Consider the following 119,748-nt stretch of genomic DNA (forward strand, 5'->3'; position numbering starts at 1 on the left):
TGGGATGAGGGGAACATCCCCCCACCTCATATCTTTGAGCTGAAATCTCTCCCTTAGCGCTCTCCTACTTAGACTCTCCCGTGGTTCCCCCCTCAGAGACTGCTCTGTGATCTGGCTGCATTTGTTTTACCCTTCAACCCTGCTGGCTGCCCAGAGGGACTGAGCGCCTTCCATTGTCCCGTGGGCTGACGGGAATGAGGAACAGGGAGTTCGGTGGGCAGAGGCAGAAGAGGTGCAGGCACTTAACTGTCTCCCTGTCCTCAACAGCCTGCTGTCTGTCTCTCGGGGCACGCAAGGGATGGTACCCCTCTTTTGCTAGCCCTCCTTGTCATTTTCTGTTCTCTCTACCCAGTGTTTGAGCAGCTGAGACAGCCACGGAGTGGTGCCTCTTGGTTCATCTTTCAAGAGAATGTGGGGCTCGTCTGCAAGGCTGTGGTTCACCCCTCCAGCTCAGTCCACTGTTTGCGCTGCTGCTGCTGCTGCTGCTGCCTTGCCTCACTTTTGGCCTGGCTATTTCTCCCACATAACCCACAGTCTCTGTATCCAGCTCCACTCTGGGACGGCAAGACTCTTGAAGATCTGAGAGGTGCTCAGAGCGCATGCGGAGTGCACGCAGAGCGCATGCTCCCTGGCTTCTGTCCTTCACATCTGTCAAATCTGCATTAAAAGCTTTTCTCTCATCCCTGCTTTATCTTCCTCAATCCTTGCCCACAAAGAATCCAACATCTACTTCATGGTAATTCCAACTGGCTCACAGCTATTTGAAATAAAACCTCTTCCTTACTCGTGGAGAGTTTCATACACGCAAGTCTTGTATTTTGATCGTATCTACGATCGTAACTTCCTCTCCTGCTTGCCAGGCGCCTAAGCGAGTCATCTCAACCCCTTCATGCACTCTTTGTTTATTCTTTGCGATCCACTGTGTCCAATTCCGGCTGCCTGTTGGAGCACTGACTAACTGTGCTGGGCTGATGGTGTGGTTTACCAGCCTTCTATTGGGTCGTGGACTTAATGTCATTTCACACGGGTTGTAGCGTTGGCTTGAATTCTTCTGGAGCTGCTGTGCCCATGACTGTAGAGCCGTGGTTCTCAGCTTTCCTAACGCTGCGATTCTTTAGTACAGTTCCTCATGCTGTGGTGACCCCCAACCATAAATTTATTTTCATTGTTACTTCATAACTAATTTTGCTACTGCTGTGAATCATATTGTAAATATCTGATATACTTATGTGACCCCTGTGAAAGGGTCGTTCAATACCCCCGTCCCGCCCCAGGGCTTGCTACCCCAGTGAGAACCACTGCTGTAGACAAAGAGATCAAAATCCTCCAAGCCTCACCACCCACACCTGCGCCCCTCTCTGCTCACCCAGGCCTGCCCACCGGAATCTAAGGAATCAGGCCAAGTTGGTGGGAGAGGAAGTTGCTGAAGTGTGGGCAGTAACTGGTCCTGAAGATGGGAAGCCCTGGTCTGTGCTCTTCTCAACAGGACCTTAGAAAGGCCATTTGATCCTAATTAGTTGGAAGAATCTGTCCATCAAAGTGAAACCATACCAGGAAAGTCCAAAGTTGCTCATTAATCCCGGCACCCAAACTGACTGTGAATGGAACTTGGAGGCCAGCTGTTTGGCTTCTCCAAGCCTGTGATGAGGGAGAAAAGAGGAAGTGGGCATGAATTTGATGGCTTAAGTTTAGGGCACAGGATGGCTAATGCACTTTGAGGAAATAGTAAGGGTTGTTGTGTGTCTGTGTGTATGCATGCGTCTGTCTGTCTGTCTGTCTGTCTGTCTGTCTGTGCATGTGTGTCTGTGCGTCTACGTCTATCTCTGTGTGTGTCTATGTCTGTCTGTGGGTGTGTGTCTGTGTGTGTGCATGTTTCTGTGTGTGTGTGTCTGTGTGTCTCTCTGTGTCTATGACTGTCTCTGTGTGTCTATGTGTGTATATGTGCATGTATCTCTCTCTCTCTTTCTGTGTGTGTGTGTGTGTGTGTGTGTGAGTGAGAGAGAGAGAGAGAGAGAGAAAGAGAGAGAGAGAGAGAGAGAGAGAGAGAGAGAGAGACTATATTTTTTCTCATTCTGTCATGATTATGATTGTTGGGTTTGGGGTAGAAGCTGAGGAAACTCACCAGGAGCTTAAAATGAAAGCTTTATTTTCTGAGCACTCATGATCTGAACGGCATCCCCAAAGGGAGATTGCATAACCTTTTCACAGGATGGGAACATAAAGTGAGGGGCATGGGGTAAGCTGTTGCATTGACCAGTCATATTTTGACATGAAGGGTTAAGCAGCGAAGTTAACCTTGGTGACTGGGCCTTATCTGCAGGGTCCTTGGGTCAGCCTTCGTGGCTATGTCCCCGCCTGGACTCTGGCCCAGAACTTTACAGTGATAAGGGAAGAGAAGAGGGGCAGGCAGCACTCAGTCAATCAAGATAAGCTCTACATTTATGGCTGGGGTGCCTTAGTTCAGATAACAGGATAACAGCCTCTTCCCTCCTGATACCCCTTACTGGTTAACAGACAAACACGAACCATTGAAGAAGCAGGACAGGAGTCGGGTCTGGGAACATGAACTCAGTTTTGACCCTGCCAGCAAAGTGGAACTCATTCCTGAGTCAGCTGAACTCGGGAAACTACCTCCTAACGGCAGAATATGAGGATCAAATGAGCTTGTTCTATAAAAAGAGCATGGACAGAGCCCCAGCACCCTTTCAGCGTTTCCTAAGGCAGTGGTAATTTCAAGGAACACACACACACACACACACACACACACACACACACACACACACACATATATCCACATATTTTCTTTAGGGTTCAGAAAATCTTGCCCAGTTTTCCATGCAGCATTTTCAAGGCAGGAGAAAAGACAGTGAGAGGGAGTATGGTAGCTGGAATATTGCTTAGCACCAAAAATACAGCTTTGTCCCTATCTTCTTGCTAAACCACCAACCAAAGAGTACACAGGGGAGACCCATGGCTCCAGCTGCATATGCAGCAGAGGATGGCCCTGTTGGTCATCAGTGGGAGGGAGGCCTTTGGTCCTTTAGAGACTCGATGCCCCAGCATAAGGGGATGCTAGAGGGGCGAGGCAGGAGTGAGTGAGTGAGTGGTGCACCCCCACAGAGGCAAAGGGGATGGGTGAGGGGAGGGGATGGGGAAGTTTGTAGAGAGAAAACCAGGAAGGGGGATATCACTTGAAATGTCAATGAATAAAATGATTAATTAAAAAAAAAAGATGCCAAGCTAGGAACATTGATCTAATTTCCTGCTGTCCTAGAAACAGTTCATTCTGAGGCTCGTCATTGAACGCTCAATAGAAGGCCTGTCACATGCTACATAATAACCAAGTGTTGGAACACAGGCCTTTCCTTCTCAGCTGTCAGAGGCTCCCTAACAGCAGTAGGGAAGGGAAGGGGAGGGAAAGGAAGGGAAGGCTGGAGGAACTCGTTGCAACATTGCTCTCCCCACTTCACCCCTGCAAGCCCACCCTCAGGCGCTCCACAGACTGGAACAGACTGATTGTATCCATCGGTAGATGCCTTATGCTGCCCTCGGAACTTACTATGGCCAACAGAATACTGCGGAGAGGGGCCCTGTCAGCCCTTACTGTCTGTCTCTCTTCGGTTGGTGATCTTCGGGGCTCTGGGTCAACCGGAAGCTGTAGGAGTTGGTACAGATCCAAAGCAGGGACAGAGACTTGAGCTTTTGTGAAGGCAAAACTTCCAGGTATTCTGTAGCAAACAGCCAAGGTCAGTGACGAGCAGTCAGCAGAAACTACGGCAGGGAACCCCACACGCTAACTTAGATTAAAGAACACACAAATAAAACTCTGCGGTCCAACGAGGATCAAACTGAAAGTTTCTTCCAGTTAAAATATCGTGATGAGGCCTCTACTGAGATCTGGCTGTAAGAGGCTAGTGTGAAAGAAAGAAAGAAAGAAAGAAAGAAAGAAAGAAAGAAAGAAAGAAAGAAAGAAAGAAAGAAAGAAAGGAGGGAGGGAGGGAGGGAGGGAGGGAAGGAATGAGAGAAGAAAGAGGGAAGTTTGGCACTGAGACAGTAGATGGCATGGACTATAGCGTCTGTCTGCTGCAAGGTCTGAATCCTCTGCGTAGATTGTGTGAGGCTCACTCGTGGTCAGCCTGACAGGCCTACCCGCTGTGCTCTTCTAAGCAGAGATAATGGTGGATTTCCCTTGTTCTGATATCCACCCAGCACGCATGGTCCAGTGATAACTCAGTTCCTCCTGCAGTCGATGAGATTTCCCAGCTGTGCATGTATCACATTTCTCATTGTAACCAATACCCTCAGCCTTTGGTTTATGGCCCAGTCGCTCATAATCAAGACTATACCGAGTCTTTCCTCAAGGCAGCCAGGTGTGGTCAAACATTTGAGCCGAGGGCACGAGCTGAACACACTGATGTCTCATGCTAACCAGCGAAGCCTGTTAGTAGATGGGAGTACAGTCAGCCTTTTATTATGGCCGACTGTATGTAACAGAGCTTTCTAAGATGTCACACCGAGATGAGCTGAATAGACAGCTGTGTGAATACCTACTAGCAAAAGTACAGCAAGAAAGTTAGTGGTGTGTGTGTAATATGTGGCTAGTATGTGTGTGTGCATGTGATGCCTGTGTTGTATGTATGTGGTGTGCATGTGGGTGGGTGTGGTGCATGTGTGTGTGGTTTATATGTAGTATGTGGTGTGTGTGTATGTGTGGTTTGCGTGTGTATGTTACTTTTATATGTGTGTGTATGTTGTGTGTATGTGGTATTTGTATGTATGTGTGTTGTGTGTGTATGTTGTATGTATATGGTGTTTGTGTGTATGTGTGGTGTGTGTATATGTGTGTGATATTTGTGTGTGGTATGTATGTGTATGTTATGTGTGTGTGTGTGGTTTGCGTGTGTGTGTGGTACTTTTATATGTGTATGTATGTTGTGTGTATGTGGTGTTTGTGTGTATGTGTGGTGTGTGTATATGTGTGTGATATTTGTGTGTGGTATGTATGTATATGTTATGTGTGTTTGTGTATGTATGTGTGGTGTGTGTATGTTGTGTGTATATGGTGTTTGTGTGTATGTGTGATGTGTGTGTATGTTGTGTGTATGTGTGGTGTGTGTATATGTGTGTGACATTTGTGTGTGGTGTGTATGTGTATGTTATGTGTGTGTATGTGTGTGTGTGTGTTTTGTGTGTATATGGTGTTTGTGTGTATGTGTGGTGTGTGTGTATGTTGTGTGTATGTGTGGTGTGTGTATATGTGTGTGACATTTGTGTGTGGTGTGTATGTGTATGTTATGTGTGTGTGTATGTGTGTGTGTGTGTGTGTGTGTGTGCGTGTGTGCGCGAGTGCGCATGCACGATGTGAGTCATGATAGAAGTAGCTTCCTAGCAAACCTAGATACCTCAGAGTCTTGTGTTAAGGTTACATGAACTTGGTCCCAACTATTGCTGGAGGCCGGGGTTGGGAGGGCAGACGGGTGGGTGGAGCTGAAGTCGCATAGCTCCGCCAGGCCTTCACGGCTGCTGCTGCCAGTTGGTGCGCTCTAAAGCCGATTTGCTTTGGCACTGTACTGAAACATGAATTTTTCAAGTTCCTCATTTCACTTGAAATATGACTTAGGGAATTGCTAAATTCAGACTCTAGCATTAGGGATTTTTCCAAATGCAAACAAAGTCATCCATTTAAATCCTCACTCTTGAAGATGTGGCTTCAGCAAAAGAAGTCTGAAGACACGAGCTGGGACATTTGAAGACTCACACTAAGTGGTGAAGAGCCTCTTTGTCAGTCTCAGCCAATTCCCACAGGAAAGTGGAGACCTCCAAGAGTGGCTAAGTCCACAACCTTTCATCTCTGCAGAACTAAAAATCTGGGTAGTTTCTGTGACTCACACTTTTATTAGGACATTAGTTGAAAAATCGCTTATAAATGTCTTTGGAGATGTCCAGCTGTACCCAATATCTGTTAATTTTATGAGGCCGTACATCAATTAACACCCAGCCTGCAAACAAAACAACAGGCTAACTTTTCTAGTACCTTCTCTTCAGATACAAAAAACACGGATTATTCAACTTAATCAAGACAAAAGGGACTAGAAGGTACAGAGAAAGGTCTCACCATGCGGTCATGCTGCAGGAAGGGACTGGGGGGGGGGGGTGGCGGGTGAACCGCAGAAGAGCCGTGCTGTACAGGTTTCCTTGACAACTGTTCCCATAGAAGCAGTGTTCAGAGATAGACACAGACACAGCAGCTAGAAAGATTAACTGGTGATCATGCCCCAGTATCTAGGGCAGCACCGTTTGACAACATTGCGGCACTCACTTTTAAATCACAGTGATTGGGTGTTTTAAGGTGGAATTCCCCTTTTTCCCTCCCCAAATAAGAAATCCCCTCTTAAAGAGGATAGCAACCACAATTAAATTGCTGCCTTGGGGGGAAAAAAGCTATCCTATGTAGCCTTTATTTTTCATTTAATATTAAAAGTCCTACCAAAAGGCCAGCCCATGAGCCCTTCACAGGTTGATGGGGGTTGGTTCTTAGAGATCTAATCACAGCTCTGTTAAACATCTCCTCTGTGGGGGTGCGATGTGTACCTCAGTGACCTCAGTGCACTTTAAGGTATCAGGAAAGCCTTTCTTAACCTGAACCATGGCGCGAAAACGCAAGCACAAATTGAGACAGAGAATACAAGAGTACCTCTGAGACAGCCTCTCTCCTATTGGCTGTGGAACACGGACGGACCTCTCAGCCAGCAATTCCCAGTGTGAAGAGATCTGTGTGCAAATGGTGGGAAAATTGAGAGAAGAAAGGGGGTGGAGTCAGAAGGGCTGTGGAGCTAAGAACCGCTGCACAAAGGAACCCAACAGGTCGGGATAAAAGAACCCTTTGAAGTGTTAAAATAGGATTACTACACCAATTCTGGTCGCCCACCTAGGAAAGATCAGAAAGGTAATTATCCCAGCCCCGAGAAGTAAATACAGAAAATAGGACGCCAGAGGGAAGTATACCAAAATAAAGACTTCAATTAATAGAAGGCCCCTAAGAAACTGCCTCTCTCTTTTCTTGTTTTCTTACTGGTATTCGAGATGCTTTTCCCCAAAAGTACAATTATCTCAGCAGAATGGAGGAAGACTTGAAATCGCAGTGTACACACACTGCTGTGAATAAGGCAGACACAAAACAGAGGGCCAAAGGCCAGTTTCTAGGCCCAAGGCCTGACTGTCGCCTGGGAGCCTGGGCTGCTCGGATCCCAGGGTAGCCTGGAATACCACAGACTCAACGATCGGGAAAGCGGAGCCTACGGAGAACGCTTCTGAGCTATTTCAGCTAAAGTGATACAAGCAGCGGCCCGGCCATTGGGAGAAATCCACCCGTAGTCCGGGCTCCCTGGCAAGGAGAAATGGAATGGCCATTGTGGCGGCCCCTCCCTCTCTGTGGCTTGGCCTTGGCTTTCATCTAAGGTGGTGTTTGAAACCAGAGCCCTGTCTATTCTCCCTGCAATAGCCAAGGTCAGCCTGCTGTCTAGCCATCGTGGGTGTCATCACCTCAACCAGAACATGAAGACTGGAGACAGACTGGCCCAATCACGTCCCGCAATTATCGATTCTCTCGGAGAGAAAAAAAAATCGCAATCGGCCTTTGTCTTTGACAAGGTGGCGCAGTTCAGCCGCGGGCTTACTTCCAGTCTATTGGTTTTCCAGTGTTACAGGTAAAGAGTTCTTGTTTGTCGCCGCCACTAATTGGAACATTTTAAAGCCCAAACTGTGTGTAAGGGAGCAAGCAATTAACTTTCCCTTATGGTTCTCTTTGTGCTGTGCCACAGACACAGCCTGGGGCAAGGTAGACATCAGCCCCTACAGTACCGGGAAACCTTCCTATGCCCCACCTCCTCCCCCAGGACCCACCCCCACCCCCACCCCCTCACCCCATCACCCCCGCTAAGGAAGGTGGGGCAGACAGAGTTTCTGCTTCAGGGGTACCACTGAGGGGAAGACAGGAGTAAAGAAACACCTAGCTGAAATTTCTTGACAAGGCAGTGGGAAGAACAGAATGTTCCAGAAACACACACAAAAGTCCAAAAGTAGGAAGGTGAGAAAAGTTTCATAAGGACCCGGTCCTTACGTGCGAGTGTATGTGTGTGCGCACGCGCGTGTGCATGCGTGAGTGTGAGTGTGCGTGTATGTTGAGACAGGTCTCAGTCTGTAACCCACACCAGCTGAGTACTCTTATGTCAGCCTCCGAGCACTGGGATTGGTGAGCATCAGCCCCCATTGCCCATTTTCACGTGATTCATAGGGCAGAGTAAGGCGATGGAGGGGTCAACCCCACATGGCGTCAGTCCGTCTTGTAACCTTTTCGTTTTCTCACTGTACCTCTGCCTGTTCGTTGCTCTGTTATACGTGAGCAAGTCTGTACCCCTTTCCCTGACTTTACCCCTCCTCGTAGAGGTTTACAGGACATAAAATAGACAGTAAGTCTATGGGACACCTTAAAATAATAATAATAATAAAAACAATTAAAGAAGTTATATTTCCCATGTGCATTTTCCCTTTGTGGCAGAACATGTTTGGTTTTTTTTTTTTTTTTTTTTTTTTTTTTTTTTTTTTTTTGACAGCATCTTGCTCCGTAGCCCAGGCTAGCCTAGAACTCACTAGTGCAGGCTGGCTTTGAACTCTTGGTGGTCTTGGTCTCCTGAGGGCTGAGCTTACAGGTGTGCTTCATGCTTCACCTCATCCGGCTTTCTTTCTCACCTCCTCCTCACCCCTCCCATTTTCAGAGCCAGGCTTCAATGCATGCCGGGCAAGCATTCTGTCTCATCTTAAGTGGGCGGAGTCTGGAGCCCAGGTCTGCTTCACAGACCTGGTACTTGCTTCCTTGTGTGAGCTTGAGCCTGTTGCTTGATTCCCCTGCCTTCCTTTCTTCCTATGTAAAGTGGAGCTAAGAATAGCATCTCAGGGGCTTTCCCTGCCAACTCATGGTTTAGACTAGCGCCCCGGCAAACTGTAAGTTATTGTTTTTTTTTTCCTTGAGGTAATACCAATTATTTCTGAGAAGAAGTCTGGAACCGCAGGGGTTAACTTCTGACACATAAATAGTTAAACACATAAAGCACTGAATACAAACAATCCGTAGGTTAGTTTAGAAATACTTTCAGGACACCGATAGCACCCCAGATTAAGTACCCTCTCCGACGGGATTTAATGCTTCCCGATTTGTAGGTCTGGGTTTTAATCTTCCCAGACGCACCAATTAGATGAACACTTAATTTAGATCAGATTATTAAAGTAACTACTGCTGATACCAGAAGACTCGGAGACGAAAGAGACCGAAATCAAAGTCATCCATTCTTCTAGCGTTAAAAACAATTACTATTAAGGTTTCGCTACACCGGCTTGTATATGACATGCCACTTTTCTGTATACTTTCTCCAACGCGTGCGCACATATGTGTGAACATGTGTTCATGTTTTAAAATCCAGAGCCCTCAAGAAACTCATACATACTAGCTTCCTATAGCTACCCCACAAAGTCCCTCAAACTGGGTCATTTAAAACAAAAGAAATGTATTCGTTCCTGGCACTGGAGCTAGAAGCCTAGAAACGTGATTTGAGAAAGGCCTCTGTCTAGTGGTCCTGGGGTGGGGGTGGGGGCGGGGCCTCCGTCTGGTGGTCGGTGTGGGGGTGAAGCGGGGACGGGGTCTCCATCTTCTGGTCCTGGGGGGGGCGGGGCCTCCGTCTGCTGGTCCTGGGGGGTGGGGGCGGGGCCTCCGTCTGCTGGTCCTGGGTCTGGGATGGGGGCCGGGACCCTTTCTTGCCTCTTTTAGCTTCTGGAATTCCTAGTGTCCCTTGTTTTGCAGCAGTCTAACTCCCGACCTGCTTCTGTTTTCACATGACCTTTTCCACTGTGTGTCTCTATCACTGATCCGACTTAATTCTCCCCTCTCTCTCCAGCATGATCTTTTCTTTGCTGAGCTCATCTGCAAATGTCCCACATTCTAAAGTTCCCGGTAAACCCGAATATCCGGGACACACTCAACCGGCGGTGCAGCACAGCAAGGAAAATATTTGGCTTCAACCATACGATATGCTATGCACCCTTCTATCCGACTGTAGCCCAGAGAGCAGTAGCAGATTCCCCTTTTCAGTCTGGCCTCCGGCCCAGGCAGTCTAGCCCAGCTTCCTTCCGTAGATCACTCTCTGAGTGCCTATTTGTTGACTAGGGTAGATGTGACTGAAGTGGAATTTGGCGCTTCTGCTGTTATCCAAGACCTAGGAAGAGCCACAGAACCTGAGGCTTGAATTTCACCGATGCTCGGAATTACATACAGCCTCAGAGCAGGCTGCCATGGTAACCACAGTCACCATCCGGTTACCCTCCCCAAAGTGCTGCCCTTTAGTAGATCGATGTCTACCTGCTCGCCAGCCCAGAGTTCTTTTTCCTTTTCCATCTTTGTTTATTGTGCACTGACCTCAGGCCATCTCTGTTTACCTTCAATGTCATTCATATCAAAACACCTCCGTCATTGGAATCACTTAGGGTCCTCTCAATTTACCCCAGAAACATCGTGGGACATTGAACTTGATGGAGAACTGTCGTCATCCCAGTCACTTTCCAGTCAGATCTCGGGTTCACTATGCAGGGAGCCGCCTCCACAGGACGACTGCGAGTAAGCAGTCTGGAGAAGTCGTCGGTTCCACAGAAAATGCACTACCTTCCTGGGACAGGTGTCTGTTTGAGCCAGAGGTACCTGCTGGACGTCTCCTCGGCTTTAGCTAACGATGGTTTGTCATTAGCTCAGGCAGGTGAACACACAACTTGGCGGCTTTTGTCACATTTGATAACTTAGGGTGATTGCCCACCATGGATTAACTGTGAGGAAAATCCTCATTCCTTAAATAAAAAGACATTAAACGCCAACACATGAGCCGATCTTTCAAGCCCACTAGGATTTGAAGGTCTTGAACAGCCCACACCTAGTGCCAGCGGGGGAAAAGAGCAAACACCCGAAGAAAGATGGAAAATGGGATTCAGACAGCTTAGTGGGTAAAATGGTGCCGTGCAAATGTAAGCCCCAAGAATCCTTGTAAAACCCAGCTATGCGGCACCTGTGTCTAATCCCAAAGTTCCGGGAGAGGGAGACGGGAAGATCCTCAGAAGTTCACGGACCAGCTCATCTGCTGTATGCAGCAGGGAAGTCTGAAGAAATCCTCCAAAGAGTTACTGGAGGTAGTCCTCTGATCTCTACGTTCTAGCACACACATTTACACACACACACATACACACACATACACACATGCAAATACACACACACTATACACATCATACACACACACATCATACACACAGAGACACACACTAATTATATATAATATATACCATACATGTACACACATACCCACATTTACACACACAGACATACTCATACACATATACATATCATACATGTACACACACATCATACATATGTATGCATCATATACACACAGACACATACACGTTATAAACACACATCATGCATGTATACACATCACACATACCCACATTTACATACACACAGACACACACTCACTCATACATGTACATACACAATACACATAATACATGTACACACACACACACACACACACACACACACACACACACTGAAGTGGGGCTAGATGATCAAACCTCCACTGAGCACAGTATGAGGGAAGGACAGGCTGCTCTCTTTGATGTCACCTGTCCCATCTGCCAGGCTGCAGAAAGGGTTTTTAACAAAGCAAGCCACACCCTCACATGGATTTGTCTTTTTGGTTTTCTTCTATTGCTTTGTTAACAGAATCAACAGAAATCAACCCACCATGCGAAGACACCACCTAAAGCAGGTTTTATAAAGGCAGAGAATAAACATGCTGGTCTAGAAAACCACCTGCTCACAAATACAACTACATCTACCCCACGAGGTAACTATTGAGTCCAATTGACGGCATGACAATGGGACCAAGAGCAGCCAGCAGACCGCCTCCCGGTGAGGTGTGGCTGAATGCTTTCACAGCGGCTTCTGTTTTCTTGAGAGATTTCAGAATTTTATGCTTCTCCATAGCTCTGTCAACAACCAGGTTGGCACAGTTTGAAAACTAACAGAATTACTCAGACTCTGAGAGCAAATCTCGGCAACCTCCCGTTTCAGTCTCGTTACTGAAGAGACCCTGCCTGCTTAAGAAACGCCATCCTGAATTTCAATGCTAAAATGGTTCTTTGGCACGCCAAGAACCGAGGTTTTTACAATTTTGTACTTCAGTTTTATCCAAATGCAACATTTTAAATAGCCATATGTCTAAATGTCTAAATTGTTCTCAAGCTGGACTCCTGAGTGTGTATGAGTTGTGTGTATATGTATGGTATGTGTAGGTGTATGTGTGTATATTGTGTATGTGCATTGTATCTGTATATGTGTTGTCTGTCTGTCTGTATGTGTATGTATCTGTATATGTGTGTGTTGTCTGTCTGTATGTGTGTGTATGTGTGTTATGTGTGTTATATATGTGTATGTGTTTGTGTGGTATGCATGGTATATGTATGTGTGTGTCATGTGTGTATATGTGTGGTGTGTGTGATGTGTATGTGTTTGTGTGGTATATGTGGTATATATGTGTGTGCTGTGTATGGTATGTGGTGTATGTGTGTGTTATGTGTGTACTTGTTTGTGTGGTGTGCATGGCGTATGTGTATATTTCTATGTATGTGTGTAGTATGTCATGTATATGTGTGTATGTGTATATGTGTGTGTGTTGTGTGTGGTGTATGTGTGTATGTGTGTGTTATGTGCATATGTGCTTCTGTGGTGTGTCATGTGTATATGTGTGTCATGTGTGTATGTGTGTAGGTGTATGTGTGTTTATGTGTATATGTGTGCATAGTATATGGTATGTCATGTGTATCTGGGTTTGTGTGGTGCATGTGGTGTATGTGTGTTGTATGTGTGATGTGTCATGTGCATATATGTAGTGTGTTTCCTATGTATATGTGTTTTGTGTGTTGTGTGTGGTATATGTGTATCTAGTATATGTGTATATGTGTCTGTGTTGTGTGTGGTGCAGGTATGTTGTGTTGTATGTATGTGTGTGTGCTTGCAGTATGTTGTGTTGTATGTGTGTGTGGTGTGTAGTATATGTGTGTGTGCTGTGTGGTATGTGGTATGTGTGTGTAGTGTATGTGGTATATATGTGTGTGTGTATGATATGTGGTTTGTCCTGGTATGTGTGTGTTGTATGTATGTGTATGTGATCTGTATGTATTTGTGTGGAACATGGTCTGTGTGGTATACATGTGTATGTGTTATATATGTGTATGTTTGTAAAGTGTGTGGTATATGGTGTATGTTGTGCTGTGTGTTGCATGTATATGTATGTTGTGTGATTGTGTGTATGGAGTGTGTGTTTGTGTGATATGTATGCATTTGTGAAATGTGTGTTATGTGGTGTATGTGTAGTGCGTGTGATGTGTGTGTGTATTTATGTGTTGTGTGTGTATGTGTTGTATTGTGTATGTGTGTGTGTTTGTGTGTGTGTGTGTGTGTGTGTGTGTGTGTGTGGTTTTTCATTTCACCATTTACGATTGTGTAATAAACTACCTTGAAACCTGGTGGCCTAAGACTTAAGGCATGTTTGACCATTCTTACTGTCCACCTACCAGGATTTCAGGTTTCACTGGAAATTTCCTGTGGTCTTTGTCACAACAGTTAGGCCACTCAACAGAATTCACTGGTGGCTGATGGGTTGAAGCAGAGAGCTCCGGTCACCTATAGCTCCTTAATGGCTAAAGAGCTGTCTGCTTTCTCTCTGTGAAGGTCTAACTGGGTAGGCTGTCAAGATTCAGGGCTCCAGGCCAGCGTTCCAATAAGCAGGAGGGGACAGCTAGAAGCTGCTTTAAAGCTGAACTCAGGCCCCAGTACAGAGTTACTTCCTCTGGCGATGGTGGTAGAGCAAGTTTTAGGACAGCCAAAGCCACACAGAGAAAGCCTGTTAACAACAACAACAACCACAACATGACAAAGTTCAAGAGCCTGTTAGGTAAGTGGAGGTGATATCGATTTCTCCACCTCAAATAAAAAGGTGATTTGTAGGCCTGGAAGCATAGCTCGGTGGTGGGGAGGTCCTGGATTCAACTTCCTAGCAATGGAAAGAAGACAAAGAGAACGGTGTCTGTATCTCTTTAAGTTTCTATAGTGTATACTTTGTTTTTTATTGGGAAACGATGTATTGAATATGTATCAAAGAAGACAAAATAGTATCCAGATCTCCAGATACATATCTTCCATTTCGACAACTGTTGACTCTTGGTGGGTTCTCTCATTCCCATCCTTCTGTTCTCTCTGTTCCCATATGATTTTAAATCAAATCCCAGACACCACATGGGCTATCATTCACCCACAGCAGGAGAGCCTCCAGGTACTGGAAAGCAGTAAGGGCAGCGGCCAGAGGAACTGTCTACTCATTGTTCCAATCAAAAGCTTTCTTTCATTTTTAACAAATCACCCTCACCTCCCAGAGGAGCTTTTCTGCTTGGGCTCTGGTGACACTCATTGGACTGGAGACCTGGGAGACTTGGGTCTGGTGTCAGCACCTACTGGCTTTGATGGAGTGACATTGGCAATGACTAGCTTTTCCACCTTGCTGGGCACATCCTGTTCATCACTGAAACTCACTGTTGGTCCACTTTACAGATTTGGTTAGAGACACTAAACAACTTCCTTAGGCTCAAAGGAAGTTGAGTTTTCCTTGACTCACGCTTTGGCTGGTCCTGCCTTGGTCCAGGGGCGTTTCACTGAGAGTAATTCGGTAAATGATTAACAAGAACCTTTGAAAATACTTTACTGTCCTAAATCACAAAAAGCTCCGAGTAGTTAGTACATTTTCTGTCTAATTAACTGTTAGACAATTTTATCCATGTCTATCATATATGGGGATTATATGACCCCTTCATTGTCCTCCATGGTCATGTCTTCACCTTCAGCCCCCTGACCCTCTTCTGTATATTGCACTTCCCTACTCACTTCCTCTGAACTGGCAATGCTTTACGACTGTGTAATTTATTAAATCAAAATATGAATACATCCATACCCATGGACATGCATATTTTTTTTCTACTTCTCCCATTCTTACACAAAAGATAACGCTTTCCTATATTCTAACTGTAGCAAAGGCATTCCTAAACTCGCTATGTAGCCCAGGCTAGCCCCAAACTTGTGACTGTCCCCCTGTGTCAGCTCACCAAGTGCTCGGATTACAGGCATGAGCTAGCATACTTAGCTTCTCAATGAGTGTTTGTCAGCCTCTAATGTAGACCAGCTGACGCCTCTCTGGTGTGCTGAGCGTGGGAAGTGTGATCATGAGGGAGCTAGGGGAGAGGTGGGTAGGAAGGTAACGGTGTCAGAGAGAACTCTGGGAGGCTGAAGGCTGAGAACGCTAATTCTCTCATTAATAGAAAGGAAAGAATTAGAGATCAGAGACGTGTGGAAGGGAGGTGGGTGGGCACCCACAGGAACATTGTCTTCCTTCTAATTCCATCCAAGAGCAGCTCTGTCTCTTTAGATCTCTACTACGGAACTGAGCTGCATCAGTTGCGTGACTGTGAATCACGCTACTGTGTTCCAGTTTTACTATCCTAGCCGTTGATCGGAATCTAGACAGGGAACAAGGTCCAGCCAGGAAGCTGGCGCGTGTAGGTAGCTGGCTAGCATTCTAGCTGGCACTGTGACTTAACACAGAACGTTTTGTTTCACGGTTGAGTTTTCAAAATTCTCAAACATGTCATTACGCCCACAGCGAGAACACAGAGAAACAGCTTCTCTTGGAGCTAAGGGTTTGAAGGAGGGGTGACAGGCAGGAACAGGAGCAATGGGCACACTTTCAGAGAGCTAAGGGAACCGTTGCCAAAACTCAACATAAAACTGTATGGACGTCTCAGGTCTCCATTCCTTCCTTTGCAAAGATACCTGACTGCTGGGTAAGTCTTCCTCAGGTGATGCCCCCGCCCTCTGTATGTCCTGGTAGTCTCCCCTGCCATCCATGTTTGAGCAGATTCTTCTAGAATTCAGAAGAATTCACTTTTCCCCTTGAGTGACGTATTTCTTGAACTCACAGTCTTAGCAAGTATGGGACATGGACCTCCTCGTTCCTGTGCTAATAAGTAGCCTTTCCACAACACAGGGCTGAGATTCTCCTTCATTTGTTCATGACTTTGTAGCATCTTATTTTGAAGCGAGGCCTTGCCATGTGGCCTAGCCTGGCCTTAAACTCAGTCTTCTGCCCAAGCCTCCTGAATGCTGAGATTGCAGTAGACCCATCACACGTGGCTTGTTAACAAATCTTATATTTCAGGATCATTTTACATCTATAGAAAAGCCACTAAAACAGGACAGAGGCTTCACGTCCTTTACCATTTCCCCATTTCTCACATATGACGTCAATACGGCAGACATAGTCACAAAAAAATGGACTCAGTCATTTTAAATGAGTTCCGTAGCTTGCTTGGATCTCTTTAGAATGTCGTATCTTTGTTATATCCCAGAATCCTGTCTAAGATACCACATATATTTGTATTTTTTAGGTTCCTCTTTACTGAATAGTTTATGATTAACTTTTTTATATTTGAACCATCTACTCCTAGGGTACTAATCAAGATTCTCAACGCCACCACTCCCGAGCCTCAGGGTTGCACATGCCATGGAGACTTTTGATTTTAGGAAAGTTTGTTGCTTTGGGACAATCTCAGCTGTCTCACAAGAAGTTAATTACTGGGTTTCCTGACTGCTTACTGCCCTGGTGTGTGTGTGTGTGTGTGTGTGTGTGTGTGTGTGTGTGTGTTAGTCCCACCTAAAGGTAAAGGAATATTCTAGATTCCCCGATGCTCTTTGCAACCCCAGGGTTCCCTGGCAACGCATCCTCTGCTGTCCTCAGGACTAGGAGAAAAAAGTATATTGTGCTTGAGATGGAAACTCTTGGCCCAAGGTGCTGCAATGAGGCTCGACTCAGAAGAGTACCAAACACAGGAAGGGAGGGGGTTTACAAGGCAACAACCAAGGGAAAGACGGTCAACTGCCTTGCCATGTGGCGATGAAGGTTACAAAGCTTGGTTGGGCTCATTAAGGTGCGTGTAAGTACCCAAGGTATGGCTGTCCCATCTATGAGGGGAGGCCAAGATCAGAGATCTGGTACATTTTTGGCATGATAATAAAGAAGTCTTAGAGGACTGGTCATTGTCCCCCAGAAAGCTATGATGCTGACTCCTAAATATGAGGGGAACATCAAGGCTTCCCTCGTTCACTCTTTAGATCTGTAGATGTTAGAAAAATTCCTCTGTTGGAGGGAAAAGTTAAAGGCTCTTAGAATTGTCTGGCAACAGTGACTGGACATTAAAGACACTTACATGTGAGGCTGGAGGATGGCTCAACGGTTATGAGCACAAAAGATCAGCCCCATAGGATCCGACTCCCTCTTCTGCCTTTCCTCCTGCACTGCAAGCACATGATGCACACACACACACACACACACACACACACACACACACACACGTGTAAAACATCCATACACATACAACTAGTAATAAATAAGTTTTTTGAAAAGAAGGTTAAATGTCAGGAGAAGTTAGGAGTTTATATTAGGATTGGAACCTGAATGTTCAAGTTTCTTGCTTTTACCCAGAGCCCAGCGCTCTCCTGTCCCTCTAGGGAAAAAAACTCGAGCCAGCTTGGGGCTCTCTCCCATAGGCACTGCTGTGTAATCAACTTCTCGACGCTAAGTGGCTGAGACTATCTTCATCGTTTAGTTGCTCATAATTTTGACATCAGGCAAGGATAGCTTGGTGCAATCTAGCGTTGCTTCATGTAGCATCTGCTGGGACACTCGACTTTCAAGCTGGCTGCTGGTCTGGGGGCTCTTGGTTCTTTTTCATGAGACCTTCTTCAAGTGGCTACTTGGGCTCCCTCAAAGCAAGGACATAGGATTCCAAGGATAGAAAGCTGCATGTTCGGTTTATAGCCAAGGTCCAGGAGAAGCACATACGCTCTTATCTTCATATCAAGTCCAGAGAACATGCAGAGAGATGGGAAAACTCTGCCTCTCTATGAGGTAAGTAAGAGAGACTTTAACGTACTTTCTTTAATGTGCCACACGAAAAGGTTAAAGGTAGAATGTCAAGCCGGACCATGGTGGCGAGCATCTTTAACCCCAACACTGGGAGGCAGAGGCAGGTGGAGCTCTTGTCCTGTTTCTCTTCCAGCCTTTGGATTTTGATCTCCCAGACCCTTCTAACAAATTCCTTAAGGGTAAGCAAGGTTGGACTCCGTTGCTTGAGCCACAGACTGATGAGGGAGCTGGATGCCTCGTCCAGAGGGGAGGGTAGTGGGCGGTCACAGTACACGCAGGACAGGGCATTGGGAAAGCATCATAAGTGGTTCTCGACCTGTACGTCTCAACCCCTTTGGGGGTCAAACGACCCTTTCACAGGGTTCGAATATCAAACGTCCTGCTATCCGACATTTACATTATAGTTCTCAGCAGTAACAAAATTGCAGTGATGAAGTAGCCATGAAAATAATCGTATGGTTGGGGATGACCATAACAGGAGAAACTGTTAAAGGGTTGCAGCATTAGGAAGGGTGAGAACCCATGATCTAGAAGGAAGAAGACAGCTCAGATAGAAATGTTAGAGTTTTAAAATATGAGCTCAGTATGTGGGTGCGTGAAGGACTGGCCACGACCACTTCCCACTGAAGGGACAGAAAAGACACAGTAGAAAGGTGAGGTTGGCCTGACAGTTGAAAAGGAAAACGGAAGGAAAAATATATCCTGATTGGAAAGTCTATGTGCGTTTAGTTGTCTGGCGGTAGACTTGTTCAGTCTACCTAGAGCAGGAAGGACTAGCAAAGGGCTTATGGCTACTGCGTTCTATGGACGTTGAAGACTGAAGGTGTCTTAGTCCAGTTTCTCTGTAACAGAATGCCAGAGGCTGGTAAAGAATAGAAGTTTATGGGCTGGAGAGATGGCTCAGCGGTTAAGAGCACTGACTGCTCTTCCAGAGCTCCTGAGTTCAATTCCCAGCAACCACATGGTGGCTCACAACCATCTGCAACACAATCTGATTCCCTCTCCTGGTGTGTCTGAAGAGAGTGACAGGGTACTCATATAAAATAAACAAAATCTTTAAAAAAAAAAAGAATAGACGTTTATAAGGCTCACAATTAAGAAGCAGTGGTGGTAGCATGGTGTCAGCATCTGGGGTCGGGGGGCTTCTTGTTGCATTCTGACATGGTAGAAGACATCCCTCGACTAGACAGCATAGACAGCATAGTCGCGTATGTTACCTCGTGTCTCTCACTCTCCTGACACAATCTAATCCTAATTATTTTCCAATGGCCTGACCTCCAGTTTCCCAACACAGGAAATCTGGAGGGCAGTCCCAAGCCAAACACTAGAACACAGACTTTGGTCTTTCTTCGGTGGGTCCCAGGGAATGGAGACCGCTAGTCTTCAGGGAGAATTACTGGGCAATGGATGCATTCGGGTGTGAAATCTGGTAGCCATAGATAAAGCAGCCAGGTAGGACCCTCAAGGCCTGAACTCTGAAGTCTGCTGGTGCTGGCAGAAATGGGAAAAAAACAACATGCAAAATGGAAATTAGAATTTGTAAACTGACAGCTCCCCCTGCTTAAAAAAAAAAAGAAAAAAAAAAAGAAACCACCACCCGCAAAGCCAACTTTCAGCGTGCGTTGGCACAGTCTCTGTATTTATAAATACACTGTATTTACATAGAGTGGAAGGGAAACCTGTAACACTTCCATATGCTGCTATAACATGGCTCTCCTCAACTCTCTGACTAGAGAGCTTGCTCCATACATTAGTAAGGAATAGGATAAGCAGCCAGAGAAAAATAATCTCTACATCCTTCTATGAAAGTACTTGTGTGTGGTTTGTATTTATGTGTGTGTATGTGTATCCACATGTGTGTGCCTGTATGCACTGTGTGTATGTGTGTGATTACGTGTATGTGTATGCACATGTGTGTATAAGCATGCGTGCATATGGCATGTATGCCTATGTGTGCTTGTATGAGTACATGTGTGCATCCCTTTATTTTTAACGCAGTTTGCAGCAAATCTGTAGACTTTGGAAGAGTCATTCCATTCTGCTGAGGGACCAGCGGCTTCCTGTACCCCTGTTTTTGCTTCAGTTAGACCTGGTGGTGGATGCAAGGGGCTTCTGCTGAAGCAGAGGGAAATTCACTCACTGAGTTGTCAGTGGAAATGAACTGGGTAGCTCCCAGGGCAGTGGGGTTATGGAGGCTCCTTAACAAGGAGTGAAAGCAACCGAGTGATTTGCAACCTCCCTTCTGTCATCATGGCAAGTCTGTTGATCTACCTCGTAATCTAATTTGAAACCGGAATCTCTTTACTCTCACCCACAAAATTCAACCCAAGCTACCTTCTTGATCACTGCATGTCCAGTCAGAGCTCGGCCCTCGGCTCTCAGGTGAAGAGATTGACTGGCCATTGTCTGTCACATGGTTCCCTTCCTGCCCTTTGCTAAATACGAGGAGGTCCCAGACTCCTGCACCGGCCACACTGGGACCAGATCCAGGACTGATGAACATGGTTCTCTTCTTTGGGAATTTGGAATTTGGACTCAAAGATGTCAACAAGCTGTTGAGGTGCTGAGCCTGAAGACTGGGGAACTGGAGGCCGTTTGAGGGAGGCCGAGGAAACAGAAAGCCATCTATCTGGAGTTCGATAGTACAGATGACGTAGAGATGGAGGACGAATTAACCCAGGAGAGGAGAGAGCAGATGGGGAGAGAAGAGAGGCTCCAGGAGAGATGGGGGCTGGGGTGGGGGAGACCACTGGCTTAGCTACCACTTTCTCCTTCCTGCTCCCAGATGTGGTGAGGCCAGTGTTCCTTCCCTGGGTTCAAGCCATTTCCCCACAGCCTTGTAACACTCCCTCCTGCCTTTTGGACAGTTTAAAGCCATTCCTATCTTTGTACCAAACATGCCCTCATCAACTTTCTATGGAATTTATTCATTCCATGTTTTGTCGAAGCACTAATTGTATTACACTGTAGCTGTTGATTCCTGCTCCCTCTTCCTCTCCCTTCCCCTCTCTCCCTCCCTCTCCCTCTCTCTCTCCCTCTCCTGGCTGCCTTTGAACTTCCTTTAAGGGGTCATAGTTTGTCTGCTATCGTTTGAATTCCAGTACTCAGGAGAGTGACAACCATACATCAGCTGACTATCTAAAAAGTACTTTTCGAGTTAGGGGTCAACCCTTTCACATCCTGTATCGATCCTGGCTTAGGATGACTGTGTTTCACATTGAGTTTTGACAACCTAAACATCAAACACAAGCTATTGCTTCTGACTGGCCAGAGTCCCTGAGTGGCACAGTAGGAACCCGTAACTGCCTGACTCCTGGTGTGGAAGGGGCTCTGGGAGATCACTGCTGTCTGGAAACAGGACATCAGTTTACCATGGAGCACTAGCCATTGTCTTTTATTTAAAAATATATAACTTCACATGCACAAAGTGCGTAGAGCAGTAGTGCAAAGATTAAACAAACAAACAAATATCCAAACGTTGTTCCTACAATACAGCATGTGTCCAAAGCCCCGGATAGTTATTTATATGTATTCATACAACTTACAGGGTGAGAGCCATCCTTCTGATAAAAATGTATTTCATGAAACAGTTATGGTTTCTTTTTTCTGTTGCCGTCAGGATTTCCTAAATTTTAATAATAGCTCTGTGATAGCTTAGCTAATTATATATGCATTAGATTCTTGAATTTTCCTATGATTGATATTCAGATTGCTTTTTCCCTCCTTCCCCTCCCCCTTCCTCCCCTTCCCTCTCTGCCTCCTCCTTCCCTCCTCCCTTCCCTTTCCCTCTCTCCTACTTCTCCTCCATTTTCTCTCTCCCTCTCTTTGTCCTTTCCATCCATTGTTGATGTGGTTTCTTTGGAAAACATGCCATAAATTCTTCTGTTATTTTAGTTTGATTCTTTTAGATAAATCTTCCCAGATCCATGCTATTGCCATAGGGCTGAGCTTTTCTTCAATCACAAAGGTTTGCTGAGAATGCCGTACGCTGGCTGCTAAATGTTGGTACCACAATGAGGCAATGTCCTGTCTCTATAAGGATTCTCTGGCTGTCTCTTCCCTTCTGGCTTGCCAAAGGGTGCCATGCAGGCTGCAGTGGAGGAACTGTCATCAAAAGTCTTACTCAGCTGTGGTCCCTGAATGCTACAGTACTGTCTGGACAGGGAGTATCCCTGGAGCAGTAGTGGCAAGTCTCTTACGGTCGTAGCTAACTGCTGCTGTCTATCTGAGCTGAGGTCTCTACCACAGGATGGAATCTGTGTGTGGTACTGCAAACCTGGTCAAAAGCTGATAATTGGGATGGAATCATGGGCATTACCAAATACTAAAAACGCTGCTACTGTTCTGTTAAATGGGTATAATGTACCCATCGAACTGTTGTCTAAATAATTATGTTTATTTCCATGCTAATATTAGCTTAGGTCAGAGACAGTACTTTTGCCAGTGAACAGTAGTAACTACAGAAATTCATAACTGATAAAAGGGATGAAATTAAGAGACTATCACACCCTCGGGCATGGATGGGAGACTCTGCACTACTATGCCCTAGGCTTGGCAGATAAATTAGAATATGTCACGTTAAAATGCTATGCCATAGAGAAGAACAAATAGTTGTGAAGCCAGACTCCCTTGTCTGGGAGCTGGCTTTACATGCTATATTTCTTACTAAAGAATACCATGTTCTCTGTCCACAGCAACATGGTGGTCTCTCTGACCCCAATGCTATCACCCAATACATTCAAAGTATTACTAGAGTTAATGACCATTCCTTTGGTGAGCACTTGTGTTCTGGATTTTATGATGTAATACAATGTAACCCTCTCAGTGATAATGTGAGACCATAGTTTTTATATACAATGTAACCCTCTCAGTGATGTGAGAGGGTTGGTTTTATATACAATGTAACCTTCTCAGTGATAATGTGAGACCGTTGCTTTTATTGCCCTTACTGTTTCTCACAACAGAGCCTCAAAGATGTAAAAAATAACTTGTCAGATTCACACAAGTTAAAAAAAAGTGAATACAGAAGCTGGATGGGTGTTCACATTTGTAACCCCGATATTTGGGAAGCTGAGACAGGAGGATTATGAGTTCAAAATCAATCTGAGTTGCACAAAGGTTCTGCAGGCAGGCTAGGAACTCAGTCAGTTTACCTGCAAAATTGCTGTCTCTGAACTGAATTCCCCTCTCCCTGGGCAAGCTCTATGCTCTGTAAATGCAAAGTCTTTGTTCTACTGGTGACTATAGGAGAGCGGTTTTGTTGTTGTTGTTGAGCAAGTCTTACAGGCCAAGTCTCAAGTCTCTTCAATGTGGCCTCTCATGTTTGTCAACCCTCATGATCAGGCCTAACCTTCTCTCGGTCCCCAGACAGCACTGGGGTGATCACTCAAGATTCTTGTGATAAGGCTGTTCAGGGTACACATGGCGGTCTGGGGTACACATGGAGCAATCTACATTGCTTTGCGCTGTATTATTCATCAACACACTCTTCCCAGAAGGTAGTTTTTGTCGTCCTTGGATATTTTGGTTTCTAGTCACAACGGAGTAAGCTGTACTGCATACCTAAATGTGTGAGCAGCCATGACCTTCTGTATATCCCAACGCATGGTGGGCTCACACGTTTCCTGTATGAGAAATTATTAGCAATGAGCCTGAATCCCTGGGATCCCAAGAAACAGTCCCTGAATAGGGGTCATGAACAAGTGATTTGCACAGGAAATGCTCCTGGGGAGAGCCAGGGACAGAGTAGGAAAGCCAGACACAGAAAGGGGGAACACGAAGCAAAGGTGTGTGGAATTTCTGCCTGACCCCAGGGGAGTTCAGGGGTATTAATTATACCTCAGAATTGGTCTCTAGCAAGGCAGAGCACTGGACTTTGGTACTGGGTGGAGCAGGTACTGGCTTTAAGCCTATAACCCTGCACATCTGGCTCTGTAGACCTGAATAAACCGGGCAGCTGTGGGGAGTCCTCTGGAGAAGATGGCAGGAGTGAACTGATGGAGAAAAGATAGGCAGATGTGGTCTAGGCATTCAGAGCGCACAGAGGCATCCTGCCCATGTCAGCATGCAATCAACGTCCAAGCGACAACCCAGTGGCTAAAACTGCATTCGTTGGAAGCCGGTCTGCATTTCCATCTCTGCTTGGCTATCCCAGATACACAACCCAGCCAGGCAAGACTTGGTCTCCTTTGAGTAAGTGAGAGGGGAAGACTTGAGATCTGTGCTGGAAGGATTATTTTGATGATGGTCCCAAGCAGGTTTGCTGTAACTGTTAGCTCTTACCTCTGATTCAATACAAAGATAAATTGTAGAACGTCCCTGCCCAGTAGGACCATATGCCTTTATCCTTGAAAGTTTGTTATCGCTTTTTTCATCGTTTTTGTTTTGAATCTGCTGATGTTACTAAAGCTGTGGACATTTGTTTAAAGGTCCATGCTTGTCACAAGACTTGACAAGCTTCATAGAAAGTTACACAGTCTTCATCTCCTCCTGCTTTGTCTGTGCAGAGAACCCTTGTCTTAGAGAGAGAATTCAGACAGCAGCTTCTCCTGAGCTCTCGCTCACCGTTTCTTTCTGGTTTTAAGGTTGTGGGATAGACACCTTTGAAAGGAATTTCTTTTAAAGGAAGAGAACATAATGAACCCCTGGGGAGGAACAGAAGACACAACCCAGTCTCAACAATTATCAGTTCTTAGTCAGCCTTGTTTCATCTGCCCGCTAAACTTACCTCCTTCCTGTTATCTGAAGGAAATATTGGACACAGTAACCGTTGCATCCATGAATATTCTACTATGTGCCTCCAAAAGACAAGGATGCTTTTGGCTTTCATTTAAAATTAACATAGGCTAAGGCTGCTCTGCTTTTTGTTTTGTTTTTTGTTTGTTTTTTTAATGCAATGAGTTCACGCCCATGAATCTTCTCGAGCGTGTAGATGTGTGTCTCCATCCTTATGATCACACGGCTGAGTAATTGCCCCCCAGAAGAGGCGACATTCATGAGTACAATACCATGACTGGACCTTTTTAAAAGCAGCAACAAGTAAGCTTTTGAGGATGCATGTGACCCTGACTCTTTATAACCATGGATGGCTCCCTAATGTGCTCAACAGTCTAAGTCACACTGTCCCTCTCACAAAGGAAAGGGTCCTGTCTTGGCACTCTGGCATTTCCTGCACAGCACGTGCTCTAAGCAGTCTCTACCCTTGGTTCTGACAAGAGATCCAAATAGACAAAGTGCTTCTCCACTGGCCAGTGATAGGGATATAACTCAGATCTTCTGTGCTAGCTGGCTCTCTAACACTGACCATGATTTGCTCTGTTTCCTTTTGGGGAGGGTATCTTGCTGTTATACAAGCTGGTCTTGAACTCAAGATCCTCCCAATTCAGCCTCCCGAGTTGCTGGGTTCATTGCACTCAGCCAAAACGATACATTCCACAGCAATTTATTTATTCTCTTCTGCATATAATCACCTTCCTGTGTTACCCAGAGCTCTCTCTTTGACGGAAGTTTTGTGACACCCCCGGGTTCTCATATAGTACAATTAGCCATGCTAACACGACTTTACATTTTTATGGGATGGAGTATTTTAAGATGGTTCTCGCCTTCTTTTTTTTTAATGACAGAATTTTAACTCAATAGTGGTTTTATTTCTTATAAAAATAGCTGCAAATGGTAGAGCTGAAAGGTAAGTCTTTCGCTAAATTAGGTATGATGGTACGTGCCTGCGAGGTCGACAGCTTGGAGACTGAGCCAGGAGGATCTTGAGTTCAAGACCAGTCTGGGATACATAGTGGGATCCTGCTCCAAAGAGGAGGGTGAAGACAGAGAAAAGGAAGAAGAGGAAGAGGAGGCAGATGGGGAGGAGGGTGTGGAGGAGGACTAATTACAAGTGGGACTGCCTTACTTCACAGATGAGAGCGTTCGGGAGAGTGGGAGAAACACTAGCAAAAATAAAAAGAAATTAAAAATAAAAACCTGGGGCTAACAGTTGGAAGTGCTGCTTCTCTTGAAGGGCTCTTTCCATCTCGTCAAGTGGCAAGGCAGGGTTATGGCATTTCCATCATCACAGGCGGCAGTGAACTTTAGTTCCCACGGTCTAAGGCAACCGCCAAGATACAGACAGCCTTATTCTGGATGTTTCGTGCAGTTACCTTTTTGGTAACTTTGCGTGTTCTTACCTGGTACTCATGACCTGTGGGCATGTCGGCAGAGAGGGAATCACATTCCAATGACAGGAAGAATGAAGGAAAGGGCTGTGTGTGGACATTTAGCAGTCTCTGGTAACAAGATGTCTGGAAGAGGCAGAGTGGTTTGCTCCTGGAGCTCTGCATGGTCTCCGCCTCCCTCCTGTCTCCGCCTCCCTCCTGTCCCCGCCTCCCTCCTGTCCCCGCCTCTCTCCTGTCCCCGCCTCCCTCCTGTCCCCGCCTCCCTCCTGTCTCCGCCTCCCTCCTGTCCCCGCCTCCCTCCTGTCCCCGCCTCCCTCCTGTCCCCGCCTCCCTCCTGTCCCCGCCTCCCTCCTGTCCCCGCCTCCCTCCTGTCTCCGCCTCCCTCCTTCTTGTCTCCTGTCTTCAGTCCTGAAGAGCATCCGGCCACACTACCCATCCTTTGCCTCACATACCCCATACCCCATCCTTCTGGCTCCTCCCCCAGCACCCCACCCACACCCCCGCAGCTCTGGAACAGACCCACAGAACGCACAGAAAGCCAGATGCAGCGTGCTCTTAGTGTCTCATCCAAGTGCAGGCCTACCACAGCTGGCTTCTTATCACCCAAAAAAGACAACTAAGCCACGCCCCTGTCCCCATCCCATGCAGGAAGGACTGAGGCAGTGAATAGAGAGTGACAGTGGGGTGGAGTTATCAAGACTGAGTGCCGAAGCCAGCCACACTGCCTCCTGGACCAAAGCCAGGATTGTTGGCAAGAGAACGGGTAGTGAGAAGTGCCAAGATGGTCTTGAGTGGGCTGCAAAGAGTGGCTGCCAGGCCAGGAAACTCAAAACCGTGCCAGCTGCTAGGAGATGCTCAGAGCGTTCATGGCATGGTGGATACATGACGAGAGTGCTGGAGAGATACAGCTGACGTGCAGTGCCAGCCCTACTGCTGTGGCTGAACTCTGCACCCCAAATTCATATGCTGAATCCCCAGTCTCCAGTACCTTAGAATGTGACTATTTAGAGACAAAGAGCCCACAGAGCGACAACCGAGTCTATTAGGCTATTAGGGTTGACTGGAATCACATCCGGTTGCTCTTATGAGACAACCAGGGCAGGATCACATGGGCAAAGAGAAATGACCCTGCAAAGAGACAGGAAGAGCATGGCTACCCTCCCACTGAGGGGGGAGGCCCTAAATGAAGAAGTTCCTGCTGGCACCTGAATTGAAAGCCTCCAAACGTCAATGCTGTAGGAAGATTAAGTCTCTGTTTAAGACAACAGTCTATGGCGTCTCATTATAGAGACCTCAGAACCTAGCCCAGTACTTACCTTCCGATGTCATTAACTATCGTGTGCTTCTGCTTTCTTTACTATCAAAGGGGCTGGTTTCAGTGCCTGCTTACTGTGGGCTGGCTGCAATGTCGGCTTATTAGCGTTAATGAAGAACTAAATGAGCCGTCTTTGTGAAGAACCAGAACAGTCCCGACACACAGTAAGCTCTACGTGGGTGACTGTTTGATGCATATGTGTAGTTACATGTAATATTGGCAATATTGGCATGTCTACTCTCCATTGTCCCTTCTTCATTCACCAATAATGAATAAGAATAAATAACCTGATACGATCCCAACAGTGGGTTGGACGTGGATAAAGCCCTGAGCAAGAAAGATTAGTGTCTTCTGATCTTACTGAGCTTGCGTTCTGGTAGAAGAAAACAACAATAAGTTTTCAAAACGCTGTATAATGGCTGTTAATTCCTGATTGTGCCGAATGCTTTGAAGAAAAACACCCAGTGATGAGAGAGAAGCTAGAAGGTGAGAGAGAGAGTCAGTCACGTGGAAAAACTTCCCAGATGGTGAGTTGGTGCAGAGGGAAAAGCTTGATCTGAGCGAGCCTGGTACTGGAGGCCAGTGTTGCTGGAACGTGGTGAGTGTTGGGTCTGGGGCCAGGATAAGGCTGAAGTCCTATCCACACAGCGCTTTGTAGCCAAGGGGGAGGTGTTTGAGTTTCATTTTAGTGCCGAGAAGCCGCTTTAGAAAAGTGTGCTTGTCTAATATGCTTGTTTTTAGCCACTGTGGCGGCTGAGTAGATATCACTGAGGAGAAGGGAGAGTAAATGCGAGGAGACAAGATACATAACAGGTTGGAGAAAGGTGATGGTAAAGGAAGAGAGATGCAGGGGAGGAGCCTGTCTTGCCTGTGCCTCTGCGTGTGTGTGTGTGTGTGTGTGTGTGTGTGTGTGTGTGTGTGTGTCTAGAATGCCAGCATCAAACTCCAATATCATGTGGTTTCTGTGGAGGACCACAGTCTCTCCTGTGCCTTTCCTCCTAAGTTTAGACTGCTTTTCCATCTCACTCCATTCCTGGAGTGTCAAGATACACCCCTCACCTCTGGATAGTGCTTTGATGAACAGCGGACTCCAGGGCTGCTGTATAGGGAGTCATCCACACACAGAGATTAGGGGAGAGACAACATCCCTGACCTGGAGATGGGCAAGTGTGTGTCCATCACGGCTAGCTGGTTATGAGCTGGTTATGAAGGTAGCCAGGCTCTGACTGGGAGATGTTTTCACACTGGCAATGCATGGAGCTTCCTCTGGAAGAAGCATGGTGTCTCACACTGAGACTCTGCTCTGCCTTGGCTCTGCCTCCTCCCCTTCCCAACTCTACATTACAGTGGCAGAGGGAAATCTGTAATGTGGGCATTCACCCATCTTCCTGGTTCGGCTAGATATAGTAAGTGTATTTGGATATCCCCCCAAATCTCTCCAGCCAGGCTAGGTAGGGTAAATGTTTGTCTCACTGACGTTTAGGTTCATGATGGTCTTTTCAAGGTAAGCTTATCCTATGTCAGTCAAGGAGCTTTTGTATTTGTAGCCATGGTTTTCCTTCTCTGGTTCAGGGCAAGGGCAAACCCCAGGGGCAAATGGGGCAAGAGTTTCATGATATAGAGGAGACTTTCAGATATTAGCCAAACATGTGTAGAATGGCAATCTAAGTGGAATATTCTTACGGGATGTAAGTTTCCATGGAAGTGAGTTTCCTTGTGCTCACTGAACACCTGAAGCCCGGGGAAGAGCAAGGAAGGTTTAAAGCTCTGGTCAGAAGAAGGTCACAAGCAACCTTGCCAATTATAACTAAAAAAGACCCGAGCCCCTCTGCCAAGGAGGGCATAGGCTGGTTGCCTGGCAACCAGAATGCATTCTCCTTGTCCAGTGTTTGAGGCTTTAATTCACCAACCAAGGCTGTTCTTGATGTTCTTTACCATGGGGATACATCTGTGTACCTCCACTGGGGAAAGACTTACCTCTTCCCCAAGTGGGCAAATCTAGACCAGAAATGGTCGTCTGTCGGCGCTGGCAGATTGTCTCAGGTCCATTCCCTAACTGAGACCCAGAGAAAGCTGGCTCACCCCGTTAACAACAGAAGAAGCCTCCTCCATGCTGTCTACTGCCAGGGGCCTGTTGGGTAATTTCATCACCTTCATTTGACCCCCATAGGGACCTCCTCACCGGGTACTCAAGGGCCTAGATTGCCTATTGATCATGCAAAATGGCCCTGCGTGCTTATGGAATTACACCCAAGTTCACTAACTCACAGTCAGCAGGAATCCTGCTGAACCTGTGGAAATCATCAAGCAAGACTAAAACAAGGGCCCTGGTGACTCTCGCAAACTGTATCCATAGTGACAAAAGCTACTGGCAGAAGGCCGCCAAGGAGAGGCTCAGCCAGCACTCCTCAGGGAAACGACAGAGGGAGGCAGCCTGCCTTTACAAGGCTCTGAGCGCAGAGGGCCACCTGCGGGAGAGTGCAGGAGTTAGGATCTGGGGGGACGAGGGTCCAGATTGCAGGTAGTTTAACGCCCATCTTTTAATTAGTACCTTCAGAAAAACCACAGGTGAGAAAAAGTACTGGCGTTCGCGCGTGCGTGCGTACGTGTGTGCATGCATGCGTGCGTGCGTGCATGCGTGCGTGCGTGCGTGCGCAGGGCTGAGCTGTACCACAAACCTAGTGGTCAGTGGCAATCGTGCTCTGAGACCCTGGGGCAGGGCCTGGTTTTCAGAGACCTGTTTTTATTTTTGTTTTTAAAGAATCACCAATGTTTACTGTTACTCTTTTTCTGGGAAAAAAGACCCCAAGTGTCCTCGGGGTTCGTGGAACATGGTGCTAACCTTCCGCAGACACCCTCCACATGTCCCCATGATGCCGAAAGAGTCGTGGGCATCCCTTAAGGACAAAAGGGTAGGGAGGAGAAACAAGTAGCTTGGAGGGGGAGTTTAAAAGCGGACTTTGAGAGTCAGGGCGCAGCCTCAGCTTTCTGAGGGAAAGATGCGTGGGTTTGTGGGTTCGCAGCTCAGTAAGCAGTAATGCAGGGCCTGTCCTCACTGAACGGGCCAAGGCAGAGACCTGCTGATGGGGGCCAAGGCAGAGACCCGCTGATGGGGGCCAAGCATGTTCCTCACTCACTGATGGGTCTTCTTCGCACAGCCCACTCTCAGCTCCGCCTGTCACTTTAAAGGCTCCCTTTCCTCCTAGTATGAGTTGGTTTTCTGCATCTCACCTCCATTCCACCACCTGCCCAAAGTGGGCCTGGGGGTGTGGGTGGAGTGTGGGGGATTAGCAAATTTTAGAATATTATTAAGCTGTGACAAAAAAGATTTAGCTTACTGCCTTTCCCGAGACCTGTATTACTCACGACACCAAGCCAACCACACAACAAGAAAATAACTATTAAAGCACTCTAATTGGCTTTTAAAAGACCTTATTCAACTGGCGAGCTTCCTTAATTTCCCCTCTCAGTTGTCGATCTTTGTGTAAATATATATTTCGGATCCACAATCTATCAGCACGGCCTCAGAGTCGATTGTTTAATGAACACCAGGAAGCAGGGAGTGCGTGTCTTCGCGAGGGCGCCCGCCACATCTCATCGGTGCCTGAACCCACCCCTGAAAGCAGGCTCACTCAGCCGGCACTGTCTGGGATCCATATTGGTTCTCCACCACCTCGCACAGCAGCTGCCCCTGAAGGAGGGTTTAGCATAGCAGAAAGAGTGTGAAACTTTAACGTCGAGCTGACCTCCCAAGGATGGGGGAGGAAGCAGGAACTTGGAGATGGTTTGGGCAGCCATGTGGAGGGACAAATCATGGTGAAGCCAGACTAGGAAATGACCAGGCCATGCCCACAGCTGGGCAAGGTTTCATGTAGCCGTAAGGACCTTGAACTCACAATGTAGGTGAGGATGACCTGAACTTCCGGTTCTCCTTCCTCCCCTCCCGGGGATTAGACTTACAGTGGTGGTGCCGCCATGACTGGTTTATGCCTGAGCTGAGCACTTGGTGAGCACTGAGAAAGCACTCTGCTGACTCGGCCACATGCCGGGCCATGTACAAGCATCGTTGTGAGGCTTGTGGCAAGAATGAAGCCTTGGAGGACAGTAAAATACAATTTTTGTATTCGTTTTAGGAACAAAATTCTCTTAAAGACCGAATGTGTATTGTTTACAGTGACCTTTCCTATGGTAACCTGGTGCGTGTATGTGTGTACGCACGCATGTATGTATGTGTGTGTGCATGTGTGTGTATGTGTGTACACACGGGTGTATGTATGTTTGTGTGTGTGTGTGTATGTGTGTGTGTGTGCACTCATATGCATGTGTGTATGTCTGTCTGTCTGTCTTTTGCTGGGGGCTAAACCCAGGACCTCACACAAGATAGGCAAGTACACTACCCATCAGCTAGTCCCTCAGCCCGTGACCTGTCTTTAAATTTAATGAGGAAAAGGATTTAATGATTTATAACCTAAAAAGCAGAAACATAAGGCAGACTTCAGGTACAATGTGGTATAATTTGATCAAACCCTATCTTTGATCCTCTTTGATGATTGTAGCTATTGGTTCTTTTCCTCCTCCATCATCTGAAAGCCTCTCTTTCTCTCTCTCTCTCTCTCTCTCTCTCTCTCTCTCTCTCTCTCTCTCTCTCACTCACACACACACACACATACTCACACACACTCACACACACACACTCACACACACACATACTCTCACACACACTCACACACTCACACACACACATACTCTCACACACACACACACATACTCACACACACACTCACACACACACACTCACACACACACTCACACACACACATACTCTCACACACACACACACACACACACACACACACACACACACACTCTTCCAGGGCAGACAGGAGCCATGGACTGATCAGCTTACTTCTAGGAACACCAGGGAAGGTTGACTTCACAGCAACCAAGTCACTGAAAAGTCCCACCCACCGTGGATTCCTACTTCCCAAAGTTGCATAAACCGAGTTCCCTCCAGCTTCCCCTCCACCCCGTACACACGCTAGCAGTGTAATATAATCCAGCACCACCTCAGAAGACTGCACACAGCGGGATTACAGCTTGGGTAGAAGGCAGAAGGGAGTCCATGGCTGAAACCTCAGATAAGGGTCTGATGACCTTTCTCCCACTCCTGCCAGGAGTTCACTGGCTGACCCTGTAAGTGTCACCTCCAGGTAACCACAGCTGCTCTGATTTCGGGGTGAAAATGGCCACATCACGCCATTAAGATAACGTTTCTTGGCATTCTTTTGAGACAAGATCTCTCACTACGTAGCTGGCCTTGAATTCGTGATCCTCCCACCCGGCCTCCAGAGTGTTGAAAACTACAGTGTGCCTGGCTGCATCTAGCTACCAACAAAATGCAGGGGTATTTAATCCCTTGTCCACTCATTAACAAAAAATCTGAAATTTCACTTATCGGACCGATTTAAGTCTCGCTGTCCCACGAGCCAAGTGGCATAGCTAGAGAAACGGGAGTTAACGGACTGGCTCAGACAACTGAAGCTATTCCCACAGTGAGGGCCAGTCTACTCAAGTACAGGACAGCTGCCCAGTGGGAGCAAACTCTGAGGAGCTGAATAGACAATAGAGCAGAGTAAAGGTTAAGGACGTGGAATAGATTTTTATGAAGAATACATGGGAGAACCAGCCCTGCCTCGGCATTAACACTATAAAACAGAGCCCAACCATGTAAGTCAATATTAAAACTGATACCATCCGTTTAACAAGGAGTAGTAGTTTAAGGTGGGTGGGCCCAGGCACATGTGTAGTCTTAGCCACTCCGGAGGCTGAGGTTAGGGGAAGAAATGTTAAGAATTTCAGGCCAGCCTGAGAACACACCAAGGATGTTTCTTCAATTAAAAGTGGTGGTATAATTATCAATCAAACTGGAAGGAAACCTTTAAATATAATTTTTAAAAAAAATAATTTAAATAAATCAGAGAATTGAAAGGTAAAGGAAGAAACACACAGAATGAAATCACTGGAAAAGGTTAGGAATGTCTGAATAACTGGGTAAAAGAGACCTTTTTCATTTTCAAGTAATCCTGGAAATACAAGGGTCACTTCTTTTTTTTTTTTCTTTTTTTTTTCTTTTTTTTTTTTTTCGGAGCTGGGGACCGAACCCAGGGCCTTGGGCTTGCTAGGCAAGCGCTCCACCACTGAGCTAAATCCCCAACCCTAGGTCACTTTTTCTTAAAGAAACATTTGACCTTCCATTCAAACTATTTTATATCAAAAAGCATCAAAGCCAATATGAACATAAAGAGGGTACACTTGAGAGAATTTGTGAGGTTCATCTCGGAAGAACAATGTCAGCCCTGGTTACAGGAAAATAACAGAGACATGGGGAAAAGCGCCACACTGACTATACTTAAGTCTTTAAAAATAATAAGAACCAATCTCGGGGTGGACAGAAACTAATACTTTTATGCATTGCTACAACCTTTCAGAAAGTTGTCTGGAAACATCAGTGGACAATAAAACTATGTGGCTTACATTGGTTTGGTTTGGTTTGGTTTGGTTTATTAGACAAAGTCTTTTGTGGTCCAGGATGGTCTTAACATTCTGATGCTTCACCTCCACCTCCCAGTGCCGGGATTATAGGTATGTACCACCATGGCTGGTTTGTGGCACTGGTAATAAGTTACAGGGTCTGGTGCTTGCTAGGCAATCTCCCTTTCAACTGAGCTGCAGTCCCAGCCCCACAACTAGGAATTTGTTTCAATATTAAACACCCACATACTTAAGTATATTTATCCTACCTACTGTTAATTGTGGGAACAAAATGAAATCAGTCTAAGTGTTATCAAGAAGGTTATTGTTAAATAATTTGTGTTATGTCCCGACTATGGACTATCTGTAAGGGTTGTAAAGCAACTTAGCTCATCTTCTTTGGCAGTGACAGTTATTTCCATTTTTCTTTGGTTTAGGAAAAGGCCAACAACAACAAAAAAACATCCACAGCTGATACTGGATTCTTTAATAAAAGGCTGGATGTTGTCCCTTAAGGTCAGGAGAGAAGAAAAATGTCCACTCTGGTCATTTCATCCAATACTGTGCTGAGGAATATATGTAGAGCCATTAGTCAAGAAATACGAACAGAAACGTCCATCCTGGGAAGGAAGATGGGGAACTGCAGAAAATCCTAAGGAACACACACAGCTAATGCGTTTGGTCAAGAGTGGGTCAGTCAGTACACAAAATCATCCGTGCTTCCTCTTGGGAGCAACAGACAAACGAAGAACAGAATTGAGGAATATTCATTTGTATTAGCACTTAAAAGCATAAAATATTTAGGGATGCAACGGAATGGACTGTGTTTCAGAAACTATAAAACATCGTTGAAGTAAATTAAGGAAAACGTAAGTAAGGGTTGGAGAAATAGCCCGGGACTGACTGCTCTTCCCGAATCCCGGTCTGATTCCCAGCACCCACATGTCAGCTCACAGCTATCTGCAACTCCAACCCCAGGGGATCTGGTTCCCTCCTCTGGCCTCCACGAGGCATACATGGAGTACAGACAAATATGCAGACAAAACACCGCCCGCGTAAAACAAGTACAAAACTTAGGTAAATGGGAAGATGTCCCTTTTTCATGTATTTGAAGAATAAAGAAGAAGACAATATTCTCCCAACTGGTCTGCAAATTCTCTGCAGCCCGAATAAAAATAGCAACCGGCTTTGCCGAATTTGACAAGTTAATCTAATTATTCATATGCAAATGTATGCAAATGAGAGTTCCCAAGGATAACCAAAACAATCTCAAATGAGAAGACCAAAGGTGGAGGCCGTCTTAGCCCTGTGATACAACAGTATGGACTACTTTGTAATGAACAGAAACTCGATGGCTTACAGTTCCGTGTGCAGAAAGTCTGAGATCAAAGGACTGGCATCTAGACAGGCCCTTCTCAGTAGGCTGCAGCAACGACGTTAATCCGCTCTTGGGGTCAAATACTTGGAGCCTAATTATCTCTACTGTGACCTACTTCCCAAGTTGGCAATGTATGGTCTTCGGGGGACATATTCAAACCAAAGCGGAAGACTCATACATCCTAATTTCAAAACCGGCTATAGTAATTAAGACAGTGTGGTACTGACATAAGGTAGACACATGGATCAATGGAATGGAATTAAGAGGCCAGAAATAAACTCTTACATTTGCAGTCAATTGATTTTCAATAAGGGTGCCAAGACTGTTCAGTGGGAGGGAAACAGTGTTTTCAACAAATGATACTGGGCCAGCAGGATAGCTGCATGCTAAAAATGAAGTTGGACCCCTTCCCCGTACATAGAATAAGGCGAAGACTCGAATGTAGGACCTTAAACTATACAAGTCTTGCAGGAAAATGTAGGAGTGTATTTTGTAGCCTAGCATTAGGCAAAGCCATCTCAAATATGACATCAGAAGCATAAGCAACAAAAGGAAATAATTTAGGAACTCATAAAAATTAAATAATGCTGCTGTCTCGCGGGATACTGTGCGGGGAATACTAGGGCAGGCACATACCTAGTTAACACGCAACACGGATGGACCATGTGTTTTTTTTTTTCTTTTTTCTTTTTTTTCCGGAGCTGGGGACCGAACCCAGGGCCTTGCGCTCGCTAGGCAAGCGCTCTACCACTGAGCTAAATCCCCAACCCCAGACCATGTGTTTTAATAGATGATGACCACTGTCGATGAGGATGTGGAGAAATTAAGATCCTAACGCACACCTGGTGGTAGTGTAAGACACTGTAGCCACTGTGGAAAAGACATAGGCAGTGCCCTGGAAATTAAATGTGGAATCACTATCTAACCCTAAATCCTATCACTATGCACGTCCCTAAAAGAAACAGAAATTCCTATCCACAAAGGAACATAAACATTTATTACAATGATATCATTCCAGTCATCAAGAGCTAGAGACACGTGTCCATCAAAAGACGAATGGGAGGGTTGGGAAGACGGCCCAGTGAGTAACGTGTTTGCCACACAAATGTGAGGACCCAAGTTCAGATCCCCAACACCCATGTAAAACCGGATAGGCCCCCCCTTAGTGGCACCTTGGTATACCCAACGGCTAGGAGGGGGAGACAGAAGATCCCAGGACAAGTTGGCTCGTCAGGTAAGCCAATCCAGCAGACTCCAGTGCAGACTCTGCTCTGGTGTGCCTTCTGTTGTGATAAAACAACGCTGACCAAACCAACTCGCGCATGCAGCCTCCCCCATGTGAGCAGGGGAGCCAGCGTGATGAGCACATGGGAGAATACGGGATGGTGTGTGAGGGATCCCCGGTGACAAAGGGCGCACAGCGTGGAAACTGTCACTATGGTAATCCCATCAGCACTAGCCACAGGTCTGCCTCTATCCCAGCCACCCTGCTCAGAACCCAATCCTAGAAAGGACTGAGAGATTCCACATCAGACACTCAGGATGAAGGCTGAGCCTGGTGGGGAATCTGGAAATTTGGCCCTTCTCAGGTGGCGTGCTTCCTTGAAATATAATTTTCCGACTGATGAAGACCCTGGCGGCCCCCTACTCTGGTCTGTTAGAGATGAAGAGGACTCTGGGAACATGTATTTACTAGACAGTTGGTCTTGCATTTAGAAGTCTAGCTCTTTGCATCCAGTATCCTTGCAACATCTATGCTGGAAATCCTAAATTACCATACGCCCCCCAAAAAGGGGGATTTTGTGGCATATATCACTTCTTTATAATTCGAGACCTAGAGGAGACAGCCTCAGAGGCTCATGGTATAATGTGGAATGCCTTAAGGCTGATGGTGACAAGACACACGGGTACACTCATGAGCTGTTGAATTCTTCCCCACCTACCCTGTTCAGAACCGCCCTATACACTGTCTTTTTTACCTCCTGATTAATGAAGGCATGGGATGTATTCTTTTAGAGGCTCCTTTCAAGAGCTAAACAAGTCTGTGGTTACATTTAGCCAAAAAAAAAAAATAGACATTTCAGTAATTAATATGTCTGGTGCAGGGTAATAACAAAACCCACCCCCAGTGGGAAAGGGGGTGATATAGGCACCCCCATGTTTCTTTCAGCCTGGCACGTCTCCCTGTCCTAGGCTGGCCAGCTCCTCCAGGAAGAAGTGGGGAGAGAAAGCTAAGGAAATGAGGTTTTGGAGTGCTTACATGCAGGATGCTCCTGCCCACGGCCATGTTTCCACACTGTCTCCTGCACTTTCTTGGGCTTGTCAGAATCCGGCTTCTCGCCGGTGCCCACTGGCAGGTACTGACCACCCAGGATCCTTTGGTACAGGGCAACCGTGTTGCCCCCCACTGGTGGCTTTAGCTTCCCCCCAACCCTGGACATGAGGAAGTAAATGTCGTGCTTCTTTCTGCTGAGGTTGCTTGGTCATTAAGTGGGATCTCAATCCCACACTGTGGCACTATCCGTGGGACTAAATTGCTTCCCCCATTGATATGCAGGCTTTTTTTTTTTTTGGTTAATTTTGGTTTGTAGTCTGTACAAGGTGTGCAGGGTGGAGTATGAAGAACACACACTGAGCTGCGTGAGAAGTCTGCCTGAAGTCTCTCATACCAGAGAGAAGAAAAGCTGTCTTGGCCCCCCTGCTGTGGGAACAAAGGAGGTGCCCCTCAGAACTATGTCTGCAGAAACCTTCCCCAGTGCCCAGCAGCCCCACCAGCATCTATATGTCAGGTAACTGAGACTTCGCACGACACCCATGCTCCTTGCCTGGTAATGTATAGAGCTGGGTTTGGTTAGAGGGTTTCTAACTACTATTATCAGGGAGGGGGACCTTTGCAGAATGGGGGTATACTGAGTATACAGGAATCATCCACTTAACCTCTCAGTACCAGAGAACCTCCACACCTTTCTAGTCACAGCTTCCAAGCTCTCTCGCTTTCTCTTTTCTTCCTTTCTTTCTCTCTCTTTCTTTCTTTCTTTCTTTCTTTCTTTCTTTCTTTCTTTCTTCCTTCCTTCCTTCCTTCCTTCCTCTCTCCTCTCTCTTTTTACTTTTCTGTTTTCTTTTTCTTTCTTTTGTTTTCTTTTTCCTTGTTGTAGTTTTGTTGTTGTTGTTGTTGTTGACTGCTGTGGTGGGGTGGGACAGGGTCCTTCTTTAAGACAGAGCACCTGGCTAGCTTAAGTCACAACATATAGACCAGGCTAGCCTCAAAGTGCAGGCAATCCTCCTGCCTCAGCGTCTCAGGTGCTATGGTTCCAGGGATGTGTCATCCCATCCAGGGTTCTTTAGCAAGTAGATCAAATGTCATTTCTATAAACTTGGTGTGGTTTCTGAGCTTCCGGCAGAGGTTTTTATCGTAATGGGATTCATTGCAATTTCACCAACAGCCAGGATTCCCAGGATCCCTAGGAGTGTTATTTATGAGCTGTGCAAGCCTGATGTTTCAGATAAACGAGGGAAACGATTTGAATCATAAACAACAACAAACTGGCTGCCCTAGGGGAAGACATGCGCGAGAGTAGACTTTCCTCTCGGTTCTAAGTGTCCTGTCGTGGTGTGCACTAGAGTTCACTTATATCAGGAAAGCCAGCACCCTTGTTCAGTCCCATGAACCCTGTGCAGGGCAGCAGAGGACAGGCAGCAGAACTAAGGAGCAAGATGGTGCCAAAATCACAATGTCTTGCAATGGCCCTGTAGGATAATGTCCCCATCCTCCCCAACGAAGTCTGTGGCTGGCATATACCACAAGTAGGCCTAAAGCCTCCTTCCTGCCTGCCACACTTGGTCTGTAACTCTGTGCTTTGCCCTTTCCTTAAAGCATGAAGTGTTTTAGAACTCCATCAATAAGGCACTTGAATGCACAAGATGAATCTTACATTCACTAAAAGATAACCAACTCCAGGATGTTAATGACTTTTCGAATTATTTTATTTATTTACATCTCAAATGTTCCCCTTCCCAAATATCTTTATTTTTTTGAGATAGAATCTTACTAAGGAATCCAGGCTGGTCTTGAACTTGGAATCCCCCTGTTTCACCTTATGAAGACTGCTACTAGGTTTTGGGCCACGATGCCCTGATGTAGTCACATACAGATTTGATGCCTATGGCCATACCGTGTACATAACAGACAACAGATTTTAACAAGTGAGATATCAGTTAAAGAAAGATTTAAAAAGCTCAGCCAAGTGTCTCCGGCTCTCTTGAACGGGGGAACACAGAACGGAAGTCCCATTCGTGATAGCGGAACCTTCTTAGAGCAGCGGGTTCTTCTCTGCAGCCAGCGTTTTAACATATTAGTCTACGCTGTCGATGTCACTGTTGGATTCACTTCACTCTCGGGGTTGATCTGTACGGACATTTTGGAGACTGGGGCGGCAATGATGGAGTCCTGCAGTTGGGACTGAGCCTACCGGATGCATAAACTCAGGTTCGGTTCTAAAGCAAAAGTGGGCGGGGCTCTAGGCGCCCAGTATGCGTGGAGCAAGCTTTGTCCTCTCTTCCACAGAGAGAGGGAGGGACTCTCACAAATTGGAAACCCGCCCCCCCCCCCCCCACACGGCTGTGACTCTTACAACCACATCAAAAACCATATCTGGTTCTTCACCAAAATGCCCTGGGGCTGGAGAGGTGGCTGGCGTTAAGAGCGCTTGCTGCTTCTGTAGAGGATACGGGGTTGGTTCCCAACACCCACACAATGGCTCAAGATCATCTACATCTCCAGTTCCGGAGCTCCCACACCCTCTTCCGGCTTCTTTGGACAGCAGGCATGCATGTGGTATATGTACATGCATACAGGCAAAACACTCGTACACGTAAAATAAATCTAAACATTACAAACCAGGCGTGGTAGCACACGTATATGGTCACGTGCTTATGACAACAGTTACTGGGAAAGCTGGGACCAATGGAGTGCAAGTCTTGGCCTCCAAAGCTCGGTGTGTGATTGTGGGTAACGGTTTCTGGCTCCCGGAGGGAGAGGGAAGTCTGTTCGGAAGGTAAACAGAACTTACAAGTCTGAGAAAGCTATAACTAGATTCCTATGCCCCCTCCTTGTACAAGTAATAACAGATAACAGTGATGACTGGGAAGGGAGATCCACCCTCTGTCCCGGGAATGACTGCAGATTTTCTTCTCTGCATACTTCTTGTCTCCTGACCTATAAGAATAAGGAACAGAAAGGGAGCAGAGCAAGGTTTATAAACCAAAGGGAAAGAGAAAGCTCTAGATGGGCAGCAGCAAGGACAGTGGTCAAGTTCACCACCAACGCCAAAAACTCCCTGACAGAAATAGAACTCGAAAAACAACTAGCTTTAAATCCTCCTTCACAACTCCTGCCCCTTGCCTGCGTTTGCTCCTTGGCTGTGGATAAATGCATAAAATATATTTAATACTGAAAGTGTGACATAATGTGAAGCTATGTGGCTTGCACTTTGAGAGCCTACTCTAATGCTATACAAATTCACTAAGTTGCACAGACTTTGAGTCTCATTAATTTTGGTGACCCATTTGTAAGTTTCCTTATGATAAATTTATTGAAAAAGAGAAAGTATTTGCCATTGAAGAGAGTGGGTCTAGGGGTTTTTAATAAGTCCAAGAAGGTTCTAACTGGCTAGTTGTATGTATGCAAAATAGGTGAAAATAGGGACCAATCAGAGGAAAGTTCATCAAACTGAGAAGGGTTCTCAGTTAAGTCCTCACCTCTGTCCTCTCTTGACCTTTGAGGGGTATCTCATGGATATGGGGGAGGTAAAATGAGGAAGTGCGGGTTACCCAGAGGTTTTCAGCCTCCATTTCTGGCCACTGGTACCCATCACAGCCTGGAGCCTTTCCCACCTCTATCAGAACACAGTGTTTGTATTGTCCACACTGGGGTGAGCTTTTTTCTCTTTTTCGTGGTGCAACTGTCTTTGAGTCATTCTGGCTCCTGGAAGTAGTTCCTCATTCCTGCCCTATAAGGAAGTCCAGCGAACTCACGGTTTTAGCAAGTGCAGTGTAGAATTCTTACTATAGCCTGCTGGTGCTGAGCAGATGTTTGTTCTCTGAGGAAAGGTCACACGACCGCATGACAGGGTTGTGTTACTTTTCTCCTTATCGCAAACAAAACAAAACAAAACAACAAAAAACTGGCAAAGCAACTTAAGGGAGAAAGAATTTACTTTGCCTTACAGTTCCAGGGTAGAGCCCATGGTGGCGAGAAGTTGTGAGGTCAGCAGGAGCCTGAGGTAGACTGGCACATGGCACCCACAGCCAGGAGGTAGAAAGGGATAGACGAGACACCCAGCTTTCATTCAGTTCATGAGTGGGAGCCTCCTACATCCAACCAACTTCATCTAAATAATCCCTCCTGAGGGTCCTGGAGGCTGACCTCAAAATCCCCTCACAGGCAAGCCTAGAAGTTGGTGAGTCTAGAGTCTTTGAGTTGACAATCAATACTGACCATGATGTAGACCCTCTTCAAAAGATAAAAACAGATCTGCCCACTCAGGAGGTAGAGGCAGGAATGTAAGGCCAGCCTTGCTACAGAACACCGTGAGTTCTAGCCCAGCTAAGGTAACATGAGACCGATTCAAACACCACCATCACCACACACACACACACGCACACACGCACACATACACATACAGACACGCACACATACACATACACACAAACACATTACACACACACATACACATACATACACACATGCACACCACACACATACACACACATCATACATACACATACACACCACACACACATATACATACATACACACATGCACACCACACACACATACACACACATCATACATACACATACACACCACACACACATACACATACCACACATACACATACACACAAACACATTACACATACACACACACACGCACACAGGCACACATACACATACACATAAACACATTACACACACACATACACATACATACACACATGCACACCACACACACATACACACACATCATACATACACATGCACACCACACACACATACACATACATCATACATACACATACACACCACACACATACACATACCACACATACACATACACAGAAACACATTACACACACACATACACATACATACACACACATGCACACCGCACACACAAACACACACAACACATAACACACACATACTACACACACACCACACACATGCAAACACACCACACATACACATACACATGCACACACATACATACACACAACACATACACACATACATAGACAAAACACATACACACACATTGATACACACCCATACACACCACACACACACAAACACCCTACACACACACCACACATACACATGCACACCACACACATACACATACATACACACATACACACACACACACTCACACACACATACACACACACACCACTGACTCCCCCCTCCTTCAACTAGACTCTAACCAGGGTTGGGGAGCTAGGATGGGCCTTTGGGCTTCTTTTTGAGTTCTGTGGGTGGTTCTCATACATAAATTAAGAGGACCTGCTAACAAGTTGGCTGGATCTAGAAGATGTAAAATAATTAGGAGTCTGTGAATGGTGCTCAGTGGTAGAGCATCTGTCTGGTAAGCGCTAGGCCATAGGTTCAGGCCCCAGCACCCTCACCTATCACACACATGCACGCATGCACCCATGCACCCATGCACATTGAATAAGCTAGAGGTGCTGGAGAGAAGGCTCAGCCGTTAAGGATCCTAAAAAGGGACCGGGGTTCAGTCCCCAGCACCCATATCAGGTGGTTCACAACCCTCTGTGCCTCCGGTTCTGGGGGTGGGGGTAGGGGTATGGATGCCTCTGGGCACAGGCACTCTAATTAAAAACAAATGGCTTTTAAAAGAATGAATCAGAAAAGTGTCTAGCTAGAGGTCTCTTCCGGTCAACTTAGAAAGAGAGCGGCAGAAGTAGATCAGGTAGAGTGCACCTGGGATCGTGGTGCTTGGGAGGCTGAAGTAGGAGAAACTCTCCGGGACTCTGTAACTACTCTCCCAGGGCCAGTTTGCTCTTTTCCTCTCCTGTCTTGGTCAGGTAGTCATAGAAATGTACTCATCGGCATTTTAATAATGTTTTCCACCCTAGGCCCCAGACTCCCAGTGACAGCGCGTTCATAGCTCACAGCAGCAGCAAGGATCAGTGATACCCCACCCCCACCCGGTCCACACCTGATTGACTCATTGATTCATGCAGTCTTAATAGCCAGTCTGGGCATCCCCGTAAGGAGACAAGGAGTAGGAGTTTAACCGTCAGACCTGGGGTTCACGCTGGGCCTCAAGCAACTTTGGGGGCCTCACAGGCCACCTGGACAGTCTGGAAAAAAAAAAAAACAACTCACAGAATTAACTTATGAATTAACTTGATTGAATAAATAGTAGTCCCATTCCTTAATATGTGGCAAACAGAAAGTCGTAAGACCTCAAGAATCGACCAGTCCAGTAGTCAGAGCAAAACAGTGGCCAGAAACCAACGCATGCGTAGATAATTACAAGCGCCATGGAGAACAGAGCATTCTAGAAGCCAGTGGTGGAGACTTTGTACAGGCGGAATTGAGGAGGAATCTTAGAATCTTGTGCTCTGAGAGGCAACAGTTTTAAATAGATGGGTGTGGTGGGTTGATCCAGGCGACCCTACCGTGCATAGCAGGCCAGTCAAGTAAGTTAATCAGGAATCTAAGGTTAAAATGACACTGCTTAGGGGTCAGGGTGACACTGGGCTATGCTACTTAGGGGTCAGGGAAGTGACAAAAGTTGGGGTCTGGGACGGGGGTGCTACTAAAATGCTGACTAGTGTTTTATGAACACACACACACACACACACACACACACACACACACACACACACACACACAGAGGAGATGAGCAAGTTGGCTGTAGGAGAGCGGCCTTGAAGTCCTCGGTCCATTGTCAGGGTCAGAAGTTGGTCCTGTGTCTGTTCAGTTAGATGAAAGAAAACCACGGGAGGGCAGCGGGTGGCGGAGAACTAAGCTGGGCTGGTGGGCCTGGAAATGAATTTTAGCTGCTGTGCGCAAAGCCCTAGGTGTGTGTGTGTGGACAGAAGGAAGCCGGCAAGAAGGTTACAACAGGTCAGGAATAAATAACCAGCAGGCGGAGGATCCCAGATTCCGTCCTGCCTTTTGTTGGGTGAGGAGCGCCAGGCAAACGCGTCCACCTTGGCTTAGGAAGGAGGCGATTGGACCGTCCGCCCGCAGCCGCAGCCCCGGGTGACTGTGAGGGACACGGGGACCGGGAGGAGGGGGGAGAGGTACAAGCCGGGACCTCGGGGCTCCACCGTCTACCCCGCGACGGGGACCCCGGAGTAAGTCGGGGACCGGCCGCGCTGCGGCGGGAGGGGGCGGGCGGGCAGATCCCACCCCTTCCTGAAGGAAGCGCCCTCCCCACCGCGATTGCCACCGCCGCCGCCGCCGCTGCCGCCGCAGGTCACGGCCCGCGAGCCGCCGCCGCCCGGAGCAGGTAGGCGCCGCGCCCTCCTCCGCCCCTGGCCCCTGATGCCCAGCTCGCCCAGCTCCGGACCCCGTGGGGACCCCACCCGGGCGGTGGCGTTGCCTACCCAGCCCCCGGGCGCGTGCTCCGGAGCCCGAGGCTGGCGGTACGGCTACGCGGCGCGCCTGTCCCGCTCCCCGCCTCCGCAGTGTCTCCTGAGTCCCCCACCCCGCCCGGTGACAGGTGTCCCACCGCCGCGGGTGGGGTCCGGGTAGGAGCGGTGAAGCCGAGTCCGCCGGCCCGGGGCGCTAACTTGCGGTGCCCTGCACGCAGTCGGGTGCCCGCCCTGCTGGGCGCTCGTTCCTGGGAAGAATCCAGGATTTCGAGGAGGGGGGCGAGGGGGAGGGTAGGGGTCACGGTGCACGAGGCGGTCTGGTTATCCACGGTTATAAATAATTTTCAAAAGTCGACTGACTACCTTGGGTTTTGGAGAGAGCCTTCGCTGAGTGGTTTTTCCCCTCCTTAAATGAATCAAAGCGGGAATTAGGGTTTTCCCAGTTGAAATTCATGTTCCTTTGCCTCCTCCCCCGACAGCCTCCCCCATTCATCCCTCTCCGTCCACCCCTAACCCCCATAGCACTTTGCTGGTCTTTCGGTCGCAGCTACCCTGACCAGGTCTTTCAGAGCTGAGCCAGGGTGGTGACTGCCAATGTTGAGAGCAGAGCCCAGGTGAACAGAAGCCAGCCAATCCCCCTGGGCGATCCCAGGCTGACCTCCCACAAACGTGATCCTGATAGGGAACCGAAATGCACCACAGAAGCAGGACAGGAAAAAAGCACTGCTTAGATCTATTACAGTAACGCAGCCGAGAGGGCAACGTTAGTTTCTGTTTCTTCAATTCTCTGCTTGAATCGAAGACGGATTTTAATAATGCACGGCTGTAACTCCATTCTGGGCTGCAGTTAATAAAAAAGGGCAGGCGAATGTGAATGTATAAAGTTCACGGTAGCAGCTAGTAAGCTGACCCACGTAAAATTTCCCATGTTGAGGGTAAACCGTTAGGCGCCTGCATGTAATAGATGCAAAGTGAATGATTTTACAATCTCAACTTGCATCAGATACCTAACTTTCTTACACGTGTCCTTCGGAAAACCCTGCTTCCAAAGTAACCATAGTTGTGCAGAGCTCTCTCTCCCCCTCTCTTTGCCTCCCTCCCTCCCTCCTCCTTCTCCCTCTCCCTTCCTCCTTCTCTCTGTCTCTGTCTCCCTCCCTTCCTCCCTACCCACCCACCTATCTATTGACCCACCTGAAACAAGGTCTCCCTATTATATAGCTCTGGTTATCCTGGAACTTAACTATACAGACCAGGCTGGCCTGGAATTCACAGAGATCCACCTGCCTCTGCCTCTGAGTACTGGGATTAAGGGCTTGCACCAGCATGCCCAGCAACTGTCATCTCTTAATGAACTAGAAGTGTGAATTTAATTTTCTCGGCATAAGCGTGGGAATCTCAACGGTTTGCCCTTGATGTATAAATTACTTAAACATTTTGCAAGCCTCCCAAGTTGGAAGCTGACAAATTGGATGTAGTAAATAAAGGGTAAGGAAGTTCTGCTAGCATTAGTAATAATTGGCAGATGGTCTGACGTTGGTCAAACATAAACGGTTTGAAAAAAAAAAACCGCGTGCTTATTCTGATCTGCAGGTCAGCTAAGTAAAGGCTGGCTTATGTAGATTTGCATTATAATATCTTGATAGCGATTTATTAGTCCGCGTTTGTTTCTTGTCGAATGCTTTGTGAGGGAGGTAGATTGCCTTAGAGGGTCATCGTTTTTTTTTTTTAATTTTTTCCTCATCTTTATTAACTTGAGTATTTCTTATTTACATTTCGATTGTTATTCCCCTTCCCAGTTTCCGGGCCAACATCCCCCTAGCCCCTCCCCTTCCCCTTCTATATGGGTGTTTCCCTCCCCATCCTCCCCCCATTGCCTCCCTCCCCCCAACAATCACATTCACTGGGGGTTCAGTCTTGACTGGACCAAGGGCTTCCCTTCCACTGGTGCTCTTGCTAGGCTATTCATTGCTACCTATGAGGTCAGAGTCCAGGGTCAGTCCATGTATAGTCTTTAGGTAGTGGCTTAGTCCCTGAAAGCTCTGGTTGCTTGGCATTGTTGTTCATATGGGGTCTCGAGCCCCTTCAGCTCTTCCAGTCCTTTCTCTGATTCCTTCAACGGGGGTCCCGTTCTCAGTTCAGTGGTTTGCTGCTGGCATTCGCCTATGTATTTGCTGTATTCTGGCTGTGTCTCCCAGGAGAGACAGTAATGCTGTCTGTTGGCCTTTGTCACAGCCTGCCGCCACCGTGCTCACAGCCACCCTGCAGGAATTTTGTGTTCAGTTGCGCTGCTTTTGACTGTGGAGAATGAAGGCACTGTATCTTGATTTCCCTGTGGCCAGCACCTCTGTGGTCCAGATGAGCAGGCAACCTGGAGCCCTGAGGGAAGGAAGGGTAGCTGTATCTGGACTTTTGGGTTCATTTCAGGGGTTAGGCCAAGGGATCCTGAGAAGCTAATGTTTTCTCTGCCAGTCTTCCTCTTCCTGAAGGGACCAGTAGTATCAGACTCAGGACTCTGCAGGAACGGGATTGGCCTTGTCAGGCCCAGGCAACTATGGTTACTACCCCACTGTGTGTGTTGGGTATGTATGTATGAGTGTTGGCCCGGGTGACTATGGTTACTATGCCTCTGATATGTGTTGGGTATGCATGAATGTTGCCATTGTATATGTTGGGTCTGGGTGTGGTGCACACACGTGTGCACATGAAAGCATGTGTCTCCACACGCGACCTGAGGTCAACACTGCACATCTTTCCTTCATCTCTCTTCGCCTTTATTTTTTGAGATAGGGCCTCTCACCCAACTTGTGAGTTTCAAGAGGTCTACCCGCCTCCCTTCCCTACCAAAGGCTGGGGTTACAGGCACCCAACATCACGCTCAGTGTTTGACACGGGTAACAGAGGGTCCGAACTTGGGTCCTAATGCTTACATGCCAAGCACTTTATAGACTGAGCCTCTCCCAGCCCAGAGTGGAAATGCTTAACCAAGAGGGATTTCAGTCAGGACAGATGGGATAATGAGAGATAACGGTGGTCACTGACACACCCAGCCCCATGTTGTCTGAAGCAAGCCAGCTCCAGTAGGTTAGGCAAGTAAAAAATAAAGTTTCCTTTTTAACATATATAGTATTATATTTAATTTACGTATGTATTACATTTACATATATTACATTTAATTTAATATATGCATTATACATACATATCTATATCTATATCTATATCTATATCTATATATCCTCTTGCAGATCAGTACTACCAAGCATAACTTTTTACATTGATGGGAGTAATCTGTAAATCTGTCTTATATGATAACCATAAACCTTAACATGAGGCCGTTGAAATGTGGCCAGTACAATTGTGGGACAGATTTTAAATCTTATTTAACTTTAATTAGCTTGAATTGCCACATGGAGATAGTGGCCACCGCGTTAGGCGACGCATCTCTGAATTCCCACCACTCATTTCTGACAGGGATACATTTGAGGGCAATTATCCCTTAATTGGGAAGAAGTAGAAATTTGCATTATCCTGCCAGGAATTGAGATTTAACTCGGGAATCGGGTTTCGTAGAAAAGGCACTTGCATTTACGCTAGAGTCCTTGTCTACTCTGAAAAACAGTTGGCTTTTTAACTCTCTGTCTCGGCCATTCGCAAGCAGAGTTATCGGTCTGAGTTGTCGGGAGCTGTGTTTGTGGGGCTCTCACAAAGGGGCGTCGTCTGCGCTTGTGCGCCCTGTAGCTCACTCACTCTAAGTTGGCTCCTGCCCTCGGGACATTTCCAAGCCAAGGAGGGGAGATTTGGAGAAAGGGAGGAAAGATTATGGCTGTGTCTGCCTGTACCCTTCCTCTCATAAGTCAGCCCCGAGACAAATAGCCCATGAGTTGCTCACGGGACAGGCGAGGGCTGATGTCTTTGCTCTGTATCCCTTCGTGTCCGGTTTCTTTCTCTGGAGCTTCCATCTAGACACCCGCCCCCTCCGCTGCTCCACACCGCCTGTAGCGTTTACCAAATTCACTTAAAATACCGCCCACTCTCCTTTTTAGTGAAGTGGGGTTCGAGTAAGCTTCTACTGGATAGTTTCCATTTTTAAAACTAACTCGCTTTGGTTAAAACCGTTATTTTGATGCTGGAGACAGCACATTTTTTTTTTAAATTAGATTTCACAAGATATTGCCTCTCTCCTTTCTTGAATGAGTGACCCTCACCCAGCCCAGAGACCTAAGAGTCTTTCTGCAGGGGAGAACTGAAGGGTCCGGAGGCTCCCAGTTTGGGAAGTCACTATCCTTCAGTGTGTTATTTAGAAATTATTGAGTGTGTTAAAATATATTAGAGTTGGGTTAAAACAACCCTAAGGCATTTGTGCCTTACAGTACTTATGGTCTAGAAGGGCAGACTCCTCATAACTATCCTATACGGTGACGTGGGTGCTTAAATACATTTAATAAACGCTCCCTATAAATCCAGTGCCCTCCAAAATAAAGTGCAATGTCCTTCTAGCTTTGATTTTTAAAAAACAAAAAAGTTGTTAGTGTTTTCATACATTATGGTGTTTTTCAAACTGCTTGTCTTGGGTCTTAAAATCAATTTGTAGATGAGGATCATCGTGCTCCTTCTGAAACAGAACCATAAAACCGTCTGTGCGTTGTCCTCAATGGAAGTTTCCCTTTCCTCAATGTATAATAATGACTAGGCCACAAGGAAGCGAGTAGAAACGGCTTGAGTACTGGAGAAACGGGACCTCTGGCTTTAAACCTTTCCCAAGTAGCCTTGTTCATCTGTGCACCGCACAATGTACGGGTGTCCACTGCCTGCAGTCACTGTCGTGTACACATGTGTCCTGGTTCAGATGCAAAGTCCTCCCTGTGAAAGGTCCTCTCGCACCCCTCCAAGAAACACTGATGGGAGACGTATGTAGTCTGTAGCAATACCAATCACTCCACACCAAGTGCCCCAAGTGAGTTATCCTCGTCTTCCCTTGATGGGGGGAGTTCTGTTTCCCCACAGTACCTCCATCTCATTTGGTGGAGAAGGCAATCAGTCTGAAGACACACCCTGTGTCCGTATCCAACAGTCACATACATGGATGGGCATCTGCAGACGTGAGGCACTCATAGACTCATAGACCAAGGCCCTTAGGCAGAGGTAAGCCAACAGCAGTGGTTTTTCTGCACAAGACAGAACCAATGGTGAGAAGGGAGGCACCATAGTTGTAGGCTGCAGAGACCTCACTGCCGCCAGCCAGTGCTCTCTGAGGCTAGTCCTCTTCGAGAGAGAGCCTGAGCATCCTGGAGGCCGCCTGCAGATCGCATCTCCACAAGTGTTTCCTTTGCTGCCCACACCCCCCAGCTTCTGCGTTCTGGTTTGCAGCAAGCAAATGTGAAATACTCTAACCGGTCCATCTCCAAACCCCTGCTGTATACAATCACCTGCACTTTCTTTCCAAAATCACTTCTGACCTATGAATGCCACTGCACACTTCCCAGTACAGCTAACTGAGGCTAGCCCACTGGTAGAGGCTTGCCTAGTGTTGGTGAGGCCCCGCGTTTACCCCCAGCACCACGGCTGGAAAAAATTGTTTTAATATAAATGAGCACATATGTGAGTGTCAGTGTCTTTGGAGGTCTTAACGTTGGAACTGGAAAGCCCCGCCCCCCATACTGTAATCTAGATGCAGATTCCAGTTTTCCTTAAAGACCAGGCTAAAGACGAGTGATCACTTATCCAGAGACCTTGCCGGGTAGGAGAGGCCTAAGTCTGCCACCATGCTCAGTTTCCTTCTGTTAAAAGTCCAGAGGCTGCGTGTAACATACCAAAACCAAAAGTCTGTAAAATATTCAGACTTTGTTCAAGGCTCCAGAATTGTCTGTTTCTGCAGACAGTGAGAGACTTTGCCCATGGACTAGAAAGAGGCTTGAAGAACCATCGTTGAAAAGACACTGAAAGCCACGTAGACAGTGCCTAAGGAGTAATCATGCTTAACTACGGCAGTAGAGGAAACTGGCCTGTGCTTGGGATGGCATTGTCTCACGCCAAAGTGTCCGTAAGGGGTGAACGTGATAATCATATCAATACGGAAGGTAGCCGGGCCCTCTTTTTATATCCTGAGGTTACAAACACACGGCAAAATTAAGCATTTTAATTATATTTGTTGTGTTAATTCTTCATGTCTGTGCTGAGTTAGCTGACAAAGAAATGGTTTTAGATGGCATCACTTGGAAGTTCTAAAACGTAAGTTAAAATCGGCTTTCTACAGCTACAATGGGTGTTTGACCCTGTCGACCCCACAGAGTCTTGCCAATCAGAGTCTTCAAACTGTCTTCCTTCTGCAGATTCATAAGTGAATAAAATAGTTAAGAAATGATGATATTGGGGCTGGAGAGATGACTTCGTAGTTTAGGGCACTTGTTCTTGCAGAGGACTGGGGCTTGATTCCCAGCACCCACACGGTGGCTCACAACCATCTGTAAATACAGTTTGGGTCCTGACATCCTCTTCTGACCTCTGTGCACAACGGGCATGAGCATGGGGTACACGTGGACAAAACACTTACACACATGAACCAAGTAGGTAAAATGGGGGTATCATTGTGAAACAATGTAAGCAGAAGCATTAGTTTCATGTGAGTTTAGAAGTACTTGTCTATTAAGCTGTGGCTCTGTGATGCAGTTCTCTTAGAGTTCCTAGTAGAGGTATATCTTACAACATCTAGGCCCAGTTTCTCCAAGTGATTTAGGCCGAAGCACAAAGACTTTTATGAACGTATTCCCTCATGCCCTCCATGTCAAAAATCTAACATTCTGCCATTCTTGTCATTGGCAGCACGGTGGCTGCAAGGATCATATTTATGTCCTTGTAGCTTTGGTAGCTAATGCAATTGGTCTTTTAAAAGGCGATTATCTTCCCTGTGACATTTTGATTGGTATTTCTCCCTTTTAATTTCAGCTTATATGTAGCATAAAAATTGATTTACATGGAGAGGAGTGGGCTGCCATTACATACCGTAATTTTGATTGCATATCTAGGCTTGTAGAACTAAAGAGATTTCTCCATTAACTGAATTGCAAGGCAGACCCAGTTATGATCCAATAGGGGCAAGTTGTGATTTTTTTTTTAAAGATCAGGTGACTTAAACCAAGCCACTGTCTGCTTGCAAAGCTATAAACGGAGTTCAGAAATGTGGCTTGTTAGCTATGGTGGCACTTGAAGTATGGCCCCTGGCTCAGAATGACTGTTTGTGGGAGGATGTGAGATGTATGATTGTGTATACATTCAAATGTGTGTGTGCATGCAAGCGTGTATGTGCATGCAAGCATGTGTGCGCATACAAGCATGTGTGCATGCAAATGTGTGTGCATGCATGTGTGTCTATACAAGCATGTGTGTATGTGCATGCAAGTATGTGTGTGTGCAAGTGTGTACACACAAGCATGTATGTGCATACAAGCATGCAAGCGTGTGTGCATGCAAGAGTATATGTGCATGCAGACATTTGTGTGTGTGTTTGTGTGTGTGTGTGTGTGTGTGTGTGTATACAAGAATGTAAAGCCCAGAGGTTAATGGGCTTCTTCAATTGTTCTTCATTTTTGTTTTTTGAGACAAGGTCACTTACCTAACCCAACACTCACCTTTAGATTAGTCCTGCTAGACAGCAGGCTGTAGGCATCCTGCCATCTCTACTCTTCAAGCCCTGAAGTCACAGATCTGCATCCCTGGCTTTTACATGACTGCAGGGGACTGAATTCAAGTCCTCAGCTTGTGCACCAAGCACAGTGCTGACCAAACTGTAGCCCCGTTCCCTCTGGATAACACCTTCTCTCCCTACTATTTTCTTTAATTAATAACATGGACCTTAAATCACTTTGCCACATGGAGAATTGAGGAGAATTGTTCTAGGTGACAGTGATTTCCCAGCAGGATGTCTGAAAGCAAGACAAAGCCTTTGGATGTCACACGGTTTATTTCTTGGAGTATAGTCACCACGGAAGGCGGTGGCTTCTTTACACTTTCAGACTCTGGCTATGTTACACGAGTTCTTGACACACTGTTGGCCAGGCTCTCTTAGCATGACTTTCAGCCTAGACCTCAAGAGTCTCTTCAGATTCAGTCCCCGATTGAATGTTTCCCCCCTCTCTTTAATTAAATCATTTCCTCTCTGGGTTATATTATACAGGATAGTTTTATCTTAGGGCATTTGACTATCTAATGGAGAAGGCCAGCAAAGTACTATAAAGTGTTACTGGACACAATCACTCTTCTGTTTCTATGTTGTCTGAACTGCTTATATACCGTCAAGGAGTTGGACAGTTGGCTCCTCAAACTGATGATATCTCCTGCTAGGTCTGCTGTGGGCTAGATCTTTAATTCTGACTGACTTAAATTTTACCAGCTTTGTGTGGTGCGGCATCCCTCCATCCAATGGTCCAGAGAGACAGGCACCAGCAGATGGTGAGCTGATAACGTTCTTAAAGGGTTGCTACCTTGGACAGCGCCATCCACATGCGGGCTGGGCCGTCTACCCAAGAGGTTCCTAGCCTGGTTGCACAGTAAAATCATCTGAGGAGTTAACAATCAAGTTGCACCCTCAAACAGTTAAATTAGCATCGCCTGTGTGGGGGTTTATAGACACCACACTTTTAAAAAGCTCTCATGTGATTCCATCAAGTTTGGCTGGTTAGGCACAGGTAGTCAAGGAAGCCTGTGTTCCCTCAGGGACTCGGTAGTGTTCCCTCAGGGCATCACAGAGTGTGCCTTGGGCCAATGGCCAGAAATGAACACAGGAAGGCCAATGGAGCCCATCTCATCTTAGTCAGGAAGACTCTGACAAATCTATGGTGTTAGATCTAGGCCATTTTCCTATCGGGTTGCCATAGCAACAAGGGCACACTTACCCCCACAGTGTCCAAGTACCAATTTGATTTGCTCATGGGTAAGGCAAGGGGTTGGGGGTGGGGAATTGTGGGAGCTGAAGGTGTGAAGGACGCCAGGGGAACAAGCTCCACGGAATTCCCTAGGCAGGGTTCATAGCAGCTCAAAGAAGCTGAAGCAGCCATCTTGGAGCCTGCCTGGATCTGTGCTAGGTCCTCTGCATATGTTATAGTTGTCAGCTCGGTGTTTTTGTGGGACTCCTCACGGTGGAAATGGGAGTGTCTCCGCTTTGCCTGCTCTTGGGACCCCCCCACCCCCACCAGGTTGACTTATTCCGCCCTGATATGAGGATTTGTACCTAGTCTTTATTGCATCTTTCTTATGTCATATTTGGTTGGTATCCCTGGGAAGCCAGCTGTTTCTGAAGGAAAACAGAAGGAGTGAATCTGAGGGAGAGGAGAGGTGTAGGCAAGGGGAGGGGCGAGGAGGGGAACCTTCGGTCAGGATGTATGAGGGAAAAATAAATGGAAAAAACTTGCTGCAATCATTTTTAAAAAATACAGATTCATGTTTAAAGTTTAAAAATCAAGAGAGAAAGTTGGTCTAAAACTAACACAATCGGTCCTTTGTCAGCTTGACACAAGCTAGACTCTAGCTGCAGAGTCATTTGGGAAGAGGGAATCTCAACTGAGAAAAATCACTTCATAGGATTGGCCCATAGATGAGTCTGTAGGGCACTTTCTTCATTAGTGATTGATACTGGAGGCCCGGTCCACTGTGGCGGCGCCATCCCTGGGCAGGTGGTCCTGAGCAAGCCACGAAGGGTAAGACACGAGGCAGCATCCACCATGGATTCTGCTTCAGGTCCTGCCTCCAGGTCCCTGTCTTGAGCTCCTACCCTGATTCCCTCAGTAATGGGAGTGGCCTGAGAGACATAAGATGGAGTAAGCCCCAAGCAGCTTTGGTCGTAGTTTTATCACAGAATAAAACTCTAAGACAACCTCCCCTCTAGTCTACTCCAGAACCCAAACCATTTCGGTCCTGACATTCCTGTCTCTTGAGTGGCCTTGAACCTCTCTCTCTCTTCTTTATGGACACCTTTCCATCGGTCACACATTTGTAGATTTTGTCCATCCAAAATTTGTTTTCCGCTGTTAAATAGATTAGGTTCATCTCTACAATGGAGTGCTCTATTGTCGAAATGCTGATAGTACGTACGCCTCAAGTGAACACGGCATCACGAAATACCTGAAAAGAGTGAGTTCCTTTACAAGCTTTTATTTATTTATTTATTTATTTATTTATTTAAACATTCTTATTAAATCTATTTATTTTGTGTTGGGGTCCTGGGGGTGCATACCACGGGGCTTGTGTAGAAGTCAGATGACAACTTGAAGGGTCTCATCTCCCAGCTGTGGGTCCTGGGCATCAGACTCAGGTTGTTAGCCTGACATCAAGCACCGAACATTCTTGATGAGCCGTCTCACCAGCCCTATTTACTTGGTTATTAACTGTAGCATGAAGAGCACACATAAAGCTTTCCATCTTCGTCATTGTAAGATCTACAACCCAATTGTGTTAGGAACATCCCCATCATTATACATTCTGTCTCCAGAACTCTTTGTTTTGCAGAGTTGAAACTCTATACTGATGGGACAGCTTATCCCTTCCTGTCATTCTGTCTGTGAGTCTCTGTCTCTCTCTGTCTCTGACACACTCTCTGTCTCTGTGTCTCTGTCTCTCTGTGTCTCTGTCTCTGTCTCTCTGTGTCTCTGTCTCTCTTTGTCTTTCTGCGTCTCTGTCTCTCTCTCTGTCTCTCTCTGTCTCTCTCTCTGTCTCTCTCTCTGTCTCTCTCTCTGTCTCTCTCTCTGTCTCTCTGTCTCTCTCTCTCTCTCTCTCTCTCTCTCTACTTTCCTCTAGTGAGACCCAGCAACCTTAGCCACTTCACCATACCAATGACCTTCCCTTTTGTTGAAGACCTGTTAGTATTTGCAGAGCCCCTTCTGATTTAGAATCCCATGATCCCATGTTGTCCTGTCCCGGCTCCCCCGGCACCAGGATGGTAGTGTGTCCATCTCACTCCATTTGTGTGTTCCTAGATGGTGTGCTGCACTTGGTGCGATTTCCTAAGGTTTACTCATGTGACAGCATGTGAGAGAACCTCCACCTCTTTAAACTGAGAAGTACTATAATGTATTAATGTATCACATTTTAAAGGAAATTATTTCAGCTTTGAAGAGAAGTAATGCTTGTTAGTGCATGCAGGTATCTCACACACACACACCACACACACACACACACACACACACACACATACACACATACCACACACACATACACACACAGATGTACACACACACATACCACACACACAGAGACATACACATACACACAGACACACAGACACACACACAGACAGATTTTCATCCATCTAAATGGGTTTTTAGAATACTAATATAGAACAAAGTCTATTACTGTTATTGTTATGGGAACCATGTCTGGATATCTGTACTTTTAAATAAATGAGACTTTGCCCAGTCCAGTGTATGTTTCTTCGCTATCAACCCATAGCCGGACTTCAAGATTAAGAGCCAGAACCCGAAAGCATGTACGTATTTCGTGGGATTCAGTGACTGTAGACAGTGATTTGCAGTTTTTTGCAGGCTCTTTGCTGATTTAGTCTGATTTGTCCTGTCATTTCACCTTTCTGTGGCAATTTAACACATCTCTCAAATACTAAGATTTTATTAAATTTAAGACATATAATGAAATATAATTCTGCTGCCAGATTACTGAGCATGTATCACTAAATGCTCTCTCTCCCTCCTCCTCTGCCCTCCTATTCTCTCAGCATAGGTAACAAATCAGGGGTCGATTATCTCAGGAACTGTGTAGACACGAGGGAGAAGGAAACATGCCCTCCTCTAGGCAAACACAGCTCAGTCCACAGCCGTGGGGCCACTGTGGACTAATGGTAATAGGAGTTCACACCAAATGAGGGTTAGCTGTGCAGGCAAACTTTGTACGGAGAAAGAACTAGAAGCCTGCCGCTCACACTTATTAAGCTCTTAGTGTGTGCCAAGCACTGAGCTAGGTAAATCATGTGACTGCATGCGCACGCAAATATTTGAGGTAGGTTCCTTAATCAGATCTTCAAAAATAAATGAATTGAAATGTCCCGTGATAATAAACATTGGCTAAAGTCAGACAGCTAAAATTCAAGGCACCCTGTCTCCTGGAACACTAAACTGAAGGCGTTAACAATATAATAGATATTTGGAAAGTGTTACAAGATGAATTCTGAGTGTTCTCAGTGGAAACAGTAGTATGTGAAATGTTGTTGATGTTAATTGGCATCATTTAGCCTCTCCTCGGTGCATACACATATTAAAACAGCAAGGAGAGGTAAGTATTAAAAGTTTTTACTTGGTGGTTAAAGACAGCGGCCAACAGGAAAACAACTTGTCTTTATGTCAACATAAAAAATACAGTTTCATGGGCTGAGAAGTTGGCTCAGTAGCCAAAGACCGCCAAACCTGATGATCTGACAGAAGCAACACCAGAACGTTGTCCTCTGACTTCCACGTACACACCCAGAGATGCATACGTGTACATGCATGCACACACACACACACACACACACACACACACACACACACACACACACACACCACACACGCACCTGCTAAATTAGATAAATGAGTTTATAATTTGTGTGCAGTGTAATGGGTAAATTAGAAGGCTTTAGTGGCGTTTCTTTTAAATAACTATAACGCTGTGTAGAGATTTGCCTTTCCCTAGTGGGAGCGAGCTGAGCTAAGGAGGCGTAAGGAGCAAACGCAACAATGCTAACAACAGTGTATGAAAGGAAGCCCCCTCAGTGATGCGATGCTAATTAAAATAACAGGTGGGGACAGTGCAGGGCTTAGTTGTGAATCTCCTGATAGAACTGACTTTCAAGATTATCAAGTAGGTTTAAAAAGATTTTGAAAGTGGCCTAGTTGGAGATTTCCTGGGTAAGTAGGCTTGTCTTCAAACTGGTGCTCCAGATGAATGATAGAGATAACATCATTTCCAAACTCATCTCCCTGAGGGCTTCTCTCTATTGACTTTTCTGAGTCCCACCTTCTGTGGGGTCTTCTCATGTCCCCTCCTACCGCAGATAGACCCACGTATTTTTGGGGGGGGGGCTGTCACTATTATACATTGATTGTGTTTTCATTTTTTTTGATGTAGGACTCTGAGACTTTACTCTTCTGTGATTTATCTAACCCTTTATTCGAATGCCCATTAACTTCTGAAATAGTTTACTTCATTCTCTGGTCTCGCTGGTTTTGCTATCATTTCTGTAGGCCTTCATCTGTACGTCTTGCTGGAACAGCATTAGTAAACACAGTAGTATTCATCTACTCTAGTTTTGCTTATGGCGAAAGCTCTCTTCTCATATCAAAGGATAATATTGGTATAGAGAGAGGCAGGAGGGGGCTCACAGAACCCATCAGCCACTAAGCACCCCTAGATGTTTTTTATTAAATGTTTTATTTTATTAAATGTCTTTCCACATCCATGAAGCTCAGCTTTGGCTCACGAATGCTTTACGTCTATAATATCGATAAATTTCTCACAATAAACTGTTTTATGTTAGGAGGCTCTTTTGAGGCTAAATCTGGCTATGGTGCCAGGGTGGCTTTGAACTTCTGAGCCCTGGTAATCCTCCTGCCTGTAGCATCCTGAACATTTGGACACAAGGCATGTATATTTTAGTGTCTTGTTGACATCCCAGGTTATTTCTAATTTGCAATTCCCCCCCATGTTGTTCATATAAACAGGAAACATATCTATTACAAACAGTTACCTTTAGGGGTCACATTGTACACATTCCTTCATGTCCTGAATTTTCTGTCCGTGTGCTATACGAATCTTTAGAAGGTTTATTCTTCAAGACATAGTTTAATGGTTGCATAATTTACTATGGGTTCCTCATAACGTAATCCTTACAGTTTTTAAAATGTTTATATTACACTTTTATTTACCATGTGGGAGAATGAGAGGACAGCTTGCAGAAGTCACCTATCCCCTACCACTAGGTCATCAGATTTAGCAGAAAATATCTTTACCCACTAAGCCATCTTGTCGACCCCTTCATCCCTGTAGTTTTTTTATTGCTCCAAGTTTTTCCTGATTGTTTACTGTCACATCGAGCTCAGTTGTGCGTTCATGCATGTATAAACTTTTCCTCCTACCTCTTGTATTAGCTTCCAGAGGCCTCAGTGAATTGCCACACACGGTAACTTAAAACAGTGGTGGCTTATTCTCTTACAATCTGGAAGCCAGGAATTCACATTTAAGTTGCTGGCCCTTCAGGGGCTCAGGCTCCCTCTAAAGAATCCAGGAAATTCTCTTGCCTCTGCCAGCTTCTGGCCTCCCTGGCATGTGGTGCCATCACCACTGCCTGTGGCTGTCCCCTATGTGCCTATGTCCTTCCCGAGATTCACAAGGACGACAGCCACACACCGTAAATCTGTGATGACTTCAAGATTGTCAACACCTGCCTCTACAAAGGCCCTGTTTTCCAATAGTCACATTCACAGGAAAGAGGGATAAAGACATGGACATATCTTCTTGGTGGTTGCCAGATTCAGCGCTACTATAAATTTGTGTCAGAGGACAGGTTTCCCACGCTTCCTGATTCTGTTAGCTGCTTATTTTCCAAAGGCTACAGCCAGGCTGTCCTTGGTCGTCAGTGGTATAGATTGCCCCATTCACTTACAGTCCTTCTTGCATTAAGTATCTATTTTAAGATGATCTTTGCCTCTTGGACAGAGCAGGGGAAATGAAGACTTTGCTGAATTCAGCAGAAATTCCTGTACTCGACTGCAGACATTTGTTTCTTTTCTGGTGAATCTTGGTTGGCATCTCTTTGCCCCTATCCATGGTGTGGTGACTGTTCCTTTGTCACACCGTCACACCACCGCCATCACTTTCTCTCAAACGCTGTTCGTAACCATTCTCACCGATTACCACTTACTTTGTAATGGTTCCAAAATTTAGTCTATGCATTCAAAACCAGAAGTATCCATTTGTGATGTCTTCCCGTATTTTAAATCTAAGAAAATACTTTCCTGAAGGGCTAGAGAGATAGCCCTGTGATTAGGAGCACTTGTTGCTCTTACATGGGACCCAGGTTTGGTTCCCAGCACCCATGGTGGCTGCTGATCATCTGAAACTCCAGTTCCAAAGACTCCACACCCTCCTGACCTCCGTGAATACTGTGAGCACACAGTTCCCGGACACATCTGCAGGCAAAACACTCCTGCACATAAAAACACAAAATAAAAGGATGTTCCCAGCCAGGTTAGAGTTCCACATTTTATATTATTCTCTTGTATTAGCTCCTGATCTCTTTGCCACAGTCAAATGCCTGACAAGAAGCAAAGGGGGGGAGTTTATTTGGCTTCAGCTCACAAATACCGTCCATCTTGGCAGGGATGGCCAGTGGCAGGAGCTGGGGCAGCCAGTCGCTCTGTACCCACAGTCAGAACACAAGAGAGGTTGAAGCTCCCCCCACCTTCTTCCTTTTATTTAGTCTGGGACTCCATCCTAAGGCATCACACTCACAGGTGGGTCTTCTCATGCCAGTTAGCCTGATCTAGAAAGTTCCTCAGGCATGCCTATGGTAGTTCTACATCCCATCAACTGGACAAGCACCTTATTCCAAGAATTGCCATATTCCTCACTCATTCCTTTAAAACAACCGTTTTTAGTGACAGGTGGTTTTTGCCTCCCCTGCCCCAGGGACATTGGCCACAGTAGATGTGCTGTCTGTTGAGACATGGTCTTTTTCTTTCCGTCAGAATTTTGTGGTATTTTTTAATTCCAGTTTTGTTAGGACAAATCCTTGCTTTGTGGTTTATAATCCACATTTTCCTGTCTCCCCCACCCTGCTGCAGTGATTCTGGGGACTTAACTGTTTCACCTGCCCCGAGACACACCTTTGGAGATGTACCTTCCCTTTCTCCCTTCTCCTTACCGACGTTGGGATGAGGCCCTGGAATCTGCACTGTGAGAAGTGTGAGCTGTGACTTTGAAGCAGCACTTGCTGGACCCCGATTAGACAGATGCTCCTGTGAAGCGATTGTCTAACCTGAGTGGCTTCTTGTAGCCTCTCCCTTTGTTTATTATCCTCCTCCTTCAGCAAAGTTTGCCCTCCAGATTATTCGTCCTGTATGTGGCAAACTCATTCGGTTTTTTCCTACCATCTTGTAACTGTTATTGGTGATTTGTATCGCTTGACTTGTTTGCTTGTATCCAAGTTGTTCGCTTGTATTGTTGACTTGTTCACTTTGTGTCCAACCAATTTACCCAGCTCTCTAGTCAAACTGAGTAGCTTTGTAGCAAAACCCAAGCCCTAGGAAGTCCTTCACCTGGAACAAGTCATTTTACCTTCTTTCCAGTGTTACACCCCCTATTTCCTCACTAGATAGCCCTTGGTGGCCTGGAGCTCACTGTGTGGAGCAATTTAAACCAGACTGGCCTTAAACGCACAGAAATCTGCCTGCTTTCGCTTCCTCAGTGCTGGTATTGAAAGTGTGCCCGGCTACCCCTGCTAGTCCAAGTGTTTTTAATGCCGCTTCTGAGGAGGGGCATGGGGTCACCTTCACAGGTCTCATTAATGAAATAAATTTACAGTAGACTCAGGATGGAACTCCAGGATAATTTGCAGGAGTCAAAGAGAAGAAAGAAGCAGGGCACCCAGGCTGGAGGAGGGGTAGAAGGACGACAAACGGAGAAAGTTTGTTTATAAGAGAGTACAAACAAAAGATAAACCCCAAAGGACCTGATGGGTCCTTGGGGGGACAGGGAGGAGCGGGGAGAAGCATCTAATGGCAGGGTCCTTGTTCCTTGTAGTTTTTATTCAAGGGGTACAGAATGGCTCTCCTCCGGGAGCGGGGAGGTATGTCATGGTCTGGGGTGTGAGAGCAGATTAGGAGACGCTTACCCGAGAATCATTTGATTCCGCTGAGTCAGCTGGAGTGGCTCCAGGGAGCTTGGAGCTCAAGATGTGTCTAACACAGGAAGGAAAAGCAGCCAACTGCACTTTCTGTTGTCAGTTCTGCTCTGAGAGCCCACTGTAAGGCCCCCGTATTGGCCCTACTTAGTTGTGAGCGCCACTGTAAGCCCACCCCCACCCCAGCATCGGCCCATCTTCCACATCCACTCTCTGCCTGGACATCTTTATCATTTCCTGAGAGGCCAGCACTAGCCGTGGAGGCCAACATTTGAAAATGAGTTAGGAGCAGGTTGGAGATCCTCTTGTATAGTGTTTAAAACTGCCTCTTAAAACGACTCTTAATTCCTTATCTACCAGGGTATTTCTGACCACAGACCTTGCATTTGTCTCCAAGAGCTTGAACACATTAATATTAGTATGTCTGAAATAACGCTTGGGAAGGAGATAGCTGTTGCCCACCTAACCTCCCCTCATTTAAAACAACAACGACAATAAAAGATCTGTTTCACTTTTATATCTGTGGCAGTGTGTGGGTGTGTAAGTGCAGGTATCCACAGAGGCCACAGGAGCCGGGGTTATGTATAGCTGTGAGCTGAGCATCATGGGTGCTGTGTACCAAGCTCCAATCCCCTCAAAGAGCAGCCAGAGCTCTTAACTGCTGGGCCACTTCCTCCTCCTCCTTCTCCTTTAACCGTTCTTAGGGCAAACGCTCTGACTCCAGCTACCCCAACTGGCTAGACTTGGCCAGCCATTGCAGTGTATCAACTAAAGGGTAATACTGGACAATGGAGAGAGAGAGGATTCAATAAATAGGCACTGGGAAGGGGACCAGATAAAGGGGTCCAGTGGACCCTTCCTCAGTTTATTTTCACTGGACTGAGTGTTAGGCTTCATTAGAGGAAACTTTGGAGCAGGGGTCAAGCTGTATGTGCGATTAAGCATCTGTCATTGCCAGAGCCTTGGTTCTGTGAGATTGTCTGATAAATCGTTTGTCTGTAAATGCTTTTGTCACCTGAAGGGACTAGTCAGATTCCTACATGATGACCTCTCCTGTTCCAGGGTGCCCCTTGTTCTTGTGTGTAACTGCTCTCTTGAGGGGTTAGGGGTGCCCATCCTCTGGGGTTCTGCTCGTCCTAGAACCCAGAGTGCCAAGTGGTTTAGGACAGTGACTCCTCTTCTGTCTTGCCATTTAGAGGGGGATGAAGTACATTAGGCAGACAGAAATGGACAAGAGAATGACCCAAAGAAAAAGACACAAAGTAAAGGCTTCCATCCCGCCGGGCTTCCTTGTGGGCTCAATGCTTCTTAGCAAAAGCAGTTCCCGGTGCCCATGGCCAAGAGGGAAGGTTCCAGATCAAAGCGTCCTCTGAAACAAGCTAGATTTGTTGGTAGTGGCGGGCTATTCTTGATTTACATTCTTCAACTGATTGGGTAGCATCTCCATGACCTTTATAATTTATCAAGAGACTGGCTGTGCCCTGGAGCTGGAAGCTATAGAGAACATAGATCCTTCTGGAACACTGGAAATACCCACTGGACCTAAAGACAGTAATAATTGGCATTTTTCTCTACATTTTTAAAATTCTTGTGTGTGTACAGATCTTTCTCTCTCCCCCTCCTCCTCCCTCTCTCTGTATATGTGCTTGTGTCTATACACATATGTGTGCAAATTTCTATGCGTTTGCGTGCATGTGTGTATGAATGTGTGTGGGCACATGTATGTGTGCATACATGTGTTTGTGTGTGTGTGTGTGCGTGTGTGTGTGCGTGTGTGTGTGTGTGTGTGTGTGTGTGTGTGTGTGTGTGTGTAGGTCAGAGGAAGATGTCCAGTGTCCTCTTCTATCACCCTCTGCCTATTCCTTTGAGACAAGGTCTCTCAGTGAATGTGGAGCTCACTTGTTTGCACCCCTTCCCCATGTTCTGCCAGCAGCTAATAAGCTCTGCGTCCCCCTCACAACTCCCTCCCCGCATGCCGAGGCTGCAGATTCGTCCGGCTTCACTCAGCACCTTCTGTTGAGGATTAGAGCACATGTCCTCACAGTCACACAGCAAGCTCTCTGGCCCTCTGAGCTGTGTCCCCAGCTTTCCTCATACTTGTAAAATTTCATACTTGTAAAGTTTCTTTTACTAAGTATGGGAAATGATGGTTTCATTTGACTATCCTGAGATCCACAGCTAGGGATGCAGCTCAGTGCGTGAGCACCTAACATGGGTGAGACCTAGGATTTAGTCTCCAGGATTACAAAAGGATAGCAGATAGATAGATAGATAGATAGATAGATAGATAGATAGATAGATAGATAGATAGACAGACAGACAGACAGACAGACAGACAGACGGACGAAAGGTACTGACAGTGCACCTGAAAATGCAGAGCCATTGACTAATGTGGATTTTATTTTAAGGCTGGGATTCTGGCTTCGGCTGCCCTTCTTCACTCAAGATCGCGATGGCCTGGGAATGCCGGCGGCAATTCACATTTGGTTCAAGAGCAGCCTAAAGGATTCAGTTGATAGCACAATTCAAACAGAAAGGGCTTGTCTACTGCTTTAAACAAATACCCTTGGTTTTGACTCAGGAAGTACAGTTCTTAACGTAACTGCCCAGACTCTGGGATGGCTCGGCATAAAAGAGCTCTGAGAGCCACAGACAGAATCCCATGATGCTCTAGCGGCTATTGAGACAATTATTGCTGATACAAAGACGGCCCACAGGCTCTGGACTGTGGGAGGTGAGCATTTCAGGCTGCTCTTGCCTACTTGGTACACTGGTAGCCACACACACTTTCATCACGTGTTGGGAATTATCACTTATTTGAAGCAGGCAATCAGAGAAGTGGCTGTGAGAGCCAGGATGTAAAAGTGCATCAGTCTAAAGCTGTGAACGTTACTTTTCCTTTTATTCGGGAATAACATTGGTCTATAGTTTTCAGTGTTTAGAAATGTACCTACTGATGAGGGGCATCGGAATTAGTCCATCTTCAAGAAGAATTTGGGTAGCTCACCATATTTTCTCATATTCTAGCATTTTTCACACTAAAATGAACTCTTCCATAAATGTTTGTAACTGTTAAAAAATAATTTTCAGAAAAAGGTAATTTTGGATATAAGAACGGATACCAGTTAAAGATGCTGAACTCGCTAGCCACTGCCAGGAGTGTTGGAGCCAGGAAGGCAAGCACACTGTAGGGCAAGGGCTCCGTAGTTCTCAACCTGTGGGTCACAACCCCGACAGGGGTCACATCAGATGGCCTGTATATCAGATATTTGCATTGTGATTCATAACAGCAAAATTACAGTTATGAAGTCGCAACAAAATAATTTTATGTTGGGGGGTGGGAGGTCACCACAACATATGAGGAACTCTTTTAAAGGATCCTACTATCAGGAAGTTAGAACCACAGTTGTGTTACAGGTGATCTGACAAGTGAAGGTATAAACCATCCTTCAGTGGGAGAGAGAGTGAGAGAAGCGGGAATCAGATGAGCTTGTCCCTTATTGAACGCAATCTGCATGTCTAGAGAAAAGCACTGTGTTCATGGCTTTCGGTTACCTAGAGCTTAGTTTTCCACGGAGTATGTAGTTGTTGGTGTAGGTCCATGCAAGCATATATACACCAATGTGCTGTTACGTAAGTACATGTTACAGACACGGCTAACACTGTCTTGCATGTCGTTCTCATCAACATAGTTGGTATGCCAATCTTCCGTGGTAGAACTAGCTTTCAGATTTCCTCCGGTCATTTTGCTCCTAGTATGGCTGAATGGTCCCAGCACTTAGAAGGCTGAGGCAGATGGATCTCTTGAACCCCAGAGTTCAAAGCCACTGGGGAAACATTTCTGTTCATTTAAAAATTTATTATTGGGGGGTTGGGGATTTAGCTCAGTGGTAGAGCACTTGCCTAGCAAGCACAAGGCCCTGGGTTCGGTCCCCAGCTCTGAAAAAAAGAAAAAAAAATTATTATTGGTTGCCTTTGCTTTCTTGCTGGCGCCTTTGTCACTTCCTGCGTGTCTTTCTAGATGAATAACGAGAACGCAGAGTCATCTCCTTCCTTCCCTTATTGAAGGACGTAATAAAAACACTGTGGACATTAATTTATACTACAAGTAGCCTGGGCTACATCGTCCAACCTGTTCAACAAATACGGGAGCTTTCACATGTCTGCACATGTTGTCACCAGCAGGGCCATTTTTATTAGACGTTGCCAGTGGGTAAGCACGTTACTTACGGTCCTGTCCTCTCCCCCTTTCTGTTCTCCACTGGCTGCTTCAGACTGTGTTCAGATGCTCAGTTCTGCTTTAGCTCTCTCAGGAAAAACATCCTAAGACCTCTCTGCACCCGGACTCTTCTTTGGACTCTTCTTCTGTGCAGTTTTCAGTCAATTTCTCCTATTCCTCTCTCAACCCAATTGTAACCTGCTTTCTGAGCCCCATGGTCTACAAAAGCCATTAGAGACAGTGCCACAGGTGGGTGCTTGATTGCCGAACCTGGGCCACCTGTTCTGCTCTAGCTGCGCTTTGAGGATACATTGTTGCCATACGCCTTTGTCTCCTTGACTTTCACGAAGCTGTTCTCTTCTCTACCTCCTTTTCCAAGACCATCTATCAGCTGCCATTCTCCATTGCTTCCTCATGTGAGGATTCTCTCTGCTTTCATCCTTTCTTCTCTTCTTCCATAGTCTACCTGGGCTGTGGCAAGGGTACCTTGGCTTAAGTCAACCCCCGCCCCACCACCATGATGCTGACTCCCAAGCCTGGGTATTTAACCTGCTCCTCTGAGTTGCACGTCTGTCTGGCTGTACCTCTTCTTGAATGAAGCATAGAAACACAGGTCCTCCAGGCTGGTAGACTTGTGGGTTTCCCCAGTCCTCTGCACTTTTGTCTGCTCCTTTTTGTTTCGATGCTTCTGACCTGCCTGGAATGCACTGTGGTGGACCCATGGTGGTTCTCCATCTTCCTAATGCTGGGACCCTTTGGTACAGGGGACCCCCAATCATAAATTGATTTTGCTGCTACTTCATAACTGTAACTTTGCTTCTTCTATGAGTCATAATGGAAATATCTGCTATGGAGGGCTGATATGTGACTCCCAAAGAAGTTATGACCCGTGATTTGAGAACTGCTGGTATATCAGCTGCTAATCGCTGGAGGAGAGGAAATGTCTGCTCCAGTTAAAACAGGGTGTTTGGGGTTTTGGGGGTGAGGGGACTGCTTGTTTTTTAAGGTAAGCTTTCCCCGTGTAGCCCTGGCCATCCTGGAACTTTGCTGACCAGTCTGGCCCCAAAGTCAGACATTTGCCTGTCTCTGCTTCCCGAGTGCTGGGATTAAAGGCATGAGTAACCAGAGAGGAGGGGCCATTGCCAGTTGGGAGTGGAAGAGAGGCTGAGGTATTGGGGCACCATCCCTGGCCCACGGCAGAGCAATTTCCATGGACTTCAGAGACCCATCCATGGCACTGAGGCTTGGAAAAAGGAAATGAGATAGAGATAAAGAAAATGTGGACTGCCTTCATTTGCTAGGTGTGGGTGGAAGGCAAGATACACCATTTCACAGGGAAGGAGTGAAACAATCTGTGGGAGCGATGGGGACTGAGGGCTGGGGGGGCAGTGTATGAGTGTGCAGGAGGAAATACATAAGAAATGTCCCTATCAAACACAGCACCACATAGCAGGAATACAGGCTCATTAAGAAATATTACTGGGGGCTGGGGATTTAGCTCAGTGGTAGAGCACTTGCCTAGGAAGCGCAAGGCCCTGGGTTCGGTCCCCAGCTCCGAAAAAAAAGAACCCCCCCCAAAAAAAGGAATATTACTGGGGCTGGCAAGAAGGTTCAATGGTAAAGGTACTTGACGCTAACTCTAGTGATCTGAGTTCAATCCTTGTAATCCATGTGCAAGAACACACACACGCCACTCATACATACACATGCATACACACATATACAAACTCACAAACACACATTCACACACACATATTCACATACACTCCCATATACATACATATACATATTCACACACACACTCATGTACACACATACACTCACACATATACACACTCATACACATACACATTCACAAATATACACACAGTCACACACATATACATACATATGCACACTCACATGCATACACACAGTTGCACACTCACACACATACACACACTCACACATATACACACAGTCACACGTCACACACACATACATGCATACACACTAAATAAATAAACAAATAAATAATTTAAATGTTTAAAACAAATGTTATTAGCCAGGTGTGGTAGAACACACTTACAGTCCCAGAAATTGAGAGGTAGAAGGAGGAGGCTAAGTAATTCATGGCTAACCTTGGCTATATGTCAAGTTGCAAGGCTAGCCTGTGCTAGATGGGACTCATCTAAAAAAATCAAAATATTCCCACAAACCCCAACCAAAACATTGTTAATAAAAAAGTGTCCCCGGGGTTGGGGATTTAGCTCAGTGGTAGAGCGCTTGCCTAGGAAGCGCAAGGCCCTGGGTTTGGTCCCCAGCTCCGAAAAAAAGAACCAAAAAAAAAAAAGTGTCCCCTTTGTCTTCCACTACTTTGTTGTCTCCTGCCGAGGCCTCTGTTCCTGCTGTCCCCTTCCTTTGCCCTCTGCCCTGTGTTCCCTCTCTGTCCCCACTAAGTTAGAAGCTCACATCGGCACTATCAGCCTTTGTACTCAGTAGACTCTAAGCCTGAAGTCTAGAAACATATTTCCTGCCTGGGACATCTCCGTGGTCACACCTCAGAGGTGAGAGAAATCGTGGCCAGTGAGCTAGAACAGGAGAGAAATCTGTGACTAGGGACCGGGTTGTAAGTGACATATCTAGCTGCATCTGTCCCTGCTGTTTAGAATGCCTGCCACCTCATTCTAACCCTTCTTTAGTGTGGCTATGGCTCTCTGAGTGTGGGCACCTGCCAGTAATATCAACCGTAACTGGGAATTTGAAATACAAACTCATAGTCTTGCCAAATCTTCTGTACTAGAGCTTCAGGGCCAGGACCAAGGAGACTCTGCAGGTGATTGTATATCAACTGAAGTTTTCAAACCCCTGCACTCAGGGAACCCACACATTCTTCATGGTACAGTATCAGTGGTACCTGTTTATGTACTCTCCATGGTGCAGCATCAATGGTATCTATCTACTCTCCATGGTTACAGCATCAGTGGTCCTATCCTCCATAGTTACAGCATCAGTGGTACCTATCTACTCTCCATGGTTACAACATCAATGGTACCTATCCTCCATAGTTACAGCATCAGTGGTACCTATCTACTCTCCATGGTTACAGCATCAGTGATACTTATCTATTCTCCATGGTTATAGCATCAGTGGTACCTATCTATCCTCCATGGTTACAGCATCAGTGGTACCTATCTACTCTCCATGGTTACAGCATCAATGGTACCTATCCTCCATAGTTACAGCATCAGTGGTACCTATCTACTCTCCATGGTTACGGCATCAGTGATACCTATCTATTCTCCATGGTTACAGCATCAGTGGTACCTATCTATCCTCCATGGTTACAGCATCAGTGGTACCTATCTACTCTCCACAGTGTAGCATCAGTGGTACCTGTTTATGTACTCTCCATGGTGCAGCATCAATGGTATCTATCTACTCTCCATGGTTACAGCATCAGTGGTACCTATCCTCCATGGTTATAACATCAGTGGTACCTATCTACTCTCCATGGTTACAGCATCAGTGGTGCCTGTTTATGTACTCTCCATGGTGCAGCATCAGTGGTACCTATCTACTCTCCATGGTTACAGCATCAGGGGTAGCTATCTATCTTCATGGTTACAGCATCAGTAGCCTATCTATCTGCAGAGACCTTATTGACACTTCCAGACAAAACTGATTCCAGACTCCCTCCTCCACCTCCCCCCCAGCATCCCATTCATGCCAACCATGCAGCACTCAATCTATTACAACCAGCTCTGTAAGAGTCTCCCTTCCCTGTAGAGTATGCAATCTAAGGTCATTATTGATCATCGTAGCTCCAACACCAGACGTGTGCCTGGAGCCACACACACACACACACGTGTCACATCATCACGGGTTGTTTTTCTGTCTTCATTACCCAAGATCCCTTTTCATTCGTCTCCTCCATATTCTTCCGTATTCTCCTGAAACTGCCTTCAGAGGGCAAATAATCAGAACAAGGTCTTGTCACGCAAAGGGAAAATCCTCATAAGGTCCAAGGTTTTAACCCTCTTGTCTCTGTATCAGCCAGGGCTCAAAGAAAGAAGCAGATCCCACGAGAGCTTCCATGTGTTAGGTTGTGGCACAGAGATGCTTCAACTGTGTGAGTCTGTTGTCTTTCCTTCTGAGGCTGGGGCTTGACACATTAGAATTCTGACACTGGGGAAGAGAAAGGTGGATGTAAAGGAGGATAGTAAAGGAACGCTAAATTCCAGAAGCTCACGTGCCAGAGCTCACGCTCGTGATGAGCAGGATCTATAGGATTCTGGAACTGGTTGGCCCCTCTTACCTCTAACCTCGCTGCTATGAGGCCCAGCTAGAAAGAGGACGGGGTAGCATTCATTACAAAGATAAGCATGTTTCTGGCCTGATTGTTTGTTAGTGAGGCTGCAGAGGATCCAGATGCAGATGGAATGGCTGTCCTGTGTCAAAGGACAGACGCCAGCAGGCTCACAATGACGTGTTAGCTACACACACACACACACACACACGCACACACACGTTCAGCATTCCAACCACGAAAGGCAAACTGCCTGTTTATTGAAATCATTCCTCAGCGAGTGTTTAATATCCTTCCAGTGGTTGCTAATTCTCTTTGTCCTCCAGACCTCCTGTCTGGTCCTAAAATGCCAGAGTACCAGAGGCTTAGGACTGAAGCAAAAGATCGGAGATAGGAGTGATATTTTTTTCTTTTTCTAAAGCAAAACAAGACACAGTAAGAGCTGGGGTAATGAGAGAACCCCTTCCAAGGTTAGCTTGCAATAAAATTGGCTCTGGAACAATGAGTGAGATTTTCGAAGGCTTCCCCTGAGCCAAAAGCTGCTTCTCCATAGAAGACTTTCAGTGTCCAATAAAAGACAAAACTGTGCTCAGTAGATGCTCTCGCCAGTAGGATGGGTTTTGGAAAGATTATCAGTTAAGAGATGAAGGCAAAACATCTCAATTTAATTAATTGGAGCCTCGTCTAGGCATTAGAGTTAACTGAGAGGTTCTGGCAAGTGTGGCGTGTAATAAAGGGTAATAATGCTTAGTAGAATGTACTGGTGAGAGTCCAAGAGCTTGGACGAACTCCACCACTCTCCAGCCGCACGGCCCTCGGCGAGGTCCTAAGGCTCAGTAAGTCACTGTGGTCTCCCGTAAATTGACAATAAAGCTGGTCCGCGCGCCACAGTTAAACTGTGATGAATGAACAACAAGAATCCATGTACAGTAATTGGCAAAACCCCTGCCAACAGTTCGTTACCGTCGTTGTGTGCCTGTAACTTTTATTGTTGCTCTCTCCGTAGGAAACGGTTTCCAGGAAGGTTGGTTGCAAAGATGATGTAGTGGTTTGAATAGGTTTGGCCTCCACATAGATTCATGTATGTGATTGAATGCCTGGCCCATGGGGAGTAGCACTATTAGGAGGTGTGTCCTCGCTGGAGTGGGCGTGGCCTCGCTGGAGTGGGCGTGGTCTCGTTGGAGTGGGTGTGGCCTCGTTGGAGTGGGTGTGGCCTTGTTGGAGGAAGTGTGTCGCTGTGGGGGTGGGCTTTGAGATCTCCTATGCTCAAGCTCCTCCCAGTGTGGCACCCAGTCTCCTGATACCGGCTGATCAAGATGTAGAACTCTCAGCTCTTTCTCCAACACCATGCCTGCCTACACACAGCCATGCTTCCCTCTAGGATGATAATGGACTAAACCTCTGAAACTCTAAGCCAGTCCCAGTGAAATGTTTTCCATGGTCATGTGGTCTTGCGCACTCTATGGAAGGCCGGTTTGGTAGATGGCTTGTGTATGATCAAAAGAACTTGCCTCTACTTATTTTTATGGTTTCTCCTGACTCAAGTATAATTTCCACAGCCCGACCCCAAAAAGTATCCCTCTACTTTCCCGTAAAAGGTATTGCATCTGCATTTTGGTCATGCTCTGCACTTTGAGGCCCTTGGGTGAGCACGTGGATCAGTGGCTAGAGCCACTGCCACCCTGTCTGCTTGGTGGGTGGGTGACTGTATTTGGGTACGTGACTGTGTCCCTTGGGTGAAGGAGTGATCGTGTGGCTACCTTACCACTCAGTTGTTGGCACAATCTTCCCCAATTGTAGTCACCATTTTACAACCATGATCAGAAGCTGTTAGACTTATTGCTGCCTGAGAGAAAGGACTGGACATCTCCCTGGGTTTGTTACACAATGACAAACAAAGACTGGAATGTTGTCTTTTAATTAAGGAGGTCCCTAAGTCACTTCCTTCATCTTGATTACCACCAGAGCTTCATAAATCTTTATCTCCTATAAATCTCCATTCCCATCCTCCCTGCTCTCTGTCTTTAATTAGGTTGTTGTAGTTTGTGAACGCTTGCATGGTGAGAATGACTGAACTAGACTAAAAACAATGCCGTCCCTTCTGGTTTTATTACTCCGTGTCTGTATTGATCCGCTGCCCAGCTGTACTCATTGACATGCATCTTCTGAAACCGTCTACAGATCTTACCAATGCAGCCATTTCCTCCTGTTTACCAAGCCCAAACTAACTTTAATCCAAACATGCGTTCCCTCGGAATCAGTAACTGGGTTTCCAGCTTTCAGAAGGTGTAGCCCAGCTACGCACTCAGATTAAAATGCCCCAAGCATTCTTGGCACTTGCTACTCCTACCTCCAAACCAGCTCTTGAATGTATCCACTTCAGTGTCTAAGTTGCCATTTTGGTTTGGGGCACCAGCTCTCTCCTTCCCCTGCTCCCATCCCCAACACTGCCCTGGGTCCCACCTTGCTAGGAATCCTGTTCCCATTGCTTCCTTGATGCTATGACTAGAACCACTACACTCTTTCTGCTTCACCTGGCAGGGAAATCCGGGACTCTGCTGTCCATCTCTGCTCCTTGGAGGGGTTGGGCCTGCCTTGCTGTGGGCTTAGGCCAGTTTTTTCCTTTCCTTTGCACTGAACCAGCCATAGCTGTCTATCTTTTCTGGAGGACTTGAGGATTCAGGGCTTGCCTTCTTGGTAACCACTTTCCCCAACACCTGGCACGATTCCTTATCCAGGGGAGACCCTGGAATACTTGTCCAGTGAATGACTGGTGAGTGACTCTCTGTATATAATATACAGAGAGCTCTCTGGATAATATATTAATCTCTAGACAGTGATCTATACATAATAAGGAAAGACTAATAAAGGCAATTACTTGATTTTTTTTTCTGAAGAAAATTGAGATAGATCTAATTTTTTTTTTACAATTTGAAAGACAGCTAAAGGATGAGATGTGGGGTTCCCAAAACACATCGCCCTAGAAATAGATATCTACTTAAATGTTGATGGCAATAAATGGGGAGAAGAAAAGAATTTTTATACAAAAAGATAAAAGGAAAAGAAAACCACCCCCAACAAAACGATATGCTGCTACAACCTTATATTCTGCAGCCTGATTTTGAATTATGATCATGTTTTTAGTTGTGCTTTAATAAAACTGGTGACCATGACCTGGACAGAGACTCTTTGCTTGACTAAACTTTAATCAGACACCTGGATTTTCTTATAGACTCATCCGTACATGCTATAAAACTCTGGGTTTAACAAGAGCCTCCGACACTCAATATCTAATAATAAGATGGTAGTCTTCCCGCCCTCCTGTTTGATGGTTCATTTCATTGTGAACTTGACTAGGTCTAGAATCGCCATGGAGACACGACTCTGAGAGTGTGTGTGAGGATGCTCCCATCGAGGTGGAAGAAGGGCGATCCTGGATGTGGGCGTCACCATCCTGCAAAACAGGGAAAAGGGGAGGGAGCAAGTCCCCAAGGCAGCTCCCTCTGCTTCCTGACTGCAGGTGCTGTTAGCAAGCCTCCACCACAAGGGACTGTATCCTCTCAAGCCGTCAGCCAAATGACCTTTCATTCCTCAAGGTGCTTTCGTGTGAGGCATTTTGTCATAGCAACAGTCAGCGATGCACCTCACTGGCTGCCGATCATACTGCTCTGTCAGCTTCCTGTTAGGTGCCTCTGCCCCGGTCTTTCCTCATGGTAATTTCCCATTCTGCTCCTTTGTGTTGGTCCATAGCTGCCTGTGATCAAGAGCAAGGTCCCTCTGCCTGCACTGCACACCCTGTTGCTGGGGCCATTGTCTCCTGCAGGTTTGTGCAACAGCAAAGATGTCGCCTACAGGCCAGCCTCCGTGCTCATGAGAGAATCAGTCACCCCTGCTGTGGGCAGACACAGATCTCAATCTGCAGCTCACACAGCCATTGTCGTTAGTTTGCCTGGTGCAATGGCTGTTCCTGGTGGTCAGCTTGACTGTATCTGGAATGAACTACAATCCAGAATTGGGAGGCTCACCTGAGATCCTGATCTTGAGGCCTGGAGACCCAAGTTACCGACCTGGATCTTGGCGTGGAGATCTTGAGGCATAGCAGCTATGAATCCCAGGAGAGGAAGGCACGGAAATCTCTGAGTTCAAAGTCAGCCTGGGACAAAGCACGTCCCGGATCCAGGCGTGGCGGTATACAGCTTTGATCTGGGCCACGTCTTCGGCTGGAGACCTACATAAGGACATTGGAAGAAGGAAGACTTGAACTTCTTTACCTGCTTACATTTATTCGCAAGCACATCTGCTGGAACCTACTTCTACAGGATTCCAGCTGAAACACCCAGCCTCATGGGACTGAGCAACTACCGGGTTCTTGGACTTCCCATTCGCAGTTGACCATTGTTGGGGAGTTGCACTACCGACTGTAAGTCATCATCACAAATTCCCTCACTATACAGAGACTACCCATAAGTTCTGTGACTCCAAAGAACCCTGTGGTCACTTACGTTCACACTGATATCACCTTCGACCAAATCTCATTCCTGCAGCTGGCTTCTTTTTATTATTGTACCATGTGTCTGGGTGTTTCGGTTCTGTGGATATCCGTGTACCACATGTGTGCCTGTTACTCATGGAGGCCAGAAGAGGGCGTCAGATCCTCTGGAACCAGAGGTACAGATGGTTGTGAACTGCCTTGTTGGTGCTGGGAATTGAACCCTGGTCCTCTGGAAGAGCAGCTAGTGATCTTCACTGCTGGGTCATTTCTCTATCCCCTCAGCTTATTTCTTAGAATCTTCTGTCCCCATGCCTAGCACAGTGCCTTTCATGTATTGTGCACCGGATGTTTGTGGGTGTGGCCTGGCTGGAGATAGTGTCGATAAAATGGAGACTAAAAGCCCAAAAAACCCTACCCTCTGACTTGCTGGGAAGAAAAGGGTTTCAGCCAGAGAAGGAGTCGGGTGGGAGTGAATGGCACTAAAATTCATTATTAGAGGAAACCTCCAAAGAATTTAAAAATAAACTCATTTTAAACTAATTTATGGAGGGAGGGGTTGGGAGGAAAGGAGGGAGGGGAAACATCTGTCAGGGTATGAAAACAATAAAAATTAAAAATAAAATGGTATCAGTAAAAACACAGAATAACCTATTTTTTTAAATGTAATTTAAAAAAAATAAAATCCCACCCGGATGGAGCTCCCACAGTGAACCGAGCAAATAGATTAAATACAGGACAGGATGCTCTGGAGGGAGAGCCGCAGGATGCTGGAGGGAATTCTGGGCCATGTTAAGTGGAATGTTCAGGAAACACTTTCCAAGGGAGCTTTACACAGTCTTGGGGCAGGCAGCAGGGCTGAGGCACGTGAGGGGGCATGGAGGTGGTGGCTGGGGCAGACGGGGGGACTGGGGCAGGTGGGGGGCAAGGGAGGGAGCAGGCTGGGGGGGTGGTCTGGGGGAGGCAGGGGGTCTGGGGCAGGCAAGGGGCTGTGGCAGGCAGGGGGGCTGTGGCAGGCAGTGGGGCTGGGGCAGGTAGTGGGGCTGGGGCAGGTAGAGGGCTGGGGCAGGTAGTGGGGCTGGGGCAGGTAGAGGGCTGGGGCAGGCAGAGGGGCTGAGGCAGGCAGGGGTCAGCCCTGTTTCACGTTGAGACAAAGAATACTTTGGAGGAACATGGAAGGGCCACCCTGGCAGGACACTGAAATCTAAAGTCTTGGAGGAGAGTGTGCTGAGGACAGAGTAGGGTTTGAACCCTGTCTGTCTGGCAGGAGTGGAGCCTGACTTGTGTTTTAGAGCTATCATCCTGGCTACTGTGGGGAGCAGTGTTTAGTCTGGAACCTTCTCTGGCTCAGGACGCCCCGGTACATTAAATCTAAGGTCTCTACAATGACCTTGAGGCTTTGGGGCTGAGAACCACCGTTACTGCAAGATGGCACACGGCCAAGAGCACACCTGTGACCCTGTCACGCACAGGTAAGGGACATGACAGAGTTAAATACGGGGTGAGGTCTCTGAGGACACACGGAGAAGTATTGACCGGTAATCACCTGGGATTTTCACTTCTCAGTTTTCAGTTCTTGATTCTCCGTGAACTCAGTTGACCTAAAGAGAACAAAGCTCCGAGGGCCTGTGTGAGGTCTCTGCCTTCAGTAAACACAGAGCGCAAACTAGCAGAGCAAACCTGAGCAGGGCAGTCTCCAGGCTTGTGTGCTCAAGGGCTAAACCCTCAGCTAGGCAGGTTTCCTCCCTCAATCACCAGAAGACACACACACTCTCCTGCCCAGCTACAGCTGTGGGCATCTGTATTAACCAATCAGGGATAACTTGGGGGACAAGGTTTACATAATAAAAGTGTACATGAGGATTCACGGTGGGCGCAATGTTAGGGGCCAGAATTTACCATTTGAGTGCATAGCAGCACCAGACCAACCCCAGCATCTTTCCAAGCCTGGCATTCCATCTAGTACGATGATCTTCACAAATTACAGGCTTGATTCTTCTTAAAAGCTGAGCAGAATTCACCGTTCGTTCCTGTATTGGTTGATGGACAGGTAGCTTTTTTCCACATCTTGGATGCTGTGGCTGGTTCTACAGTAAACATGGGAATGTCCGTATCTGCTTCATCTCCTTGAGAAAGGGCCGTGGGGTTCAATTTTTACAGAAATGTCCATAGTAGCTACTCATTCTAAGTGGAATGACAGAGAGACGATGTTCCGCTGTGATTTGATCTGCATCTCTGTGGTGACTGCTGGTATTGAGTGGAGCACCTTTCCTACACCCAGTGGCTGTCGATGTGTCTCTTTGGACCGATGGCCCCTCTTCATAGGGTTGGTGCCCCCCTCTGCTGTTCTGGATATGATTCTGCTGGGGTTTATAAGGATCCTCTGAGTCTTACCCTCCCTCCCTCACACGTGTAATTTGCAGAGGCTTTTCTCCCATTCTGTAGGTCATCTCTTCACGCTGCAGACTGTTTCCTTTGCTGTGTACAAGCGCTTTAGTTTGATAGAGTGCTACCTGTCTACTGAAGCATTTGGACAAGATCTTACTGTGTCACCCCGGCTGGCCTAGAACTCATGACGATCCCCTTGGTCTCTGTCTCCCAAGCACTGGGTCAAACTATCCCTCTTCATTGTCAGTCGTCTTTCCAGAAAACAATACATCTCCTTAGCAGTGCAACAACTTTCCCCCTATGCGTGACACTACTCTGACACACTGCAAATCCTAGTGGTCACACTCCCACCCACCCCCCAGTCAGTGAATTCACTCTTAATTTATCCTAGACAAGAGATAGCTCAAGAAATTAGGGGGTATCCAGTTCATCAGTATATCCACTTAGTGTTCAATGAATTGTTTGTACCAGACAGAAAATAATAACCTAATAACTGATGAGATTTTTTTTCAACCCCCTCCCTCACCTCCTAGGTGTTGCATATGGCACAACTGAGCCAGCCCCTGTTGCACAACTTCTTTAAGTTTGTTTTAAATGCTACTCCCCGTTGCGTGCATGCACATGTATGCTACCATACGAATGTAGGGGGCTCAGGAGAAAACTTAGAGGAGTCAGTTTTTCCGCTGTGGGATCCAGGGATTGTGCTCAGGTCACCAAGCTTGTATCCAAGGACGGGCACTCACCGAGCCATGTTGCTGGTCCCTGATGTGTAATTCCCAAGAAATGTTTATCCTCTCAGGCCGTTCTCACTATGCTACCAAACCGCAGCCTCCTGCTTTAAAGAGTGAACTATGCAGTTCCTGGAGAGGAGGCTGAGAGCCCCACGAACACCCACCATTGAGAAACCAGGCAGCTAGAGCTGGAGAGATGGCTCAGCGGTTAAGAGCACTGACTGCTGTTCTAGAGGTCCTGAGTTCAATTCCCAGCACCCACATGGTGGCTCACAACCATCTGTAATGGGATGCAGATAGAGCAGTCACATAAAATTAAAAAAAAAAAATCTGGCTGTGGAGAAACCATGCAACTAAACCACAACGAGAAGGGCCTGTGACTCTAGTGGAGTGGCAGTGGGAACAAAAATGGGAGCTTTATGCATGCATTTGCCATGGGGGAGGGTGGGAGAGGATTCCCTGGAGATGCTGCCAACCACAGGGGGCTGGGCCCTTCCACACAATCAAGACAATCCCTCACAGAAATGCCCACAGACCAACCTGACCTAAGCAGTAGCTCACCTGAGGTATCTCCTCTCAGATAACTCCAAGTTGTGGCAATTGACAATCTTAGCTAACCAGGACACTCAGTCTCCTGAAGCCTTCTCTAAGACACGTCTACTTGTTGTCTGAGCATCCCTTAACCCTTGCTGCATCCATGTATAATGTGAACCGCCTTGACCTGGGATGTTGCTCAGTGGTAGAGTGCTTACCTAGAATGTGGGAGGCACTGAGTGTGATCCCAGAACAGCAAAGAAACAAAAGATTAACCCCTGCCCCTGCAGCGACCCAGCAGGTTTTAGTCTTTAATCTACAGCCACGCCCTAATTCATCCTCTGTAGCCTTCTGCTGTAGCAAAATGAGAGCAGTGGAAAGTGGAGGAAGGTAGAATTATTTATGAGGTCCGTTCCAGATTGCTTTTGTACAAGCTACTAAACGGTGGGAGAATCTGCAGGAAGGCAGCGTTTGCCAGATGAGTGGCGTGATCACTGGCTTTGGAAGAGCGCGCAGTGGGCAGCTGTTACGCTCTGTAAGCCCCTGATTCTGATGGTTGCCATTCTGTTGATGGAGTAGTTCTGTTTGGGTTCAGGGGGCTTGGGTTCAGTTGTTGATTTGTCCTCGCTGAAGGAAGGATGCCGGATGAGGTACAGCCTGCTTCTGCACCCTCTGGGCTCCAACAAACAACCTCTGGGCTGGTATGTTTTGTGTGCTTCCTGTCCTGCCAGGGAAGTTATCAGAATAAAATGACTTGCAAGAGACTACTTGAAGAATGTATGTGTGTGTGTGCGTGTGTGCGTGCGTGCACGTGTGTGTATACATATACATATATACATGTGCATACACATACATATATACATGCACATATACGCACACACACATATACATATATACACATATAAATGCACATACACACATATACACACATATACACACATACATACACATACACACATACACACACATATACACACATACACACACATATACATACATATGCACATATACACACATACACACATATACACACATATACATATATACATATATAAATGCACATACACACATATACACACATATACACACATACATACACATACACACATACACACACATATACACACATACACACACATACACACACATATACACACATACATATGCATATGGTTTCCAGCTAGGAAGAACTTAGCACGTGGATGTCACTGATAGGTTAAATCTTAGTCTTAACTGCAACCCAAAGAACTATATGAAGCCCATGTTGTGATGGGAAAACTGAGGCTCAGTAAGGTTAAGCAAGACGCATCGCCCCACTGAGCCGGGTCACACTCGTGGCCCTTGCTCTATTCTGAGGCCCTACATCATGGGAAGTGGAAGAATAATCATCGGTTTCTTTGCATCTGTAACATCATCCACCAGGAAGCTGGCAGCCTGATTGACAGGGCGCCCCTCCACCCTCGGTGTTCAGGGACGGCTGGTCCGGCTCACTGCTCAGTCTCAGAATTCTAACGCCAGCCACACCAGCTTGAACCTGTCTGCCTGTCAGATCCCTGTCTCCTGGAGTTCCAGCGAGTTCTCTGTCCCTGGGAACCTGGCTTGTTCCTGGGATATCTCTTGTTTTGCTCTGATTTGTTTTGTGTTTCCTTGTTTGCCTTTCACTGAGCTGAGTGTTGATGTCAGAGCCCAGCAAGAGGCAGCTTGCACCTCGTGGGCTCAGCCTTGTTCTGGAGCTTGGAGCTGGCACAGCACACACAGCAGAGAGCTGCTGTAGCGTTTCCCAGCACAGGACCAGGGCGTACATGTTGGAGCATGGGCAGACTACTGAATGGCTTTTTTCGTTGTTGTTTATTGTCTTTGGGATAGGCAGATACAGGAAATAATTGCATATCAAAGGACAAGCAGATAGTCTTCAGAAGTGTCCCAGACAATCACCTCGGCATCCACAAAACACATCGGTGACAAAGCCTCCCGGCCTCAGAGGAGGCTTGAGTACTCCAGGAAGTATTTGACAGGTGAGGGAAAGATTTGCGCATTTGTGAAATCTCTGTGAGGAGGGGACTGAGGGGCTATCTCAGTTGGTAGACAGCTTGTCTAGCAGGAACCTTTGTTCAATCCCCGGCACCACAGAATCCAACATATGGCAATGCGTGCCTGTAGGCTCAGGACTTGGGAGAGGGAGGCAGGAGGATCAGGAGTTCAGAGTCATTCTGACGATGTAGCAAGTTTGAAGCCATCCTGGACTACATGAGGTCCTCTCTCAAGGGGAAAAAATACCGAAACATTTACATACATAGGAAGATTAGCCATTTTAAGTCAGGAAGCCATCCCCTGGCCTCAGTTCTTCTGTGGACTGGGGGAACCACCTAGTCACTCTGGTCTCCTGGGTGTCACCTAGTTCCCAGGGCAAGGTTATGTTACTGTCACCTAAGATTCCTAGGATTTGGCTGGTAGCTTGTGAACAGTGACTGCCTTTGGTAAGATGTGTGGACATCAGCTACTGCGGCATCTGCATACATTAACTAGCTACAGTAAAGAGATTCCTCTGTGGCAACAAAATCTGAGGGCAAGATGGCTTTAAAATGTGGAAGGCTTGTTTGTCTTTTTAATTTATGTAACAGAGGGTGGGAGAGGAGGGACCAATAACTGCTAGGCCGTCTGCAGCACAGTGTCTGTGCAAGGTCGCTGTTGTTTTAGATCAGAGGGAATGATGGGCAATCCCTCCCGTTCATATCTCACGGGTAAGAAATTAATCATGTAGCTGGGCCGCAGCCCAGAGGAACTGGGGTGCCATACAGCAGGGCAGCTCTGTGCCCAGCTCTTCTGATCACACAGTGGAAGAAGGGGAAGTTGACTTGTACAGACAGCTGGCAATCTGCCACTGCCAGCTCCTCTCTGGCTCCCAGAAAATCTGTTTCCGACAGTGTTCCACTGCTGTAACTGGAATGTATGTGTGAGTGTAGAAGGTGGGTAACCTGCCATCGAGTTTATAGTTGGTAAGACTCTTATGCAAGTGCACCAGCCTGAGTTTGATCCTCAGAACCTACACACACACACACACACACACACACACACAGAGGACATATACTCACATGTGCATGCACACATGCAGGCATGCACACATATCACACATACACATTCATATATACATATACACATTATACACAGAATCACACATATATACACTCATACATTATACACACACAAACATATACACATGTGCATAAATGCACATACATCACACATGCACATACATGCACACATACACACATATACACACATCACATACATATATTATACATTCATATCACATATACACATTGTACATATACACATTATACATACATATTATATATATGTATACATATTATGCACATGCAAACATGCACACACGCATATATGCACACACATCACACACATTATACACATACATCAATCACACACATTATACACACATTTTATATATATGCACATATTATACACACACGAACATATACACACATGCACATATACACACATTATACACACACATACTACATATACACATTACACACACACAAACATATACACATATACACATATGCACACACACATCACACACATTATAATCACACAATAATAGGCATCTGTCCAAATGGACAGGGCAGTGTGTTACCCAGAAACCATCACTTCCAGATGGAGACTTAATACAAGCACCCATTCCCTGACTCCACCCCAGAGCTAGCACCTGCCTTCTGTCCATCCCACTGTCTCTGTTGGTTGAGCACTTTGGTACTGCATAAGTGAGAGCTGTCTTTCTGTTCATCAAATGGCATTTGTCAGAATTTCCTCTTTATGGCTGGCGTCACACTTGTGACCTTTCTGAGCACTGGGATTGCAGATGGGAGCCACCATAATATTCTGCTGTCTATAAAGTGTCAAACTTTAAACCCACCGATGGGCACTTGGGTTGTTTCTGTCTTAGGCTGTTGTGAATACTGTTGTTAGAAGTGTGGGTTTACATGTATCTGTTCATGTACCCGGCTTTCATTCTTACGGTTTGCATTAGATCCTTTTCTGTCGCTGTGATAAAATATATGACCAAAAGCACCTTCGAGGAGAGAGGCGCTTACTTTTGGCACACAGGTTTGTGGCAAAGGAAGGAACAAGAAGCTATTGATCATGTTTTTTGTCTGTACACAGGAAGTAAGGGAAAGAACAGGAAGTAGAACAAGGCTATCTAAAACACCAGAATCTACCCCCAGTGATGTAATTCCTCTAGCAAAGCTCTACCTCCTAAAGCTTCCATAACCTTCCCAAACAGGCCCAGCAACTGGGGATCAAACGCTCAAATTCGTGAGCCCACGGGAATGTTCTTCAGAGGGGAATTTCTGCATCATAAACTAATCTTATTTTTAACTTGTTGAGAAACCTCCATATTGTTTTCTAGTGATGCACATGGTTTTATTTTATCTTTATGTGGAGTACGGGGAAACACATGAGTATATATATGGCAACGTGCTTGTGGTGGTCAGAAGACCATCTCAGATATCAATCTTCACTTCCCATCTTGTCTGAGACAAGATGTCTGTTGTTTGCCGAGGCTACACAGCTTGGGATCCCTTCCAGGGAGTCTCCGAGCTCTGGCTCCCATCTCATCATCAGAGTGCTGGGATTATTTCTCCACAATCTGAGCATTACTGTGTCTAACTTTATGTGGGCTCTGGGGATTTGAACTCAGGTCTCTACACTTGTACTTCAAGTGCTTGACCTGCTGAGTCATATCCTGATCCCACGAGCCATCTCTCCAGCTGACCCTGACATCTTAAATTCTGAGAAACAGTTCTAATTTTTGTCCAGGCATCGTAGCACATGCTTTTAATCCAACACTGGAGAGACAGAGGTGGATCTCTGTGTGAGGCCAGGGTAGCCTGCATAGCATATACCACATCAGCCAAAGTGATATAATAAGACAGATTAAAAAGTTCTCATTTTCACTCACATCCTCACCAACAGTTGCTTTGTTTTTTATTTTGTTTTGTTGGTTTTGGGGTTTTTTTTGTTTTGTTATTTGTTTGTTGTTGTTTTTGACACTGGGTCTCTCTACACAGCCCTTGAACTCACTGTGCAGACCAGGCTGGCCTTGAACTCACAGTTCTGCTTGCCTCTGCCTCCAAAGTGCAGGGATGCTCACTGTGGTGGCTTTGGGTCCTCATATCTGTGGTCTCATGGTTACATAGCGGATGCCACCAGGTACTGAAGTTTTACTGCACCATCCCGAGTGAGGAAGAAGGAATGTGGGTGGGAAAAGTTTTCTTCCCATTATTGTGGATGCGAACCCTTCCCATTTACTACCCAGGACACTTCCTTTTGCATCTCAGTGACGAGGTCCAAGAGAGTCTGAAATGGTCACTCGTCACAGGAAAATGAGGCAGCCCTTTGGCTTACCTTGCTGTGACATACGTGGCATCCTTGGGCTGTTAAATGAGACTGCTCTAAACTAAGAAGAGAAGTTGTGTATCCCCCACATTTGGGTAGTGTTTGTTATTATTCTTAAACAAGTAAGTGAATTGATAGGCTGCAGCAGAGAGAGTCAGACCATAGTGGGTCTGGGGCCAGTGGAAGGGACTTCCTTTGGGGGTTATCTTTGCATGGTATCAGTGAGTCCCATCTAGTTCTAAGAGAAAGAATCGGGTTGGGGATTTAGCTCAGTGGTAGAGCGCTTGCCTAGCAAGCGCAAGGCCCTAGGTTCGACCCCCAGCTCCGGGGGGGGGGGGGACTGAGAAAGAATCCTCTGGGCTGTGCGTGTGTAAGAGGACTCTGTAGTCATCTGTCGGGTGAATGAGAGTGAATGCTTTTAGAAATCAAAAAAAAAATGGTAGCGAAAAGACTAGTCACTGCTGGTTCTGTTTAGAAATTATTGTATTTGGGGAATAGCAACCTTTTACAGGAATCCTTCACTCCGACTATACTGGGTGGTTTGTTTTGTTTGGTCAACACCCTTAAAAATTTTGTGGTGAGGGACTGACCTTGTAGGTTTGATGATGTTGCTGGTGTCTGCTGATTAGGGGAAGTCATCACAGACTCTTAATGTGATTGATACCAGGTCACCTGACTCTTGTGGCAGTCAGAACTTAGGATGCAGTATAAGTTTCATCTTGGGACCAGGGACCTATTTGTTGGCTCTTTTTCCAGCTCCCCATGGTGATCTGTATCTCTGGTATCTTAGTTATGGTCTTATTGCTGTGAACAGACACCATAACCAATGCAAGTCTTATAAAGACAACATTCAGTTGGGGCTGGATTACAGGTTCAGAGGTTCAGTCCATCATCATCAAGGCAGGAGCACGGCAGCATCCAGACAGGCATGGTGTAAGAGAAGCTGGGAGTTCTACATCTTCATCTGAAGGCTCCTAGTGGAAGTCTGACTTCCAGGAAGCTAGGGTGAGGGTCTTTTTGCCCACGCCCACAGTGACACACCCACTCCAACAGGGCCACACCTTCTAATAGTGCCACTCCCTGGGCTGAGCTTCTACAAACTATCATGCTCTGGGTCTAGAAAAATCACAGAGAAACAAAACAGATTGCCCCGGTCATTCTCACTTATAATTACAAATGGATTTAGAATATAATGTAAGCCCTCCGCGTTTGCTCACAACACGCATGGCGGAGATTCCCAGGAGACTGGTTCACAGACGTTGTGACCGTTCTGGCCATTAGTAGGTGGCTCATTCATGGTTTCCGCTCCATACTGCTGGCCCCAAGAGTGCACAAAGAATTGCTATGGCAAGGAGCCCATCTCCTAATGAATTACAGAGCAAAGATGAGCAGAGACCTAGGTGGACCTTGTGGCGGAGTCATGTGTCGCTTAACAGCAGGGACGCATCCTGAGGAGAAGGTCTTTGACGGTTTCATCCTCAGGGGAACACACTTCCACAGACAAGTCACCAGGCAGTACGGTCTCCAGGGATGACAGTTATACGCAAGCTTTCTCGTGGACAGAAATATTGATTCACGTGTGTGACAGCAGTCGGCACGTCTCGGGAGGCTGGCTAGGCAGTGAGAAGTGTTTTCACTGTATTTCCAGTCTTTATAAAAGCACGGCAAGGCCGGTGCCATTATTCTCCCCATTTTACTGATGAAAACACTGAGGCACAGAGCAAGCTTAACTAATGTCACATAACTTGGAAGTGGCAGAGTTGGGAGTCTAAGCCCTTGTCCCAAGCAGGTTAGCTACTGTTAGGTCTGTTCGCCACTGGCCCCACGCAGACAAATCTCCTCCTCAGGCAAACATAGGCTGGTGCTGTAAAGTCTCAACCTCTGTCACTCGTCAGTCAGCAGTAACAGGAGAAGTGGTTTAAAGAGCTTCAAACAACAAGGTTCTGGTGGGCTTTTGCTTTCCATCTGTAGATGAGAGGTGGTTCTCATCATATGGTCCAATAAAAGGTTTGTGTCTAAGGCCCTTGTGCTGACTACAGGATGCCATTTTCCCAGCTTTCATAGCCTCACCTATACCGGAAGAACTACATGGTACTTGCTACACAAAAGTAGGAATACGAATATTACTATCATTGTTGGAATTTTCTAATAGGGCCCCTCCCTGACCTCAGCCTTTCAAGTGGTGAGATTACTGCCTTGTGTCACTACGTCAAGTTGTGGCTTTGACTTATAAACTTCCCCCTTTTTGAACAAGTTAAAGTGGGTGGAGTCTTAGAAACTAGCTCGAGTGGGCATAGAAAACACGCTCTCAAGAGAGAGTGACTTTCTCTTGGTTGTTTGAAGCCAGAAGACTTTCAGAGCCTCAAAAATATAAATGACGGGAGATGCCACAATCTCTTAGCTTTTGGTTTTCCCTCTCCCGTGCCCAGGGGTGGGGGAAGCAAGAGTTTTGGGACCACAAAAGGAGCAGAGAGAGGGAACAGAGGTTCTTGCTACCTCACACGAGGCACCGAACAGTCCTGGCTGTGCAGCCTGCCTCACACACAGATTGGGTAAGAGTACCGATCGCTCATGCTTGCAGTGACATTTATTGGAAGAGAATACATGGTAAAATGCACAGAGCTGGCAGCACCGACCTTGCGAGATGTGACCATCTGGGTAAGAGCTTAGCAAGTCATTTGGATAAATAATACCGTTTGGAGGAGAGTTCCAAACCAAGGCTGAGCGCCAGAAGCCTTTCGAGACGGTCTTCACAATTCTGGCTCCTTCCCTCCTTTCGTCAAAAATTCATTAGATCGCATTCCAGATATGCTCAGCTCTCTGGGGCCACGGGAACATTTATCCTTGTTTTTTTTTTTTTCACTGTGAAATAATATTTGAAGATTAGTATCGGCAGGGTAAATACTGCACAGAAGAAAAAGAATCACAATTATTATACAAAGACAAAATTCTTTTTAAGATATTCTCTTTTTGGGGCTGGGGATTTAGCTCAGTGGTAGAGCGCTTACCTAGGAAGCGCAAGGCCCTGGGTTCGGTCCCCAGCTCCGAAAAAAAGAACCAAAAAAAAAAAGATATTCTCTTTTTATTTATGAGTGCTTTGCCTATATATCTCTCTGTGTGTGTGTATAGAGAGAGAGAGAAAGAAAGAAAGAAAGAAAGAATATATATAGAGAGAGAGAGAGAAAGAAAGAATGAGAGAGAAAGAATGAGAGAGAAAGAATGAGAGAGAGAGAGAGATCATGATGTATGTTCCTGATCCCTAAAGAGGCCAAAAGAGAGCATTAGATCCCCTGGAATGGTTGTGAGCCACCATGTAGGTGCTGGGAATTGAACTCAGGACCTCTGCAAGAACAGGGCTCTAAGCTACTGAGCCACCTCTCCAGTCCCAAATCTTTAGGAATGTGGAAGAGGCTTCTTCATTTAGCTCAAGAGAAGAAGGGAATATATCCTTGTCTCAGGGTTGCTATTACTGTGATAAAACACCACGACCAAACGTAAGCTGGGGAAGGGAGGGTCCATTAGGCTCACAGTTTCATATAACAGTTCCTCGTCAAGAAGAGCGAGAGCAGGAAGTTGCGCAAGGCAGGAACCTGGAGGCAGGAGCTGATGCAGAGGCCGTGGAGGGGTTAGACTTACTGGGTTGCTCAGCCTGCTTTCTCACAGCACCCAAGACTCCAAGCTCAGGGATGGCACTACCCACAGTGGCTGGGCCCTCCTCCCCCAGCCATCATTAATCAGGAAAGCAGCTTACAGCTGGACCTATGGAGGTGTTTTCTCAGTAAAGACTGTCTCCTCTCTGATGACTCTAGTTTGTGTCAAGTTGACATAAAGCCGGCCAGTGTATCTCACTAGTTAATGAAAACTCTGAGTGATGCTTTCTCTTAATTTAGAAAATATTTACTTCCAGCATGTGTACGTGCTTATGCGTGCATCTTGTGTGTGTGTAGGAGTGTTCATACTATGGCACAAATGTGGAGGTCAGACGACAATTTTGTGGAGTTGTCTCCCTCCTTCCACCTTTACCAGGGTTCCAGGAACTGAGCTCAGGCCGCCAGTGCCTTTTCCAGCTAAGCCACCCCTCCAGCCCTGGTGACATTTTCTAATGTAACTGGAGCAGTGGACCAGTTCGTGTTCAGGAAATGTGGGAGCACGGAAGGCAGAGATGCATCTCGGTCTTTCCTTCCGTTCTTAGACTGGGGTTACAGTCATGTGACCAAAAGAGAGTTACACTATTGAAATGTGTATGCTATGTCCACATGACCTTCTTTACCTAAGACCCCACCCAAACTTTAATCAGTTCAAAAGGGGGGCATTGTAAAGTCAGAGTCGCAACTGGACATGGTGGCTTGCGTTTATAATCTCAGAACTTGTGGAGCTGAAGAGGGGTATTTGGGGCCAGCGAGGACTTCATTCTTAGACAATTCCGAGACAGAGTCTGCGGGTCGATTTACCAGGCTGCTCACTTCTCTCCCATGACGTTCCCTTTCTGAACTTGCCCTTGATCCCGAACAGCACACGGTCAGCACTGCTCACCTTCCTGGAACCCTGCAAACCTCTAGCACCGAGAAGAGAGAGCACGTTGGTTGTGTGTCTCCTGGAAATCCTTCTAAGCTGAGAGAGGACAAAGGGAAGGCCAGTGAACTCTCTATGTCAAGAAAAGAAGTGTGTAACAAGGCACACCAGAGAGGCAGAGAAAAGCAAAGTGTCATGATTTGTCCCATGGGACATTGACAGGCTGATGAAACCACAAGTCGATCTTGAACTTTTCACTGAACTCTTCTGGTCTCTAGATGTCTTGACCTAACAGGGAAAAGTGGGTAAGGGAGTAAATAAGACGACTTTCCTGTCTGCACAACACACACACACACACACACACACACGTAACATGAACACAAACACACACACACACACACACCTATGCAGGCACTCATGCACACACACACACAGGCATGCACATATATAAACACACATGCACACTCACATACACAGGCACACTCACACACACACATGCACACAGATACATATGCATGGACACATACGCTGTCACACACACAGGCATACACATATATAAACATATAAACATGCATGCACACTCACACATACACGTGCACAGATACATGCACATGAGCACAAACTCTGTCACACACACACACACACACACACACACATTCCCCTTTAGTCTTCAGCTCATACCTGTTAGCTGCCAGAAGAACATAGCATGGTAAGTTCTACTGTATGTCTGACTTAGGTCCCTTAGTGTACAAATCGTTTTCGATGACTTCAACTGACTTAGCTCATTATGTGCTCCTCAAGTCTTACCGAAATAATTTTATAGTGTTTAGGATCTAACCAAATTCCTTAAGACAGTGGAGACTCACAGTTTCTAAAGATAAAAGCCAGATCACTGATTTCAATATAAAACCACAAACCTTCTAATTAAAAGGACATAGGAAAAAAATGAGATCAAGGAAAAGGCAAGAAGTTCCTAGATTTGACAAAATGCGGGACCTATAAAAATAGAACTGGTCAGGTTAGACCTTGTTAGAAGCAGAATTTCTTGCTTTGTGAAAGCGCTTGTTAAAAAACCAACCAAACAAACAAACAAACAAAAAAAGCTAGGCATGATGACAAGTACCTGTACCTCAGGTGTTGAGAGGTGCAAGAGAAAGAGTTCAGGGCCAGCCTCCGGCATCTTGTGAGTTTGAGGCCAGCTTGACCCTACGTCAAAAGAACGTGAGCTGGAAGATGTCTCCATGGATAAGAGCACTTGCTGTACAAGTGTGAGGGCCTGGGTTGGTCCCAGCACCCGTAAGAGCCACATGTGGCCATGTGCCTCTGTAACCCAGCACTAGGTACGAAGAGACAAGGGGATTGCTGGAGCTTGGTGGCCAGCTAGTCAGGGAGGGGAGGGTGCTCAGCTCCAGGTTCTGTGGATGACTGTTTCACAGGGATAAGAGGCAGAGTGCAAGAGCTGGACACCTGACCTGACACCAGCACATGTGTGCACAGGTGTGTATATCCACACATGGATACACGCAGACAACTGACACCAGCACATGCATGCACAGGTGTGGGTATCCACACATGCATACATACAGACACCTGACCTGACACCTGCACATGCATGCACAGGTGTGAATATATCCATGTCTGCATACACACAGACACCTGACCTATGCACATATATGCACAGGTGTAGATATCCGCACATGCATATACACAGACACCTGCACATGCATGCACAGGGTGCATATCCACACATGCATACATACATACAGACAGACCACACACACATACACACAGATTCTGTGAAGTGCCATTCAGTGATGAGAGATACTTTTTTAAATAGTTGGTTATGGACCTTTAATATACAAAAAAAAAAAAAAAGGAAATCACGTTATGCCATATACTTTGAACTCATGACGACCCAGAACCCTAAACAGGAAGGCTTGAAATTATAAAAACAATGAGAAGGAAAGAGAGAAGAAGCCAATCAACACTGGAGTGGGCAATGATTTTTTTGTTTTAGGACACTAAAGCTCGGGAGAAAGTAGGCAAATTAGACTTCGTCAAAATTAAAAACACGTGTGCCCCAAAGGACGCTCTCCACAGCGGGATGGTGACTTACATAATTGGAGACTTTGGATATGTGATGGGAGATTAATATCCAGGACATGTGAGGGACAATAAGACAATTGAGAATCCGAAGGGCTGTAGATGTGGTTCTGTGCTACCCAGCATGCTCTGGGGCCTGCCTGTGATAGCTGGTGTTGAAAACAATGACGTATAAACAAATTAAGTAGACATTTTCGTAGAGAAATATACAAACGACCAGTAAGTGTGTGACCACACAAACCTAGGGAGGTGGGACATTTACATAAAACTCATGGGGAAGCAGTGGATGGGGTCAATGCGAGCTGGCGAGAGCTGAAGGAAGCTGAGGAGAGGAGTCGGATTACGGTTGGTTCTTACTTGAAGATGTTAGACACTTATTGGTATGCCGGAGATTGCCGGTGGGGAGACAGCGTAAAGAATACACAGGGTCTCGCTGCTGTATTCTTTGTTGCAACTGTGTGTGGATTTGCAAGCATTTTAAACGAGAAAAAATCAAAGCCTACGTGAAATGCTTTGGAAGAGGCACCCGGGTAGTTCTGCCGCCAGCTAATAATGCGAAAGTTCATAGACAGCTCCCCTGGCATCTCTTCATGGTAAGAAAAGGGCAATTTTCATCTAACCTCAGGCGGGGTATAGAGAGCATGTTTCCAATAATTTAGACATAAGTTGCCCTGGGAGAGTTAGACTAGTGAAAATAAAACAATTTAGAAACTGTGGGCGTGTTCCCCGTGTCTAAAGGAACAAGTAACACGTGGCAAAGAGTAACAAAACTGCTCTGCCTGGCGAGGGGGACCTGAGATCACAGCCCTTGGGAGTTTCAGGCAGGAAGACCATGCTGGAGTCAACCTGGGCCACATAGTGAGATCGTCTCAAAAATCAAAATCAAAAGCAAGCAAACAAACAAAAACCCCACAAAATAAGGGAAGGGCTAAGGAGATGGCTCCAGGATTGAAGTGCTTGCCGCGCATCCTAGGGACCTGAGTTTGGATCCCCAACCCCCAGGCAACATTCCAGACGTGGTAATACGCACCCCTAATCCCAGGACAGGCAGGGATGAGGACCCAGAGATGCATGGGTTCCCAGAACTGTCTATTCTAGCTGAAATATTGAGTTCCAGGTTCAATGAGAAACCTTATCTCAAAAGACAAGGTGCAAAGCAACAGAGAAGGACATTGGTGTGAGCCTCTGGCCTCCACGTGTGTGTACACGGGAGGCCCTTGCCCATGTGCAGAAGTAACTAGGTAGCTCACTGGTAGAGAGCATCCCATTACTAAAAACAGAGTCAGAGGAAAGCAGACCTTAAATATTAAGATTTTTTTGGAAAGGCATTTAAAGGAGAAAAAAATGTTATTACCAGAAAAGCTATCTGTGCCTTTCTAGAAAAAGAAGAGAGTATTGTTGTTCTGAGTCCTACTCTGCAGATGGGAGCCCAGTGCTAACACACTGGGCCATCTGCTTAGTCTCTAGTTACGGCGCTTCCAGATCAGGGATCGTATGTGAGGCTCTTCACCCACACTATTGTCAGTCCTCAGCACGATGCTACAAGGGAGATACTGCTCTGTAGCTAAACAAAGGCGGAAGAGGGGATAAGCCACCAGCGATCACATAGCCAGTGGCTGGTGAGGTGGGTTCACATCCTGAGTCTGCAAACCATTTCTTCCCCACTGCCTCTTTCAAGGAAACGATGGCAGACAACTAGCTTGTTGCCACGGTCCTAGAGTCGATTGACTCTTGGCACGTACCTCCCTGCCTCCAAGCTTCTGTTTCCCATAGTCCTAGGAGAGGCGCCACTGTCGGTCCATTGACTGTTCTATTTCTCGACGTGCATTTGAGGGTTGATATCCGGATTTTGTCACCAGTATCTGTGTTGGTCTTTGTGTGTGTGCATGTGTGTGTGTGTGTGTGTGTGTGTGTATCTGTTTGTGTGTCTCTGTGTGTGTCTGTGTATGAGTGTTTGTGTGTGTGTCTTCATTTGTGTGTCTGCGTGTATGTGTATCTGTGTGTGTGTGTCTGTGTTTGTGTGTGTATATATGTGTATATGTTCACGTTTGTGTGTGTGGGTGTGTGGGTATGTGGGTGTGTGTGGGGGGTTGTGTGTGCCTGTATCTGTGTATGTGTTTGTGTGTGTGTATGTGTGTGTGTATCTGTGTATATGTCCACATTTGTGTGTGTGTGTGCCTGTACCTGTGTATGTGTTTGTGTGTGTATCTGTGTATATGTCCACATGTGTGTGTGTGCGCGTGCGTGCACACGCCTGTGCCTGTGCCTGTATATGTGTTTGTGTGTGTATCTGTGTATATGTCCACGTGTGTGTGTGTGTGCGTGCGCCTGTGCCTGTGTGTGTGTGTGTGTGTGCGTGTGCCTGTGCCTGTGCCTGTGTCTGTGTCTGTGTATACATGTGCTGAGATTGGCCATTGTTAGTAGTAACAGACAGTGAGCTGTGAATAACAGAACATCAGATAACCAGTAACCATTCCTTTTATCCGGAGTCTGTAGAGGGGGATATGGGCAGAAATCTAGACTTTAAGTCTGGGATACTAATTACTGTGCATTCTGGAAAGTGCTACTATTCAACCAAAACCTAAGAACTTTTCACAGTGAGACTGGCCATGTCTGACTCCCCACTCTGGCTTCTAGAGCTCGGTGGAGAAGCCTGCTGAGGTCTGGCCTCTAAACGGCGAGTCTTCTGCTCAGCCCACACTGCTGCCTTCTTCCTCTCCCTCCTCTGGTCCTTTAGAAAAGGGAGCCACCAGCTACCCCCAGCTATGAGAGAAGCAGATGCCTCTTGTGTTACCTTGGTAAATTGTCTGTGCTGTTTAAGCTCACCAAGGAACTGGCACAAGAGCTGGGATTTGACCCTCTCACTTCAGACTCAAGATGACTTCTATCAAAGCATCCTTCAAACTCCCCCACCCTGGGTCGGGATGCTCCTTGACTCTGTAACAGGTTGAAAATAGAACAAAACAGCTCAAAGCGAACGCGCTGTGCCTTTGAGAGCAGCTAAAAGGTTTCTGTATTTACATCACATAAAATGCCTGAGAGGGAAAGGCTAGGGAAGGTTCTCTGCCTAAGGATCCCCAGCGGATGAGTCTACTGTCCCAGTCTAACAGGGTGTCCTTCGTCGATTTCTGCTGAACGTTGTACACATCCGTTGGAAGACGTTTGATTCTGCTTCCGGTGTCTCCGTGTGCTGCTTGGCTCACTCAGAACCCAAAGCATGGCCACGCAGATCTTTCTTTGGGCCTTGAAGAACACAAAAAGATTTTTTTTTTGATTGTCCTGTTTTCTATGGCATTTGCCTGGGAGCTTACAAAGTCTCTCAGTGTGACAGCGCATACGCAGGGAATATTAACTTAATTAGATTCTGCTCTGTGCGTAGTTTGGATTTGGTTCTCTTTGAACATGATGAGAAGTTTGCTTGTTGATGTTACTGTGTCTTAAGGTATTAAGGAAAAAAAACCATAAAAGGGAGTCAGTGAGGAGGGAAGAAGAGAAACGTTAGGAAGCTGAAGGAATTGAAGTGTTTCAGTAAAAGATGGATTTGTGTTAGAAGATTAAGATGATTGAGGTTTTTCCAGAATTGGAAAGAAAACGGGGAAGCCCAAGTAACTCCCCAGAGCTCCAATCAAGTTGTCTAAGGCACGTGGACGATAAGACCCAGGTAGCTAAAGTAGCTTAGCAGACTTTAATTAGAAGTGTTTGGGCTATGCCTAAGCTTTAAATATTATACACTAAGTAAAAGTACCAGAGTGGTGTAACCGACTTCTCACTCTTTAATAAGTCTACTTGGAAGCTATCCTAATTGGAAAGAGATTAAAACAGGCATTTTGCCCCTTGACTTCCAGTCCCCCTACATCTTGGGGACCATGAGACATCTCTCAAAGTGACCTATATACCTGGTGAGCCAAGTCTTTTGCTTGGAGAGGCCATGGAGACCTCACCAGGTAGAGTCTACCCAGTGTCCATTCTACCAAGAAGAAAGTCGCCTCGGAGGAACCCCTTCCTCCGTGCCTCCAAGTGAAACTGTTGCCAAGCAGTTCTTGGCGCTCTGACTAATCCTCACAGTAAGGAAACCACTGGTAACAGAAAGAACTCCTGAGAGCTAGACCTTCGACCAACCTTAACAAAAGAAGAAAATGAATAATCTTGGCCTCCTGCATGGTCTTAAGCACACAGCAACAAAGTATCACCAAAAGTAAGATTGTTGATAATAATAAAAGACGAAGAATAGACCAGCCCGTGCCTGATGGACTACTGACAAGTCAGGGGAGTAACCACAGCCTCCCTGGCTTTAATCCAGGGAAGGACTCTCATCTTAGCAATGGGCGCATTGATCTTTTCATATCCCTGGTAATTTTGTTTTTGTTTCCTTTGCTCTACAAAAATCGGACTAAGGTCATGTCAGCATCCCTATCCTAATGGTAAAAAGGTCTTCGTAGTGAACTTGGATCATTATGACTATTATGATTATTATGATTATTATGATTATTGTGATTATTGTGATTATTATGATTATTATGATTATTAGATTATTATGATTATTGTGATTATTATGATTATTATGATTATTAGATTATTATGATTATTGTGATTATTATGATTATTATGACTAATATGATTATTATGACTATTATGATTATTATGATTATTAGATTATTGTGATTATTGTGATTATTGTGATTATTATGATTATTATGATTATTAGATTATTATGATTATTGTGATTATTATGATTATTATGACTATTATGATTATTATGATTATTATGATTATTATGATTATTATGATTGTTATGATTATTATGATTATTGTGATTATTGTGATTGTTATTATTATGATTATTATGATTATTGTGATTATTAGCACCGGTGCTGTTAAAACCTAAACCTTGTGCTCTCCACTACTGCCTTGATTTTATCTGCTCTTTACAGTTTGTTCACACTCAGATGGTCGGTCCTGGGATGATCTAGGTCTATCTTGTCCCCTTGACCACACTCCAGGAAGTCAATTAAGAGTGGAGATCACAAGCCCTTTCTATACCCCCTGGTGTCATCTAGCATCACCCAGGTTGATTCTGTGTCTGTCCCCTAAATGGTTTCGGGGTCTTAACTCTTGAAGGGAAAATGTTAGGTAGCTAGGTAATCGTTGGCAGGCTTGGAGGCCATCAAGGGTGCCATCCTTCATGACATTTCTCCCTACCTTGACGTAAGGTAGACTTGGAGGCCACTGACAAAGGACCCTTCCTTCAGTACCAGAGACTGCTCCAAGAACTCCCTGGTGAGGGTGTCAACATCATCCAGCCAGAAATAGCCACATGGACCACGACTGTACCTTCTCCACCCATCTCTAGAAGTCAGTCAGGAATGTCAGACATGGCCAACTAACTTCACTGGGAAGGGTTCTTAGAGTTAGTTTGGTTAAGTAGTAGCAATTTCCACAAGCCATAGTAGTTAGCATTCCAGAACAAAAGCCTGGCTCCCTGCCCCACCCCACCTCTGAAGACCCTTGATACTGAGTCTCCATAAGAGATGGGTTTTTTTCAAGACAGAATTTCTCTGTGTATTGCTGGGTATCCTAGAACTCACTCTGTAGTCCAAGCTAGCCTCAAACTCACAGAGATCCACCTACCCCAGGCTCCTGAATGCTGGGATTAAAGTCACGTGCCAACACCTCCCAGTGGAATTCTTTTACTTAACTACCCACCATTCTGTTTTCACCCTCCTTCCCCACACCCTGCTTCGGCCCTGTGACCAATCGTTTGTAAGGAATGGAGGCTCTGGTTCTTACAGATGCCTCCCCTTCTAGGTTTCCTGAGATAAAGAGCTGCGCTGTGGGGGAAATTCTGCTAATTAAGGTCAAAGTCCACCATGACCTGGGCTCAGTGCAATGTGGGAGACTCTTCATTAGCAGGGCTTCTCCTCTGACCTTGTCTGGGGAATTCTAAGTCCAGATATAAGCCTCTACTTGAGGAACGTCACATAGCCTCAATTAGATTACAGGATCAATTTCTTTTATCCTGATAAACCCGTTCGGCTAGTACCTGAGATTTCTGAAGTGCTTCCCCATGATAAAGTGGCATTTCGATGCCTTAATCCCTCAACCAGTGACCTTTGCCCACCTTGGGTGTTTCTTGGGTTCTCTGTCCCCCAAAAGCTTGTAAGCCTGAATCACCCTAGTAAAGCTGACCAGCCTCCTGATAGCTGGCCTCAGTGTGGTCACCGTATGGACTCACAGGACTCCAAACACACCCTCCCACCAAACACATGCCCCACCCCAGCTAGTTCTCTGCTCCCACTGACCTTGTGGACCTTATCAACTGGTGATCCACGATTGTGGAGAGACCCACACTGCACGGTCTTTTTAAAGAAAGCGGCATCCCTGGGACAGGTAGTGCTCCACTGTCAGGTTGACGCCATGTGGACTCACCTGTGGTGGGAGTGTCGGCGGGGAATTGTCTGGATTATGCTGGCCTGGGGGATTTCCTTAGTTGGGTCAGTTGAGGAGGGAAGACCCACCTTGAATGTGGCCAGCGCTGTTTCATAAATTGGGCCCTGAACTGGATGAAAGGGAGAGCAAGCCCAACACTAGCCTGCGTGCATTAACTCACAACTCTCCGCTCGCGACTGTAACGTGGTGTGATCAGTTCTCTCTGAGTCTTGCTGCTGTGACTTCTCCATAATGAAGAACCGTAACTGGGAACTGTGAGCTCAAACCAGCCTTCTCTCCCCTGAGTTGCTGCTGTCAGGATACCTTATCCCAACAGCAGGAAATGAAGGAGGATGTTCCCCACCCCCCACCCCCATGCCTGTGACTTTGCCAGTGTGCCTGCTGGAGCTAAGAGGAAGCATTGTTTGCAAAGAAAGCACTTATTCATCCTGAGAATCTACTAGATTAACAGCCACAGGGAAAAGTTCAGATTGGCAAAACGTCTGTTGTTCCCCCGAATTGCTAGTCCGTTTAGTAGCCGTCTGTCTCTAACTCTTTAGACTATAACACATGGAAGCTTCATCAAGCCATGAACATGAATGGTAGCCCTAAAAGTGCTCCAGACCACACTGTTGGTGCCCGACCCTTCTGCATTCCATATTACAAAGCCCTTTGTAAGTAAATCACGGAGGATGTAAAACCTCCCACTGGGTCGCGGGTAAGATCTGGAATCTATAAGCTAGTACCAAGCAGCGATCGCCTATTTTAATCCTGGACTCTCATAAGACGGAGCAATAGTAACAGAGTTGAATCATGGTTTCGGACAATACATGGTTTTTTTTTTTTTTTTCCTTCCCAGTTGGACTTTCTATCTTGAAAGAGTTAGCTGGATTTTTTGCTTGTGTTATTAATACCTGTTCATTTGATTTCAGTGGTCCAGGCATGGATGGGAAGAAATGCAGCGTGTGGATGTTTCTACCTCTCGTATTTACTTTGTTTACTTCTGCTGGCTTGTGGATAGTGTGAGTATACCCAAGTTGACAACTTAAGGGTTCAAGTGTAATACAGAGAAAAATCCAAGTATCGGTGTTATGTCATATATATATATATATATATATATATATGTATATATATATAAATGCATTTATAAGTAGCATTATATATAGTAAATTAGTTTTTTAAAAGTAAATATATATTTATACATATATACGTACATACTAACCAACTTTCTAAAGTCTCCGTTTTTATCATCCTTTATTATCAATAACAAAGTTGAATAACAAATTATGCAAAAATAGGTAATGAAGACGACTGGTTTTGTCTTCTTTTCCTTCTCCCTCTCTCTCTGTCTCCCTCTATTCCCCCCACTCCCTTCAAGGCAGGTCTTGCTGTGTAGACTAGGCTGGCCTTGAACCTGCAACAGTCTTCCTACGTGCTGAAATTACAGGCATGTACCACCATGCACAGCCATCTGAACTTCTTGTGAAGTTTTTTTTTTTTGGTTACACAGAGTCTCACTCTAGAGGCTGTTATGGAGCCTGTCCTGGGATGGCTGGCATGTACCACTATGATGAATCTTGAAAACTGGTTATATGAATTAATATTTACAGGATTTTTCTCATTTGACACCAATGTGCTGTGGACTCCATTTGCAATCTAGCTATAAGATATGATGTATTTATAAAATAGTTATTATGTCAGAAGACCTGACTTACCACAGAGAAAGTTCCCTGAGTTGATGATTCAGTCAGTATTTATCTTGAGAAAATTCATTAAGAATGAATGGTGTCACTGGCCTGGGGCTATAAATGGGAGATTCCTTCCCTAGTACATACATGGCCATGGGCTCTGTCTTAGCTTCTGTTCTATTGCTGTGATAAAACCCCATGGCCAAGGCAACTTATGAAAAAGAAGGCATTTGGTTTGGGACTTCTAGTTCCAGAGAGTCAGAGTCCATGATTGCAGAGCAAAGACATGATGGCTGGAAAAGCTGAGAGCTCACACCTTGATCTCTGAGTAGGAAGCAGAGAGAGCTAACTGGAAATGATGTTAAGTCTTTGAACCTTAAAGCCCACCCCACAGCAATACCACCCTCAACAAGACTACACCTCGTAATCCTTCCCAAACAGTTCCGCCAAGTGGGGACCAGGTATTCATTCTCACTCAAACCACCACAGGCTTGATTACCAGGAGTGGGAAGACCAAACCAAACCAAACAAACTAAAAACAGGGAAGGAAGAATGGTGGTCATATATTCCTGAGAAATTATATTAAAGCTATACGGTTTGTCCCTACTGCCAAGTTTTCAGATTATAAGTATCACTGCTAGTTTGGAATCTCTTCAAAATTAACTTTTATAAGGAGTTTTTTTAAAATCATGTATGTATCTCTGTGTGGTGTGAACATGCAAGTGTAGATGCCTATGAAGGCTAGAGGCATCAGATGCCCCTGGAGCTGGAGTCACAGGAGCTGTGAGCTACCTGACGCCGGTGTTGAGAACTGAACTCAGGTCCTATAGAACAACAGTGCGTGCTCTTAACTTTTGAGTTGTCTCTCCAGGTTCTGGTGATCAGTGAACCACTAACCCTGGCACTTAGCTTTAAAGCACTAGTGATGTATTTGGTAAAGAGTTGCAATTGACATGGTCGTGGTGGTGCACACCTATGTTCCCAGCACTTGGAAGGCATAAAGAGGGGGATCATAAGTATTAGGCCAGCCTGAGCTACATACAGAACAATTCTAGGTCAACCAGTGCCATAGTGAGATTCTGTCCCAAAAGAAAAATAAAGGTAGTTGAAGTTTTTTTTTTTTTCTGTTTTTTAGTTGGCTGTTTGGCTGTTTGGTTGGTTGGTTGGTTGGTTGGTGGGTGGGTGGGTGGATGGGTTGGTTGGTTGGTTGGTTGGTTGGTGGGTGGGTGTGTGGGTGGGTTGGTTGGTTGGTTGGTTGGCTGGCTGGTTGGTTGGTTGGCTGGTTGGCTGTTTGGTTGGTTGGTTGGTTGGTTGGTTGGTTGGCTGGTTGGCTGGCTGGGTGGTTGGCTGGTTGGTTGGCTGTTTGGTTGGTTGGTTGGTTGGCTAGTTGGTTGGCTAGTTGGTTGGTTTTTTGAGAGAGAGTCTCATGTAGCCCAGGCTGGCTCTCCCTACATAGCTGAAGATGATCTCAAATTCTTTATCTTACTGCCTCTGTGTCCCCAAATATCAGAAATGCAGTTGTATGTGTACAAACATGCCTAGCTAAAGAGTGTTTTCTTAGATAGAAGATAACGGGTATGGCATGATACAGATAAACTAGATATTTAACCCAATTAAAATAAAGAATAAAAATAACTCCTGGGGTTCTGTTTGTTTTGAACTGTTCTGTTTTTATAAACTAGTCATTCTCTCTTGCTAGGTACTTCATCGCCGTGGAAGATGACAAAATTTTGCCATTAAATTCAGCTGCAAGGTAAAGGTTTCCTCTAGAGAATTCATTCCCGGTTCCCCCCAGACTTGCCAGCCTCTTTGTCTTAATCTGTGCCCCTGTGCTTTGTCATCTAGGAAATCAGGTGTGAAGCACGCCCCGTACATCAGGTAACTGATCCCGCCTGAGCTGCCGAGTTTAAGGACAGTGCATGTCAGACCCATCCGGTTATGGACTTGGACAGCCAGGCCCTAAGGCTTTGCCTTCTTCCAGTTTTGCAGGTGATGACCCTCCTGCAAGCTGCGTGTTCAGCCAAGTCATGAACATGGCCGCCTTCCTGGGTAAGAGGAGCAGGAGGAACGGAGCCGCACGTGCCCTGTTCATCCCTGTTTTAGATCTTCCTGAATCCGTAGCAAAACAGTGGGGGACCCGGCTGATAATTTAGTGTCCTGTCACATTGGCATGCTGAAGGCAGCAGCTTTTTGTTTTAAGAACCTTCCCCCCACCCTCGTAAATCCTTTCGAATTCCCCTGCCTCCTTCCCAGCCCTCTCCCCTTCACGGTGTTCATCTTTCCCTTCGCACCCTGAACTTTCTTTTGCTGCACGAGATGACATATTTCACATGTCGTAAAATCTTGCTGAGAATTTAACAGGGTGGCACACGGTTGATTTGAAGAGGATGCCTTATTTATTCCTTCCTTGGCGAAGATGGGGACGTAGGTAGGTTCTGTGATGAATCTCTCCCTTAACACAGACCCTGCCGTGACGCCCTCCTGTGTGCCTGCATACATATCAGACTGCCATGTGAACACAGAGGTTTCAGGAAAAGTACCATTTCTCTGGGGTCCAGGTCCCTCTTTTAACATCCTGGCCCCCCGGGATCTGGAAGTACTCATGTGACCCTGCCAGTCCTCTGGGGACAGTGGGAAGCAGCCATGTTCTTTGTCTTGTTGAATATCACCTGCTCTTCTAAAAAAAATCCCAAGCCAGGATGGTGACATGCGCCTTTAAACCCTGAAGGCAAAAGCAGATGGATATCTGAATTCTAGGTCAGCCTGGTCTAAACAGTGAGTTCCCGGCCAGCCTGGGCCACATAGAGAGCCCCTGTCTATAAATAAACAAGTAAATAAAATAAATAACCCAGTAAACCCATTCATACCAGGGCCTATTGGCTACTAATAAATGCTTGCAGTTAACAGGGCACAAAGCCCCAAGAGTGAACTTGGATTGCAGGGCTGGGGCCTTCCACAGACCCTCTGTGGTCACGGGATCACAGCGCCTAGGCCTGCAGGCTGCCAGCCTCTGCACTGAGCATCCCCCGGGGACCCAGCACAGACATTCACAGCCGTGATTTCTGCTCCAGACCCATGGCTGAGTGCTTCCCATGCACCGCCTCATTTCCTCACAGGAGGCTCTCCTCACGCCAAGGCTGTCACAGCTTCCCTCCACTGGGCTTCCAGGAAACCCTTCGAGCACGCCGTAGAGCTCCACGCTCTTTCCTTTGTACACTCTGCACAAATCGATATTTCCCAGGAGTCTTTGGGATAGGATCTAAAAAACCGCCAGTTTGCACACTTCATGAGTCCCGTGGTCACAGAGCCTGGGATGAGCAAATCACAAAAGCATTTGCAGAAGCAAGACCCCTGTGTGAGCAAGCAAGCGACACCCTCTTCCAGGTAACAGGCCTCATCCCCTCGTTCTCGACCCTCCCTGGTCAGCCGACAAACAATTAAGCTTTCGCTGGAAGGTGTCACAGCGGCCAGTGTTCAGCCTTTATTACCGTTCCGTCTTGCCTGATGCCGTCTGGTAGGCGTGAAGCCGATTGAGATCAGTGTTCAGTGAGAGCAGAGACGGTCGCTTACTGAGCAGCTGAGAGTGGAGAGGAACCTGTTTTTCCTCTCAAGATTATTATTGTATATGCTAGCTGCTTTCTTCTCCCCAGACCGTCCCGGCAGACCCCAGGCTATTACTCTAAGCTCTCCAGCCGCCTTTAAAAAATATAGCCTTCACCGCTTATAAGTCGCTGACTTCGACAGCCGTAGAGGCTGTAATTTCTACTCTGAAAGGGAGTCCATGTGGCATTTATTAAAATGAGTTAGCGAAGATCTTTCATCTTTTTGACAGACTAATCAAAGATTAAATGCTCGGTTATTCTCCTCACAGAATTAGCGGCCTCCTTTGTCCTGAATGGATGCTTCCTCTCAGCTGGGGAGAAGGACCCAAGACAAATGTGTTAAAAAGAGCCTTATCTCTGTCCTGCGGAGGATGTGAGGGTGAATGATTTCAGTCACCTAACAGCAGCCGCCTCCCTCCCTCAGCCAAAAAACATCCCAGCTGCCTTTCTTTCCTGCAGCCATAAATAGGGATCACTGATGTCTAAACAGTAAAATTAACAAAACAGAAGTCGGCCAGGCCAGCGGAGCACTGTGACGGGGAGGTGTTATTCTGAGTTCTCAACGTGAAGACTCCAATCAGTCGTTAAACATCTCATTTTTAAAAGTCATCTGTGTTTTCATTTGTGGTCTTTTTGAAATAGAGAGATCAATTAGATAGGGGACTCCCATATCACAACAATGACAACAACAACTTATGTAGACCCAAAATAGCAGCGGGGTGGTTTTAAAAGTTCTCTAAAACTGTTGACACGAATACAGATTTCTTTCGTTACATCTCGTTTGGAGGGCGGGGGAGGCGGCTTACGCAAGTCACATGTGCGTGGAGGTCTGATGACTACTTTCTGAAGTTAGTGTTCTCCGACCGCATAAGCCCTGGAGTTTGAGGTTATCAGGCAAGTGTCTTCTTCCCAAGCCATCTCACTGGCCCCAAATCAGTAATTTTTAATGGAACTTAAAAGTATATTTACTAACCAATTAGGGGCTAGAGGGATGGCTCAGCTGTTATGAGCACTGACTGCTCTTCCTGAAGACTGGAGTTCCAGTCCCAGTGTCCACATAAAGGTTGTCAACCATCCGGTCCCCAGGGCACCTGACACCCCCTCTTCTGAGCCCTGTAGGTACTGCATCTGTACGGTACACATACACGCAGGCAGAGCACCTAAAATCATTATTTTCTAAGTTGTAAGGTCAGAAAGTAGCTTGACCATCAGCTCTTTTAACAGACAGTTTGACTAATGATAGATTAAACTCTTACACAGCCAGATCTTCATTCGTTCCTTCTTTCTAAAATTCCAACTAGGATCTATCTCGAAGGGAGACCTTGTCTCCTCTGAGCTGGTCAGTCTAGAGTTGGGGGATGGGAAGGGCAACACCTGGTGTTTAGAATGTAACCGTCAAGCCTGGGTCAAGTTATTATAATCTAATATAGGTTTCTGTTCATGATAAAGCGACTTCTCACCCATATTCCAAATAGGAAGCCCCTGCTTCCAGGAGGTGAACATATCCATGTCTCTAGGCATGGCGTGCATAGTGCCTAAAGCGGTCCACGGCCCCTGTGTTGGGCAGGGAGGACGACACTGTCAGTGGGTCAGTGTGAGGAACCACGCTGGGTCTGTGTATGTCAAAGTTATAGCACAATAGGCCTACCAAGTTAAAAGCCCTTAAGAGTTCCCAGGAAAAAGGCTTCTCACTAGCTGACTTCAGAAGAGATCAACTGTGCTGTATCTGCTTGATTCTTCTGCCATGACATCAAACAGTGTTAATTGGCAAGTGTTCCCAAGGGGCGCTGTGCTAAGCCCAACGTCCATCCTGATCTAAGGCTGCTCTATCAGTCCTGTCTAATTAGTCCTCTCCTACCTCCTTCCTCCTGTTCCCATCCTAACAACGAATGCAGTGCCATGCTTTCGTAACTAATAGACTTCTAGGACAACGATCCTTGTACTAACAGGCTTCTGGTATACCTCCAGGGATATTGGTTGTAGAACTGTTGTCAACTTGGTTATTCTCTGATTGGTCATAGCCCTTAGCTGGGACATGTGCCAGATATGAATCAAGTTTTATTCCCCTGGCTGGTCAGAGGTACTCAGAGTTACAAATGAACTCTGGATAACACAGCTCAACACAGTGAAACCTAGCAACTTGGAAACGCAAACATGTGGACTGATGGCTTCTCTCCACTAATGGCTGGAGAGACGAGGGTCTGGAGTCAAGGTTAAACCCTTAGTAAATAATCTCCAGTTAAATTGCTATGCAAATAGGGTAATTTTGTCTTTCCTGATGGAATATAGTATCAGAATAGTCACAGGAAGTTGGTACTACATTCCCTTATATATGGATATGGTTAAAGTTAATTGCCAATTATCTTTCTTATTTACAGACTAACTTTACACACTCGTGCATATGTACACACACACACACACACACAGAGAGAGAGAGAGAGAGAGAGAGAGAGAGAGAGAGAGAGAGAGAGAACACTATCTCTGCATAAGCAGTAATAAAAGGTGACTTTTAGGTTAATAACTTGAGGGCAGATTGTCCTCAAGGCCTTTATTGGAAGTGGCTATGCTGATATGCCAGGGCTGCCGGATCTCCATGGGAAGCTTGTAGTTTTCTGAAGAGAAACGGAGGAGGAGTGAATAGATGGGAGGGAGGGAGGTCTGGGGGTGACTGGGAAGAGAAGGGGGGAACCGCAGGTGGGATATAAAGATTAGATAGATAGATGATAGATGGACAGACAGCTAGATGAATGATGGATAGATACATGATAGACAAACAGATAGATGATTGATAGATGGATAATTGATAGATAGATAGATGGATAGATAGACAGACAGACAGATGATAGACAGACAGATGATAGACAAACAGAAGTGGGATTTGAAATCTAACCCCCCATTCTACTATTATATTCTCAACTCACTTTTTAAAAGTGTCCTTTATATAGCGAGTGATTAATATCATTTGAAGGAATTAATTTTCAGTGAATGTGGTTTTTCCAGATGTGATAACCTTGCCCTCTTTCCCATGTCTTCTGCCCTTTCTGTTCAAACACTGCCGAAGGTGACTGGCCAGCGAGTGCCGGCATGTTCTCTGTCCCTGTCTTCTTGGTTTGTGCTATGCCTCCGCAGTTGTTGCCCCACCCAGTCTGAGCTTCACCGACCTTGCTTTTGAAAGCTCTGAGAAAGTCCTGTTAGCAACGCTGCTGTCCCTGCGTCACTGCAGGGGAAACATGCAGAGCTGCTTCAGGGCCCCTCTGAGTCCCCAAAAGTTCAGAATCATAAAGCATCTGAAGAGTCTAAGCATCGAATGAAAAGGTCCTTTGAAAAACTGTCTGTCTGTCTGTCCAGAACTAGAGGCAAGCAAGGAGTGCTGAGAGGGGGTGAAATAGTCTTCCCCAGGGAAGAGCACAACAGTTGGTTATCCAACCTCAGAGAGTCAGTCCTGAAAACATATGGACAAGTAGCATTACGCAGACAGAGCAGGTTGTATTTATATGTTTGGGGATGTGCATATATGTAAACATAAACACATACACATGCACATACATATACACATACATATGCATACATATACATGTCTAATAATTATTGAAAAAAGAAGTCACACGTGAGTTTGCAAGCCAGCAGGTAGGTGTATATGGAAGGGTTTGGAAAGAAGAAAGGGAAGGAGAAAATGGCATTCTATAATCTCAAAAATAAATAATGAAGAAAAGTTGTTTGTGGTGAGATTTAAGATGCACTGTGAGAGCCAGCTATAGTGGCTCATGTCAGTAATCCCAGCATTCAGAAAGCTAATGGAGGAGAATCCTGGTTTGAGCCTGGACTATATCCTGAATTCCAGGCCAGCCTGGACTGCATAGCCTGGGCTACATCCTGAGTTCAAGGCCAGTCTGGACTGCATAGCCTGGGCTACATCCTGAGTTCAAGGCCAGTCTGGACTGCATAGCCTGGACTACATTCTGAGTTCCAGACCAGCCTGGTCTTCATAGCCTGGGCTACATCCTGATTTCCAGGCCAGCCTGGATTGTCTAGAATCTCAAAAAAAGTTTTAAAAGAATCTTACTTTTTTGCTGTGGTTTTAGACTTCGGCCTTTGTCTAAGCCTATGGTTTATATACCTTAATTTTATGATTTGTTTCATCCCTAGCCCTCGTGGTAGCCGTTCTGCGCTTCATCCAGCTGAAACCAAAGGTTTTAAACCCATGGCTGAATATCAGCGGTTTGGTGGCACTGTGTCTAGCCTCCTTTGGGATGACCTTACTTGGTAATTTCCAGGTACTTCCTCTGGCATTTCTGCCTCCCTCTCCTGCTGGTAAGATTATTCATGGCTCGATTGTTGCAGCCTGAGGTATAGACACTGTATGACCCATACCATCTGCATGAACTCCAGATACAAGTAGACACTTGGGCCCGGCATTCCGTCCCCAGGGTCTCCACACCCATCCCCATCACACATGAGAGTGCTAACTGCAGGGGCAGATACCAGGATGGCTGGGGAAATGGCTTACACAGCTAGGATCCTCCTCCAGGGATTCCTTTAGAGGGCGGCTCACACTTTCCTTCATTGCAACCCTGTATCCCAGGGTGCTTCTCTAGATAACTCTGACCCGCATATATGATGAAAGCTTGCATTTCACAGGGACCAGTTTATATGAAAGTCAGGATGGAAAGCCAAGAATTTCTCCAGAATCCCTGATTCACACAAAGATCTGTTAACCCTGACTGGCCCTCCTAGAACTCAGAAGCCTCGTGCACACACCTGGAAGAGTCATTTCCTCTTGTCCTGAGTGGCTTTTTTCTATAGTTGGCTAATTTCCCTGCCTCCCTTCGCTCCACATTCCCTGAACTGTGAGTGAGCAAACAAGATATATTTATCCTGTCCTCCTCCCTTGACCTGTTGAGTGAACTCCAAATGGCAGAGGCACTCAAGACCCTCGGCACTCTACTGCACACTTCTCTTTGTCCTTTCCAAAACATGCTAGTGGGTTTCTCTGCAGCTCTCTCTCACTCTCACCCTTAGTCCAGCTGATTCATTGAACCAGGATCATTTACTCCTAAACGCTTCACCTCGGCACCCAGAAAAATCAATAATTTTTGCATAATGTGTTGTTGAACATTCCTATTCCGTATCAAGCTGGATAACCAGAACGCTGCACTCTTAAGAGTGTATGGCCTAGGACAATAAACTGTCAAGAGCATCTCCGTAAAGATGGCTGCCGAGATCTTGGCGGCCTTCCGTCTTGCCTGAGCGTGCTGATGTTGGAGGCGTGGCTTAAAGTTAATACCCACCCCCAGGGCTTCGAGCTTTGATGAGTACTGAAGTGCATATGTCATTCTGAAGTCCTAGAAGAATCCCGGAAATGGGTTGTCTTGGAGTAAAACAGAGTTTAAATCTATGAATGATGGCACCCAATGTGAACACCCTTGCTAGTTATCTGCTGGGAGTATTGAGGGAACAGATGATCAATCCCCTAGCGTATGGGATGAGAAATGTTCCCATCACTGCCTCTACAACGTTGAGAAAGTTTGAACCATGTGACCATGTTACCTATTTCTAACATCAGGTGAAATCTGAGTAATGAATGGAGTGGGTTACGTTCAACATGAGAAACTGATTTCCTAGAAGTGAAATTTAGCTTGAGAAGTCATTATTTTAAGTACATTTTGAAACTAAACCTTTTGAATTATGGGGTGGGGGGGTGCAGTGGCTTCCTAGCAAAACGTAGGGGAGGGGATCTATAACCAAAAACAACAGGAAAATCTTTTTTTTTTTTTGGTTCTTTTTTTTGGAGCTGGGGACCGAACCCAGGGCCTTGTGCTTCCTAGGCAAGTGCTCTACCACTGAGCTAAATCCCCAACCCCAGGAAAATCTTAAGAGAAAAGTAGTATTAATTTGGTGCAACACTGTCAAACAGTAAGATAGCTGGGGGCAGTATAAAGTTTTAAAATAATATTTCACCGTGGTTTAAAAGTGGTCTCTTGAGCAGATTTCATTTTCCTGTATGTGCAGCTAAAATGCAGATAATTTTATAAGGAGTTTTTAGTGACGGCCCCTTCTGTGCAACAGCTGCGTAATAATTTGGAGAATTTTTACTTCTCTAATATCCAACTGAGGTGGCCCAGAGGAGACTCAGTGTTGGGACTCTGCAGAAGCCTTGTGTATGGGTCTTTAGACACAGTTGTTCTGTAATGGCCTGTGGGTCTGGCTAATACTCAGAGCTTACAGTTTTTATGACTCTAGGAAAACAACACCCAGAGAATTCCTATTAAGTAGGCTGTGCTACAGACGAGCCAGTTGTCTCAAGGGTATCAGTGTGTGCCAATCAAGTCTCCCCGTGCCAGAACTGACGATTCTCAGTAAGCACACATCCATATCCCAGCCCTCATTCTTTCGGCCTGAAAAGCAGAATCTGGGATGTGTGCCTGCAGAAACTTGACATTTCCCTTTTTTTTTTTTTTATGTAATTCTCCGGCTTTTTAATTTCCCTTCCTTAAAAGCTTTTTCTGGAAAATAAATTCAGGAAATAGATCCCGGCCTCCTGCAGGGTTTTCTAAACAAATGTTTTTTAAGTTTGGGGAGGAGGGGGGAACCGATTTCTTTGCCTCCCTCTCTGATTTTAACCATTGGAGAACCAACACAAAGAGGCTGGAGAGAGCAAGAAGCCCAACCTTTCTAATCTCTGTAGCCCCACTCCCAAAGATCTTTCCCCATCTCTACCCCCATAGCCCCCCCCCTTGCCGTCTCTGTCTCCTAGCTCACAAATGATGAAGAAATCCACAACGTGGGGACATCCCTGACCTTTGGGTTTGGCACACTGACCTGCTGGATCCAGGCTGCGTTGACACTCAAAGTCAATATCAAGAATGAGGGGCGGAGAGCCGGAATTCCTCGAGTCATCTTGTCGGCCGTCATCACTCTCTGCGTGGTCCTGTGTATCCTTTGAGGGTTCTTTGTCAAGGACAGTAGAGCCCAGGTAAGCTTTATATGCAGAAGACCACCGCCCTTCCTGGTGTGTAGGAAAGCGGTCAGATCCAAAAGGGTCAAAACGAAGCTATCACTTTGTGCTCTTTGAAAACAGCTAGCCAGGGGCTGCAGAGATGGCTGGGTGGTCAGGAGCTCTTGCTGCTTTTGCAGGGACTGGGGTTTGATTCCCTTCACCCAAATGGTGGCTCACAGCTGTCTGTGATTCCAGGTAGAGGACGAGCTGCGCCCTTTTCTGCAGTCCTCAGATACTGGGCACACTATGGGTGCACATACATATATACTGACTCGATCATACACAGAAAAATAAATCTTCAAGTAAACAAACAAAGAAGAGGTAGGGGGAAGGTCAGCTTTTATTCCTAGTGGTCAGGGGGGAGATCAGCTCAGACCCCATCTGCACCCTGTCATCAACAAGCAGAGGAAGGGAAAGACAGAGCCTGCCTTACTCTCTCAAACCCCAGACAAGTCCGAGAGCCGGGTAAGCTAGCACATAGCCCTGACCTGATAGAAGTCACCAATTCCAGTCTGTGTTGGTCACTTTTCGGTTGCTGTGGCAAAATACCCTGACCAAAGGCACCTTAGGAGATGAATGGTTTGTTTAAGCTTACAGATCCACAGCGTCCATTGTGACTGGGGAGCACAATGGTTAGATCAGGAGGCAGTTCACATTTTCACCCATACACGGGAAACAAATGAGGAAGCAGGGCAAAGCTATAGAACTTCAATGCCTGGACTCCGCAACGTACTTCCCCCAGCAGGGCTCCGTCTTCTAATAGTTCTGTAATTTTCACAAACAGAACCACCAGGTGGGGATGGAGTTTTCAAACACATGAGTCTGTGGTGGGCATTTATCATTCAAACCCCCACCCATCAGTTAACACAGAACACAGAACGGATGAAAAGAATTGGCCTTTATTCCTAGTAAATTGGAAAGAATGGCTCAGGCCTCATCTATATCCTGTAATAACCAGTATTTATTCAGACAGGTTCTCCTCAGAAGGGGGAGTCACGATTTCTAAGTGGTCACGCACAGCTAACACTTGCACACCTATCATAGTAATCCCTAGTATTTGCTGAGCGCTCACCCTGTCCAGGCATCCTTCTAAGTGCGTGAAATGTATTGATTCTTTCGATGAGAGGTTGAGATTCACCGGGAGGTTAATTTGTCCAGGACCACACAGATTGTAGCTCCCTGATGCAATATGATCAAAGAAATAGAAGCTGCCATTTCCCCATGAGTTAATCCAGCCCTGGTGACATTTTCTACGCTCAGTCAGAAGAATGTGCAGACTTTCGATGACTTTGGGGCTGACAGCTAATGTTTCTGATTGGGTTGCATCTGAACGCTTGGACGCGCTGCTGCCTAAGTCAGGGTTTCTATTCCTGTGACCAAAAAGCAAGTCAGGGAAGGAAGGGTTTATTCGGCTTACACTTCCACATTGCTGTTCATCACAGAAGGAAGTCAGGACAGGAACTCACACAGGACAGGAACCTGGAAGCAGGAGCTGATGCAGAGGCCATGGAGGGATGTTACTTACTGGCTTGCTTCCCCTGGCTTGCTCAGCTTGCTTTCTTGTAGAACCCGGGACCACCAGCCCAGGGATGGCTCCACCCACCGTTGGCTGGGTCCTCCCGCCTTGATCACTAATTGAGAAAATGCCTTACCGCTGGGTCTCATGGCGGCACCTCCTCAAGGGAGGCTCCTTCCTCTCTTAAGACTCTAGTTTGTGTCCAGTTGACACAAAACCAGTGAGTACAGTTGCTCTCGGAAGTCCCTGAAGATGTTAGGTCTGTGTATTAAAGACAGAGCCCAGGTCTAAGTCCTCAAATATCCAGGGGGCCATATCTGCCTTTCTGAATAAATGTTTCTGGCTCTTAGACTGTTCTTATTTCCCTAAGACATTCTGTGAACTTTCCCTCTTTCCTCAGCTCCCACACTTCCATTTGCATGGTCCTATGTGTGCATACATACTGTATGTGTCACACATGTATTTCAATATGGGTGCATACACATTTAGGGAAAGGACTGTCATCTGACATTTTATTGGTGCTTTGGAATTTTTTTTCCCAGAGGTTTTAAATTTTTAAATTTATTTTATTTTTACATGTGTGATTGTTTTGCCTGCATGTGTGCCTACATGTATGTATGTATGGATGGATGTGTACCACCTTTGTACCTGGTGCCCTTGGAGGTAGGAAGAGGGAGTCATCCTCTGATACTAGAATTATGGATGGTTTGAGGTACCATCTGGCTAAATGTATTCCATGGGGGCTGAAAGGATGGCTCAGTGGTTAGAACACAGGTTGCTCTTGCAGAGGACCTGGGTTCAGTTCCCAGAATGCATAGGGTGGCTTACAACCATTCATAATTATAGTTCCTGGGGACCTAATGCCTTCTTCTGACCAGGCATGTACATGATACCCATACATATTTGCACACAAAACATTCACATGTAAAATGAAATACATTCTAATTAAAAAAACCAGATTTCATTATGGCATTTCATATATATACATAGACACACACACACACACACACACACACACACACACACACACACACACAAACACACGTCAAGGAACAGAGGCCAAGTGTGTGTGGTGTGTGTGTTTTCAGAAAGGTTCTCATATAGCCCAAGAGTCTAAGTATGGTGAGCCGAGAACTCTCGGTCTTCCTGTCTCCACCTCCCAAGTGCTGGGGTTCACTAAGGACTTCCCCATTGCTTTTCTTCTGTGCTCGCCCATTTTTTTTTTTTTTTTTTTGGTTCTTTTTTTCGGAGCTGGGGACCGAACCCAGGGCCTTGCGCTTCTTAAGCAAGCGCTCTACCACTGAGCTAAATCTCCAACCCTGTGCTCGCCCATTTTAATGTGCCTAAAAAGGGCAGAGTCGTGGCGGTATGAGCACTGTGGAGTGAACCCACAGTGTGGTGGCAGCTGGGATCTGGAAAGCTCAGCAGGGTAGCTGTCCTTTTGCTACTCTCTCATTTAACCAGGCAGGCGTGGAGTTCAGTCGTGGGTGGCCAAGGAGTTTGCCTAAATCCTCCAATTCGTGCCTGTGAGAGTGACTTCCGGCCAGTTCCCCACTTGGCCTCCGTTTCTTGACTGTGTAAAACCATCAGTGATGATAGGATCACTGCCGAGTGTTACAGAAGACTGTCTGTGAACACATCTAGAAGCGTGCCCAGCACCGCGTACAGCTCAACATAATTTAACAATACATGCAAACATCACCCTTCAGCCAGCCCTGTCGCATCACCGTTAGCTTGGCCAGGGATGGGGAGACTAGCGTGGTCATGTCTGACTACCTTCCTTGACTCCTGCGCCCCAGATTTCATCCTCATGGCCCAAGATATCCACATGTACGCAGCCAGGGTGCAGTGGGGCCTGGTCATGTGCTTCCTGGCGTACTTCGGCACCCTGGCTGTGGAGTTCCGGCACTACCGCTACGAGATCGTGTGCTCCGAGTACCAAGAGAACTTCCTGAGCTTCTCAGAAAGCCTGTCAGAAGCCTCTGAATATCAGACCGACCAGGTGTAACCCACCAGCTTGTCCCTGGGCGTGCGGTGGGTGTGGCGACAGGGGAGGGGCCGGGAGGACACACTCACAGGACTTGACACATCACCTCACTTCTCCCACACACGGACACATACTCACGGCCACATCTGACAAAAGAGTTTTCGGGGCAGGTTATTTCTTTCTTGAACCAGCACACGCCCCCAGGCGTGGAAATACATGCTGTCAACACTGAAAACATGCACGACCGGGCCAGAAGCTTGTGCATGACCACCTCCCCGCACCCGCCCTCCCAGCAGGCCTTGCGCTCCTCATCCTCTTCGCCTTTCCAACCTGGCCCCTTCCTCTGGCAGAGTAAGGCCCGCAGAATGTAAAGCGAGAGGCAAGCCAGCTCCCTAAGTCGCCCTCGGGTCCGAAGCGCTTGAGATGAGCGTGATGGGAGAGTGGTGGATCTGGTACCAATATTACCGAGTGAAAACCTGAGCAGCACTGCCTGGATGCACACCGCACTAAAGCTGTGACTGCAGCCGGAGAGCTGCGGGCAGAACAACAGGCTGTCCTCGGCAGCGTTCAGCGGTTGGCTCTGTTGGCTCTGTGGATCCAGGGAGAGGGGCATGCTACGGAGAGAGCGCAGGAAAGAAGCCGGCTACCAACATAAGGACTTGAGTCACTCTGCCTGAGGAAGATCTCCAAACGTGAATGTTCGCAGGGACGGTCTGCGGTGTTTGGCCAGAGTCCGGCTGAGAGGGCGTGGCGTGGCTTATGTTTCCATGCTGTTATCCTGCACCGTTCTACTTTCATAGCTCATGACTCGCTTTTTCGTCTTTATGTGCAACTCTCATGGGTCTGTGTAGGCCTCCTGGTCAAAGGTGTGGACCAAAGGCAAGAATCTTGTTTTGCTTTCGAGTATGAAAGGGTATGCCTGCAAGCTGTTTATATTTGAAGGAAAAAGAGATTCTCGAAGAAGCACAAAAGAAATCTGCGTGGGGTTGGGAGGCATGAAGGTGCCTGTGGGCTCTGAGGAAAGAGAGGAGGTTGTGAATCCAACCTGGGGGAGACTTTCACATCCATGTATTGGCCAAATTTTACACTTTGAAGACTGGGGTCTTTTCAAATTTGGAAATTATAGAAGCAAATTAAAAACACTGCCCTCCCCCAAACTGCATCAGCACAGAGCTGCAATACTGCTAGAGTTCAGAAGTGAGCCCATAAGTGCAGGAGTTCAAGGCCATCCTAGATCCCTGTGCCAACAACAGTGTGCCAAGTGCACAAGCACCCCTCCCCCAACCAAGGGCACTATTTCAAAAAGAAAATCAATCTCCAAATTTATAGGGGCCTCGGATACCCCAGAATGTAATGTCAAAAACACTGTTTTGCAAATTCAACCCAAAGTGTAGCTTCCCAAGGAGGGGGTCAAAGGTGGTTCTATCTAATTCTCTGCCCCCAGCACAGTCCCTAGCACATAGTAAATACTCAGTAAGTGTCCACTGACCAGTCTACTGTTGTTTATGAGTGCAGGTAGGGAGTGCAAAAGAGATTCAGAGACAAATGACAGAGTGGACACAGAGAGACAGAAGTCTCGGAGTGAAGACAGGGAGAAATCGTCACCACTGGGCAGGGGAGGGAGCCAAGCCCCCGGTGGTGTGAGAAGAGCCTCGAGTAGACTTATTCTCTTATTAAAAAGGCGTCTTACTGTAAATAGTCCAGGGTGACGTCTGCTAGTTTTGAAACTGCTCTGGGGTTCTTTTCTTTTCTTTCCTCCTCTTCATTTTTATATTTTAAAGATTTTTATCAAAGGACAAACAGTTTTACTTTACACACTTCCAAGTTAAAGAGCTTTCGGTGACGCACTTCTCTGCTTTCTTAAGAGTGTATGTAACAGCACATCATAACAGAATCAAGCCAAGACTGACATTACTCATTGGGCTCTGGCCACTAAATAAAGGTGTTTTATGCAAAAGTGACTTCCTTGTTTCTTACACTAACGGTTCTTCTTGGGGGTGCACAGACATGTCCACATTTGCCGTTTGCTTGCAGAACCCGTCCTTTTTTTTTTTTTTGGTTCTTTTTTTCGGAGCTGGGGACCGAACCCAGGGCCTTGTGCTCGCTAGGCAAGCGCTCTACCACTGAGCTAAATCCCCAACCCCGCAGAACCCTTCTTTATGTTTGCCTTATTGTGAAGGATACAACTCAGGATCAGTCAAACGGAAGAGGTGTGTGGGTAAAGGGGAGGGCTCCCCTGCCCTCAGAGCATCCCACTCTCCTAGAAGCTACCCCCAGCTCCCCATCACAGCTGCCACCCCTCCCGGAAGTGGAAGGCTTGGAGGTCTAAGCACTTGGTGACCAGCCTCATCCTAAAGTTACCTCAGGAGCATGAACTCTGGTATGACCAGAAGATGGTCGTTCTGATATTCATATGATCAGAAGATGGTCATTATGAATAAAACATTTGCTGTTATGGACTTTAGGAATTCCACACCAGGAATAGACACAAAAGCCAAACATCTTATTTGAGAAAATGTTTTTGTACAATAAGGTTTTAGCATATTCTTTCTCCCCCCCAACTCCTCCCAGGTCTCCCCCACCTCCGTGTCCAATTTCTCGCTCAATAAGAAGCTAAAACCGAAGCAAACTGAAAAGACCAATAAGACACCACAAAGAATCCACAAAAGGACACGGTACTTGTGTGTGTGTGTTGATGGGCTCTGCCCAGTTGTGTTGTATATTTACCCAGTGACACTCCATTTGAGGGAGCTGGTTTTGTTCCCCAGCAAGCACCAATTATGAATATCTTCTTGGTTACGGGTGGGAAGGACTTTGTGCCTGCTTTCCCGTCTCAGTGCTGGGATGTTGTCTGGTTTGAACCTACGCAGGTCCTGTGTGTGCTGTCACCGGCTCTCTGAGCTCCTGCGTCCATCAGCTCTACGATGTCTACAAAGGTTTCTTTGGAATCATCACCTCTGGCTCTCACGCTCTCTGCCTCCTCTTCTGCAGAGGGGCCTTGAGGGAGGGGGTCTCAGTAAAGGCCTCCCAGTAAGTTCGCAGTGAGTTCCAAGATGACCGTGACTACATGGTGAAATCACTCTTGAAGGAAAAGAAGAAAGGGGGAGGAGGAATAGGAGGAGGAGGGGGAAGGAAGGGGAAAGGAGAAAGGGAGGCAAGGGAAAGAGGAGAAATTTAAGGCCAGCCTGGGCTACATGAAACCCTCCCTTATCTTTAAAGATGACTGTGAATCTCCACCACCACCATCTGGCCCAAGCTGTTAGCCATCTCTCCTACCCGGTCTGTTCCCCTTGTGTTCCCTTCAACCTGCTCGTGACACAACAAAGTCATCTCTCTTAAAAGCTACATTTGTTCATTTTCTTTCCTCTGCTGAAGAAAGCCCAGTGCTTTCCATGTACTCAGACTGAAGTCCCAGCAATGCCCGATCGACCCCATTAAACCTTTCATTATTGCAGGGCCTCCAGGGTGTTACCCCAGTCAGGCAGGCCCTGGCCACAGGGTCCTGGGCAATCTATCTTCAGATACGTAAATCTCACCAGCTTCACTGAGTTGGGTGTGGTCTCTCAACTGTTTAAAATCAACCTCCCCAGTCTACCTCAACACTATTTCCTTCACGTTTGCTATGGACTAAGTCTCTGTAAACATGATCCTGGGCCAGACAGACGGCTCAGTCGGTGGTACCTACTGATAACCTGGGCAACCTGAGTTCAACTCCCAGGACCCACGTGGTAAGGGAGCTTTCTGACCTCCACATGTATGCCATGACACATGCACGAGATAAAAGAAAAAATGAATAAAGTATGTGCCTGTAATTGGCTAAGATTATAGCGCACAGGGGCTGGAGAGGTGGCTCAGTGGGTAGGAGCACTGCATGCCCTTTCAGAGGACATTCTTAAGTGCACACTGGGGCACAGGCCTGTGCTGGGGAGGAGAGTGACTGCTTGGCCACTTGATGACTGTCCTAGTTATGGTGACGCTGGACACGGTCCTAAGGTGCAGCAGCAGAAAACCAGTGCTTGGCTCCCAGACTCTGTGCTCACTGCTGGGACATGTCTTCTCTGCTCCGTGGTCTCCGTGGTCTCGGCACGCTGACTTGAAAGGATGAGGCTGGAAGCAGAGGCTGGCTGACTGGAGCCTGGGTTGCTCTGCAGGCCTGTGACTCTGGGTTCCCACACAGCATGGTAGCTGGCTTCCCTGGAGCAAATGTGCAAATTCCAGCCCTTGACAACAGAGCCCCCGAGGCCACACAGACTAACAGTGGCAGGGGAATCCGTTCAAGTTAGAGTTCTGGGTGAAGGTTTTTCCTGACTTATAGGTGCTAGCTACCCTGTCACTGTGTCTGAGGTAGACAGGGAGGCGAGGAAGAGATGAGACAGCCGTGGGACTAAGAACATGGTGAAACCAAGCACTCTGTCTTCCCCTAATAATGCCACCAACCCTACCCATTTATTGAGACAGAATCTAACCGTGTAGCCCTGCTGGCCTGGAACTCCAGTTCAGATGTTCCAGCTCAGCCTCCAGAGTGCAGAGAGGCGCTAGTACAATTCATTTCGTCTAAGGACTTCCTACATGCCTACCCCAAAACGTGGCCATACTAGGTTGGGACTTGAACATATGAATTTCAAGGAGCAGTTCTGGTGGGCCACCACAGCAGCCAGTCTGATGATCCTGTAACGCCGTGAAGGCTTTACTGTCCCTAAGTTGGAACTCTGCCAGTTCCAGGTGGCTACCCAGGACAGTTGCTGAAACAGTTAGATGAATGTATTATTAAGCACAGCCGAATGGAATGATGGGTAACAGCTGGGCAAACAACAGACTTGGCCGAAAGGCTTGTTAGGAAAGATCAGAAAAATATGGCCTTTGGTGAATTGGGGCTTTGAGAAGTCCTGGTGTTTTCTTGGTGGACACAGGATGGATATATATATATATATATATATATATATATATATATATATCCCTTCCCCCCAACTCTCCCACACACACCGAAAGTCTAATACCTAGTAACACAGACTGCAATCTTAGAGAGAGAAAGAGAGATATTAAAATGAAGGTAGACCTAACATGCAGTACTGTCAGGTCAAGGTTCACACATACTCTCTTCCTCATCTGCTTGGTCTGCTTCCTTCTGAGGCATGATCTCAAACGTTGAAACTTCGGGGTTCTCTAATTCTTCCCCTAATCAAAACTCCAGGATTTAACAGCATTTCTACGTCCATCAGCTCTGACCTCAGTCTGCTGCTCCGAGGTCAGGCCAGAGGCTCAGGCTCTGGGCTCGTCCAGTCTCCCTGTCTATGTCAGCTTTCTACTTTACACATTGAGTCGCTGTCTCCATAGCGACAGCTATCCAGTTACTCCAGGCAAAATCGTAGGAGTTTCCCTTTCAAGCCCTGTCAATCAATGTGGTTAGATACCTCCGAAAAATCCGTGACTGTTTCCCATGTTACCACACCCAAACCAGCCACTGTTAACCCTCACTACAACAGTCCGATACAGGACCCAGGAGATGCAGCAATTGGCAGAGCTGCAAAATTGAAAACGTTCCCCAGACGTACCTACAGAAGGTTCTGGAATGGAATTACGCGATGAAATGTGGTGGGCTTACAAAGAAAAATGATCTGGCTGCAAGGTCACTAAAACGCAAGTGTCTGGAGAAGTTGCAACCAGTGGGCTTGTACTCTACTGCCTGGCGGGCTTCACGGATGAGCCACGGTAAAAACCGTGGCGGTGCCTGAACTCACCACAGTGGGCTTCCTGGGCTGGTTCCGCTATTTATCCCTCCTCTAAGCCGTCCTTCCACTGGGTTACGTAAAAAGCCTTATTCCTTCTTTCAAAATACCTCAGGGGGACCTTAAGAGGCAGAGCAGCAGCGAACACTTGCTGCCCTCACACCTACATCCGGTCGCTCGCCACTCGCCACCACTACGTTACCTCCAGTGTTGGGAGCTCCGTCTTCTGGCTCCTACCCACACACACGATGCACACGCACACAAGCCAGTATTAACCCTCAAGCCCCGCCCTCCCATGCCTTACTCTGTGCTATCTTGGTTTAATTTCCTAACATTTGTAAAGCATGTGCACTTCTGACCATGGGACAATGAGTCCCTCATGTCAAGCCCAGGACTCACCTTGACAGAATAAATCTGAGTGGAACTCAGGGCAGCTTTACCCATTCTATTAGCAAGAACTCCGGGTTTTTGTTTTGAGAGTCCACGTACGTAGCCTTGGTTACTAGCCTGAACTCCCTACGTACACTAGGCTGGCCTCTGTAACTGTAAGCCGCCAGGGCAGACTCTGCAAATTACTGCCGAATGTTACTGAAGACAGTAAAATGTTGACATCAAGGCACACGTGTTGTGCTATGGTACATTTTATATTTAATATTTTTTTGGTAGGAGTAAAAGAATATCTGAAAACAAGCCCCTTTAAACAGTGCTGCTAGAACGTGTCTAACCAAAAGGCATGTGTTTTTTAAATGTGTTAGACACAAAAGGGGAAAAGGGATTAGAGGGTGGGCTGTGGTTGACATTATCGTCACAAGTCTGCCCAACTCCTCTGCTCCTGCAATGGCTTTCAGAGAGAAATGAACTGTTCAGTCATCTCTGCTCTCCCCCCAGGCTCCTGTCGGATGGGAGGCCTTTGAGACGTCTGTGGGGAAACAGCACCACCTGCTGGGCAGAGCCTGTCCTGAACCCACACTGGCATTAAGGTCAAACATCAGTGACTCTCAGCCGCCAAGGCCAGCCTAAACAGCAAACCTCCCTGCTCCACAATTACTGACTAGAGAATCAGATTGAGATTTCTCTCCCTAAAACAGTAACGTGGACGTCAGTGCTATTG

General features: G+C 46.4%; 1 protein-coding gene and 1 long non-coding RNA gene across 5 annotated transcripts in view; both read left to right on the top strand.

Annotated features, from left to right (window-relative positions):
• The window catches only part of LOC134481891 (uncharacterized), an 887-nt gene extending 96 nt beyond the window's left edge, over positions 1 to 791 (top strand). Inside the window, exon 2 of the long non-coding RNA XR_015636874.1 lies at positions 353 to 791. This is a non-coding gene — a long non-coding RNA (uncharacterized LOC134481891). The remainder of the gene's footprint in view (positions 1 to 352) is intronic.
• Positions 792 to 44,704: 43,913 nt separating this feature from the next.
• On the top strand, positions 44,705 to 114,873 carry Tmem150c (transmembrane protein 150C). 4 transcript variants are annotated; one of them, XM_087583761.1, is made up of 8 exons: positions 44,705 to 44,808; positions 98,054 to 98,143; positions 100,509 to 100,562; positions 100,655 to 100,687; positions 100,791 to 100,858; positions 106,558 to 106,685; positions 109,166 to 109,343; positions 112,724 to 114,868. In XM_087583761.1, the coding sequence occupies exons 2-8, from the start codon at positions 98,064 to 98,066 to the stop codon at positions 112,930 to 112,932; spliced, it is 750 nt and encodes a 249-aa protein (XP_087439887.1). In that variant the 5' UTR covers positions 44,705 to 44,808; positions 98,054 to 98,063; the 3' UTR covers positions 112,933 to 114,868.
• Positions 114,874 to 119,748: the final 4,875 nt, after the last annotated feature.

The sequence above is a fragment of the Rattus norvegicus genome, chromosome 14 (assembly GCF_021556685.1).
Source record: "Rattus norvegicus strain SHRSP/BbbUtx chromosome 14, alternate assembly SHRSP_T2T, whole genome shotgun sequence".
Classification (NCBI taxonomy): domain Eukaryota; kingdom Metazoa; phylum Chordata; class Mammalia; order Rodentia; family Muridae; genus Rattus; species Rattus norvegicus.

What these genes read in the sequence shown, in the direction of transcription:
- Tmem150c (XM_087583761.1), top strand. Translation starts at nt 98,064, where the DNA reads ATGGATGGGAAGAAATGCAGCGTGTGGATGTTTCTACCTCTCGTATTT. An exon ending in TCTGCTGGCTTGTGGATAGT is followed by an intron (nt 98,144 to 100,508) that starts GTGAGTATACCC and finishes CTCTCTTGCTAG; the next exon opens with GTACTTCATCGCCGTGGAAG. An exon ending in AAGCACGCCCCGTACATCAG is followed by an intron (nt 100,688 to 100,790) that starts GTAACTGATCCC and finishes GCCTTCTTCCAG; the next exon opens with TTTTGCAGGTGATGACCCTC.